This window comes from Telopea speciosissima, chromosome 9, assembly GCF_018873765.1.
Source record: "Telopea speciosissima isolate NSW1024214 ecotype Mountain lineage chromosome 9, Tspe_v1, whole genome shotgun sequence".
In the NCBI taxonomy this organism is placed as follows: Eukaryota; Viridiplantae; Streptophyta; class Magnoliopsida; order Proteales; family Proteaceae; genus Telopea; species Telopea speciosissima.
Genome location: NC_057924.1, coordinates 28,046,286 through 28,169,185, shown reverse-complemented (window position 1 = coordinate 28,169,185; position 122,900 = coordinate 28,046,286). Strand labels below are relative to the sequence as shown.

At 41.1% G+C, this 122,900-nt stretch overlaps 2 protein-coding genes across 4 annotated transcripts; one reads left to right on the top strand and one right to left on the bottom strand.

The window, feature by feature from the left end:
- The first annotated feature begins 1,394 nt into the window (after positions 1–1,394).
- On the top strand, positions 1,395–64,857 carry LOC122639331 (O-fucosyltransferase 8-like). Of its 3 annotated transcripts, none has more exons than XM_043832159.1 (10): positions 1,395–1,562; positions 23,145–23,234; positions 23,349–23,448; positions 23,642–23,712; positions 28,180–28,283; positions 36,919–37,039; positions 37,130–37,273; positions 62,529–62,863; positions 62,970–63,210; positions 64,477–64,856. In XM_043832159.1, exons 2-10 carry the CDS (start codon positions 23,190–23,192, stop codon positions 64,783–64,785), a joined length of 1,470 nt encoding a protein of 489 aa, XP_043688094.1. In that variant the 5' UTR covers positions 1,395–1,562; positions 23,145–23,189; the 3' UTR covers positions 64,786–64,856. The 3 variants fall into 3 exon arrangements, with proteins under 3 accessions (XP_043688094.1, XP_043688093.1, XP_043688092.1); XM_043832158.1 differs by lacking the exon at positions 1,395–1,562 and adding an exon at positions 1,929–2,436 and having other exon boundaries at positions 28,195–28,283; positions 64,477–64,857; XM_043832157.1 differs by lacking the exon at positions 1,395–1,562 and adding an exon at positions 1,929–2,436 and having other exon boundaries at positions 64,477–64,857.
- Positions 64,858–65,123: 266 nt separating this feature from the next.
- LOC122640817 (nucleobase-ascorbate transporter 2) lies at positions 65,124–73,603 on the bottom strand. The gene is made up of 14 exons (XM_043834059.1): positions 73,223–73,603; positions 73,035–73,132; positions 72,688–72,864; positions 69,701–69,801; positions 69,363–69,438; positions 69,176–69,235; positions 68,249–68,433; positions 66,814–66,910; positions 66,656–66,742; positions 66,414–66,472; positions 66,225–66,316; positions 66,059–66,136; positions 65,804–65,964; positions 65,124–65,444 (listed from the first exon to the last, which is right to left on the bottom strand). Exons 1-14 carry the CDS (start codon positions 73,311–73,313, stop codon positions 65,232–65,234), a joined length of 1,575 nt encoding a protein of 524 aa, XP_043689994.1. The 5' UTR covers positions 73,314–73,603; the 3' UTR covers positions 65,124–65,231.
- Between the last annotated feature and the right edge of the window lie 49,297 nt (positions 73,604–122,900).

Genomic DNA, 122,900 nt, shown 5'->3' with positions numbered 1-122,900 from the left:
CAAGCACATTCTCAGAGAAGAAATTATTCACAGGGAACCCCCTAGTTGATACAAGGAGGATACTCTCTTGAGCACTTCGTTCCAAGAGAGTGGGGGGCAAATGATAAACCCAAATTCACTCCAACCAATCAGAGGTCGTCACGTGTCCCGGACCAAGAAAGGAAACCAAAATAGGGCCAGTGGAGGACCAATCACAGGCATCATCCACCAACACCCATGGACGCGGCCACCCTTGGGCGCCAACCCCATTGGGGGCGTGGACCCCTCTGGGCGCAGATCTCCTTGGGCGCCAACCCCCCTTGAACGAAGACCCCAACTTCCTTGAACACGTCATCCCCGGGCACGGCTTCCCCGAACACGTCATCCCCGGGCACAGTCTCCCTCGAACATGGCAGTCACCACCGCCATCAACAAGGCACAGATCGCATCACCAAGGACTCTAGGCCACCGCCCATCGAGTCACATAGTCTGAACGGACTCATGCACTAGAAACCTCATCTACCACGTAGGTAGGTCTATCCATCAAGGATACCAGGTCAATCATGACACTACGTTTCTCAGGAAGACGACTACCAGGTCTATCGTGACACCACATCTCACGGGAAGACAACCTATCAAGGAGGAGCCCTGCTATTCAGGGACTCTATCACCTACGACAAACACTCCACATCAACTGGGACTCTCCACCTCGCCATATACTACTATAAAAGGTAAGGTACACAACTCCATCAGGGGACATCTTAACTCATCTTGAATACTACCATTAATCTGTTTGCTCAGAGAGATCTAACTTAGGCATCGGAGAGTCCTAGACCGGAACCACACCGATTCTCCTTTGTCACCCTAGGGTCTTTTACAGGTTACGGCACTCGAAAGACCGCTGAGCGATTTCTTGACGCAACAGATCGAATCTTTCCTCTTGTGGTAGGCCTCAAAGAGTCAACAATCCATGCTTGAGCTCTTAGTCTCTCACCGAGATGGTTACCAAATGAGGCTTAAATCGGAAGTTCACTCCACTCCCGAACCTCTTCACCGTTCGATCTCAGATCAACGGCCTATAGAATTTATATTTTTGTTTTGTTAATACCAGCGAGTGACGACAAATGAGAGGGAAGTTGATGAGTTTCAACAGATAAAAACATCAACGTGTCAGGTAGGTAGTAACTATTGGATTGGTTTTAGATATAATTACGGTAAGTTATAGGTCCATTCTTGTAGTTATCAAAATACCCAAATTTCAGAAAAAGACAAAAATAAGGGTCATTTAAAGTAAATGCAGCAACCTTAAGCCTACCCCAGTAATTTACGAACTCTTCGAAGAGCATTACTTATATTCTCCAAACTCCAAAGGGCCCGCTAGCGCCAACTGTGTCGGTTTTTTCGTTTTCTCTTCATCGCCACGCTTTGCTTTCTTCGAATAGTCTTCTTTTTTCCCTCTCCTTGGAGTTGCATTTATCCTGTCATGGCGGTTTCTAGAGTTTGCTTCTTCATGCTCCTTTGTTCAAACGCTTCTATCCGAGGATTGAAATACAGAAAGATCAAAGCAAGGTTGGATCCGTCAGGTGGGAAGTAGTTGATAGAGATGTGATTGTTCGCTGCCTTTATTTAATCGTTTGATTCCTCTTATTCATCAGTCTCTTTTTTGCATTAATTCTAATTTATTATGCAAATCTCGCTTACTTTTCACTCTTTTATCGTCGACACCTACTTCTTAGCTTGTCTTTGAATTCAACTAGAAATATTCTGCTGGATTGCTTTCATTGGTTGGTGGTTCGGTCTTGAAATTCACGTTTCACATTTGCGTTGGACGCAAGAACATATGGATATTGAATTGGTCTGTGTCAAGCATAGAGGTTGTTGCAGTTCTCTTGAATCTGTTTAATTTTTTTTGCTTTGGTTTGTAATTTGCCTTTTCGGTTGGTGTTTTATTGCTCTGATTTATAAGACTCTGGTTCCATATGGAAGAGATACCAAAATAGAATCAGTATGAGAGAAACTCAGATCACCAAATTCTTATTGATCAAAACTGTGTAGAGAGATACATGTTTAATGGGAAAGCAGGGGTCACCCAGCAACCCACGTCTTCCCCTGGGACTTGTAAAGCCACCTTCAGGCATGAAAAGCTACCAGAGCAGAAACTCGGAAAATTTATCTGGGCGGGAGACTTCTATTGGGAGGAGAGCATCTGGGGGTGATTACATATGGACTAAATCAGTTTTGCTCAATGAATTGAAAAATGGCACTGCAAAAGTCGGTGTATCTAAGGGCATCTATGGTGCAAAAAGACAGAAATGGGTTCATAAGTATCTGAGGACCATTGTAATTGTTCTTGGGTTGATGGGTTCCCTTTTCCTGTTTGATTCCCTTATGTGCTCTGTTATTCATTCTATGAATCTTCAGAATGGTTCCTCTAGGAGAAAACAGACCATGCTTGAGGTATGAGTTTTCATGTCATTATGTTATTATAATTGGTGAAACCATTACTGGTCATTGTGGAGTTAAATGAGAGTCTTTTGCAATCCTTACTTGTACCTTGTGTCGGAGATTTTCTATTTTTTGGATTATTGTGCTGTAATTCAATAGCAGTTGCACCTTAGATTGACCAGCTCATCTTGGTTTCCTCGGTTCTCTCTGCAATCTCTTTGTTTTGTATTATTTTTGGTTTCCTTTGTTTTCTCTCAACTCTTGTGGATTTCTCTACATTACCCTGTTTTGTCAAGTTTTTTAACTGTTTGTTATTCAATTGACATTGTTGAATTCTCTCTCTCTCCCTCTCTCTCTCTCTCATATTGGATTACATTTACAAAATCAGTCAAATAATAGTCATTGGGTCAACCCTGTTCTCAATTCGACCTTGAGGTTCTATTCTTTTTTCTAATCTAAGAAAAATTTAGGACAAACATAAAGAAATTTTGATGGTGATTCCTTGACTAAATAATACCTGAAAGAGTATCAGTAATATCTGAAAGACTATTATGGTGCAAAAACGACTTTCAATACTCTTTACTTTTCTACTAAAATATGATTTTGAGTTTAGTCTGCTTTAAGTTTGAATAACTGAAATATAAAGGTTGGTGGAATTTCAAAAAAACCTATCAAGCCAACCCTTCCCCCCCCTTCTTTGGTTCCCAATCAATACAATGACTAGAGGAGCAGGGTGGTGCAGGAAATTCGAACATACAATAAAAAATTTTATGATTATAAAAATATCTGGTGCTATTGATGGAATTGTATGCCCTTTACCCAAAAGGGTTGTTTGCTTGGGCCTGAACCAACAAAACTAATAGAAATTGAAGCAGAGAAAAGATGGAGAAACTAATCTTCCATTTCATGAATAGATGGAATTTAAGCATCAAGTAAACTTGTAGTGTGCCCTGGAAAGCATCAACTGAACACAAGAGAAACAAGAGCACCAGAGGTCTTCTCTGAGTAAACGTTGAGCAAGATACCAGTGCATGGTTCCACCCTGCCTTCTAAGTGAATCTTAAACTAGGAGTCTATGACACCACAATAAGAATAAATCTCAACATTCCCTTCATGTTTGTGAAGGTTTAGTGTCTGTCAACGCAAACAAAGAAAGCTTTAGTCTCTGCGCTCTTACAATGTAAGTCACCTGACATCCATGCATATTGCATATGTTCGTATCCATAGTTGTCAAGGTACCGCTTTGATTTTTCCCTCCTCCAACGACTAGGATCGCTTAGATGTGACAACTATGTTCTTATCTCTAGCTTTTGATACTGTCTACTGTACATCCTTACACTCTCATATCTCAGTTTTAAAGTTCTTAATGTCCACCAGAAAATGCAGATTTCAATTTAGTCATATCTATGCCAAAAAAAAAAAAAAAGTCATATCTATGCAAATGGCTGCTTGGGTTAAGAGGTGGTGAAAGATCATCATATTATATGGGAAGACTGCATGTTGGCATAGTTTTATGAGGCCCTTGTTCTGTGTATAAGGTGGATAAGTATTTTTACGGAACACTTTCTTTAAATATTGGATTTTATAAGTGAATAAATGGTTACTGGTCTATGAGGAGTTGGTATCAGAAAATTTATCCACTATCTAACTTTCTAACTGGTTCCATCTTTCTGAAAATCTGTAGAAACATTTTCACTATTGCAATTTATGCTATTTATCAAATTTTTTTTTTAAAACTTTGATTGTACTAGAATCTGATATGTTGTATTAAACTATATTCTTTGACAAGGTGGCTTATGTACTACATGAAATATGAGTGTGCAAGCATAAGAATTTTTTGAAAATATAAGCATAAATTAATATGGAGTTATCTTATTACTGTTATAAACTGTCAGCGTGTTTTTGTTCATCATGTGTTCTTGGTGATTGAACTTGCATCAGTTACTTTCTATCTTCATCAGTTTTTGGCAATATTGCTACATACTCTACTTCTCATATCATTCCATGGTTACTAGTCTTTGAAAGCAATTGTATGCAGAAAGATGCTTATCCACTATACCATGAATATCCATAACCCTGTGGGATCCTCTGATGCTTCATAGTTTGACTTCCTCCAATTGATGATCATGTCTAATCAAGCATAAACTATTTTCCACCTGAAATTCTCTTATTTAAACTGCAGCTTGCATTCTTTTACTACAAAAGGGGGGGGGGGGGGAGATCTATTCTGTGTCTCAAATAAGCTGCATTTAAGCTATCTTCATCTGTATAATGACCATCCATGCTTTTTAAGCTAAGATATCTTATGCTGGATACTAGAGTTCTGAAAGAAAAAAAAATAATGTCTTTTTTTTTAATGGGAGTATCTGAATGACACCAAGCCTAGATGTGATCCCAATAGAAGTGTGGAAGGCCCTAGGAGTATGTGGGGTATATTTGTAACCAAGTTATTTAACAAGATTATGAACATAAGGAAATTGCCAAATGGATGGAGGAGAAGCATTGTAGTCCCGATCTACAAAAATAAGGGTGATAGTTAGAGCTAACTATAGAAGCATAAAATTAATGAGTCATATTATGAAACTCTGGGAGAAGGTTATTGAAGCTTGTCTGAGAAGAGAGACTCATATCTTGAAGAATCAATTTGGTTTTATGCCAGGTAGATCCACGATGGAAGCTATCCACCTACTGAGGAGGCTCATAGAAAGATGTGGAGCTAGCAAAAAGGATCTCCATATGGTCTTCTTTATTGGCCTATGACAGAGTCCCTAGAGATTTAATCCAGAATGTTCTTGCGAAGAGAGGGGTGTCAAAGAAATATATAAATGTAATTAAAGATATGTATGAGGGTGTGGTGACTAGTGTGAGATCTGTAGGAGGCCAGGGAAAGAAATTCCCAATTACGGTTGTGTTACATCAAGGATCTGTTAGTGTTGTTAGAACTCATGTGATAAGGGTAGTTTGGGAACTAGTCTCATATCTAGTTGCCCTATTGTGTATTTTCTACTTTTTACCTTTCTTACCTTTTACCTCCATAGGGAGGTATATGTAATATTCTCAAAGTCTATTAATGAAGTAATATAGGTGTGGAGAGTTATCTCACACAACACACATTCTACCGAAATATTGTTCTCCTTCTTCTCTCTTTTCTCCTTCCTTCTACCTCTTCTTCTTCCTCCAACTTCTTCCTCCTCTGTTACTTACTTTCTTAACCTAAAATCCAACTTGGTATTAGAGCGTAGGTTTTGAGAGTCGCATTCAGCTTCTTATCCCTATTCTTTCCTTCTCTTTGAAATCCTGGGGCACAAAGGATTTCAAGGTGAAGCTCCCTATGTAAAAAATCTGTTGAAAGGAGCATGAAATAGGTTTGATACAACCCATTCTTGTGTTTCCATCTACTGTTTGAGCTTGGATGAAGCTCTCTTGAGGATTTGAAGCATTTCTAGCTACTGCTAGAGTTACCGCCAGCTTCAGCTTGCAATTTCTGTATCTCTCTCTCTCGGAATGGGTTTGAGGTTTGGAATGATGCAACAGAATCACCCAAGGGTGCTGGTTAATGTCCATGTGCTCCTTCTTGCTGTTTGAAGGCCCTGTATGAGCACAACTGTTCTTCGTGGAACTCTGTTTTCTACCTAGGTAAAGCCGAGAATGCCTGACTTCTGCCTTTCTTGTATTTGGACTACAATATGCTACCTCCTTTGTTGAGTAATGCTTATACACAGTGTTTGTGAAGCTATTAAGCTTGTTTAAAGTGAATGTTACTCTTTGGAGAGTATTAGAGAAGTGTTATCAAAGCTGTTTCTATGTTTTTCCTTCTGATTGGGTTCTTTTTGGGTTGATTGTGTTCTCCCCACTTGGATTGGTATCCTAGTTTATGGTCAAGTGCCATTTTCCCTACAAGATAGCTGATTCAGAGACTTCTGGGTTTGGTTCGGCTGACTCACAGCCTACTCCAATAGCCCCTCAGTTTGTTTATGAGAGCTCATACCCACAGATTTCCATCGTGAAGCTTGATAACACTAATTACTTGGGCTGGTCACATTCTGTGAAGCTATCCTTTAGGAGTAAAGGGAAGCTTGGATATATTATAGGTGTTACTAAAGCCCTAGAGGTTGGCTCTCCTACCTATGAGAAATGGGAGATTGAAAACTCTACAGTAATGACATAGTTAATCTTCTCCATGAAACCAGAGATTGGGAGAAGGTTTATGAGGAAAGAAACTGCAAAGGCTATTTAGGATAGTGTCTCCCAGACATTTGACAGGGTAGGTGACTCTGCCAAGGTCTATCAGCTCCACCAAAAGATTAATTTAATGAAGCAAGGTGACAGGACCATTTCTGAGTACTATAGTGCTTATATTAGTCCCTTGGAGGAGTATGATCACTACAGGGACCTCCAGTTTACCAATCCAGAGGATGAAGCAAAGGGGTATCGCACTCTTGAAAAAGAGCGTGTCTTTACCTCACTTGGTGGCCTAAATGCTGATTATGAGCCAATCAGGCTCCAGATTTTAGGCCGGTCCCCTCTTCCATCTCTTGATGAGGTTTGTAGCTATTTACAGAGTGAGGAGACTTGGCGGGCCGCTATGGCACCAGCTCCAGCATCATCTCTTGAGAGATCAACTCTCAATTCTTCCTCTTTTCGGGACACCCATGGTGGTGGTGGTAGAGGCCAGGGGCCTAACCATGGGGTAGATAGAGCAGTAGAGACAGGTGGTGCTAGTAGAGGTGGCAGAGACAGGTTTAAATGTGATCATTGTGGGAGATCTGGGTACACCAAGGATAGGTGTTGGACTCTTCATGGCGGTCCTCCTAGTACACGAGGTGATGCTCATGGTGGCCGCAGAGGGGGAGCTCGAGGTGCACACTCTGTTATGACATCTCCCACACCCACAGTGGCTAGCTCCTCTTCATCCTCAGCTCTACAGGTTTTCACCTCAGCTTCTACTGCAGTCCAGTCTTGGGTCATTGACTCTGGGGCCACTGACCACATGACTGGTACGTCCCATTATTATGATTCCTATACCATTTGTTCTGGTAAGGATAAGGTTAAGGTAGCCGATGGGTCCCTTTCCTCCATCTCTGGAAAGGGCAGTACCCCTGTTACATCATCTATTTCTCTTACTTCTGTTCTTCATGTCCCTAATCTTACTCTTAATCTTTTATCTGTGAGTCATTTGATTAAATCTCTAAACTGTTGTGTCACCTTTTATCCTTCTCATTGCCTTTTTCAGGATTTGGTGACGAAGAAGATTATTGGTAGTGGACGTGAGGAGCAAGGCCTCTACCTTTTTGACATTTTTTTTTCCCACAACTCAATCTTATGTGTGTGGACATAATGATAGTAGTTCTGTGGAGTCTGTTATGTTATGGCATCGTTGTCTTGGCCATCCATCTTTTGTTGTAATGAGAAAACAGTTGCCCACTTATTTTCTTCTATTGCTTCTTATCATGTTTTTCAATGTGAATTATGTATGTTTGCTAAACATTGCCGTTCTTCTTATCTATATCATGGTAATAGAACTGCTACTCCTTTCCATATTGTGCATACTGATGTTGGGGACCTTCCCCCACTACCTCTTTATTTGGCTATTGTTACTTTATGCCATTTATTGATGATTTTTCTCGTGCTACTTGGACTATTCTTATGAAACATAAAGTGACGTTTGTGAAGCATTTCAGAATTTTTATTAGGTGATTCTTACTCAGTTTGATACTTGTATCAAAATTGTTCGGTCTGATAAAGGAGGAGAATACATGTTTGGTGGCCTCCAAGCCTTCTTTACTAATAATGACATTATCCATCAGCTTGCGTGTGTTGATACACCCCAACAAAATGTGTTGTTGAGAGGAAAAATCATCATTTATTGGAGGTCACCCGTAGTCTCTTATTTGGCATGCATGTTCCCAAGACCTTCTGGCCGGCAGCTCTTCTCACTGCTTCCTTTCTCATTAATCGTATGCCTACCAAACTTCTTAATTTCAAATCTCCTTTAGAAATCTTATCTCCACAGGTTTTTGCTTTCTCTCTTCCTCCTAAAGTCTTTGGTTGTGTTTGTTATGTGCATGTTAACAAATCACATCATTCTAAACTTAATCCCAAAGCTCTCAAGTGTCTCTTTCTTGGGTACTCTTCTACTACCAAAGGTTATAATTGCTATCACCCATCTTCTCGCAGGTACCTCACTTCCAAAGATATCACTTTCCTTGAGTCTGTCCCTTTCTTTGCATCATCTCAGCATCCTTTTCAGGGGGAGAATTGTGGAAGTGAATAGATTGCTGATTTCCTTCATTATCCTCTACCTATCTCTCCCTTTATGCTTGACATTGGAAAGCACAAGGCTATAGATGTGGATGTGAATACAGATTTCGTTGTTGACAATGGTTCTGGTAAGGAGAAAGATTACCACATTAAATACAAGAGAGGTGAAGGCTTGCATAATGAAGGAAAGAAGACCTACCAAGAGTCCTCTTTGGATCCAGATCCACATCCTGAGATTCATTCTCCTCAATCAGGTGATATCCCTTCTCCTCCATCTGATTTAGACCTTCCTATTACTGTTAGAAAGGGGAAAAGAGCTTGTACTAATCCTATAGCCCAGTTTGTTTCCTATGATGCTCTTTCTCCTACAGGTCTTGCCTTTATTGCTGTTCTCTCTACAGCTTCTATTCCCAGGAATGTTACTGATACTATGTCTAACCCAAAGTGGAGATAAGCTATGTCTGAGGAGATGATGGCTCTTAAAAAGAATGGTACTTGTCAATTGGTGGATCTTCCCAAGGGCCGTGTTTCAGTTAGATGCAGATGGGTTTATACAATCAAGTATAAATCTAATGGTACTGTTGAGAGATACAAAGCAAGGCTGGTGACCAAGGGGTACAGTCAAGTCTATGAGATTGACTATCAGGAGACATTTGCTCCTGTGGCTACGTACAACTTTGTAAGAGTTTTTTTATCATTAGCTGCCAATAAAGATTGGCCATTATATCAATTAGATGTGAAGAATGCCTTTCTTCATGGTGACTTGGAAGAGGAATTGTACATGCAAACCCCACCAGGCTTCAAAATACCTTCAGCTGAAGGGAAGGTGTGTCTCCTCAAGAAGGCACTATATGGACTCAAACAATCACCAAAGGCATGGTTTGAGTGCTTCTGACAGGCTATTCTGAAGAATGGATATTCCTAGAGTCAAGTTGACTACACTCTCTTTACTAAGCGGGGCAATGGTACCATCACAGCCCTCATTGTCTATGTTGATGATATTGTAGTCACTGGATATGATATGGCTGAGATAGATAAACTGAAACTCTACTTGGCTAAACCGTTTGAAATCAAAGATCTGGGTCCCTTGAAGTATTTCTTAGGCATTGAAGTATCAAGGACCAAGAGGGGAATCAACATATGTCAACGAAAGTTTGTGCTTGATTTGCTGACAGAGACAGGGATGTTAGGCTGCAAACCAGCAAGTTTTCCTATTAAGCAGAATCACAAACTAGGAGAAGATTGTGGTCCTTCTCTTGTTGATGCGGGAAAGTACCAAAGGCTTGTGGGAAAGCTTATTTACCTCTCTATGACACGCCCTGATGACTCTTATGCTGTGGGAGTGGTGAGCCAATTTATGTATGCTCCCAAGAGTGGCCACTTGGATGCTGTGTATCGCATTCTCAGATATTTGAAGTTTTTTCCAAGGAAAGGACTGTTGTATGCAAGGCACAATCACTTGAGAGTGGAAGGCTTTACTGATGCCGATTAGGCTAGATCAATTACAGACAGGAGATCTACCTTAGGCTATTTTACCTTTGTGGGAGGTAATTTGGTTACATGGAGAAGCAAAAAACAGCATGTTGTAGCTAGATCCAGTGCAGAGGCAGAATTTAGAGCTATGGCTCATGGAGTATGTGAATTCATATGGTTGAAAAGGCTTGGTTAGTAACTGGGATTTGACACCGAAGGCCCTATGAGACTCTATTGTGATAACAAGGCAGCCGTCAGTATTGCCCACAATCCAATGCAACATGACAGGACCAAGCACATTGAACTGGATTGGCACTTTATCAAGGAAAAGATAGACTCAGGTTGCATTTGTACTCCTTTTGTGAAGACCGGTGACCAATTAGCGGATATCTTCACCAAGGCTCTGACCTCTGTTTAGTTTAGTACTCTCCTGTGCAAGCTGGGAATGCATGACATTTATTCTCCAGCTTGAGGGGGAGTGTTAGTGTTGTTAGAACTCATGTGATAAGGGTCGTTTGGGAACTAGTCTTATATCTAGTTGCCCTATTGTGTATTTTCTACTTTTTACCACCTTTTACCTCCCTAGCGAGGTGTATGTAATATTCTCAAAGTCTATTAATAAAGTAATATAGGTGTGGAGAGCTATCTCACACAACACACATTCTACCGAAATATTGTTCTCCTTCTTCTCTTTTGTCTCCTTCCTTCTACCTCTTCTTCTTCCTCTTCTCTTACTTACTTTCTTAACCTAAAATCTAACTAGATCAGCCCTGAGCCTTTATTTATTTACGCTTATCATGGATGAAGGAACCAAGAACATCTAAGACGAGATCCCGTGGTGTATGCTCTTCGACGATGAAATCTTTTTGGTGGATGAGACAAAAGCAGGGATTAACGTTAAGTTAGAGATGTGGAGATCAACCTTGGCAACAAGAGGCTTTAAAATGAGTAGATCAAAGACGGAGTATATGATGTGTAACTTTAGTCACACTATGATGGATAATGACATGGTGAAAACTGAGGAGAGAGATAGTGCCAAGTGACTATTGTTTTGGCTGATCCAAGCTGGATAGGCTCGAAATCTTGGAGAAACGCTCTGGCGCACAAGGATCTCGTTCTTGCCACGGCTAGATGGTTGATTGGCTTTGGCTAAATCAATTTCTGGTTGGATAATTGGGTAGGGGTTGGCCCATTGATTGACTATGTGGACAATGCCCTACAGGTTAACATGGATTTTCAAGTCAAGGAAGCCCTTGCGGAGGATGGGTCTTGGAACCAATCTGTTCTGGAGCAGATTGACTCGGATGTGGTCAGGCATAACATTATTTATGGTAATTTTTCCATTAGTGATCAAGAAGATGTGCTAATTTGGACTCCCAATTGTGACGGAAAGTTTACTACTAAATTAGTATGGAATGAAGTGCGGAGTGTTAAGAATAGTTACATTAGGGGTATATATGTACATAACCCCTACTTATGTACTCTTTGTTTCATTTGTATTAGGCCAAAGGGCACCAGCATAATTTTACATTCTTTTCAATATAAACTTGTTTGTCTCTTGTTTTAGAGACAACAGATTTCCCCAAGAATCGTGTTTGTTCTCTTTGCTCTCTTGGAGCTTTTTCTTCTCTTCTCCATCTACTCTAAAACCTAACATGGTATCAGAGCGGTTTGTTCCTGGAGTTTGAAGGTGTTTAAAGGTTGCTTGGAAGACTAGGGCTAGCCTTCATTGCTGGACTCGAAGGTAACCTGCTGTATCTTCACAAAGCTGGTTCTTGTTTGTTTGACATCTAAATGGAGAGCAACCAGAGGCTGTAGCTTCGTTTGGAAGTCCCCTTTCTTCTCCTTTGAACATCTCAAGCTTATTCGAAGCATCAAAGAGCGAAGTTGAAGTTCGGCCAGACCTATTTCTGCATTTTTCCTCCAGTGGGGTCCTTGAAGTGACACGACTCCTCGGTGAAACTTTGTTGGTTGTTTTTAAGGCTACTTGGCATCGTTTTTACGCTGAGAAGGTTTGTCTTTGTCATTCGCTGCAGTTTGTTGATTGGTTGAAGTTTCTGAGACCTTTTTCATCCTTGCCTCTGTTTTTCTCTGTTTTTTGATTGCTAAGTTTGAGGAACTGTTGTTGGGCTTGAAGTATTGTTATTTGGACCCTTCCCGTGTTTGATTTCGGGTCAATATGGGTGAAAAAAATGTTGAAACAGACCTGCCATTATCTGCAGACCCTACGGCTGCATCCACCCCAGTCCTTTCATATGGGAACCCCAATGTGCAGCTTCCCATTGTCAAGTTGGACAATACCAATTACCTTGATTGGTCCCGATCCATGAAATTGATTCTTCGTTGTAGGGGGAAGATGGGGTACATATATGGCAGCATCAAAGTTCCTCTTCTTACCGAGCAAGGGTATCCTAAATGGGACACGGAGAATTCTCTTGTGATGGCTTGGCTTCTTTTCTCCATGAAGCCTGAGATTGCCAGGAGGTTTATGGGCAAGGAGACTGCCAAGGCCATTTGGGATAGTGTGGCTAGTATCTTTGATAGAGTTGGGGATTCTACAAAGGTGTACCAACTCATCCAACAGATTGTTAGCCTTCGTCAAGGTGATAGGAGCATTTCTGATTACTATAGTCTTGTCGTGGGCCTGTGGGAGGAGTATGATCATTATAGGGATCTGCAGTTGTGTCCTGAGGATGAGGTCAAGGTGCACCGACTGTTTGAGAAAGAGAGGGTTCTGTTCCTCCTTGGTGGCCTTAACTCTAAATTTGAACCTTTTAGGGTACAAATCCTTGGCCGACCAAGTCTTCCCTCACTGGAGGAGGTTTGTGGATATCTACAGAGTGAAGAGACCCGTAGGGGTGCCATGGGGACTACTACTAACCCCACTGTTGAGTGTTCTGCCCTTGTTTCTTCCACCCTTCAGGACTCCATTAAGGGAGCTGATAAGGGGGCTGCTAAGGGCTCTACGAAGGGCCGATTCCTCTGTGACCATTGTGGCAAATCTGGGCACACAAAGGATTTTTGCTGGGATCTTCATGGGAGGCCTTTCCCTAGTTCTGCAGGGGGAGTGAAGGGATAGCGGAAGAAGGCTCCTAAGGCTCATGTTGGAGTCACTGAGGCTGATTCATCATCTCTGTCCAAAGAAGACATTACTGCCTTTCGTCGAGTTGTAGCCCACCTGGATGGGTCCTCTGCTACTCCTACCTCCACGGCACTACAGACCTCTTCCTCCTCTGGCACCATACCTTGGGTCATTGACTCGGGTGCCACGGATCACATGACTGGTAGGTCTCAGCTGTATAATTCCTATTCTGTCTGTTCCGGGAAAGATAAGGTAAAATTGCTGATGGTTCCTTCTCCTCTATCTCTGGTAAGGGAGATATCCGGGTTACACCTTGTTTACCCTTGAAATCTGTCTTTCATGTTCCCAATTTTGCTACTAATCTTCTTTCCGTTAGCCAATTGACTAAATCCTTAAACTGCTTTGTCATTTTCTTCCCTACTCATTGTCTCTTTCAAGATTTGGTGACGAAGAGGGTGATTGGCAGTGGTCGTGAAGCTAACGGCTTATATGTTTTGGAGATTGGTGCTTCCCCTGTTGTGCAAGCTCAATCCTATGTTTGTGGGCAAGGAGGTAGATGTACTCGGGAGGATATTTTGTTGTGGCATCGTCGTTTGGGCCACCCTTCTTTTTCTGTTATGAGGAAACTGTTGCCTCATTTATTTTCTTCTTTTCCTGTCACACATGTTTTTCATTGTGAACCTTGTCTATTTGCCAAAAGTTGTAAAACAGTTTATACATCTAATGGTAATAGATCTACTTCACCTTTTCATCTTATTCATACTGATGTTTGGGGACCCTCCCCTGTTACTTCTTTGCGTGGCTTCCGCTACTTTGTTTCCTTCATTGATGACTATTCTCGGGTTACTTGGGTGTACTTGTTGAAACACAAGAGTGATGTCTATGTTGCATTTAAAAATTTTTATGAGTTAGTGTATACCTAATTTTAAACTCGAATCCAAGTTGTCCGTTCTGACAAAGGTGGGGAGTATATGTATAGTGGTTTGGAAACCTTTTTTTCTGACCATGGCATTATTCATCAGGTGGCCTGTGTAGATACCCCCCAACAAAATGGGGTGGCTGAATGTAAAAATCGCCATCTCCTTGAAGTGGCTAGATCTCTCTGGTTTACTATGCATGTTCCCAAAACGTTTTGGTCAGATGCCATATTAACTGCTGTCTTTCTTATCAACCACATGCCATCCAGTGTCTTGAACTTTAAAGTTCCCCTTGATGTGTTACCTCCCTGTTCTTCTTCCTTCTCCCTTCCACCTAGGGTGTTTGGGTGTATTTGCTATGTCTATATGAGTAAATCTGCCCGTACTAAGTTGGACCCTAAGGCTCTCAAGTGTATCTTTCTTGGGTATTCCTCCACCTCCAAAGGCTATAAGTGCTATCATCCCCCTACTAGTCGGTGGCTTCTTTCTAAAGATGTTCGTTTCTTTGAAACTATTCCATATTTTCAGTCACCTCTTCAGGGGGAGTGTTCATCTCTTGGTGGTGTTGAGGGTAAAGAGGTTCCCGAGTTTGTTTCTGTTCCCCTCTCTTTCCCTGTTCCCATTTCTCCTTTTCAAATTGACAGGGGAAAGAAAAGTCCTGTGGATACTGTTATTGAAGGGGAGCCCTCTGTGGATAATGTGGTTGAGGGGGAGCCTCCTAGTGCACAAGTGAACAGAGAACAGGGGGGAGTTACTAGTGTATACGAAGGACAGGAGAACTCCGGCTACATGGCTTCCTATAAAGAAGACTGGCCAAAACCCTTCTTCGTCTCCTCATCCTGAGCCTTCACTCATTGAGACAGGTATACCTCCTTTTACTTCTCTACCGTCAGACTTGGATCTTCTTATTGCCCACCGCAAGGGAACTCAGGCATGTACTAATCCCATTGCAAAGTTTGTTTCCTATGATTCTATCTCCCTTACAGGTATAGCCTTTTCTGTGGCTTTATCTTCCATATCTATTCCCAAGAATGTAGCAGAGGCTATGGCAGATCCGAAATGGAGAGAAGCGATGAACACAGAGATGTTGGCTCGTGAGAAGAATCACACTTGGGACCTGGTTGAGCTCCCTAAAGGGAGAATCCCTGTTGGATGCAGATGGGTTTTCACGGTAAAGTTCAAGTCTGATGGTACTGTGGAGAGGTATAAGGCAAGACTTGTCGCCAAGGGTTATACACAGGTGTATGGCATTGACTATCAGGAGACCTTTGCTCCAGTGGCCAAGCACAACTCCATCCGTGTACTTCTCTCAGTGGCTGCAAATCTTGATTGGCCATTGTACCAGCTTGATGTGAAAAATGCATTCTTACATGGTGACCTAGAAGAAGAGGTATATATGCATCATCCTCCTGGGTTCAAGCATACTGGTGGCAATGGGAAAGTTTGTCGTCTTAGGAAGGCTCTTTATGGACTCAAACAGTCTCCTAAGGCTTGGTTTGAGAGGTTTAGACAAGCCCTCCTACAAAATGGGTATACTCAAAGTCAAGCTGATCACACATTGTTTATACAAAGGAAGGACAGCACCACTACAACTCTCATTGTTTATGTTGATGACATTGTGGTCACGGGAAACAGTGAAGCTGAAATCTCAAAACTTAAGCTTTATTTGGCTCGGCAATTTGAGATCAAAGATCTCTGTCCATTGAAGTATTTTTTGGGCATTGAAGTTTCAAGATCCAAGCAAGGGATCAATGTGTGCCAAAGGAAGTTTGTTCTTAATCTACTTACAGAGACAGGCTACTTAGGATGCAAACTAATATCCTCCCCTATTGAGCAGAACCACAAACTAGGGGAAGATTGTGGTGAACCGCTTGTAGATGCTGATAAGTATCAGAGATTAGTAGGCAAGCTAATCTATCTCTCCCTCACCAGACTTGACATAACTTATGCTGTTGGAGTGGTGAGTCAGTTTATGCATGCACCCAAGATGGGACATCTTGCTGCAGTTTATCGGATCCTCAGATATTTGAAGTCATGTCCAGGAAAGGGTCTTCTCTTCTCTAGGAATGATCACTTGAGAATCGAAGTTTATACAGATGCTGATTGGGCAAGATCTATTTCGGATAGAAGGTCCACTTCTGGATATTGTACTTTTGTTGGGGGAAACTTAGCCACTTGGAGAAGTAAGAAGCAACCTGTAGTAGCAAGGTCAAGTGCTGAAGCAGAATTTAGAGCCATGGCTCATGATGTGTGTGAAATCTTGTGGTTAAAGAAACTTGTCCAAGAATTGGGGTTTGAGACAACTGAGCCTATGAGTTTATACTGCGATAACAAGGCAGTTATCAGTATTGCTCACAATCCGGTTCAACATGACCGAACCAAGCATGTGGAGGTTGACAGACACTTTATCAAGGAGAAGATAGACTCTAAGACTATTTGTACTCCTTTTGTGAAGACCAATGAACAAGTGGTTGACATCTTCACCAAAGGTCTTAGTTCTCATCACTTCAGTTTTACGTTAGACAAGCTGGGTATGTATGACATATACCACCCAGCTTGAGGGGGAGTGTTAAGAATGGTTACGTTAGGGGTATATATGTACATAACCCCTACTTATGTACTTTTTGTTTCATTTGTATTAGGCCAAAGGGCACCAGTGTAATTTTACATTCTTTTCAATATAAACTTGTTTGTCTCTTGTTTTAGAGACAACAGATTTCCCCAAGAATCGTGTTTGTTTTCTTTGCTCTCTTGGAGCTTTTTCTTCTCTTCTCCATCTACTCTAAAACCTAACACGGAGTAGATCACCTAAAGTTTCCTATGCTAGGTGGATTTGGAACCCTTCCATGCCAACGAAGATAGCCTTCTTTGCTTGGCAGCTCCTTAATGGAAGTATTCCCACTGATGATTCCTTGATGGCTGTTGGGATTCCACTTGCATCGAAGTGTAACTGTTCCAGGAACCCAAGGAGAGATTCTACAGATCATTGCTTGTTGGCTGGAGGCACTGCGATGAAGGTTTGGAGTTTCTTTTCTCAACTCTTTGACATTGTTGTGATCCCAACACAAAATGTTAGGAGTTGAATCCTTCTTTGGCAGGGGGTGGCAGGTAGTAGAAACCTCTGTGCCTTCATTACAGGGCTGATTCCTTCCCTGGTTGTTTGGGAGCTCTAGAAGGAAAGAAATAATCATAGGCATGGGGAAAAGAGGAGGGCTGCTGGCTCAATTATTGAGAGCATAAAATCCTGGGTGAAGAATCTTCCTTATCCCCCCAAGTTTAGGTGCGTGAGCTCTCATAGAGAAGAATTAATTCTTCAATGTTTGGGCTTATCGGAACCCCCTCTTAGGTTGAAGCTTCTGCTACCTGTCTATTGGTGTCCCCCCTTTGTCACGGTTAAGCTCAACGTGGATGGTACTTGTAAGGGCAACCCTGGCATTGGAGGGGGTGGAGGGGTTATCAGGGACAAGGATGGTGTTGTTTTGGAAGCCTTTTCTAACTTTTATGGCGAATGCACTAACTTGGTTGCTGAGTTGTGTGCGCTGAGAGATGGCTTGAAGCTGTGCTTTGACTTAGGCTTCACTGACTTTGTGGTCAATTCTGATTCTGCTGCCACGGTAAGAATGGTTAATCAATAGAGGTGTAATCTCCGAAGGGGTTGGTACTGGTTCCAATATATGATGGTTTTGAAGTGCTCTACTCGACCTCTCTTATCCTTTGCCTATAGGGAAAGTAACAGGGCTGCCGATTGGCTTGCCAACTTAGCTTGTGGTACAAGGTCTGCTACCGTTTTCAATTGTGGCAGCCAGCCATGGGGGAAGCTTCAGTGTATTCTTCGGGAAGACAGTGCAGGGTTGCTCGTTCTCCGTAAGTAGAGTCTGTTTTCCTTTCATTATTAGTTGTATGGGTTTGGGCCAAGTGTTTTGCTGAGAGTTATACTCCTTGGGTTGGGGTTAGGCAGTACGTCCTCCCCTTATATTCTTTTTCCAATTATTGATTTTAATAAAGTTCTAGGGGCTGGCCCGGTGACTATTTTAGATATCTAAGGTCTATCATAAACAAAGAAGGTGACATAAATGATGATGTGTCACAAAGAATTAAAGTGGGATGGATGAAGTGGAGAGGTCAGAGGTGCGACCGGAGTACTGTGTGGCCGACATATCCCTTTAAAGCTTAAAGGAAAGTTCTACAGGACTGTTGTCTGACCAGCTATGATGTATGGGCCGGAATGTTGGGAAATTAAGAAGCTTCACATAGCGAAGCTTTGTGTTGCGGAGATGAGGGTGTTAAGATGGATGTGTGACAAAACTAGGAAGGATAAAGTGGGAACGAACGTATTAGAGCTGATGTTAGAGTTGCCCCGATCAGCGCAAGCTCCGAGAATGTTGTCTGAGATGGCATGGCCATGTTCAACGGCGGCCTAAGGACGCACTAGTAAGGAGAAGTGATCTGATCCCAATTGAATGAGCTAAAAGAGCTAGAGGCAGGCCTAAAATGACCAGAGGAGAGGTTATGAGGAATGACATGCATAGTTTGGGCTTGGAGCCAACTGATAGAGCCTTTTAGAGGGCACGGATCCTTGTTGTCGACACCATGTAGCTGAGATTTTCCTGATTTTCTGGGCTATCCTCTTTCCTTTCATTTTCCATATCTTACTTCTCTTATCTCTTTTCTTCATTCCTCTTACTTTCATTTCCCTTCGTGAGGGCCTTAGTTTTCCCTACTTTGTTTTGAAAGGATTCATGTAGCCGACCCCATTTAGTTGGGATAAGGCTGAGTTGCTGTTGTTGGAAGTATTTGAATGACACCTCTATTGGTGCATTTAGAATTTGTAACCTAATTTTGCTTGACCCTTGTCTTATTCCAAAATGTGTTTAGTTTTAGAGGTAAAAGGGAATTTTCAAACTAATTTAGATTGATAACATTAAATGCACTGCATTGCCATTAAGAGGGGTAGTAATGTAATTTTTCACACTTTGGAAGAGGGAACGGTACATGTTGTAAGCCTGTAACAACTGTTCCAAACTTACTATTTTTTTCCATCCGTCTCTTGATCCCTCTACCACATTGGTTGTTGCCACCGCTGGTTGTTGCATAGTTATCAAGGCGTTGTCTAGGTAATGCCTAGGCGTCTAGGCTCCTTGGTTGCCTTGGGCGCCTAGGCGGACGCCTTGCCGTCTTGTTGGTGTCGCCTTGTGATGTAGATTGAAGCATGAAGAAGAGAAGAGCCAGGAATTACTGTTCACATAAACAGTGTCACAGCCCATATCGCCTTGATGGGAATCCTTCTAGAAGACCCAAGTTGAAGACTAAAACACTGTTCACTGTTCAAGTGAACAGTGTCAAAGTCAAAATTTTCCTTGTTTGGGATTGAGTTTTGGAAGATTTTGTGGGCCCATCAAGTGGAGGAAGTTCTATTGTAATGCTGCCATAGTTTAGTTTCTATTTTCAATTTATATTAGGTAGTTTCTAATTTGGTTATCTTTGCAAGTTTAGAAGGCTGAGTTATAAAGCCTTTTGTAGTTTCTAATTTCATTCAGTTTCTATTTCCATTAGTTACTATTTTCATTAGTTTCTATTTTCCAAACAGTTGCTAAGTTTTGCTTTCTATTTTTGTAGCCTAGCCTCAGTCTATATAAAGGCAGCTATTGTAATTGATTGGCAGAATTAATGAAAGAACTTTTGAGGCAAACTGTTGCACTCGATTATGGGAGAATATCCTAGTTCCAACAGCTGGGATAGCTGTGGGTGAGAGCCCAGGCTGAGAAAGCCATTCCCCTACCCCCTTTCTTCTATCTTCTTCTCCTATCTTCTCCCTGTTCTGCTCGATCTCCTTTAGTACTACTGCTATTGTTTCTCTGTTGATCAATACCAGTGCTGTGAAGACCAATCGAAGGCTGCAATCATCCCCAACATTCCAAGGCTGCTGTTGCTGCTACTTCCATTCGATTGGAGACTGTTGCTGTTCCTGCGAGTTGTCTTGCTGCTGCAACATCTGAGTTGGATATCCTCACAACCCTTCATCAAAGCTGCTTGGTTTTTGGAGCATGAAACCACTCCACCTACCACTCCACTCGATCCCAGTTCTGGCCTATTCTGCTGGCTGGGCTGTTCCATAGCCATAGCCTTCTATTTTCATTCTCCTCTCATAACTCCACTTCTGTCCTTTGAAATCACATCAAACTTGCAGCAGAACTCCATCTCAACAAGCCCTACATTTGATCCCAAGTTTGGTGTTCTAAATTCCACTGGTTTGGGAGATCTGTCCTAACCATCTATTTTGGGATTCCCTTCATATCTCCCTTGTTAGCCATCAGAACTGGCTGAGATTTGGAACACAAGACCTACCAGCCCCTGCTCCATTCGATCCTAGTTTGACACCAAACTGCTGGCTGGATTGCCTAGTATTTGTTACCTTCTATTTTGGTGTTTACCTTCTAATTCTGATTTGCTTCTATTATTGATGATCTGCTGCAACTATTATTGATCCTACTGTAGAGTGGTTCTTAGCCGAACCCCATCTACATTACCTTGATTTTAGACTCTCTCCCATGCCATGGTCGCCTTTCGGCCCTGAACACTATGGGCTGTTGGGTCCCTGATTCTCTCTGCCAACCTCTCCTTTGATCTCCCTGTCTCTCTCTCTTCCATCCAGTGTCGCCACCAGATTCTTGTTCATTGACTCTCTCGTCCATTGTTGGCAGACGACAGACTCTCATCTTTCTCTCGATCTCTTGGTGGGGTGTGCTCACTGGGTGGACCAAGTGAAAGCTGTGGGGCTTTCTCTCTCTCTCTCTGCCCTTATTATTGAAGGGTCTTCTTGATTGCAATTATTCTATGTTCAGATCTAAAACTACAAAAATGACCAGGTCTGTTAATCCTTTATTCTCTTCAGCCCCTTCGATAATCAAGTCTTATAATCTCTCCTCCCTGTTATTATTTTCTTTAAAGGTTCCTAGTCTTTGTATTGATTCAGTCCTGTTGTTATACTCATAACAAAGGGCAATGAATTAAGACATGTTATACTGCAAATGGGAAGTCAGAGTCTACTTCTGGAAGCAAGGCATCACTAAAAGACTTGACTGTAAACAACTTGCTGGTATTCTTATGCAAATACACTCAGATTTTATGACTCAAGTTCTCTGTTCACAGTTGAGAGGGAATGCGGACGGGGAAGTTGGATTATCTCTAGAAATTTTCTTTCTGATTTTATTGTTTGATGACTACAACAACAACAAACTAAGCCTTATCCCAACTTAATGGGGTCGGCTACATGGATCCAAACAAAACAAAACAGAGAAAACAAAGATACACTAAAAAGGACAAACGGAAAATGAGGAATAAAAAGGAAGATGAAAGATAGTAGGAAGAAAAAGACACAACCCAATACGTCAGGATAATCTCAGCTAAATGGGGTTAGCGACATGGATCCTTGCCCTCCAATAGGCTCTGTCCGAGGCCATATTTGGGACCAAACCTAGACTATGCATGTCCTTCCTCACCACTTCTCCTATGGTCATTTTAGGTTTGCCCCTAGCTCTTTTAGCCCCTTCAATCGGAATCATATCACTCCTCCTTACTAGGGCGTCCCTAGGTCTCCGTTGAATTTGACCATACCACCTTAAACGACTCTCTCGGAGCTTGCCATTGATCGGGGCAACTCCCAAGTCCGCTCTTATATGTTCATTACGCACTTTATCCTTCCTTGTTTTCCCACACATCCAACGTAACATCCTCATCTCAGCTACACAAAGCATATCAATATGACACTTCTTAACTTCCCAACATTCTGCCCCATACATCATGGCCGGGTGAACAACAGCCCTATAGAACTTTCCTTTAAGTTTTAGAGGAATACATCGGTCACACAGCACTCTGGACGCACCTCTCCACTTCATCCAACCCACTTTAATTCTCTATGTAACATCATCCTCTATCTTACCTTCTATACTTATTATTGATCCTAGATATCTAAAATAGTCACTTTGCGGTATCTCTCTTTCCTCAATTTCGTTCCATATTAGTATCCATCAGTTTGATGACTGGATTTGCTTTATTTCTTGTCAGATTTGGAATTGTTTCAGAAAATGTAATAAGCAAAATGAGATTTTCCTGAAAGAAAAGGTCAGTGGTGTTGAAGATGCTGCATAATGCTTTCAGGTATTCGGATTTGTTGGAGCTGGAAACACTCCTACCCAGAACCGAGTGAGGGAAAAAGAATCCTACGGTCGTATCAAGTTGTAAGAACACAAGATAGTCAAATGGAACTGCGACTCACTGTAAACAGGTCCCACCTATGAGATCTCAGCGTACCAGTTGGAGATACTGTGATGTGTATGTGTGTTTAAATCTCTACCACCATCAGTATTGGACTATTGGGGCAGAGAGCATTGAAGTGTGTCCGGTGGCGATGGACATGAGACAGAGAGAGAGAGCGAGCAGGGTAGTGACTTATGAGGATCTACGTAATAGTATGGTTATTTCCACCAAATGTATTGTAATTTTACCATTATGTCCCAAATGAATGCGACTCTCAAAAATTGTCCGTGTTGCACGAATTTTAATTGCACAGTGTGAAAAGACTAGGTGTTGACTTGTTGCCCTTATTGAAGGAAAAAGTGTGATGTAATAAGACGGTAAAAAAGCAAGGTTATAAATTATTTAATACCTTGAGTGGTGTCAATAAGAAAATCCTTTTTTAATAAAGATTTTACTAATAGTTTTTATTTTGCTGGAGGTTGGCTGGTCCCAAGCACATGATTTCACAGTCAGAATGGGTCAATCATTTTCTATGTAGCAGCATGAGAATCCTTGTGGATATTAGCATTTTTTGTGTGAATGTGTATAGACTTTATCCTTTGATTTAACATGGATTGTGACTGTATGTTTTATTTTATCGATGTGCAGTGCAACTCAAGTATTCATGCTAAAATTATGACATGCTCAAAATGAGTGTAACTAATCTCCAGTTGTAACTTGTGTTCTTGAAGGACGAGAGCGTTGATTTTGTTAATAGAGAAAAAACACCCATACTGATGTATGGCAGGCTTCTAAATTTGGCGTCTACGGCTCTTGCAGAGGTATGTTATATGAAAAATAAACTTGATCTTACCTTAGATATTTTTATCTGTATTGAATTTTCCATAACATGATTGGTCTTCTAAATGTTGTCTTTTTCTATAATTATGCAACAGAAAGAATTGAGACATGATTCATCAACAATGTGGGGAGAACAATATAAACAGGCATCTGCATGGAAACCTTGTGCAGAAAAAACTAGTACAATACACCAACGTAATCTGTCAGTTATTCCAATATCTCAGTAATGTTAATTTTTTTGTTTCTTTATTAAAAGCAGGCTAAATATATGTTGTTTAATAATGATCGGACCAAGCCTCGAGAGTTTGTCAGATATTCCTTTCGGTACCCTACTTGTGTATGTATTTAGCTGTCTCCTCACCTCCTCTTCCCTTCTCATTTTTGGCAGGGAAGCACTCTAAAAGCTCGGGTTTTATGTTAGTTAGTGCAAATGGTGGTCTCAATCAACAACGAGTTGCTGTAAGGCTCTAAAATTCTTAACCAACTCTTCTTTGTTGTTAGAGAATAAATCAAACTTTGAAAGTATACCTAATTTGTTTAATCAAAAAAATTTGGTGTTCCACATGGTCCTGCAAAACCAAAGATTAGGAAAAAAAATATCATCAATAGGAAGAATTTTGAGAACTTTGTCAGTCTAAGTAAAAAGTAGATGACCATGGGGATAAGTATCAAACGGAGCAGCTGTTCTGGAAATTACATGTGTCATGGGTTCAGATACATAAAAGAGGTCTTGGTGTGAATATATGGCATGAGAAATGAGCATGGACGTTCAAGATGGCAAAATTTTGAAAAATTAAGTGTCCTTCTTGCTACATAGATGCTAGTGTTTTTTGAACTGCAAGTCAATGCTTCACTGATGGAGGACAGTTGTCAGGTCCGCAACAGCACAAAACCTTGCAGCCAAACCATTTGAACTTACACATAATTGCTTTATGAATATTTCACCAATACATAGATCATATGCTAATTTTGTTTCTTTTGACTAGTTAATTTTCTGCATCATTTACCAAAAGGTAATGAGGGTCTTATATGCATGGCTTAGAATTAACAACAAATATAGCTCTGAAAAGAGTTGAATTGCAAAACAGAATCTATGTAGCTGACCCCATTTAGTTTGGATAAGGCTTACATAAGTTGTATCTACCAAATGATAATGATAGTTCCTTGAACCATCTGCCATTTCTTTTTAACTTCACATGGATTCTTTTCCACCTGGTGTATTTTCCTTGAGGTCTGGTCACCTTACGTGCCATGATGTGCAAATCCAAAACCTAGTGATATTTCCCCCACTCGTTATAGATTTTAATCATTTCTCATTTTTACCTAATACCTGAAAAATATGACCTGGGATCATGGAAGAACTCGGTTGAAACTGCAGATTTCAACTGAGTTGTCTCGGTTTCGCAGCGTACCGAGACGAGATAGGGGTTGAATTTATTTTTTACCAGGTTTTGATGGGTTTCACATGGTTTCAACACTATTTCGGCCATATTTCGATAATTTCGCAATTTTCAACCTAAACACTTATATAAATTCACTTATCCTCATTGAAACTTGAGGACACTTGGCATGAAACCAGGATAGGAACTTATTTAAATGTTTTTATATTTGTTATTTTATTTACTTAAGATATTCATAAATAAGCAAATACCCCCCTATTTGAATCCAATAAAAGTAGTTAAAAAAATAAAATTCTTAAAAGGATAAAAATTCAACCCCCAGTTCATGAACAAAAAACTAGATTTTCGGCAATAGGTGAAAATTTCAATTGTCTAATGATGGGGTTTTTGTTAAATCTAAAAATTCCATAAATCTTAATATGGTAAAACATTGCTAAAAACCAAGAGTGGTAAAATATTCATTTGTTTTGTAGCGCACCTTATCCCTGCTTTCGCAGAGTGACTGTTTCCAGACTCGAACCCGTGACCACTTGGTCACAATGGAGCAACCTTACCATTGTTCCAAGGCCCTCCCTCCTCTTCCACCTGTTACTATTGTTATTTTTTTTTTCACATAAAAAAGAGGGACCCATTATTCATTGTCTCCTTACTTCATCTTCTCCCAAAAAAGCAGCCCGACGAAGGACTGCGCTCTGATTAGGGTTTTTCCCCTGCCCCTCTCATCCATCAATGGCTGTTGCCGAGTTCAGGTGGAAAGTTTAGATCAAGGGATGTGATAGAGAATTTAGCAACCACTTAAGAGGTTTACACAGTCTTGCTCTGAAAACAATATCTGAGTCAATGACTCCACAAGTGATCTGAGCTATTTTAGAATGGACATTTGTTTAGAAGCCACACACAACCAGTTTTGGATAATCTGCAATAGTTCAGAAAGTCACAAGACAATGAAATGGAAGTTTTGGAAATATATCAAAGCCACAGCCCTGCCAATTTTGATAATATAGATTTGGTCATGAAAGTGTTGGTACATTCAACTGCTTCAATCAACAAAACCTTATGAAACTTCTGTAAATGAGCACATTTGGTAACCAAACATAACAAGAAGTTCCCAAACTTCAAAGAAGTCGAAAATCCATCAGCCAATTCAGCAACCACAGAAACAAGATGATCAAAAGAATCCTGTGTTAAATGAACATTGTGATTCAGGATGTTCTGGAACAGAGTGAACAGCGGTTCAGTCCATACCAATTTTTTGGATATTAGACTATGATGGCAGGGGAGACACACAAACCGTCTTGCCTCCACTTCTTTACAGAGCAGCTTCTGGCAGAAGGCAGATACGTGAGCTGGGTGCAAACACTCCTTGACGATCCTTGTGACCACACAGATAGGGATGTTGATCCCTTGCTTGCAGAGGATCAGCGGAACTAAGAGTACATCAACAGCAGCCCTCTGTTGGAGCTTGCAGTACTCAATGGTTGCAGTTACCAGCACACGAGAACCAGGTTCCTTGAGAACCAACAGCTTGGGAAGAACAACAGAGCAAAGAACCTGGCCAGACCAAGCATCTGCCACCGTAGATGATTAATCTCGGACTGGAAGGCGAAAATATCGATTTTGCCCATGTTAACATATTCCATTGTAGATGACACCCTTGTTGGGAAAATCAAAGACGAAAGGAATCAAGAAGGAAACTTTCCGCCTGAACTCGGCAGCGGCCATTGAATTTATTTGGGGCTCTTTTTGCTGCAGCACTTTTACAGAGTACTGCTATCCATAGATGCTGTTCGATTTCAATTTATAGGAGCAATAGGAAGAGGAGACGAGGAGAAGAGGAGGATGAATATGAAGAAGAAAATAAAGGAGAACTAGAGAAGAAAGAAGAATCAGCAGCAGCTCCTAGCAGGAACCAAGTCAGCATTGTCGCAATCTTCGAATTGAATTTCTAAACCCTAACAGAAACCCTAAAAATATCAGAAATAACCTGTAGGGGTTGGGGCTGGGGCTGGGTTGCATGGGTGGAGGTGGGGCGGTGGATTGGGATGAAGAACAGGGGTTGGGGGTGGGGCTGGGTTGCAAGGGTGGAGGTGGGTTTACAGTCTTGCAGAGGATGGGTGGGCGGGTAAACATAAGGGCATAAGGGTAATGTCACTTTTACTTGGTCATTATGAATTTATTTCCTCTATGACGTCATCACTTAACAGCAGATCCTAATGAAGTGGGGCCAAGTGTAACAACTTTTGTGAAATACGGGTATTGACTGTAATTTTTGAAAACACAGGGGTGTCCCCTGGAATTAGGCAAAGTTACAGGGGTGGTCCATGTTACTCTTATTTTTAATAAAGCAACATGCTAAAATTCTTTCCTGCTATCTTCTCAGATCCAGGACCTCAATTACTCTCCAAAAAGACACGACCAAATGATTTTTAACCATTTGATATGTGTGTTCTTTCAAATTTTAAAATAGTGGAGACTAAATTATAAGGATGGACCTCAAATCAAACCTTTATCTTGTTCTCGTCTCTCATCCAAGTTTTAATGAGGCATGTGACAAGCTACAGGTCTGGGAACCCAAAGCCAAGATATGCCATCAGATAATATTTTTCTAATAGAATTTTATTCATATATTGTTTGTATATCCTAGCAGTGTGAACTAAATTTATTGGCTGACTTGTTATAGTCAATGAATGTTTTAAAGCTCAAAAGGCTTTAGCTTAGTTAGTCCTGATGTTCCCAAATTTTTGTTTTCTTGGTCTCAATCTTGAAAGAGGGAAATCCAGAGACGGGAAAGGTTAGGGCCTCATGTACATGGTTGATTATGAATCTTAAAATCAAACTTAGGTACCTATACATGTACTGGTGCTGGCATACCCTCCTACATGATTTCTCCATGGAAGAATATGATAGTAAATTTCTTCGAAGTGTGGTCCATTTAATCTTTAGTAACATTCCATATTTTTGTACTAAGTAGTAAGTATTGCTGCCCAAAGAAGTAAGAGTGGCAGCACTTATGATCCTTAATCAAAATATGAATTTCAGAAAGAACATAATAGTAAAGCTATTACATTAAATTATATTAAAACTGTCAGTATAAGCTGTGAATTTCTCGATATGGAACTATGGAAGTACAAAGTTTTCCAACACAATAAATTTACAGAAAATGAGTTTACTTTGTACCAAATCAAGTAGATTTGCATTATATTTGTACCATAATTTAAGAAAAAGAGTACAAAGAGTGTTCTACTGCTGTTTTATAACTCACAACACTACATGTCTATTATGCTTGTACAGTTGTACTACACTTTTTGAATAGACCATAAACAAGGAATATAGGAAATAAAAAATTATCACCATGATGACATGGTTTCTATATTATATATTTACACATACTTGATACAACTTTGCATCAACTTCTGATACAGAAGTAAGAATGAAAGCCTATCCTTAGTTTCCACCTTCCTCTAGCAACCAAATTTTCCTTTTTTTGCTTTGAGTAAACATCAGGGATCCGGTTGATGCAATTTAGCGTTCATGCTTGCAGGTTTGCAATGCTATTGTTGTAGCATATCTACTTAATGCAACTTTAGTTCTTCCAAAGTTTCTCTACAGCAATGTATGGAAGGATCTCAGGTCTGATATCACATTATTTTTTCAATCTTGTTTAATTTCTATTTTCAAGTAACAGTTGATGTTGATGTCATCATAAGCTGCACTCAAGCTGAAGACAGGCAGTTATTTATGACTTTCTGTTCCAGCCGTAATCTTTTTCCATTACTCGATGATATGATAGCTTCTTGTATGTGACTTCTTCATCCATGTCTGATACTTATGTGACTTCTTCATCTATGTCTGATACTATATTTTTTAAGATTAATACTGTGACGACCTGAACCCAGACAGGGTAAAAGGCATTGCCCTCGTGGGCACTGACCAAATGATCACTTACATTTCATACATTTACCACAACTCCCATACATATAACATACACAGCAGAAGACTTTTAATGGAGTTGAGTTTATTCTACTGGAATAAAATAAGCATAATACTGCTGGCTTACATCATAAAACTGTGTATTAAAAAGTTATTACAATTCCATTACTACTTAAATCATCCTATACATGCCTATATACACAAAAAGTATAAAGAACAGTCCTCATCGGCTACTCAGCCCTATCCCTAAGGTTCGAGCACCCCGGGCACTCGAAACCCATATTGTTTGGAACTGTACATATATACCTTCCAGCCTTGCCATCTGTAAAATCAACATATAAATGGGGTGAATTAAAGGCCAGTGAAGTAAATCATGCTAAATACATAATCATACTTATGGAGTTGCAATATATCTTAATAGTTATAAACATCATTTCTGGAAGCAAAGCTAAGTATGGTCATCTTAGTGTTCTGCCACTGTGCACAATATTTTGAGGTTCTGCCGGCCACCCACAATTGTCTATTGTACTCCTTAATCCAGTCACTGAAGCACTGGGGAAGAATGATGTGCAATTGATCGATGATTATCCTAGATACACCATCTACTCCTTTGTTCTAGTCACCGTAGCACTGGGGAGTACCATGCATTAGTAAATCAACCATATAAATATCTGTCTCAGTCTCTGGTTAATGGTCTGCTCCTTGTTCCAGTCACCGAAGCACTGGGGAGGACTATAACCATTGGTATCATGTATGACGTATTACATCTTCCCTCATCCAGTACCTATTCCCCTACTGGAAAGGGATGGCAGTCCCAAAGGGTTCTACTTTCTTTATTACTTTCATTTCTTTTCATATAAACGTATCACATCACATTTATTTCATTTATACATGTTCATATTTTGCAATTCATTTATTCATTTCTGGTTTCATTCATATACATAATCATTTCCATATTATAGCATCACAACATGTTATATAACGTATTGAATCAGCATGCCTTATAATATAAATCATTTCATTTGATAAATACATAACAGTATACATTTCTTTACATAATACATTCATTCATATGCTACTGTTCAATTATCATGTATCAACAATCAACAAACATGTTCCATTCTCATACTCTTTATATCATGCTTCATGCAATCATCAACCTATAGCATTACAATACATGTTTCCGAATACACGTCATGTAATACATAACCATGTTTTTCCTCACATAAGTTGTACAAGTATACTAACCAGTCATACAATTATACAACATTACATATATGTTCCTGTCACATAGCTCATAAATCATACTTCATACAATCAATAACCCATGACAATACAGTATTTGATCCCTCATGATACAGGTGCACTCTCATGGGTTGACCCGAACCCGTTTGAGAACCCAAATCAAGATGAACCGGGTCCCAACTTGTTCTGGTTCAGTAGGATATTTAGGATTTATTTTATTTGGGAAAGATATGCAATATTTCATTTTCGGGTAGCTATTAGACATGTAGGGAAATTTCCAATTTGAGTTTTATTGAGTTTCTATTTTAGTTAGTCTAAGTTTTAAAAAGTAAGTAGGAGTCTTTATTTTTTTTATTTTTTTGGGTTTTATAAATAGATGTGTAACCAACGATTGGAGGAGCAGATTGAAAAGATGAATTGAGTTTGTGTTTGTGAAGAGCCTGCGTGGCTGGTTTTTGTGCGTTCCTGCCCCCCCCCCCCCTTCTTCTTATGCATTCTTCTCTCCCCTATAACTCTGATTTCTTCCAGGCTTCCCTCTTCTCCTAACCGGCCCTCCACCAATATAGTTCTATTGGAGGGGATTGAGGGAAAAGAGTTACTTGTATACAAACGGAGGGAAAAGAAGACTTTCCAAGAATCCTCTTCTATTCCTCAGCTTGATTTAGGTAAAAATTCCAACCTATTCCCCCGAGTTAGATCTTCCAATTGTAGTGAGAAAAGGAAAAGGGGTTTGTACTAACCCTATAGCCAAGTTTGTATCCTATGACTTTTTCTCTCCTACAGGTCGTGCCTATTCAATTGCCTTATCCTTAATCACCATTCCCCAAAATATTGCTGAAGCAATGGCTAATCCTATGGCAGCTATCTGGGAATAGATGAGAGCTCTTGAAAGGAGTGGTACTTGGGAACTTGTAGATCTTCCAAAGGGGAGACACCTAGTAGTCTGCAGTTAAGTATTCTTAGTTAAGCATCACTTTGATGGCACAATAGAAAGGATAAGGCTAGACTTGTGGCTAAGGGATATAGCCAAGTGTATGTAGTCGATTATCAGGAGACATTTGCTCCAGTTGCAAAGCTACTTAACCAAAGTGGTTCTATCCTTAGCAATGAATCAGGATGGTGTTCCCATGCATCTCCTAGATGTTTATTCATCCAAAATAACATTTGCTTAAAACAAAGAAAAATACCTACAATACTGATGATTTTACCTAATTTGAGTTGACATCTTACTTGAAACAACTAATGTTAAAGTATGTACCATGGGGGTACATTTGTTATGTATGTATACATAACCATGATAGGGGGAGTGTCGCTATCGTGGTCTGACTTAGGTGATAGACTTAGGTCATAGTTAGTCTTTTCTATTCCTTCTCTAACTCAATTATAGACTCCTATTCAAATTGTTTTTGGTTGGTATAGAAATCCGTGAATCTGGCTTGTCTATGAGACAGAGGCCAAGCCTTTATTTATAACTTTAGAATATTACAAATATGGAATGATTTACTCAATCTTTACCTACCACACCTACCACACCTAACACACCTAACACATTTAACATGTGCATAATGAACCTAGACACTATACGTACAAGGATAATATTACCCCTGAACCTATATTACAACACTCCCCCTCAAGTTGGTGCATACATATCAAACATGCCCGACTTGCTAATAACAGAACAAAACAATTTACTACTTATTCCCTTAGTGAGAATATCAGCTAGTTGGTTACAAGACTGAACAAATGGAACACAAATGACTCCTTGCTCCAGCTTCTCCTTGATAAAATGTCGGTCAATTTCAACATGCTTGGTACGATCATGTTGGACCGGGTTATGGGCAATACTGAGTGCTGACTTGCTGTCACAATAGAGCCGCATAGGAAGATCAACTTCCATACCTATATCTTGAAGAAGCCCCTTGAGCGACAAAAGTTTGCAGACCCTTTGTGCCATGGCCCTGAATTCTGCCTCAGCACTAGACCGAGCAACCACGGCTTGTTTCTTGCTCCTCCAAATAGTTAAGTTTCCTCCAACAAATGTGCAATATCTGGATATTGATCTTCTATCATCAGGACTGCCAGCCCAATCTGCATCAATATAGGCCTCTATCTAAAGAATACTGTGGGGAGAATATAAGATTCCTTTTCTAGGAGAAGACTTTAGGTACTTCAGAATTTTGTAGGTTGTCTCCATGTGAGATGAGTAAGGGTCATGCATGTACTGACTTACAACACTTACTGCAAATGTGATGTCAGGTCGGGTATGAGAGAGATATATCAACCGTCCTACTAACCTCTGATAAGTACCTTTATCCACCGGGTCACCTTCCTTGCTCTTTAAGTGTGTGTTAGGTTCTAAAGGGGTATCAACAGGTTTACACCCGAGCATCCCTGTATCACTCAGAATATCAAGAGTATACTTCTCCGGGAAAGAGATATACCCTTAGCTGAATAAGCAACCTCTATTCCCAAGAAATATCTTAAATGCCCCAAGTCTTTGACCTCAAATTCTGTCCCAAATAATTCTTCAAATTTTGGGTTTCCTATGTATCACTCCTTGTGATCACTATGTCATCCACATAGACTAGTAGAATTGTGATATGCTGTCCCACTTTCTTCATAAACAACATGTGGTCAGCATTGCTTTGCTTATAGCCATTGGCAATCATGGCTTTGTGAAATCGACCAAACCAGGCCCTGGGTGATTGCTTTAGACCATATAAGGTCTTTTTCAATTTGCACACTTTTCCCTGGGTATTTGGAGTAGCAAAGCCAGGAGGGATTTCCATATAGACATCTTCTTCTAGCTCTCCATGTAGAAAAGCATTCTTGACATCAAGCTGTTGGAGAGTCCAGCCTTGATTTACTGCACAAGAGATGATGACTCTAATTGTGCTCATTTTTGCCACAGGAGCAAAGGTTTCCTTGTAATCGATTCCTTGGGTTTGTGTGAACCCCTTTGCAACCAACCTCGCCTTGTATTGCTCTACTAACCCGTCTGAATTGTGCTTCACAACAAAGACCCATTTACAGCCAACGGGTTTCTTTCTTGGTGGAAGAACTGTTAAGTCCCAAGTTTTGTTTTTCTCCAGGGCAAGCATCTCTTCATTCATTGCTTCCTTCCATTTCTGCTCAGCTATTGCTTCTTGCCAGTTTTTAGGATTGGAAACAGAGGATAACAAAGAAACAAAGGCATGGAATGCAGGAGTTAAAGAATTATAAGAAACAAAATTGGAAATTGGATGCTAAGTACAGCTCCGCTTTGGTTTCCGGACAGCAATGGGAAGATCAAGACTGGGATCAGGTATAGGAATAGGCTTACCAGAGTGAGGAGCAAGACTTGGTGCAGGCGCTGATTGTGTGGGAGCAGTGGAGGTGGTTTCTTTGTGCTCAGTTCCATGAGGAGGGAAGTGAGTCCCACGTGAGTATGTCTTCAATTCCTTTGATTCTCTAGACTCCCCCTGGACTATAGGCTGCTCATACTGTTGTCCTTGCTCTTGTTCTTAACTGGTAATCCCATCTTCCAATTCAACTGACACATCCTCTATAGTAGGCATATTTACATCTAGAGGAGCAATCAAAGGTACATCTTCATCATCTGGAATCTCCCCCTGAAGAGGTACCGGTGGTGCAAAATAAGCTTCAGACTCCCAAAAGACAACATCCATTGTTACAAATGTTTTTCTCGTAGGGGGGTGGTAACACTTGTACCCTTCTGGGTAGCAGAATAACCCAGAAAGACACACCGAAGACCTTTGGGGTCAAATTTCCCATGAATATGATGATTTCGGGCAAACACCACACAACCAAAAATTTTGGGGTCAACAACAAAATTAGACGAACCCAATAATACCTCCAATGGGTAGCTGTAAGAATAGCATCACCCCAGAAACGTGTGGGAACATGCATGGCAAACATAAGTGAGCGAGCAACCTCCAACAAGTGTCTGTTCTTATGCTCAACTACACCATTCTGAGCCGGAGTATCAACACAAGATGTCTAATGGATAATACCATGAGTGTCCAAGTAAGTGCGAAAAGCGCCATCCATGTATTCCTTGCAGTTGTCAGACCGTAAAATCTTTTCCTTGGCATCAAATTGTGTTTGAACCATCTTATGAAATAGACGGAAACAAGTAAAAACATCGCTCTTGCTATGCATCAAATATACCCATGTGGTGCGACTAAAACAATCAATAAAAGTAACAAACCATCTAAAACCAGAAGTAGAAATACATCGGGCTGGTCCCCACACATCAGAATGAATTAATCCAAATGGTGTCATACTTCTTTTGTCAGAAATAGGGTAAACATTCTGAGTTTACTTTGCTAAAGTGCAAGCATCGCATGAAAAATTGTTTGGATTACATTGCTTAAATAAGCTAGGAAATAAAGTAGATAAAACTTGCAATGGTGGGTGCCCCAAACGGCAGTGTCACTTATTTAATTCCAGTAACGCAGATGTAGAAGCAGAAGAGGACGGCTGAGAAGTCAAAGCTGTCGGCAAACTGTCAAGCACATATAAACCATCAACTACCTTACCACATTCAATCATACGACCCGTTACCAAGTCCTGGAGTAAACAATGATTGGGGAAAAAAATTACTTTGCAGTTTAAGTCCCTAGTTAAACTACTAATGGATAATAAATTAGTAGAGAATTTAGGAACATGCAACACAGAGGAAAGACAAAGAGAAGGTGTGCACTGAACAGACCCCTTGCTAGAAATTGGCGAGAGAGACCCATCAGCAACCTGAACTTTATTATGACCAGATAGAGGAGAATAATTGAAGAAAAGGGAGGAAGAACCTGTCATATGATCGGTTGCACCAGAGTCAATAACCCAAGAGTCAGGTATGACCGAGGTGCAATTCCCACCAAATGAAATACCTGAAGAGTGAGGCGTAGTGGAATTTGATGGCAAGGAAACAGCAGAAGTAGCCAAAGAAGGAGGCCCGGAAGAAGAGGTGTCCAGCCGAGTCATCAGAGTCCGGAGATGCTGAAGTTCTTCAACTACTTAGGAAAGAGACAGATCAGTGGTTGCCTGCTCCTCAGTAGATGTCTGGTTTGGCCGGGCATTATTGGATCGATTGGAGCCACCCCTCCCACACCCACGGGTATCTGCAGAGCGACCATGAAGCTTCCAGCAACGATCCTTGGTATGCCATTCGTTCCCACAGTGATCACATTTAATAGGAGGGCGATCACTAGTAACACCAGAACTACGAGAAGAATTACCACGAGAAGTAGGCTGAGAACCAGAAAGTAGGGCCGATAGTTCCTGAGTGAAGGAGTAATCATGGCTGTCCGGCGAGTATCTTCGGCTGCAAGAATTGCATAGGCCTGCTCAAGAGTTGGTAAGGGATCACGATTTAGAATATTGGCCCGGATCTGATCAAATTCAATGTTGAGACCAGCCAAAAAATAAAACACCCGTAAGCCATCTTCCCACTTCCGGAAAGTAGTGGTGTCAACGTCACAAGTGGCAGTGAAGGTCCCCAAAAAATCAAGCTGCTGCCACATCATGCACATTTTATTGTAATACTGAGAGAGGGTCAGCTCTAACTGCTTGGTGTAGTGGAGTTTCTGACGAAGTTCATAACACTGGGCAGCATTGCCCACTTGAGAGTAGTTGTCATGGGCTGTCTTCCAGATCTTGGCAGCCGAATCAAGTAAAAGGTTGCGTCCGGCAATCTCTTGGTCCATGGAGTTGACCAGATACGACATAACCAGAAAATTAAAATTCACCCACCTATCTTGCGCAGCTCCAGTTTTAGTAGGCCTGACAGAGGTTCCGGTGATGTAGCCAGAGAGACCACGGGAACCAATAGAACAAACAAGAACGAGAGCATAACAGGTAATTGGCCCCATATAATTTAATAGGGCTGGCTGGAAACGGAACAAAATCACGCTGTGACGTGCCGTCGAGGCCAGAAGAGGCTGATGTGATCTCAGAAGTGTCAGGCATTGTTGCTGGTCGAAGATAAGTTGTCAATAACCAAAAAAAATCTGCAGAAAAATTACTGCATAAACCTGATAAAAAGCTGCAGAAAAATTACTGCATCGATCTTAAAATTCTGCAGGAAAAGAAGGCCCTTGGTGGGAGTCAACTCACCACCAAGGGGTGCAAAAATAGATCGGCAAGGCTGGGAAAAGCTCCCGCGAGAAGGAAGAAAGAAGAGAGAGGTCGCGGGAGAGTGGCGGAAGGGTGTGAGGGTTGGCGGAGGGTGGCGGAAGTGTAGGAGGCTGGCGTAGGGAGGTGGTGCTGCTGACGGAAGATCACTACAGGAAGAGAGAAAAAAACAGAAAGAACTTTATGTCCCATATTCTCGGATTATTTTTGGCTCTGATACCATGTAGAAATCCGTGAATCTGGCTTGTCTATGAGACAGAGGCCAAGCCTTTATTTATAACTTCAGAATATTACAAATATGGAATGATTTACTCAATCCTTACCTACCACACCTACCACACCTAAGACACCTAACACATTTAACATGTGCATAATGAACCTAGACACTATAGGTGCAAGGACAATATTACCCCTGAACCTATATTACAACAGTTGGTTATTTTATATTGTGGAGGGGAGGCTGTACCGCGTGGACTGTTGTTCTCTCCAGCTATAGTCTTCTCTCCCTTCTTTTTCTCCCTCTCTTGCTGGTACTGGTTATCTGATTCTGGTTGTCTCGCAACTAAAATACTGAAAGATACCTTGAATAGACACAACTAATTATCTGTCATCCAAAATAATATTTGATTAAAACAAAGAAAATTCAAAAGAAGAAATACCTAGAATATCAATGATTTTACCTGATTTGAATTGACAGCCTGCTCGAAACAACTAAAATACCGAAGGGTACCTTGAATGAACACAACTAATCATCTGTTATGTGAGAAACTAACTAATTGAATGTTTTGTTGTTCCATGATTTACCAGGACGAACTTGATTACAGACTTAAGGCAGTCAATGATAATGGAATGTATATATATGTGTGATTCTGGCTCCCTACCTGTTAAATGTTTCCCAGTTTGTTGTAGTACATCATGCATTCTGAATGTTAATGTGTTTCACTGGATCCAAATGCAGCCAGTTTGGTGAAATTTACCAAGAGGACTATTTCATGAATATTTTGAAGGATGAAGTGAATATGGTGAAGGAGCTTCCTTTTCATCTTCAGTCAGTAGACATTGAGGCCATTGGTAGTCTGGTGCGTTTATTTTCTAAGCATTTGCTTTACTTTATTTGAAAAAGCAATCCATTTTAAAAATACTATTTTATTTCATTTACTCCGTTGCAGATTACTGATGCAGATATTAGAAAGGAGGCAAAACCCACTGATTTTATTGAAACTGTACTTCCTCTCTTACAACGAAATGGAATTGTTCACTTCCTTGGCTTTGGCAATCGACTTGGCTTTGATCCATTACCTTCTGAGCTTCAGGTTAAAATCATCATTTAAGATTTTTTTTTTTCTAACTAAAAGGTTTAGTGAGATTAATATTGCATGATGGATTTTTCTGCAGTGGAAATCAATTGGCATCATATACAAACTAAAATTTTCCCCTATTTTGATTTCGTATTATTAAATTTTCTAAATGTCCTATTGCAATCATGGTTCAAAATTTCTGTTGAAATGACCTGAAATATTTCAGTCTTGAGAAGCCCCAAAATTAAACAGGGGTTGAACTCGAAAGGCATACCATATTTCGACCGAAATTTCATCATTTTAACCAAAATTTGAGTCATTTCAATTCATTTCAGCAAATTTTTGAGATTTTTCCCCTTTCACCTAAGAACTCCAATACTGCTAGAAAACCTCAATTTTTGGCGAAGTCCTTCATTTTTTGCTACTGAATCAAGACTTGGTGGTCAACCATGGCGCATCCACTGCAATATCTGGGTGGATTTGAGGCATAATTTGCCAAATTTCGTTAAATTTCAAAATTTCCACCTGTAGGGCTGTTGTGATGGACTCTGAGAGATTCTTCTAGGGCCCAAAGCCAAACAACAATTTGGAGTTTTTTTTTTCAACAATCCAAAGATTCAAATGTGTTTAGAGATTCTTAATTAGGCTTTCCCTATAGTTTTGGACCATGATATGGCCATTTGACCACAGAAATGTCCAACCAAAATATACCAGATTTTGGTTGAATTTTGACTAAATTGTAATCTCGAACTATGGCTGCAATACTAGAGACTGAGAGGTCTTTGCCTCCTAGCTATGTGATGCTTAAATGAACTTAGATTATCCCTAAAAATTTTAAATGAACATGGATTCATGGTGAAGATACTTGAAAAGAAATAACTCAAACTTGTGTTATTGCTGATTGACGGTATTTTATGTACTTATGCTGGAAAATAACACACATTTCATCTCCTGGCTCTTATCTTCATTGATGGGATATTGATGCAAAAACATTTTACTTTGATAGTTCCTTGTTCTTTTGTTGTCCCTGATCAGGTGTCAAAATTACCATGTTAGGTTTTTTATTGTAGATGGCCAGCAGTGCTCAGATCTGTAACCTTCATTTTCCTACTAGGCAACCTTGACAACCATATATTTTCTCATAAAGGAACATATACTGTGATGCAGGTTTATCACCAAACTGGGCTTCTTTCCTTAGAAATAAGCCTGGGGTTGGGTTATAGACATGTTGGGCCTTTGGTCCCATGGATTTTGAATGTAATAGGTCACTTTTATGGATCTAAATTAGGGGTACATAAGTTGCATACTGGATTAGCCCTATACTTAGTTTTTTTTTTTCTTCATGTTTTAGTGTTTTAAATTGTACTGGTTGAACCACTGGTCCAATTTAAGTGATTTTAGAATATTCTTTTAGGATATAATCTTTTTAACTTTATATTTTGGGGTCCACACTTCTGCACAAATTTAGAGAGGGAGTGTATTGTATTTAGATGCAGCCTGGGATTTCCTATTCCTAGGCTGCACAGGAATTTAGGCCTTTGGCCAATATAAATAAAGAACAACCGTGGGGCTCCTCTTTACCTCACTATTTATGAAATTTCTCTCTTGCAAGCTGTTGCAACTCTTCTTCTACTGAAGATTTGCTTTGTGTGTGATCAAAGCTGGTGGGATTGGTGTGTGATCCAATTGACACCTTGCAGTGTGAAACCCGGTTGGTTCGTTGGTGGGATTGGAGTCTGATCCAATTGATACTCTGTGGTGTGAGCCCGAGTGGTTCTCTTCTAGTTCCAAGATTCAATTTTTATGCAAGGTTCTGCTGCTGCTGATTATTTTCTGCAACTGCAAGTAAGTTTGAGACATTCCCAACCCCTTACTTCTTCTTCTAAACCCTCTACAGCCCAACCCTAATTTCCGCCTTTTGTTTTCTTCAATTTCCCATTACCTAATTCACTCACAGACCTGACCCTTCATCAGAATTATCTCAAATTCAAACCACAGCATCTCCAGTACACCCCCTACACTCGATCCAGACCTCTACCCCCATACAGCCCTCAAAACCCTAGTTTCCCTCATCTCCATTAAATCCCCAAAACCCTAATTCTACCCAGACTATTCCAGCCACTAAAAACCACCCATACTTTGGCCGATCTACCCCTCGAGAACTCGACCTGAAGCCCTTGCCTTAATTCCACCTCTAAACTCTAGATTCCATTACTCCCATCTTTTCAAAAACCCGAAACCCGAAATCCTAACCTGCTGCCTTTTAAGTTCTCACACTTCCGCTCATCAAACCAACACTGGACCAATACTGATAGACTCCCCTATACCTGCCTAACGTAACCAACTCCTCAAACCCTAACCCTACTTTTGACCTAAATTCGTATTTACCCCAATCGGGCTGCCTGTTCATAGCAGATCCTGCAGTATTGGTTCCTAGTGGGTCTTCCACCTACCTAGGACTACATTATATTGCCTTCATTGGATGCCAAAAGAGTCTTAAATTTTTCCAACAATGCTTTTCTCCTAAAAAACTCTTGTCCAATGCTGGAATGTCATAGGCTTATCATGAGTTTTTCATTCTATATTGCCTCTTTGTTTTTTACTTTCTTTATTAAGTCAACTCTGATTGCAATATTGTTGACCGAGAACTCTTAGCAAGTTTGACTTTCCCAGCCATCAATTAAGTATTTGAATTAAAACATATACCATTTTCAGGGGTGCACACTTATAGCTCTGGTGGCGCACGATTATTTTCTCTTCATGTGGGGTTTGGGTCATGGCGGTTCCTCCATCTCGGGAGGAGCGCCCCCTGATCCTCGTCTTGGGGTGGTCGAGAGAGGGGTCTCGCCAATCTCCTTTGCTGCCGTGGTGTCTAGGTCTCTGGCCACGCCACCTGTTGCGATTGATGTGAAGAAACCTTCGTCCTATTTTGGGGAGCCTACGGTTTTCTTCACCAAGGTGGAGGTGGATTTATCTACGAAGGCGTTCTCTACTGCGTTAATTGCAAAGTGTAGCTATGGTAAGCCAGCTCTTTTTGTGATCAAGGAATACCTCCTAAAGTTCCTGTTCCTACAAGGGGATGTGGTGGTTTCGACGTTGGACCCACGACATGTGCTCCTTCGTTTTTCTTCTCAATCAGATTTCGTGAAGGTTTGGTGGAAAGAGAAGATCTATGTCCAGGGTTTCCTTCTTCGTTTCATGAAATGGACTTCTGAGTTCGTCTCTGGCTGGGAATCCCCTCTTGCGCCTGTTTGGGTTTCCTTGCCAGGGCTTCATGTCAACTTCTATCAAGGAAACTTCTTGGTGTCTATTGCTAAGTTTGGCCCTGTTGGCCTAAACCCGCCTTGAGCCCGAACAGGGTCTGGGCTAAAGATTTCTAGCCCTGAGGGCGGGTTAGGGTCAGAAATGCCTGGCCCTGAGTCAGGGTCGGGTCGGGTCCGGGGAGGCCTCGGGCTCAACCCGACCCTGATTTTGGCCCTGATTTTTTGCCCTGATTTTTTACCTGACTTTGGCCCTGATTTTGACCCTGAACTTGGCCCTGAACTTGGCCCTGATCTTGACCCTGATCTTGGCCCTGATCTTTGCCCTGATGATGACCCTGATCTTGACCCATATCTAGACCCTGATTTTGAACTTGATCTAGACCCTGATTTTGAACCTGATTTTGAACCTGATTATGTATAATGATAATATGATATTATATTATATAAGAAATTATTAATGTAACAAATAACAACTAACAAGGGTTCATAAATTAGACTTTTAAGTACATTATATATATTATATAATCTATAATCAGGATTGAGAAGGATTAATGTGTAAATTCATTCAACAAATAAAAGGCTGAGAGAGTAAGTGACTGAGAGGTATTAGAGGTTTGAGGGGGACACAAGAAAAAATTTGACCTCCTAAGTACAAATGCAAAGCAACATCACAATGTAAAGCAAAAACCAAATTAATTAATTCTTAGATGGAGAAAATTATTCCAACATCATGCAAAATATTTTGTGCAAAAAAAAAAAAAACGAAATAAACGAGAAGCAAATCTCCACATTCAAGGGAGTACTCTTTAGTCTTTCCCATTTGAAGAATTGTTGAGTCAAAATTTGGCATCTTTTGTATGCGATCTATCTTGAAATGTTTGTTTATTGTTGGAGATATTACATTGATGGAACTTTTTTAATGTGAAAACTAGATACTTATTAACTGTTGACAAGTAGGCTTGATATTAATTAGCTTTGTCGTGAGTAATGGGATAAAATTTGCAGTTGGCGCGAGTGTCATTGTTAGTATTTGCTATTATGTTGATCATTCATTTGACAGCAACAACATTTTTTGTTGGAAATTTTCATTATTTGATTGTTATAGTTATAGTTATAAAAGTATTAGTAGTTGGAGTTTGGTTTCCTTTCATTAAATTTGTTTTTCTATACCAGTTGACAGGTAATGCATGTTGTTATTTGATAATGAAAAATTTATAACTTTATATCATAAAATGAGAGAGTGCTACCTGCTTGTGTGAAAGCATGCGTGGTCATAGCTTATAGATATAGTCTTTTGCACTCTATACAATGAAAGCATATAGTTTATCAGGGTCAGGGTCGAGGGTTAGGGTTAGGGTTAGGGTTAGGGAGTCAGGGTCGGGGTTAGGGTCGGGGCAGGGGGGCCTGGCAGTGAGGAGTCGAGTCGGGGTTTTAGGCCATGAGTCGGGGTCGGGGCGGGTGCAGGCGATCTAAGGGGACTCAGGGTTGGGCTAGGGTTTTAAAAAGCCCGACCCAACCCGACCCTGTTGTAGCCCTAGCTAGCACGATTGAGCATCTTCTGAAGGTGGATGGAGCAACGGCCAATTGCACGCGCACAGTGGAGGCCAGGTTTTGCGTTGAGGTGGATTTAAGAGCCTCGCTTTCGACCAAGGTGTGGGTTGGTTGTGGTGCGGAGGGCTTTCACCAAAAGGTTATCTATGAGAAACTCCCCACTTATTGCGAGACTTGCTCGAAGATCGGTCATTCTATGGAGGCCTGTCGAAAACCTATATGGAGGAAGGGTGCCGTTGAAACCCCACTTTCTGCTGGCGGGAAGAGTGCTCAAGTAAACGCTGGTTTAGTTGTCGCGAGGGTGGATAAGGAGGCTGGTGACAGGAACAGTGACGGAGGGTTTGTTCCAAGGGGAGAGGGATGCTCACGTGGTGGCGCTAGGGGGTGTGATGGTGTGCCTAGTCACAGTGTCCCTGCGGCTGATCGATTGTTGACGAGAAGGAATGGGCGTTGGAAGCCGTTTGAGGAGCAAGCTGCTGGCCCTCGTTTTGCGCTGGCTGCTGGGGAGGGCCCAAGCGGTGTCTCCTCCGTTGACGCCTTAGGCCTTGTAGGCTGGGAGGTTGTCCGTGAGGAGGGGGCTGGTGCAACGTTGGAGAAATCAAGTAGGGAGTTCATGCCTCAGCCTTTGGAAGAGGGAGAAATTCCTTGCAAGGTGGTTGCGGACTTGGAGCCCGAGAAGGAAAGGAGCGTTTTTCGCAGGGATTCAGCGCTGGAAGTGCCTGGTGGACTGAGGTTGGAGTCGATTGTGGAAGAGGATGCTTTGGTTGCTGCTGGCTGCGTCGTGGAAATGGATTGTTCGCAATCTGTGAGTGAACTCCCTTCATCTTATTTTGAAGACAGGGCTGGGCCCATGACCAGAGATGACTGCCATGTGGTAGGTGTGGCTGATACGCATGCCTCGGGCCGTGAGGCCTTGCTAGAGAGTTTTAAATCCTTTAATGCCTCGATAGAGGGAAGGATCCACAGGACTTTTGAGAAACGAGGGGGGGAAATAAGTGTCCCAGTCATAGTTGTCATGGCGTCGCCATGGCGTCCTGGCGCTGGAGAGGGTTGCATGGCGACCTACGCCATGGCATCCCTCTTTGATTTCTTCTTCCCTCTTCGATTTCTGTCTTCGATTTCTTCTTCCCTCTTCGATTTCTTCTTTCCCTCTTCGATTTCTTCTTCGATTTCTTCTTCCTGTCTTCTTTCCCTCTTCGATTTCTTCTTCCTGTCTTCTTTCCCTCTTTGATTTCTTTCGATTTCTTCTTTCCCTCTTCGATTTCTTCTTCGATTTCTGAATTTTCTTCTTAAAACTTGAGAAACAATAGAGAAAAAATAAAACATGGCTTGAGTATACATCTATTAACACATTAAAAATAGAGAAAATAAAAAATAAAACATGGTCGACATGCTCGCCATGGCGGGCGACATGTCGATATATCGACGTGACACCCCTCCTCCGAGCCTGTAGGCCCTCGTGCGGGGAAACGTTTGTCTAATCAGCCTGCGACTTTCAGTGCTGGCCATGTTTACAAGAGAAAAGATTCTGAAGGTTAAACAAGGGAGGCCTGCTAGGGAGGGTTCCCTACGACGTGTAACAAGATCTATGAGATCGCTGGGTTCTTCTCCTAACGGTTCCAAATGAGTTTCTTATTTTAGAATGCTCGGGGTATTGGGAACAAGCCTGCTTCTAGACATTTGAAAACCTTAGTAAACCTGCATAAAGTTGACATTGTTGCTGTTGGTGAGCCGAAAGCGCAAGTGTCAAAGGCTCGATTGGTGATGAGAAGGATTGGTTTCCATTTGGTGCATATGCTAGAGAGGATTTGGGTGTTTTGGAGGACTGCAGTGCAGGTTAAAGTGGTGGAGGAACACCGGCAGTTTGTTATGCTCGAATGTGTAGATGCCAGTGTGGGCAGTTTTTTTTATCACTTTTGTCCATGGGCTTTGTTCGGTGGCTGAGAGGAGGGAGGTGTGGGAGAGGCTTGAACTCTTTTCCAGGTCCATCTCTGTCCCTTGGGCGGTGGGAGGTGACTTCAATGCCGTTGTGCCCCCTCTAGAAAAAGCGGGGGGCAGACCTGCTTGTTCGATGTCTGTGGCGGAGTTTGGGAGCTTTGTGATTGGTGCTGGCCTTATCGATGCTGGGTATGCTGGTAATATTTTTACTTGGTTGAATAATCAGACTGGTTCTGACAGGGTCACAGGGTCATGGCCAAATTGGACCGGTTTTTGGCAAACACTACATAGTTTGGTGCTTTCCCTAGGTATGAGGTTACCCATTTTAATCAGACCTGTTTTGATCATGCACCTATTTGGCTCTCTTTTTCTACTGCTTGCAACCGTCCCTTTTCAGCCTTTAAGTTCTAATAGATGTGGTTGCTGCATCCAGGGTTTCTTGATTTTGTAAAAAGCCAGTGGGGAAAACCGGTGTTTGGCTCGCCCCTCGTTGTGCTGTTCCTGAAGCTCAAAGGGCTTCGTAAGTGGAAAAAGGATGTTTTTGGCAATGTAGATCAAAAGGTTAGGGATGGTGAGGATTCGGTTAGCAGGGCGGAGGCGGACTTTGACCATCGAGCCAATGATGAGTCCAGGGAGGCTTTAGTGGAAGCTAGGAATATGCTGCAGGGGTTGTTGCTGCAGGAGGAAATATTCTGGAAGCAAAAGTCCAGAGTCACTTGGTTAAAAGAGGGGGATCGAAACACGAGGTTCTTTCATTCTATGGTCAATATCCGGAGACGGCAGGCATGTGTGCTTAGAATAAAAGGCGGGGATGGGGAGTAGATTTCTGACCCTGAAGTGGTACAGGCTGAGGCGGTGCGCCATTTTTCAGAATTTTTTGCTTCCCAGGGCTGTTTAGTAGATGAGGAGCTACTGTCTTTGATTCCCACGGTGGTATCTAAAGCTAAGAATTCTTCTCTTCTGTTAGCCCCCTCTTTGGAGGAGGTAAAGGGGGCTGTTTTCGCCTTATCTTGTGACAGTGCGCCGGACCAAGAAAGGTTTTTCATGGTACTTCTTTACGGCGTGCTAGGAGGTGGTCTGCAATGATGTCTGGGCAGCAGTTAAAGACTTCTTTGCGGGTGGGGACCTCCCTAGAAGCTTCACCTCAGCCAATTTGGTGCTCATTCCGAAGGACAACACTAATGTAATGGCTGATCTCCGGCCTATTAGTCTTTGTAATTTTTTTATAAAATTATTGCCAAGATCATTGTTTCCTGGCTAGCGGGGCTGCTTCCTTCCTTAGTGGCAGAAGAGCAAGGCGCTTTTGTGCAGGGCAGGTGTATTCATGACAATATTTCCATTGTCTAAGAGGTTGCTCAAGACTTGAACAGGAAGGCTAAGGGGGGCAATGTGATTCTCAAATTGGATATGACGAAGGCCTATGACCGCTTGGAATGGAAGTTCCTTTGGTTGGTCCTCTCCAAGTTTGGTTTTTCTGAGGCTTGGATTTCTTGATCAGGAGGACTGTGGAGAACTGTTGGTTCTCAATTGTGTTGGGAGGCAACCAATCTGGTTTTTTCAAGTCTTTCAAGGGAGTAGGACAGGGTGACCCCTTATCTCCTGCTCTTTTTATCATGACGGAGGAGGTGCTTAGCAGGGGCATCAAAACTCTTTTTGTGGAGGGGCATGCATCTTATTTCAGGCTCCTGAGAGGTTGAGCTGGGATCTCTCATTGCCTCTTTGTAGACAACACCATTATCTTCACTAGGGGTTTGAAGAGCTCGCTCAAGCAAATAGTGGGGTTCATTGGCAGATATGAAGGATTTTCGGGGCAGCTAGTCAATAGACATAAGAGCTGCGTTGTTTTGGGAGACAAGATTTTGTCGGCTAGAGCCCGAATGGTAGGGGCGGTTACTGGCTTTACCAGGAACTCTCTCCCTATCACCTACTTGGGGGCCCCACTCCATTCTGGAAGACTCAAGATTTGTTTCTTTAATGATCTTATTGAAAAAATAAGAAACAAGGTGGCAGGTTGGAAGGGACGGCTCTTATCCTCGGGGGGACGTGTTACACTTTTAAAACATGTTCTCTCTTCGATCCCCATTCATGTTCTCGCAACACTGGATCCGCCTAAGGCAGTCATTCGGAGGTTATATGGGATTTTTGCTGATTTCCTTTGGGGCAGCTAGAAATGGGGAAGACGCAGGCACTGGGTGTATTGGAGGAAGATCTGCAGGCCGTTTGAGGAAGGGGGTTGGGGGTTAGGCTTCTGGAGGATGTTGGCCTCTCCCTCAGGCTTAAGGGCCTTTGGAGGGTTCTTTCGGACCGCTCTCTTTGGAGTGATTTCTTCAGGGAAAAGTTCTTTAAGAATCGACATACGGCTCTGGCCGGGTCAAATGGGGTTGGCTCCAAGTCGTGGCGTAACACTCTGGCTTATAAGGGGTTTTTTATGGAAAATTCCAGATGGTTGCTTGGCTCTGGTAATATTTCCTTCTCACTTGATAATTGGGCTGGGGTGGGCCCTCTGATTGACTATGTTGATAATGGTTTGCTGGTTGATACGGAGCTGTGTGTCAAGGATGCTTTGGAGGAGGATGGCACTTGGAAGCAGGACATTCTTAATCACATTGATTCAGCCGTGATAAGAGATTGGATTACTCTGGGTAATTTTACTCTTTCTGACAGAGAAGATGTGTCAGTATGGGCCCCTTCTAGTGATGGTTGCTTCACGACCAGGTCAGCTTAGAATGAAGTGCAGGGTGTATCTTCTGTGATATCCTATGCTAAGTGGATATGGAACCAATCGGTTCCCTTGAAGGTAGGCTTTTTTCTTGGCAGCTCCTTAATGGGAGGATCCCCACTGATGACTCTTTGATGGCGGTTGGCATTCCTCTGGCTTCCAAATGCAACTGTTATGGGAATCCAAGGAGGGAGACTACTGATCACTGCCTGGTTTCTAGCGGTACAGCTTCCAAGGTGTGGGAATACTTCTCTCATATTTTTTATATCACTTCTATTCCATCACAGGATGTCAAAGGCCGAATTACACTTTGGCAAGAATCGGCTAGTTGTAACAATTTAAGTGCTTATATCACTCGGATCCTGCTCTCTTTGATTGTTTGGGAGCTTTGGAAGGAGAGAAACAATAGAAGGCATGGTGAAAACAGGCGTACTGCTAGTTCAATAGTTGAGCGCATTAAAGTCTGGGTGAAAGAAACCCCCTTGCCCACCAAAATGGAACAATTGGGATCCTCTAGAAACGGCCTAATACTACAGTGTTTTGGTGTTATGGCTCCTACTCCCAAGCCGGCACACCCTATTCCATTGTATTGGTGTCCTCCGCCTTTCACCACAGTGAAGCTCAATGTAGATGGGGCGTGTAGGGGTAATCCGGGCTTTGGAGGAGGTGGAGGGATCATTAGGGATGCGAATGGTGTGGTCCTGATGGCTTTTGCTAACTTTTATGGTGTTTGCACTAACTCGATTGCAGAACTAAAAGCCTTGAGGGATGGTTTGCATCTTTACCAGGAATTAAGGTTCTTTGATTTAGTCGTTAACTCGGACTCCGCTGTTGGGAAAACCTTCCCTACCTCCATAATTGTTTTGATGATAACAAACGTGTTGGCACAAGCCACTGTGTATTAATATGTCAACATGTTTGATGATGGAACCAAGAAGATCAAGCCAAGAAATAAGGACATAAAGCAAGGATGTTCATAAAGATCAAGGCTTTAAGACATAATGTAGTCTAAATAGGTAGGAGACTCAGAGCCAAACAAGAATCAAATAACAAAAGGGGCTGTGGTTCGAAAGGACAACACTAGGATTTAGGTCAATTCCTAGGGTTTGGGTTGATATTGGGAAAGGGGTTTATAGGGTATTAATGGGCAGGTCTAGGGGTTAATATGGTATCAAAGGTTAGGATTTGGATGAGTTTTGAAATTCGTAATTTTGGCGATTGAATTTTAGGGTTTGTGGGTTTTAATGGAGCAAGGAGATGAAGGGGTTAGAGTGGGAGTTTGGGGCTGAAACTGATCGAGGCAACAATGATATAAGGGATGTATGCTGAAAGTTTGGTTGCTTCTGCATACTAAAAAGGAATGGCCTAACCTTATCCCTAACCTATTAGGCAACTTAAACCGACTAGAAACTTAAATAGACTCAAAATAGAGTCCTAATGACTTAAAACAACTTAAACTACTTAAAATAAAGAAGATCCCTAGTAGCCAATAGGATATAAGAACTCTTTAGCCAATAGGATCACTTCACTTAAATTAGACTAATTGAACCAATTGATGCAACCAATTTAAACCGGTTCAATTAAAAACACAAAATAAAAACCAAGTATCAACACACCGCTAATCCCGGGGGGGTGCAACCTATATACCCCTATTTCAAGCCCACTAAAGTGGCCTAATACATGTAGTAAACCCTCGGGGGAACAAAGGCCCAACATATATATATCCTAACCCTACACTTATTCCCAATGAAACAAGCCCTATTTGATGATGAATCGCATCAAGACACCTCACTATTCTCACTAAATAATAATTGAAGAATGAAGATTGAAGAACATCACTTGAAGAATTCAAGATGAAGACCTTCATGAAGATGCTCGTGTGTACACTTACAAATACAGACACACACTTGCATACTTGTATTTGCATTTGCATAATATTATTGAAATTGCATTTGCATCATATAGAGACCTTAGGAGGTTGTCATTTGAACCCACATGACCTCAGGAATTGTTGGAAAAAGGTTGGAGCAAAACCCCGCGCAAACCCCACGCGAAGTCAAGCAATCGAGGGGAATAAGACTGGTCCTGGTCGACCGGATCTCGGACCCATTCCATCCGGATGGCGCAGCATGATGCCGGAGACGCACTCGATGTCCTGGCCGATCAATCAAGTGGGATGATGGTCCGGTCGACCGGACTGTGATCGGATGAAATTCTGCCCTCCAACAGCTAGTTTTTAACGGCTATATTTTTCTAATGGCTATGATCCGGTCGACCGGATCATTCTTCAGGTCGATCGGATGGACTAAAAATAGATCCGTCAGAGCTCATTTTGCACATGTTTTTAGTGCATTAAATGACCCTATAAATAAAGGACTTGTGAGAGCTTTTCAATCATTCAATACAGTCCAAAATACTACTTTTGTAAGAGGTGAAAAGTCATTCTAAAGTCCTATTGATTGAAGTCAAATTATCTCCATTAAGATCATTCTAGTATGACTTCAACACTCAAGACCTTACAAGCTTTCATTCAAAAGAGAAGTTCTAAGGAAAGTCAAAGCATTGAGCATCATTGCATATCATTCATCACTTGCAAGGAGTACGTGCTACACTCCTTGCCTAGGTAATTCTTACCTTTTCTCTATTGTATTGTTTATGCTTTTGAGTTAAGAAAGCATTAGTGTGTTAATCTAGACTGTACTGAGATTAATACGTTGGGATCCTCTTATCCTGTGAAAAAGATTGTAAAGGTGTTCTTCCCACCTATTGTACTGAAAGGAAGAAGCTAGTGAAATTTTCTCAAGGTTGAGAGGAGTGGATGTAAGCTGGGTTAGCCGAACCACTATAAATCTTGTGTGTTGTTCTCTTTGAGTATTTATTTTTGTCTATCTTGTCTTAATCAAAGAAAATTTTAAAAAGGCTAATATTTCACTAGTGATAACCTATTCACCCCCTCTAGGTTATCTTATATCCGCAGCAGGATGGTTAACCACATGAGGTATAACCTTTGGAAGGGTTGATACTGGTTTCGGGAGGTTTTGGCCTTAGTTTCTTCTACTAGGGCTTACGTGTCTTTTGTTTATCGTGAAAGTAACAGGGCGGCTGATTGGTTGGCTAATCTTGCTTGGATTCTGGTTCCTCTATTACTTTCCAACAGGATGGTCTGCTGAGGGGTGTTTTCTAGGGTATCCTTCGGGAGGACTAGGCTGGCTGCCTGTTCTCGGGAAATAATAAGTGTGTTTTCTTGTCTTGTCTGATTGGGTCGGGAGAGGTCTATTTTTGTGAGGCCAAGAGTGGTTGAGCTCCTTGGGTAGGGGTAAGGTGGAATGTCCCCCCCTCTTGTATTCTTTGATTATTTTTGGATTTTAATAAAATTTTAGGGGCTGGCCCTAGTCCCAGGTTATATTCGGGTTTTAAAAAAAAAAAAAGAGTTTGACCTTCCCAGGTTTTTATTTCTGAAATACCAAATTGTCCTTGGGACTTTTCCAACTAGTGTATAGAGTATCACGGAAACTCTTTTGTCACTTTCACCTTTAAATTACTGGATGAATAGCATCCTATTAGACATGAATGTCATACAGCTAGTGATAAATATTCAATAGGATGGGCATTAAGAGAAACAAAATTGAGAGTTGTCTATAGATCTCACCTCTACCACTTAAACTAAGATTGCCTAATGAATTCCCATCAATATTCAGCTTTACTAGACCCAAAATGTGCCTTGCGGATGACCCAACTGCTCACAACATTCTTACAAGCAATAATCAAATGTCCAAGTAGGGTTTCTTCCATTCAGGAGAAAATTTTCCTTGACAGGCAGGATGGATAGTGATCTCCTTAGGGAAACATAAAACCTTATTTAGGATTAAATCTCCATGTTGATCCATAAGCATCCTTAAGTGGTGTTAGTGAAAAAAAAACAATTCGTAAGTTTTGTTCCTCCAAAAACAAATTCAAAGCAGCACCATTTGATCAACCTACTGAATAGGAAAGAGTTGAACATTAAAACAGTGGTCGAAAAGCTGAACTTCATTCCATAACTTTTGTTAATTAAGTGATCCAGAACTTCAATTTACAACTGAAAGGCAGTTATGTTTTTAGATAAATAATATGTCATTGTTGAACAACTGTAATCTGTTGCAACCACTTATCCCAAAAGCTCGAGCTGTTAGGAAGGGCACATAACAATGTGTATCAACCAACCTGCATATGTAGGTCCACACTAATGTAGTCCTAGATAGGTAGGAGACCTACTAGGAGCCAGGTAGATCAAACCCTCACAAAGGTGCTGGCTGATTGGGGCAGATTGGGGTATTTTAGGTCAAATCTAAAGTTAGGTTTATGAGAATAGGGTTAATCTTATATGGTTTTAATGGGCAGGTCTAGGAAAAGCTAATAGGATAGGTTTGAACAAGGTTTAAACAAAATTTAAAAATTACAGAAATTAGGGTTAGGGTTAAATCTTATAGGTTTGGGTTTTAGAATTTAGGTTAAAACTAAGGTTTAAAGTTGGAATTAGGGCAAGGGGCTAAGGTCGAGTGCTAGGGGCAATGGGAAGGGTACTCGGCTGTAATATGGTGTAATTCTGATGGCTGAATTGGGCTATACAGAATTTAGGGGTTTTTTTTAGGTTCTAGTGTTCTACAGAGACAAGGCAAATTAGGGTTTGAGTGGTTGGGTGGGGCTGCAAGTTAGGTCGAGTGGAAGAGGAGATGAGAGGGGGCTGTAGTTGAAATTTGGTTGAGATTGGATGGAGGAACAAGGCTGGACAGAATTTAGATCAATTAGGGTTTATGGGGATCAGTGGGTTTTTAATGGAGGAGACAATGTGGATCGATTAGGGCAGGTGGGGCTTGGGTTGGAGGTTTAAGAAGAAGAGGGGAATGCTGAAACAGTAAATAACTTACTGGTTTAAGGAGTTCTTCAATGGCAGCAACCTTGAAGACAGCTTTGAAGAAGAACCTCCCGATCTACAAGATGCAAGGAGTCACTGGAGGTCCACCAGCCCTTCAACCTTGATATGACTCACAAGGGGGGTCTTGATATGACTCACAAGGCAATCTCAGAAGAGAGAAACAGCAGTAGTAGCCAGCAACAAGGAGACGATTTTTTTTAAAACTATAATTGGTGGGGGAGCCTCTCCCATGATTTCTATTAATAAGGGCCTAAGGGCCAAAATCCTAATACAATTTAAAATCCTCTCTTCCAAAATCGTGGAAGGAGTGTGACTTAATGAAATAACTCCAAGTTAAAAGTCCTAACTATCTTTATTAACTTAAAACACTTAAAATTCTTAAACTAAGAAGATTTTTCATCAACCAATAGGATATTAGATCCTAATAGCCAATAGGAACACTTCACTTAAATTAGACCAACTTAAATTGAACCAATTGGATGCAACCAATTTGAACCGGTTCAATTAATAACTTAAAAATAAAACTAAGTATAGAACTGAAATAAACTAAGTATAAGACTATACTACGGCTCCTACTATGACCCTATGCTTAGGGTGGCTTCTTCAACTCGAGGAGGCTTGGATCTACACACACACACACGGCTCTACATCTGACACCAATATGTGGCATTGAGGGTACAGAGCAGAGCAGCAACAACCCAATCCCCCGCATCTACCAGAGATCTGACATCGACCTCCTGGCTTTAATACCATGTTAAAACTGCTTATCCCAAAATCTCAAGTTTGTTAGGAAGGGCACGCAATGTATCAACATAATCAATGTGCAGGAATATAGTCATGTGGAGTGTGGACTAATCTAAGCAAAGTATACATGTTAATCCTTGACTAATAATGTTCTCAACAAGAATAACTGTTACTGTATATAATTGATCTCTTCTGAGATAGTGATGGACTTGAAAATACCTCAAAAAAACTATGGAAATTTAATCAGCTGACTAAAATAGTCTGGATTAGTTCTAGAAGAAATGATTTGAGTTGTTGTAAGATCAATGCAACCATGGAGAATCATAACTTGTTGATAGCTTTAAGAGGATCAACTGATTAAGCCTTATCTATCTAGCTTCCAGATTACATTGTTTCTAATCTCTTCATTGCCCAACTCCATGCCCAATTCCTGTGTTATCTATCATGCCTTCAACTAATTGTTAGAAGTCATGTAATAGGGGTAGTTTAGGAACTAGTTTCATTACTAGTTGCCTTATTATGTAATTCTGTTTTTCTTCTTTATTTCTCTTGTACCTCCCTAGGGAGGTGGATGTAATTCTCTCCTTATTATGTTTGAAGTAATATAGGTGAATGGAGAAGTCTCTCCAACACAATCGATTACAACCAAAACTATTCTCTTCTTCTCTTCTCTCTTCTCTTGCCTTCTTCTTCTTCCTCCTCTTCTACTTACCTCCTTAACCTAAAATCTAACTTGGTATCAAAGCTTTAGGGTTTGAGAGTCGAATCCAGCTTCTTGTTTCCATTTTTTCCTTCTCTTTGAAATCCTAGGGCACAAAGGATTTCAAGGAGAAGCTTCCTATGTAAAGAATCTGTGAAAGAACTATGAAATAGGTTCGGAATAACCTATTCTAGTTATTACTACTGCTGTTTGAGCTTTGATGCAGCTCATTTGATGATTTGAAGTTCTGCTAGCCTGTGCTAGAGTTACCGCCAGCCTTCCATTGCAGTCCCTGTATCTCCTTCTCTTGGCATGGGTTTGAGGATTGGAATGGGTCACTAGAATCGCCCAAGAGTGTGGTTTAAGGGCCTTGTGCTTCCTCTTGCTGCTTGAAGACTGAATCTGAGCACAGCTCTTTTTCGTGGAAACAAGTTTCTGCCCAGATTTCTGCTGTTGTAGGTTGCAGTCCTTGTTTCTTTCTCATTTCGGCATGGATTTTGGTTGTTGGAGTAGCTCATTAGGATCGTAAAAGGATCCTTCCTCTGCCTCTAGTGTTCTCTATTGATGGATGAAGTTTTTTTTTTTGAGCACAACTCAGTTTCGTGGTGTTCCTTTTCTGCCCAGGTAAACCCGATAATGTTGTCCTTGCATTTAGGGTACATTGGATCCATTGTTTGGTTGAGAGATGATTATGAATATCTGTATTTGCAATCTTGAAGCTTGTGTAAGCTATTTCACTCCGTAGAGAGTGTTGGGGTCAAGCTTTCTTCCTTGCTGTTTATTATCTGGTTTATGGTCAAGTACCATTTCCCTTACATGATGGCTGGTACAGAGTCTTCTGAGCTTGGTTCGGCTGATTCACAGCCCCCCTCAACAGCTCCTCAGTTGGTTTATGAGAGTACTCACCAACAGATTTCCTGTGTGAAGCTTGATGGTACTAATTACTTGGATTGGTCACATTCTGTGAGACTTTCCCTTAGGAGTAGGGGAAAACTTGGATATATCACAGGTACTATCAAGGCTTTAGAAGTTGGTTCACCTACTTTTGATAAATGGGAGACTGAAAATTCCACAGTTAATGACATGGTTGATCTTCTCTATGAAGACTGAGATTGGGAGAAGGTTTATAAGGAAAGAAACTGCCAAAGCTATCTGGGATAGTGTCTCTGTGGCCTTTGATAGAGTAGGTGACACTGCCAAGGTCTATTAGCTCCATCAAAAAATTCACTCATTGAAGCAGGGTGATAGAACTATTTCTGAGTACTACAGTGCATTTCTTAGTCTTGTGAAGGACTATGACCACTACAGGGACCTTCATTTGACCAACCCAGAGGATGAAGCTAAGGTGTATTTAACTCTTGAAAAGGAGCGTGTCTTCTCTTTACTTGGTTGTCTGAACCCTGACTATGAGCCAGTTAGACTCCAGCTGTTAGGCCGGTCTCCCCTTCCCTCTCTTAGTAAGGTCTGTAGTCACTTACAGAGTGAGGAGACTTGACGGCTTATTATGGCACCACCACCAGCATCATCTCATGAGAGGTTAGCCCTTAATTCCAGTTCTTTTCGGGACACTCGTGGAGGTGGAAGAGGCCAAGGGCCTAACCGTGAGGAAGCCAGTACTGTGGAGACAGTTGGTTCCCTGGGAGCTGGGAGAGACAGATTTAAATGTGATCATTGTGGACGAACTAGACACACCAAGGATAGGTGTTGGTCTCTCCATGGTCGTCCTCCTGGTACCCGTGGTCGTGGTGGCCGTAGAGGGGGAGCTCGAGCTCATTCCGTGATGATTGAGGCTGATGCTCCACAGGATGACTCCACCTTTATGGATGCAGTGGTTCGTAGGGTTATGTCACAATTGAGCACATCTTCTACATCTACTGTGGCTGGCTCCTCATCATCCTCAGCTTTACAGGTCTCCACCTCAGCTTCTACTGCCGCCCAGTCTTGGGTCATTGACTCTGGTACCATAGACCACATGACTGGTACGTCTCATTAGTATGATTCCTATACCATTTTCTCTGGTAAGGATAAGGTTAGGGTAGCTGATGGCTCCCTTTCCTCCATATCTGGTAAGGGTAATATCCCTGTGACATCATCTAATCTATTTCCCTCACTTCTGTTCTTCATGTCCCTAACCTTACACTGAACCTTTTATCTGTGAGTCATCTGACTAAATCTCTCAACTGTTGTGTCACATTTTTTCCTTCTCACTGTCTTTTTCAGGATTTGGTGACGAAGAGGATTATTGGTAGTGGACGTGAGGAGCAAGGCCTCTATCTTTTTTACCCTTTTTTACCCACAGCTCAATCCTATGTGTGTGGTCGTAATGATAGTAGTTCTATGGATTTTGTTATGTTATGGCATCGTTGTTTTGGCCATCCATCTTTTGTTGTAATGAGGAAACAATTGCCTCACTTATTTTCTTCTATTACCTCTTCTCATGTTTTTCAATGTGAACCATGTATGTTTGCCAAACATTGGCAGTCTTTATATCCTTATCATGGTAATCGAACTGTTGCTCCTTTTCATATTGTGCATACTGATGTTTGGGGTCCTTCCCCTACTACTTCTTTATTTGGCTATCGTTACTTTGTGTCATTTGTTGATGATTTTTCACGTGCCACATGGAGTTCTTCTGAAGCATAAGAGTGATGTTTGTGATGCCTTTCAGAATTTTTATCAAATGATTCTTACTCAATTTGAGACTCGAATCAAAATTGTCCGATCTGATAAAGGGGGAGAGTACATGTTTGGTGGCCTTCAAGCCTTCTTTACTACTCATGGCATTATCCATCAGCTAGCATGTGTTGACACTCCCCAACAAAATGGGGTTGCTGAGAGGAAAAATCGCCATCTACTGGAGGTCACCTGTAGTCTCTTGTTTAGCATGCATGTCCCCAAGACCTTCTGGTCCGCGGCTCTTCTCACTGCCTCCTTTCTCATCAATCGTATGCCTACCAAGCTTCTTAATTTCAAATCTCCCTTGGACATCTTATCTCCCAAGGCCTCTGCTTTTTCTCTTCCTCCTAGAGTCTTTGGTTGTGTTTGTTATGTGCATGTTAACAAATCTGCTCGCACTAAACTTGATCCCAAAGCTCTCAAGTGTTTCTTCCTTAGGTACTCTTCTACTACCAAGGGTTATAAATGTTATCACCCCTCTTCTCGCCGATGTATCATTTCCAAGGACGTTACCTTTCTTGAGTCTGTCCCTTTCTTTGTTCCTTCTCAGCGTCCTCTTCAGGGGGAGAATTGTGGGAGTGAACAAGCTACTGATGATTTCTTCCTTTCTCCTCTACCTATATCTCCTTTTATGCTTGACATTGGAAAACACAGGACTGTAGATGTAGTTGAGGTTGATGATCAACCAGGGGGGAATACAGAATTGGTTGTTGAAAGTGGTTCTGGTAAGGAGAAGGATTACCACATTACATACAAAAAAAGGTGAAGGCTTGCATAATACAGGAAAGAAGACCTACCAAGAGTCCTCCTCAGATTCAGATCCACATCCTGAGATTCATTCTTCTCAATCAGGTGACATTCCTTCTCCTCCATCTGATTTGGACCTTTCTATTGTTGTTAGAAAAGGGAAAAGAACTTGTACTAATCCTATATCCCAGTTTGTTTCCTATGATGCAATTTCTCCTACAGGTCTTGCCTTTATTATTGCTCTCTCTACTGCTTCCATTCCCAAGAATGTCATTGATGCTATGTCTGACCCAAAGTGGAGACAAGTCATGTCTAAGGAGATGATGGCACTTGAGAAGAATGGTACTTGGCAACTTGTGGACCTTCCCAAGGAACGTGTCCCAGTTGGATGTAGATGGGTCCACACAATCAAGTATAAATCTGATGGCAGTATTGAGAGATACAAAGCAAGGTTGGTAGCCAAGGGGTACAGTCAAATCTATGGAATTGACTACCAAGAGACATTTGCCCCTGTGGCCAAGCATAACTCAATAAGAGTTCTTTGATCTTTGGCTGCCAATAAGGATTGGCCTTTATATCAGTAGGATGTGAAGAATGCCTTCCTTCATGGCGACTTAGAAGAGGAAGTGTACATGCAAACCCCACCAGGCTTTAAGATGCCTTCAGCTGAAGGGAAAGTGTGCCTCCTTAAGAAGGCTCTATATGGTCTCAAATAGTCACCAAAGGCATGGTATGAGCGCTTCCGACAGGCTATTATGAAGAATGGATATTCCCAGAGCAAAGCTGATCACACTCTCTTTATCAAGCGGAGTAATGGTACTATCACAGCTCTCATTGTCTATGTTGATGATATCGTGGTCAAAGGAGATGATACTGCTGAAATAGGTAAATTGAAGAGCTACTTGGCACAGCAATTTGAGATCAAAGATTTAGGTCCCTTGAAGTACTTCTTAGGAATTGAAGTATCACGGACCAAGAAAGGAATCAATATATGTCAGAGGAGGTTTATTCTTGATTTGTCGACAGAGACAGGGATGTTAGGCTGCAAACCAGCAAGCTCTCCTATTGAGCAGAATTACAAACTAAGAGAGGACTGTGGTCCTTCTCTTGTTGATGCGGGGAAGTACCAAAGGCTAGCGGGGAAGCTTATCTATCTCTCTATAACTCGGCCAGATATCTCTTATGCAGTGGGAGTGGTCAGCCAATTCATGCATGCTCCCAAGAGTGGCCATTTGGATGTTGTGTATCGCATTCTAAGGTATTTGAAGTCCTCTCCAGGGAAAGGACTGTTGTATGCAAGACACAATCACTTAGAGTGGAAGGTTTCACAGATGCCGATTGGGCTGGTTCCATTACAGACAGGAGATCTACCTCCGGCTATTGTACCTTTGTGGGAGGTAACTTAGTCACATGGAGGAGTAAGAAACAGCATGTTGTGGCTAGATCTAGTGCCAAGGCAGAATTTAGAGCTATGGCACTTAGGGTGTGTGAACTCATCTGGCTAAAAAGACTTATTTAGGAACTGGGATTTGACACTGAAGGACTCATAAGGCTGTACTGTGACAATAAGGCTGCCATCAGTATTGCTCACAACCCTGTTCAACATGATCGGACTAAGCACATTGAGGTTGATAGGCATTTCATCAAGGAGAAGATTGGCTCTGGCTGTATTTGTACTCCTTTTGTGAAGACTGGTGATCAGTTGGCAGATATCTTCACCAAGGCTCTTGGTTTTCCTCAGTTTAGTACTCTCCTAAGCAAGCTGGGAATGCATGATATATATTCTCCAGCTTGAGGGGGGAGTGTTAGAAGTCATGTAATAGGGGTAGTTTAGGAACTAGTCTCATTACTAGTTGCCTTATTATGTAATTCTGCTTTTCTTCTTTATTTCTCTTGTACCTCCCTAGGGAGGTGGATGTAATTCTCTCCTTATTATGTTTGAAGTAATATAGGTGTATGGAGAAGTCTCTCCAACACAATAGATTACAACCAAAACTATTCTCTTCTTCTCTTCTCTCTTCTCTCTTCTCTCTTCTCTTGCCTTCTACTTCTTTCTCCAACTTCTTCCTCATCTTCTACTTACCTCCTTAACCTAAAATCTAACTCTAATACCATTTCTGAATAATTTAGGGAAAATAACAAGTAACCTACTAGTTAGATGCTGAAAAGTGTCTTCTAAGGGAAGCTGGAGAAGCTATTAGTTCAAAACATATTTGTCAAGGCATCGCCTAAACAGCGCCTAGGCGCCTTGTTTTTTTTTTTTTTTTTCCCTCTGCCACCACCTTGGATCACCTTGTCGGCATTAAAACTATGGTGCAGAAAAACTATTTCAGGTTTGACAACAAGAGAGATAATGATAATTAAAAAGCAGAACAGATACATAAAAAATAATCTCAATGAAAAAAATCCTACAATCCTGTAAAACATCTTTCAAAATATCCCAACAACTGGTAAGAAACATATACTAAAAGGAGGCGCTAGTTCAATGTCAACTGGCATCTCTCAAAAGAGGCTTCCTAATCAAGGTTCTAAAACTCGGGTCTCGGAGGCATCTCGGCCCCTCCAAAAACCGAGATGAGTCGAGATCTCAGCGAGTTGATGCATTTTTTTTTTTTACTCGAAACCCCATCTCGATGGGTTTTAGACCTATTTTGGGTCTAAAAGTTGGTATTCAGCCTATTTTAGGCCATTTAAACACGATGACATTATCAGATTTTGCAAAAACAAAGTCCATAGGACTTTTACATCGGACCCTAAGTTAGTAGGCGACGTCGTACTAAAATACCCTACTCTACATATTAATGACATAATTTAGTAATAGAAAGCTAGCAAAACATTCAATTAATAGTAAAACAACTTAATAAGTATTGGAAATGTTAAAGTGATACATCAAATTGTTTAAGTTTAGCAATGTTACAACTATCATCACATAAAATGAGATTGAATCACGTATTCATTCCCCACTTGTTCCACATAGTCTTCCCATGACATATTGTTGCTGCACTGTTGCATATAGTGCTCCACAACATTTATATAATAGTTATTATCCACATATACCAAGGCCCCTTTCCAAGGGTATAGCTGTTGCCATGTGGCGTGAGACGGTTGCCATGAAATGTGAGATCCACTGCTTCTGCTACTGTCATATTGAGGCATGTATGGGACTAGGAATATGGGCCCAATACCAGACCCAGTACTTTGATTGTCAAACTCATGTGTTGATTGGCCAAACTGACCATAGGCACTATATTCAGAACCGGTGCTCTCCTGGCCATAATCATAGTCATGATGAGGCTGAGATGAATGCCACGACTGATGCTCACTACCAGTATCCATACTCATGCTTCCGAAACTTGCTAGCATGGTGTTCATACTCGTGTCATCATGCTGTGGTTGGTTGTGTTTGCGACCCGTCCTTCTCTTGTGCGTTTTAGTGTGGCCACCATGGTCTTGATCTTGTGTGGCATGTGTAAACTGAGACTCACCTGTGTAACGCACAGGGTCCGCCTACGTTCCCACATTTTGCTCGTATTGCTCGTGCATGTCCACATGATCATCATAATAACCACCACTCCGCGTGACACCACCACCATCACCACCAGCAGGGTCATCACCATCACCAACATCACCAACACCATCATCATCATCATCATCATCAGGAGCAGCTCCTGTTGCAGCCTCAAAAGGTCTCGGTGACTCTGAATGTGGACGCCCCTCTTGTGACATATAGTCCTCAACATCTGTACCGACTATGGACGCCATAGTTGTCATGGCGTCGCCATGGCCATGGCATCCTGGCGCTGGGGGAAAGGGCATATCGAGGTCTGCCATGATTATATGTATAAATATCGAGCGATATGGCTTCCATGGCGTCGCCATGGACTCCATACCACGATATATGGGTATGTCGATCGATATTTGAACATTTAATGTATAAAAGTCAGGCTTATATTTTATTTTTTTTTAAAACCATTTAATAACTTAGATGCTTTTTCATTAATGTGTATTGGAGGTGTAACTTAAAAAGTTACACCTACAATACACATTGTTATAAAAATTAAAAATATTAAACATAATAACATTTGTCATATACCCTAATGGGGAGAAATAGAAATTGCAAAAGGGAAAATCGAGAGGAGTTCGTGAGACACTGAGACAAAGGAATAGTTCGTGAGAGTTGAGACAGAGGATCGTGACTCCGGCAACGGTAACTTGTGTTCATCGCTTCTTGCAACTCTCGGCAACCTCCAGGACTCCAAGTAAGTAAATTTTTATTTTTTTTTTAATTTGGTTCTTCTTCCTCCTCCCAGTCCTCTGGCAACTCGATTTTTCAGTTCAGTACCTTAGTTCTTTAGTTCTTCTCCTCCCAGGCAGACCTCTTCTTCTTCTTAACTTCTTCTTCTTCAGTTCTTCTCCTCCCAGCCTCCGGTAGTGATTACAGCCAGTAGTATCGTTTTATTTTTATTTTTTCTCTTACCTTGCACAGCCACAGTTACACACACAGAGACAGGGAGAGAGTCGAGAGACAGAGGGGGGGGATTTATTTCAGTTAGTAGTCCTCGACTCCTCTTGGTTTTTTTTTTCTTTTTTCTTTTTTCTTCTTTGCTTGTACAGTCACAGAGACAGGGACATAGTCGAGAGACAGAGGGGGGAGGGATTTATTCCAGTCAGTAGTTACAGCCATAGTCCTCTCGGTTTTTTTTTTTTTTTTTCGTTTTTCTTCTTCTTGCCTTGTAACTAGCTTGCTTACAGTCGCAGACCTTGGGACTTCTTGCCTTGCAGTTGCAGGCTTCCACATAGACAGAGAATGTATTTTTTTTTTCTTCTTCTTGCCCTGCACAGTACACACATACACACAATGTCACACACAGAGGCAGGGAGAGAGTCGAGAGACAGAAGGGGGGCACGGATTTATTACTGTTCAGTTTGTGGGTTGTATGGGGGAGATGAACAACTTTACTTATGTCTATATATCACCATCATTTCCCGTATCGCTACGCTTTCTCTTTTTCCTTTATAATTGTAGATTATCTGCAACACTCTGATTTTACTTTTGGTAATGTTATGGATGTGTGTCCGTGAGTGTATTAACTGCTTCTAGATCCGTGGGATTTGGCGGATTGCCGTTATGCAATTCGGGTCACCTACCTAATCCTCCCAGGGGGTGGTTTGGGATGTGACAACATATACGTTGTCTCTTGTGTTTGCTTCTTGTAGTTTGTTAGTCTTGTCGTGTTTTGCTTGTGGTGTGGCTTGTGTGGTGGATGTTGTGGATATGTATGTGAATGTGTGGAAGACTCACCATCACAAAGCATTGACCGGCTCCTCTCCATAGACTCCATTGCACATACTACAATTTAATTTGTTCATCAAACCCTGTGTCTTCGGAGATGCATAAAGGCAGAGCAACATAGCATTGGACTCTCATGCCAATCCTTGGTCCTTCACTTTTCCAACAAAATATTTCTAGTTAAAGCATGGAGTGAATCTCTTTCCTTAACTTGGCTTCTTGAATGAAATTTTTGTTCTCTGAGCAGATAACCTTTTGTCTTAACTCCATTGCAACACTCTAGCATCATCATCTTGGGGAAAAATATCCTGAATTCCTCCAAATTTCAAAGCTTCACCATATTCTTCAACCATTGAAGTCTTAAATTCATAATATAGAAAGGAGTACATGGGCCATAATTAAGTTTTCTCCAGTTCTTATCTATCATTTCTTGAACAAAATAGTAAATACTACCGTAGATAGATTTTTGTTTAAGATAACTTGAACTGCCTCACAACATATGTTGCCCCCAATTTTTGAAGGGATTAGATAGAAGATACAACATGTAAGGGATCATGTCATCAATATGTACTTCTGCCTCAAATCCATCATTGCCAGCTGATAAGTGGCACTGACATTCTTTAGCCTTTTATCTACACATGTCATATGACTTATTTCCATGAAATGATTTTGCGATTTGTTGCAGAGATTAAGATGCAACTGTAATTTTGGATTTTTTTCTTTGCAGAGATTAAGATGCAAATGTAACTTCCATGCTTTGAAGTTTGTGCCCAAAATTCAAGAAGTTGGTTCTTTATTGGTTAGAAGGCTACGGAAATATGATCTTGCACTGAGTGAGTTAGATGAGCAACTGCTAGGAAACTTCATACCCAAGAATCCATCTAAGCTGCAACAACCTTCAACAGCACGATCAAAATATCTTGCTTTGCACTTGAGATTTGAAATTGATATGGTAGCATACTCACTTTGTGAGTTTGGAGGAGGAGAGAATGAGAGACAGGAACTCCAAGCCTACAGGGAAAGTCACTTTCCCTTGCTTATTGAGCGGTTGAAAAAAACAAAGTACGTATTTTTCCTCAGCCTTCAAAGTGCTAACCTATTTAATGAAGTTTTGATAGCTAACTCTTGGGGGAGTACCTTGCCCTGTTGTACAAACAATGGTTTGCAGGTTGGTTTCTCCTGCAGAACTTAGAAAGTTAGGGAGATGTCCGTTAACACCAGAAGAAGCTGCACTTGTGCTTTCTAGCCTTGGTTTCAGACGTGGAGCATACATCTATCTCGCTGGATCTGATATATATGGGGGACAATCAAGGATGCAACCCTTCACTGACCTTTACCCCAATTTGGTTACAAAGGAAGATCTCCTCATGCCACATGAACTAGCACCGTTCAGGAATTTTTCTTCTCAGGTAGACTGGCATATTACTATTTTCATGTCGACATAAAATCTGTATATTTCATGACTTATTAGTCTATAGCGTTTATTGTTGTTTTCAATTTTGTTTCTGTAATAACAAAGTTGTTTTAAGAGAATTGAGCCACCATTTTAAATTTCAGAATAACCCAGAGTAAAATATTGAGGGGGGATGACATATGAATGGAGAAAGCGGATTCATGTGGCTGAACCCCATTTAATTAGGATAAGGCTTTGTTGAGTTTAGTTGGGTTGAAAGCATTGAGGGAGACTGCTAATTTGATGGGACAGGCATGTTTTCCATTTGTGTATGACTGTTGCGGTGTTGCCTGTTCCATACTATTCATTTATGAGTTTGAAGTTTATTTCCTAATTATGATCTTATAGTTTGAGTTGATTAAACTGGATGGGTGGATCATTGGACTATGAACTAAAGGGGTACTGCAGACTAGTTGCATAGTGGAGGTATATGCATCTATGACCTTAGATTTTGAATGAGTTGTACTGCGCATTTGGGTTGTTGCACTGTGAAGTAAAAGGGGTACAGTAATACTATTTGCTTAACAGGTTTAGAGGAATATAAATATACAAATAAATGTGTAGGGAAAGAGAACGCTATATGGTTGCATGTGGTGCATGGCCTCTGTGCCCAGACACGGGGTCGCATGAAATTACCGCCGCCTCCCCAGGGATTTCCACCTTTTCATGGTAGCGCGGCGGTCATTTTTTCATGGGAGCACGGCGGTCATTTCATGCGGCCCTGTGTCTGGGTGCAGGGGCCGAACGCAACCAGGTAGCGTTCTTTCTCCCAAATGTATATTCATTTTAGGTTGTGCTTTTTTTTTTTGGTAAAATTTTAGGTTGTGCTACAATAATAGTTACAGGTATGACTGTTCTAGATTTATGGCCTGAGCTAGTACCTACAATACCTTTATATTGTAATAGTGAAGCAAAATTGTCACATCATAATTGCTTTGATTTTTTAATATGATGATTGATTGTTACATTGGAAACAAGTAAATGAAGCCTGATTCCCTGCTTTACAAAAAGATTGAAAAAAAAAAATTCAGGAACTTTCTTTTCCATTATAATTTTTTTAAGAGTTTAGATCCCACAAACAAGAGTGTGGCTCTAAATATCCACTGTTGTTTATTGAGAATATGCTCATTTGGATCTAGCCTCTGGGACAAATTTCTTTTATAAGAATTTTCTATAGAATCATCAACAATTTCTGTAATAAGAAAGAATGTTCTGAATGCAGCTAGCTGCACTGGATTTCATTGCATGTGCAACTGCCGATGTGTTTACAATGACCGATTCAGGGAGTCAGCTCTCATCTCTCGTGTCTGGGTATCGAGTTTACTATGGTGGGGGTCGTGCTCCAACCTTGCGGCCTAACAAGAAGAGGCTAGCAGCAATTCTTTCAGAGAATGCCACCATAAAATGGAAAGGCTTCGAAGAGAGGGTAAGAAAGATGATCAAAGAAGATCAAAGAGTACGCACGAGGGGTTTTGGTCGAAGCATTTATCGGCAACCAAGGTCCCCAGAGTGCATGTGCAAGGGCAACTAGCATTTATCGGCAACCAGGTCGTTTTCATGTTTTCCTAGAGAGGCCTTTTATTCATTCATTCTTTTGTTTCCAATGATAGACACCATTTTATGAAATGATTCAGATCTCATCAGTGTGCGATGTCCTTCTCTTTTTCCCCTTTTCCCCTTTTGTATATATAACTTTGATCAATGCATATTAAAAAAAAATATCAGTGCAGATCATCACTCTTTTTTGATTGCTAATGAACTTCCAAACTGGTCTGTTCTTGCTTACAAAAGGAAATATTTTAGTTTTATTTGATTGAACTTAAATAACCCGGAGAATATACATACACTTAGCAGGGAAAAAGGGTAAGAAAAAGAAAAATGGAGTAAAATATACCAGCTCCTCTTCTCCTCATCAAAACTATGATCATCACATGCCTTCTACATAAATCTCTTTCTCATTTTGTTACTAGCATTGAATCATGATGGAGGGAAGAAGCGGTTGAGATTAAAGGGAAGGGTGTAAAATTCCTCGTTCCGGCTGTCTCCTTTAAATGTCCGGAATCTTGCCCACCATGGCATTCCTCTATCTTTTGCAATATCCTTATAGTCAAGTGTGTTGTCAAGGAAAACTGCAACAATTAGTGCCACAGTTGGGGAGGAGAAGAAAATAGTATTGATGAAATCGTTGAACTGTAAGACACCAAAACCAAATAACTGGTTAGAATGCATTAATGAATCCTGTACCTATTTTGATTCCTAAGATCCTCTGTATGTTCAGAAGGATTGTTAGATGCAAAATCCTACCTACAGCACACATGGGCCATAGCACTTTTTTTGGAACATTTTATGCCCAAGGTTTATAATATTGAAAATATTTTGGAGGTTCCCACCATTTTATAAAACAGCAGTGCACGAGGCTCCCACTACTGTAGGCTCTGGGAAAAAAACTGAGGCCCATGTGTGCACTTGCTTGCATGGTATACGATTTCTGTGTGTGTATGTGTGTCGGTGGTGTTTATGTGTGTAGCTAGAGGATATGGAAAACACACCCATCCAGCCTTGGTATGAGCAGGACCATGTAATGCACTGGCAGTGTATTCACGGAAGTATTCAGGAACAGACAGCCCCAAGAAGAAGGCAACGCCCGTGATGAAGAGGTTCCTCATTGAGTTCATGTTTGTGAACTGTAGAAATGACAGACCCACCGATGCTGACAACAACAGATCATCAATTGCACACACAGAATATTACATAAACTAAAATTCAGGTAAGAAATGAAAATGAGAAAATACTATTATACATACCAACAAGGCCAAACAGAACGCAATAAATGGCAGCAAATATGGTGAAAGGTATTGATGCAAACAATGCTCCAAATTTTCCTATTGGCAGCAAACTAGATTAAAACAATCCGATTGTTGTTTTGCATGTTTACAATTCATCTGTTAATTTAAAGAAGAAGGTTATTACCTAAGATTGAGAAGAAGATCATAAAGCCAGCTGAGATTTGAATAACTCTGCGGCTCCCAACCCGAGTGGATCCGAGAAGACCTATGTTTTCTCTGTGTTGTTCCCCCAGTAAGATAATTAACGACTGAGAAGATGAAGAAACACAGAAAACCAATGAAAAGGGTCATATCCATGAGATGTTCTACTTACACTGATACTGTAGAGCCAGTCCCTGTCCCAAAGAGTCCATCTAGTAGGATCCCTATTCCCTGTTTATAATACAACACTGTCTAAGACATACACCCTTATTATGCATAAGAGAAAAGAACTGCACAGAAATCAGTGAGCCACCTTGGTGAATCATGCTTAACTGCAGTGATAAAATTGTCCTAACAACTTTGTAGATGGTTAAGATAATTGATATGTTTAACATCTTTATCTGATTTGCTTACCTGCCAGCCGATACCACGGCTAAGGACATGAGCTGGAGGAGGTGTGGCACTTGCCAACCGAGATGCTGCCTTGTATGCTCCAGTTGACTGTGGACATAAACTTACTGTTACATCATATAAAAATTATCTCCTTATCTGTTTTGCTTATAGGTCAGTACCTCAATCAGGGAGACTAGAACAGCAGCCATCATTCCAAATGCATGACCAGCATCAAAGGTAGGTGCACCCCACTGGAGTGGATATGGAATTTTTATCCTGCATTGCAAGAAATGCATTCATGAATATTAAGTGAAACCTTGTAGCATGATTCCTAAGCAAAAGAGGTTCACCAGATTTAGTTGGGATAAGGCTGAGTTGAATTCAGTTTTCCAAGTATTGGAAGAAATGCATTCATGACTACTCTGTTGGATTCACAAAGATGATCTCAGTGAGTGGAGAATGACTGAAAATTATATGAACTCAGCAAAATAAAGGCAGCTTTTGGACATACCCAAGAATGAAGTTGGTTGTGAGTTTCATTTTCAGATATAGGGAAGGGTTTTTTTTTCCTACAGAACTCACTGGGACGTTAACTTTGCCATCAACAAGGGAAGGGAGTTCTATACTGCTAATTAACGTTTGCTTGATGATGTTAACTCAAAATATGGCCTTAATCACTCACCCACCATCAAACTGTTCACCCAAGAGAGGCTCCCTTCACTACTAGCAGGAACCATGTTCTGCTCATGGGTACAGGTAATTTTTATCTGACAAATCTTTTGGGTCTAGCGGATCTCTCTGGGAATGATATGTGAGGTCCCATCACATATTTTGAGTTAACATCATCAAGCAAACGTTAATTAGCAGTATAGAAATCCCTTCCCTTGTTGATGGCAAAGTTAACGTCCCAGTGAGTTCTGTAGGAAAAAAAACCCTTCCCTATATCTGAAAATGAAACTCACAACCAACTTGATATATGAGCTTCATATCTTAGATAACTGCAACCCTGCATGTATGAATGCAACTGGTGGGAGGACGGGAGTCTATCTTTATTTTATTTACCTAAATTCAATGTTTTTACTTGATTTGTATTCCATTTTACAGTTTTTGTTTTGCATCTTTGATTTCCTTGGGGTTAGTTTTACTTTTTGTTTTTATTATGATTGAGATTTTTTTTTTTTTTCTTTTATTTAACTTTAAGTCTAAAAGTGAAGTAGTTGTATCAGTAAAAGGTACCAAAGCAACTTGAGCAGTAGTACGATTGGAAAATTACAATTCACCTCTTATCTAGCAATTTATCACTATAAGATATGAAATATTATCAAAGCCTGAACAACCAGAGAAAGAGATGAGAAGAGAAGAAGAAGACGGAGGAGACCGCTGTAGAATTTATACATGTTCTACTTAGTAACATCTTACTAGGAGTAAAGACTTTATTACAATGTACAAGTAAAATAGAAATAAAAGACTTACCTAGCCTAGCAAACCTAATTACAATAGGAAAGATAACTAATAAGCTACTCAGATATGATCCCATGGACCCCAAACCAGGACACTTTAACAAGATACTTTGATCAGTTAAATGAATTCATGAGAGATAATCGAGATACCAACCATGGTGCAGAAGAAATAAGATTGGCCCTGTCAGTTCGGCAATGGACTTGGGTCAATAATGGGCGATGCTTGTATGCACCACTAGCTGTCAGCAGGTGCGCGTAAGCCCATATAACTGTGATCGATATTACAAGTGCAAATCGCTCCAATATTGGCAAATCTTTAGCCCGGAAATTTTTTAAGTACTGTGAACAACAAAGTAAACAAAGATGTGAGAAAATATCTACTATGCTATATAACTGTGACAATTTTCTATTTAGTGTTCCTACTAAGATACAATGACCATCTCAAACTCATCTGACTTGCTGAATTCAGGTGAAAATATTTTGGCCAAAAGAAAAAAGCTATGAGCACAAGTTCTTCAAAACAATTTGATCAATTGAACTCAACAGCCAAAGGGAAAGGGTTGAATTTTCTTCTGCCTTTCTGTTTTTGGTTAGCAAACGGATCAAGGTAAAATTGACAAAAATTCGTAATGCAGCTAATGTTTTCATTTAGTAAATTAGAATAGAAATCTTGTACAAAAAAAGAGCATATATACAGAATTTGCTTAATTCAAGTTAATTCTAATTGCTATTCCAAAATAGAGATTCATAGGGATGGCCTGCCTACTACTATAGACATTCACAGACAAGATATCAAGGTTCTCTTTGACATAGCTGCCAAAATTGAAACAACTTGAGTACCTTGATTTAAGTATGGAGAAGAAGTGGCCTGACACATTTGGCAAAACATGAAACGATTGAAATTTGAAATAAAAACAAAAAAATCTACTGTGTTTTGAAAAATCACATCCTAACTAACATTAGTACATTCTCTCATTCTCTCCCCTCCCCCACAAAGAACAAAATGATAAGCAGGACTACTATAACAGAAAGAGAAACACGATTACAAATGAATGATTGGGATTAAAATTAGTTGTGTTACCTGGGAAAAAGCAACAAATAGGATAAGCATGGGAACCCCAATTTCTGTACACCTTCCAACCTGATGAAAGTAATAAATGATTCAGGTTAAAAAAAAATACCCAAGAACATTGCAAGAGATATGAAAACTAGCACATCCTACTTTTATAATTTAAATAAATTAACCTAAGTGTTAAGCATCACTTTACCAATGGGAAGCCTCTATCAAATAAGCCAAAACCAACCAATGAAATTACTGGAACCATTCCCAGAGGGCTGAAAAACCTGCAAGGCCAAAGGTGGGGTAAATCATACATGCAAACAGAAGTAAAGGAGGTCCCATGTAGATTAGGGAATACCATTAGATATTTTTACCCACATGTCTCTTGTAGATCCAAAAACCAAAATGCATTTTACTTGGACCACAGTTTTAATGGTCAGGTGCTAAAAGGGTATATAATTCTAAGTTATAGTTACACCTTAATGAAAATATTCCATAATGAGAACATTAAGCTAAAAATATTTGGAATTAGAGTTATTATTATACCTGGAGCAGATCCCCCATAGCTGACTGTAGCCCAGAATAATTTGAATGCTTGATGCCACTATTAGGGCACCTTGAATTGCTCTCATGGTTTGGAGAAATCTCTACAAAGGCATTCAAGACCAACCTTTGTCAAATTTCAGTTTTTTATGTTGTAAAAAATGAAAAGAAAACGATAAATGGATGATTTATTGTGGGATCATTCCAACATACTACTGTTACAGAGTGTGTATGTAGCAATCTTATGATTGATATCCTAGTCAGTATAGTTTGCAGGCATATATGATAAAGAAAGACATTCTCTTTCACCATTAGGCACAATAAAACTATAAATATCAACTCAACTGGCACTGAGACCAGATTTTTTTGTAAAGAGAATAAAAGTATCATGCAGTTTGTATCAGAATTGTATTTGGGAAAATTTCATCTACAGAAGCGTTCTCTTATGAATTGCCTACCTCTTGCATTCCAAATAACAGGAACATCCATTTGCATTCCAATCAGGAGCAGAAGTCTTACTGATTGGTACTCCACATTCTTGTCAAATGGAAGGGATACAGGAGGATACTTTTACTAATCGTTATAATTTTGGAAACTGGATAAGATGGACAATCGAGCTGGGTTTGAACTTTGACTCGAACCAGGCACTAAACTATGTGAACAGGCTATAATGAAGGAACAATGAAGGACAGGGGAAAATAAAAGGGAGGGAAAAAATGTTGTCTCTCTCTCTCTCTCTCTCACACACACTACACAGTTACTGAACTGTACAAAAACTCTATCTTTAGTTTTTCCTTCTGTTTTTTCCCTCTTATATCCTCATATCTTCTAACAATGGTGATGGCACACACTACACAGTTACTGAACTGTACCAAAATTCTATCTTTAGTTTTTCCTTCTGTTTTTTCCCTCTTATATCCTCATATTTTCTAACAATGGTGATGGCTGTAAAGATTCTGCTCTCCCCCAAAAAGCATCATACTTCTTAGATCTCTTTGCTCTACACTTCTCAGAGGTTGCTCAACAGTTATTAGGAGTACTACAATTAATAGTAAATGCAAGATGCATAATAGAAATTCAGTTATTAGGAGCACTACAATTAATAGAAAATGCAATCCAACCCTGTAATTATCAGTTTGGCTCTCTTTGGATTTTGAATTTGACCATGAATACCATTCACGGCTATGTAGACATGCTAAATAGCATCATAGCTGTTAAAATCCACATGGAAAGGGAGGCTTAAGTTCTAACATTTGAATTCATAATCTGCAATTGGTCCATATTGCAAACTGGGGTTGAAACCTTGACTCGAATCGGTAACTATGAATACTAAAACCACAATTTAGTTGCTGGTAGCACATGTCCTTCAGTAAACCATGTGAACCAGATGGCTTATTATGATGAAGAAGAGAACATTGGAGGAGAGAGGGGAAAATATAAGGGAGGGAAAAATTGTTACTCTCTCTCTCTGTCTCTCTCTCTCTCTCTCACACACACACACACACACTACAGAGTTACTGAACTGTAGAAAAATTCTCTCTTTAAGTTTTTTTTTATTATTATTATTTTTCTTTCTTTTTCTTCCCTGTGATATCATCTTCATATCTTCTAACAATGGTGATGGCTTTAAAGATTCTGCTCTCCAAAATGCATCAGTTCTTAGACCTCTCTTTGCTCTCCACTTCTCAGAAGTTGCTCAACCGTTTGATGCAGCCTTGAACAAGATGCATAATAGAAATTCAGTTATTAGGAGTTCCACAATCAATGGTAAATGCATTCCACTCCTGTAATTATCATCTTTGGATTTTGAATTTAATCATGAATCCAATTCATTGCTATGTAGAATGCTAGTTAGGGCATCAAAGCTGTTAGATCCACATGGAAAGAGGCTTAAGTTCTAAAACTCGTTTTACACACTGAATACCAACATTTGGATTTCAGTGTGTAAAACTGAAGATGATAATTACAGGAGGGGTTGTGTCTTGGCGCAAGCTGCACATGACCAGGCAGCGTTTTTTCCCTCATCTTTTTATCAGCTAGCGGTAACTAGAGCCGAAACTGAAGACACACTGTATGTCTGTTCTCTGCTTATGGTCTTGGTCTCGGCTTTAAAAAAAAAATTTGCACAGGCTAACAAAATTATTTCGTTTAGAATCTTCACAACAGTAACTCCAAGATGTGACATACTCCAGCTTTTGGATTTCGTGGGCTTTTTTAGACAGTAAATATCATTGGATCTACCTTTTTTAACCTAAAGGAGCTGTCTTTGAAAATCCATAAGCAGAAGCCATAGAAACTTGGTCAAATCTTCCCTTGGGTTTTTACTTTTTACCCCTCTCCACCTAAAATCCCAGGTGCAAGATTTAACCCTGCCCCTTGGATGCTGAACCACTCTTTTCCGAGTTACCAGGGCCAAAATAGCCATAAGTCAATGTACTAAAAAACTGTATCTTTCCTCTCTTCTTTTCTCACCTTTAATTTGAACTAAGGCCATGTTTGAATGTTTTAAAAAAAGAAAAAAAAAAAAAAAAAAAAAAAAAAAAACCATAATAAGACAAAAATAACGATCTTTAAGATTAATTAAGTAAATCACACTACATAAACCATATTCACACACAAATGACACAATCACATTTCTTTTTCTTCCTTGTCCACTTAATCCCCTATAACATGTTGTCTACTGCTTGCTCCTCGCATAGGCTATAATACTCCACACTTTAGGTTTAGGTTATGTAGTATTGTAACCAATCGTGTTTGGTCCCGGTCAATGAGTGGGGTCCAGTATGACCAACCCCAACCCATCTAAGCGCACGTTAGCAGCTAGTGGAATACAGCATTTGACGACTCTTTATGGAACAAAAGTCCAACGAACAAATAGCACCGAAAAAAAAAAGTCCAAACGAATCAAAAGCAGAGAGCGAAAGAAGGATCTCTGCGGAGTTTAAAAAACAGGGACAAATTAAAGGAGGAAGAAGAAGTACAGAACTTACCTGATGATGATCTCCGATAGCTCTCAATGAAGGATCATGAATTATGGAGACTATAGGGACGAGAAATGCATGAGAACCTCCGATCACCGTTGGCAGCCGAGTCCCAAATAGTGTCTGTAAGAACGTATTGATCCCTCCAACAAATAAAAGCGTCTGCACCACCCTTACCTTATCGTTCTGATCCAACCATTTCATTACAATCATATTACAGAATTAGAAGTGATTTTAAGGAAAGGAAAAGCCAGAGAAGTACTAACTCTAAATGGGAAAAATTAAACAGTTGCAGAAGAGTATTAAAATCCATGAAAACAAACAAATTTGAAGAAAGATTGAATTTTTTTGCTTACATCCGACCCTCCCATTAGAGGTACGAGAAAGGATGGAATCATTACTGCAGTTCCTAAAGCCAAGATGTAGTGCTGAAAACCCAGAGCAATTGCTTCCCCTGTTTCAAACACACATAAATGAACACAAGACGACCGTTAACAACAAAGCAGAGCAGAAAGAAAGAGTTAAAATGGATGAATGGACATACCCCAAGAAGGGTTGGAGTCGATGCAGTACTCGAAGCCTTGGAGTTGGTCCATCGGGGGATGGGTTATTTCTTCTGGCTTAGGAGGTTCCATGGCTGATACCCACTTGTTGCTCTTTAACTAAAAACTCTTACTTTCTTCTTCTCCTCCGAATCCAAATTGATGATATTTCTCAAAACAGAGCCGCAAACAGAGAGCTTTCTCTTCAATGTTTTATTTTGGTTATGTGTTCTTACAGACAAATTGGATGAAATAATCAAAAAAGATAAGAAAGAGAGTGAACTAAAGCTGAAGAATTATTGATGATGAAAAGACAGAAAGAAGGATTGGGAGAAAGAAAAAGAAAGATGAGATGAGGAAAGCAGCAAGCCAAGCAAAAGAAGAGTTGAGAGGGAGAGGAACAGAGAAAGGAAAAGGTGAAGAACAAAACAAAGAGAGAAAGAGGGAGAGAGGGATAAGGCTATTAGTATTAAAAATGCAGTTGGCGCCCACTCAACGCTTTCATTTTTGTTTTTCCTTCCTCGTCTGCTGTGGTACATGTTTTCCGTTAAAATTTTTCTATTCCAAAAATACCCCTTAGAGAATTTCTAAACCAAAAGTTACCGTTAGTTCACTTTCAATGAAGATTCAGTTCTAGGTTCCATCACTACCATTGGTTCAGACTCTGATGGGGCCTCTCTATCTTAATGATGAGAAGCTTTGTTTCTCTCCTTTTAAGAACTAATGAGAGCAAAGAGGGCCATAAGAAAAAGAAATGAGTCCTTTTTGAGTCAAAAGAGACATAGATGATCTTTGTGTACAAATCATTCAGTCAACCAATTCACCTCTACCGTCCATGCATGGCTACAATGCGGGTTATGGGCAATGTTTTTGGAATTTGGAATCTGATTTGGTTGAATCGGATGTGAAAGATGTTAGGGTTTAGGGTTTAAGCATTGGTTGCTTAAAGCATTACACCCCTGTGTATCAAATTTAGAATATCCAGGCTATTACCTCCAACTAGTATTTATAAGAAAATTAGGGTTTAGATTAGATAGACTAATTACTAGATTATCCCTCACAGCCTGAACCATAATACAAGTAAGATTATATTAGAACATATAAAGGGATATTACCATAATACCCTTATAAAAGATCCTTGTTTTTACGCATCTAACACAATCGATTCACACTCAAAAACCTCAGAAATTCACTGAATTTAGATTTGATGGCCAATTCGTGTCGATTTCAATATGATCTGCATCGAAATCACCAACAATTGATTCTGTATTTTAAAACCCTGGTTATGGGAGAATTGTGAGACCCACAATCTAGAGTTACATAGTCACCGTCTATCTTCACCTTCATCAAAGCAAATCAAAATTTTTCTATCCTCTAGGATTGAAAATTTTCTCAATGCACGAGACTCTCTCACCACTACAACTGTATCGTAACTCAAAATTACAATCACTATGCGGCAGTGAAGTAACCTTACCATTGTGCCGAGGCAAACCCTTTTTCAACATAGAAATTGTAAAATCTGCATTTGGAATTGGGACCCAAATCAAAATGGTGGGCAGAGGAGAGAAGAGAAGACAAAAACGAGGGGGTGGTTATGAAAATCTCAATGGGTCTTTCTGTAATTTTAATGTACTTTTTCAAACTTTTCGTACCCATAATTTCTGTACAATCAGTCTTAAATAAAAAGCTGATTCCGAGTCTCTGACTCGGAGGCAACGTGTGACACTGTAACCCCCCACCAGGCTCTAACGTCTCAATTTTCATGTACGAACAGAGCAGAGCATGGAAAGCCGAGCTCCAACTCACCTTGCTGGATTATAACTCCAAAAAAAGATCACGTGGATTACATATTTTGTGTTCTAAATATTTTTGCCTTTTTCACTGATAGTCCCTGCGGAACTCCTCGTATTACCCCACAAACGGCTTTGTGTATTTGAAAGTTGGGTACAGTTTGAAATATCGTTGTTGTTAGACTTCTTTACCTATAAATCGCTGAAAGGATAACAACTTCGAAAGAAAGAACAAAATGCTGCGTTCCAATTTTCATCTTTGTTTCTTTCGGTTTCGAAATAGATCATGGCTTTGGTCATTTTCTGTCAGATTTTTTATTATTGTTGTATAAAGAAAGATGTTTGCCTAGCTATGAGATTTCCTTCTCTGCAACACTAAAACTAATAATGGAAAACAAAGAATTTTTTTGAAAACTATCTTGATTTCTCAATTGATCGATCCCCCTAATCTAGGGCTCAATGGCTTGTATTTATACAAATTTCATCCCAATCCTCTTTACAAAGATCTTCCTGATAAGTTTCTTTTTTTGTCAAGAGATTGAGGTGCTCTCGGTTTTGGATACTCCGTGGAGGAGTGATCTCCTATTTTTCAACAATTAAGAATCTTTCCATAAGTGGATTACGGTTACCATTCGTAACGCCTTCAGGATCCTCCTTAATCGTCTCTGTTGACGTGGCTATACCGGTTTAACCGCCTTGCACGTGATATGTGAATCTCGGATGGAACGTGTTTCTTGGGCTTCAAGCTTTCAGGTGTCACCCTAGGACTGGGTGGATTAAATATGGTATATCATTTGCCCCCTACTCCCTTTGTCTTGGACAAGGCATAGGGACTCCCTTTGTCTTGGACAAGGCATAGGGAGGACTTCATATTTCTTCAGGGTATCAGTGTACCGATCATCATGCTTGGTTATCAGTTGTCTTCGTTGTAGACTTTCATTGATGGCCAATTTTTACCTAACCTTGCAAGTATTCGTTATTGGCGAACATCACTTCGGAAAGGAAATTTTACTTCTGAAATGTGGCTTGACTGTTGACGATTATACCCTAGGATATGAAGTTGAAACGTGGGTTTTCAAAAGTGTGCTGCCATTCGCCGTTTCTATCACGTGGGTGTGAAATACCTTCCGGATTTCACATCTTTAAAGGGGACTTGAAAGGTCATCACAAAGTTCAAATTTGAGCCCTTTAAATAGAGATGTAAACGAATCGAATTCGAATCGAATTGGGTACTATCCGAATTCGAATTCGTTTACAATTTCGCTATCCGAATATCCGTCGAATATAATAACACAATACCAAATTCGATTCGACTTGTTAAACGGATTCCGGATATTATCCGGTTCGATTCGTTTAGCAACGGATACCAAATATCCGAATGTTTCTATCCGATTACCATCCGATTGTCCGTTTACTGCTTTCTATTTATTGAGCTTTATTTCTTCTTAGAAATGACTTCATTACACTCTGTTTTTCAAACCGATTTGAAATCATGTATCACATAATACATAAAATGCAAGGAATGTAATAAAACAGAAAAGCCTGATCTAAAACCCAACCAAACCTGCAGTATCCGAATATGGAACAACCCAACAAATATAAAGCAATAGGTGATACTGTAGATAAGACTAATAACAAATCCAACCTACAACAACCAGATTCATACAGTTAAAAAAAAAAAAAAATAGAACCCGAAAGATAGAAGCTCACGTAAATCTGTTGCCGACAGACTTGAGATCGACAACCTGAACAATGAGTTCTGGGACTTTAGAGGATGATCCAAGAGATGGATTCGCTAGAAATTAGAATGGTAGAAATGGCATCAGGGGTAATGCTATAAAGAAGAAAACGATGCATATGAAACAATAGAGAGAGAGAGAGAGAGAGAGAGAGAGAGAGAGAGAGACTTACCTTTGACAGTTGCTACTGGTGATTGCGCATGCAGAACGATGTCTCTTGTAACAACGAAGATGTGCGCAGGAAGGCATGAAACAATATGTATATGAAACTAGAGAGAGAGGGATTGTAGATTTGTAGTCACAGCGAATGGAAGGCAAAGAGAACGTTGAGCTTTAGGGTTATACTTGAGAGTCTTGAGAGTCTTGAGAGTTGAGAGTTGAGAGACCGAGAATCCGAGATTTCAGTTTTCAAAGAGGTTTTTGGCTTTTCAAGTTTCCATCGAGACTTTTGGCTTTCCTAATTCTTTTTTTTTGGTCTTATTTACATTTTTTATGTATTTCTACTTTTTGTTTTGTTTTTATATGTTTTTCTAATAGATATATGATAACATCTATCCTAGTCAAATAGTAATATATATAAAACAATCATATTTTCTAACTTACTAGCTACTAAGTTATAAATATAAATAAAATACAAAATTCAAGAAGGCAACTTAATCGGATAGACGGATACGAATATTTTATTTCGGATATTTTAATATCATCGGATAGCTAAACGAATCGGATACTAATCGGTCGGAAACATGGATTACCATATTTGTATTTGATTAGTTTCGGACGAATTCGGATAGTTTCCGGATAGTGAATTTCCGAATACGAGTCCTCATAAATGAATACGAACCCGAATCAAATACGGATTTTTGACTATCCGTTTACATGTCTACCTTTAAACTCTCAGCGTTACCTTGTCACTAAAGCGTCTCTTAAGGGTTTGACACATGTTCACCACGTTCCCATTTCGAATTTTTGATTGCATTGTCATTGTCTAATAGTGCATGTAGGATTGATCCGAGGCGTCCAACCTTTTTCCCCAGGGTATATAAGGCTCTAACCTCTTGGGGTCTTTCTTCTTCATCGTTTCCAAGTTCTGAAGCTCAAGAGTTCTGATTTTCTGCCTTAGTTTCAATCCTTGAAGTCTTAGAAGTCTTCTTGCTCTGCACTTTCTCTTCAGCCAGATCCTTCTCACTCGAGTAAGTTCTTCTCCTCTCCTTTCTGCCTTTGATTCCCTTTAATACCCCAACCTCTAAAACTGTGAGAGATACAAACTCTTTATTTGAGGAATCAGATCGATTGTTCCATGGTTCGATGACTAGAGATGCTACCGTGGTCCCCCCTAGGGCGTCTACTGCGGTTCATCGCACTAGTTCTGGTGCCTCTGCTGGCACCTCTTCCAGTAAGCTTCGAAGAAATCATCCATTCTCCCTCGCAGGAAGGCCCCTCGCCAACCCCAAAATCGATCCCACCATAGCAAAGAGTGTAGATGATATCCCTTCAGTTTTAGGTGTGTCCGATGTCGTGGAGATTCAAGAAATCTACTCAATTCCAAAGTCCATTGATCTTAGGGCTGCTAGCCCTGAAGTTAGGTTGAATACCGAGCATCCCGATGAGGTCAGCCTTATTTCTGACTCCTTCGAGGCCAATTTTTGCTTTCCCATTCCTCAGTTCATTTCATGCCTTCTCTGACACTACAGTGTAGCCCCCAGCCAATTACTTCCAAATTCCTAGAGGTGCGTTTGCGCCTTCGTCCTCAGATGTACTCGATTTGGCCGACATCTCTCCCATGCACTATTCATCAGATGTGTCCTGCTCAATTCACTCAGCTCTCACCCTGGATGGTATTATATCCGCCAACAAGAATCCAACATCCAGGTCATGGGTAAAATCACTTCCTCCATCCATGCTTGGAAAAAGCGATTCTTTTGGGCTTCATGCTCAGGGTACAAATTTCCCAGCAAGTGGTGCTTGCCCAACACTTCTGCTTGCAACAAGATTCCACTCCTCGACGACGAGGATCTAAAAATGCTCCAACTGATAATAGATTCTAAGAGTCCCCTGGAACAAGATGATATTGATGCCTTAGACATGTCTTGCTTGGAAAAGGGTGAGACTGCGAGAGTATCTTGTGTGTGTTTGTATGCTCTTTCATTATACTAACCTTGCTTTGTTACTTTGATGCAGTAGATTTTGATTTGGATTCCATGATGGATTTCATTGTCGAGGAGAACGTCCAAATCACTGAGGACGAGGTGACCTTTTCCCAGCGCTGGAAAAGATAAGAGGAAGCAGGCTCCAACCAAGGAAGGGGTGGACCCCCTGAGGAAGGAGTCCGAGAAGAGGGATGGCTCGCCTACCATGGTCCCCAAGAGCCAGGGCCACCGTGACCCTAGGAAGGAGAAGGCACTCTCGGTGAAGATCCTCCCAGGTACCGAACATGGGGCTCGGGATGATCTCCCTATTGGATCCCTTAAAAGCGGTCCAATTATGGTGCTATCGAGCACCAAATTGCCAGAGGACAAGTCAAAGGAGTCCAAAGGCAAGGGAAGATTGTCTTCGGACACGTTCATTCCCAAATGGTTAGTGCAGGTCGACCAAAAGGTTTTGGATGATGCCGCTGCCGCCGAGTAGATGGCACTGAATTGCATTCCTCCTACTGATCGGGAGGCTCTCTCCAAGTTGGATGATGATACTCTGGAGAGAAACGCCTGTGCCCGAGCTTATGAGGTAACTTCCCTTCTGTTTGCTTTTTCCTCTCTTTCTTTTTAGTATCTTTACTGTTTCTCTGACATATTTAAATTCTCAGTCATTGGCTTATGTCTCTGAGGTCGTCCAACAGAAGAAGGAATATGTTTCCCTGTACGGTAAGCAGGAGTTGGAGTACAAGGAGCTACAGCAGGTTTACGAAGATCGTGATTAGCAAATCTACGCACTCCGAAAGGGGGTCACGGAGTTGGAGGTGGCAAAGGAGGCTACCGATTCTATTCAGGTGGCTGCTGAGAAGGCTCGGGAGGCATCCAATAAGCATGCCAACGATTCTGCTCGGCTCCAAAAGAAGGCTAAAGAGGAGTCAAAAAAGAGAGGCAATCTGGTAGAGAGACAGAAAGCAGAGATCATCGACTTGAAGACTAGGCTAGAAAGGCTAAGGCTTTGGCAAAGAAGCCGGGAAACAAGCCATGGCTTCCTATATTGCCTCGGAGGAGAATAAGCCGGAGCATCTGAAGATGTCCTCCAAGGTCTTTCTACAGTGCACTTATGCCTTCTGGAGGCGGGTGAAGGAGAGAGAGCCTAACTTCAACTTCAAGGGTATGAAGGAGGTGGAGAGTATGCTCTCCAAGCTAGAGGATGTCTCCTTCGTTCCTCTGCTTTCGAAGGGAGAGATGAGGATTCTGGTACCAAACCCTTCCTCTGGCATTGCAAAGTCCTCGGGTGCTGGCGAGCTAGTTCCTGCAATTGAAGCTGAACAGACTGTTGCACAAGAAGCTGAGCATACCAAGTCTGTGGTAGAAAAAGCCAAGTAGGCTCTTGTTGAGTTGAAGGATCCGCCCTCTGTTCTGCCTCAACATCTAGAGAAGTCCTCCTATTAAACCCATGCCCAAAAATCCAGGCTAATTTGAATTTTTGGATATAGGTCAGGAACCCGAACCCATACCTGCTGGTGAATTGTGGTGCATCAGCCCAGTGATTAAGATGAATGATGTAAGCCTGGTAGTAAGATCCTACATACCGTTAAGAAGGCAAACACCAACTCCTTGCAACTGTACAATTCACCACAAAATGTACAGCCTAAGGTAGGTATCAACCCATGATTTCTAAGGCCCCACCCGAATACATGATACATTAGGTCTAAGAAGCATGTAGGTGAGTAGTCGCACGAAGGACTTGGCCTATGGTTGATCTGACACAAAACATCAGAGTGCTTTCAGCCTGTTTTGGGTTTGAGATCTGACTAGGGTTATGATTAAGTTATAGTCTAGGTTGAGATTGGATCATAAAACCCTCACATGTCATGATGAGAACTCAATTCCATACATGCATGTTAAATCCCAATTCAATGGTCAAATTTTGCTACCCTGGCAGATTGACCCCTATTTAATTAAAATAGTATAACTTCATCATCCGAACATCATTTGCTTTGATTCTAATTTTGTTAGAAACCAGATTCATAGAGATTAATTTTATTGAAAGAAACCATTGTCCAATTCTGTCTCTAGGTGATTTGGAATTTCACTTCAAGTTGCTGTCATGGATTGAATTCTCCTATTCTGGCAGATTGACCCTTGGTCAGTTAAAATGACATAACTCAACCATGTGAACCTTTATTGCGTTGATTCTTGATTTGTTTGAAACTATACTCATACGGCTTCATTTGGTTAGAAGAAACCATTTTCCAATTCTCCCTCCAAGTGAGATGAAATTCAATTTCAAACCCAAACTTTCCTGCTGTTGCTGTCTCTGGTTGATCCACACTGGTCTATCCGGATCAATCAGTCCAATGGACCAGTGCTGCTGTTGTGTGTATTTTTCACCCCTGATGTATGGGGCCTGGTGTCTTGCACCCCGAATCATCTTCCCGTTCCTAAAATGACCTGTGGAAATATTGCCCCGGCAATGTGACCATGTGGGGCCCATTTATAGGCCTAGGTGCATAAGAATGGAGTGTAGAATGTGTTTCTCATTTAGAAGACCCTAGACAATCAAGCCTTAAGGCTAGTGCCTATATAAACCACCCTAAGCCTCTATTTACAACCCTGTTCATTTCATTGAGAGGAGAAAAAAGAGAGAAGAAGAAGAAGAAGAAGGGAAAGAGAAGAAGTTTGGATTCTCCTTCTTGCACTTGGATCATCAAGGAACACTCCATAAGCCCTTCTCCTCTGTTGTATATGCTGTACTCTTGATCAGATTTTGATCATTCTACTGATTCCTCTTATGTAGCCATGATCCACCATGTTTATGTGATGTAATTCATGAGTTTACCCACTTAGGAACTAAGATCTTTACGTGCATGTTGAAATCTATCATTCTAGACTCTTCATCTACTTCTTCCTATGCCCAAATTACTGTGGCTACCATTTCAGCTTATAGATGATCAATTTTCATACCATATAGTAAGCGTAGAGTGTAGCTCTATGGTGTAGGACATGTTTTCCTTGCATGCATGTTGAATCCATGGCCTAATACTTGTAATAGTGTTGTTATAGTGTAGTTCAAACCCTTCCATGTATGAATTCTGCAATTCTTTAAGTATGAAACCCATGCATGATGGCTATGTTGAGTCATGAACCCCAAGATCACCATGCATGCTCAATCTTCTCATGCAACCATGAAATCCAGCTCAAATATGACCTACCTGGGTTTGCTGATCATGAATCCCAACTCTTTGAGTAAAAATAAGCTAAATCCTCAGAAGACATCAAATTTCTCGGGCTGTACATGTACTGGTCGATTGTCACTGGTCTATTGGATGGACCACTACCAATCGACCACTACCAGAACCTTGGACCAGATTTGAACCTGGTTAGCCCTATGGCCTATGACATCATGTGGGAAGCCTTTGGTGTAAACCATGTTGAAACCCATGCCATTCCAGCCCTGTATCTATTTATCGAAAAAGTTTGACTCCTGAGAATGGTGTTTTGGTCACCCAATGCAAGTTGGAGATGAGACCATGACCCAACCCCTATAGGAACCACTAATCTACCACCTGGGGACCCTATGGTGAAAAGACATGTCCAAATCAATAAACCCTTTTCAGTTTTTGCTGTTGTAACCCTACTGGTCGATTACCACTGATCTATTGAAGGGACCAGTACCAATCGACTACTACCTGAAACTTGAACCAGATCTGAACCTGATCAACTCCTTGGCCTGAAACACCATGTGTGAGACCATTTGTGTAACCCAAATAGGAAACCATACCATTTTAGCCCTTTTGCTATCCTTGGGTGATAGGTTGATTCACTGGGGTTGATTGGATCAACCAGTACAAGATCCTTAAATGAAAACCTGACCAAACTATTTGAGAATCCTTAGAACATCACCTAAAGACCCTATGGTGTGAAACCATATGCAAATCCAACGAAACCCCTCAGTTTTGCTGCTGCTAGCATAACTGGTCGATCCCCCTGGTCGATTGGATCGACCACTCCAATCGACCACTACTGTTGTCATTCCAGATTTAAGTCTGGCCTTGGTTTAAAACCTAGACCAAGGGTACCCTTAGACTTCATATCCATTTAAACACTAATTAATACTTGCTTTTGATGCAATCAATCTTAGGAAATAGCCTTTCCTCGATGAGGAGTACTGGAGTACGATTGAAAACCAATAACCAGTTGAACAACAAGATACTAGACAAGGTGAGTGGAATTACACCATACGTATAGGTGTAACATAGCTATGGGTTTATGGAAAGAAGAATAACCCACTTTACTTTCTTATTTAAATCTTCATGCCTTATTGGAATTAGATGAAGGGTAGTTTACATTCCTTTCTTTATAAATTCTTATTTCTTATTGGAATTATATTGAGAACTATTGATAGAATACTTATATAAAATTACTAGTCTAGATGCTATAGCTGGCTTGGAAACGAGTCTGGTGGTGGCCTATAGAATGGGATGCAGGGCATTACCTGACTCGTACTATGTCATATAGAATGCATATGGTTAGGGTATTATCCCCCGTGCTATGAACCCTTGCCAACAGGGGTTAAGGTGTTGGATACCATAATTGTGTGAGGTCAATGTCCCGAAGGGGCATTGGTCGTTCAATAGTCTCATCGGGTCATTAGGATAGGTGATGTCGATTGTTCCATCAGTCAATAGGGCTGGTGGTATCACAGTGGTAACCTAGAGGGCTGGTGGTATCACAGTGGTAACCTAGAGGGCTGGTGGTATCACAGTGGTAACCTAGAGGGCTGGTCGGGCTGACCTTTGGAAGAGATGCTAGAGCCAACTATTTTTCTCCAACAACTCAATGGGTGTATCGTGGGAAGGGGTTAGAAGCCTGCACCAAGGATACACGTATTGGGGATTGTAGTAGCATGTCACCTACCTTAGTTTTGTTGTTAGGTCGATTAATAAATATAAATGAACTCATGCATGTAGACTCATGGTTGTGCTTGCATGTGCATGCATGGTATATATTTCAATCACGGGCTCGGTGGAGCTCACACTCGTGCGTATTTTCTTTTAGATGATACTGCAGGTGGATATCTTGATGGCTGGGAGACTCATTTCACTACAGAGTATAATGGTGATTATGACCATTTGGGATTGGACCCCTAAGGAGGTTATCCCTCTTGTGCGGGTGATCAAGGTAGCCCTTGAGGACGATCCTTGAGGGATGGGTAGAGCATGCTAATCTAACCTTTTAGGGGCTCTTTTTGGGTAGATGGGGTCTACTAAACCCCCTTCTTTGTATAGCTTTCTTGGGATCTTAATGTTGTAGCCCTCTTTTTTATTTTGTAAATCTATTGGTTAGAAAAGTATTGACTGCATGACCAAGTGGTGAAATACAATAATAAACAATGTATAGTATATATCAGAATGTTTAATGATAAGCTTCTGCAACACTCTGTATGTCTTTGATTATCCATTGTTATGGGTGTGTGTGTGTTTGCGAGTTATATTAACTGCTTCTGGATCCTAGGGATTTGGTGGATGTTGTTATACATTCCGGGTCACTTGCCCAATCCTCCTAAGAGGTGGTTTGGGGTGTGACAGAATGGTATCAGAGCGAGAAGCTCTTTCTATACTCACAAACAGCGGAGATAGGATAGCTAATAACATAGAATCAAGAGAACAAATAGATAAGCAAACATGAGATAAACTTGTGGATAAAACACCATTGGAACTAACATACTGTAAAGATAACAAGATTTCATAAACTAAAAGAGCATAAGTTATTACACATTGTTTGAGATTGAAAGTACTACTTCCAACTACAACTTAGAAAGGAAAGTACAACTAATAACAGGAAAAAGACTTGACCAATTGCCTTCTAGTTACAGGTACAAAACACACCCCATCCTATCTTAAGGCTTACTTCCATTATATTATTTATGATTTCCCATGTTTTTAGCTGCACGTCTTTATACGTGCGATGTTTTACTATTATGTCATACCATAGCAATGCTAGCATGTACGCATAAGTACAAATTAGAATCTTCATTAGTTAGAAAATGTGGATTTATTTATGTCCAAGGTTCCTTTTCAGAGAAACAACCATGGTTAACACAAGATCCAATCGGGGTGGTCGTCGTGGAAGAGGCCCTCGATTTGTTTCAGAAGTTGGACTGCCGAATGGAGCCAAAGCTCAAAACTTTGAAGTGTTAGTCACTTCGGCAAGGATGCCCGAGGACCTTCCAAACCCGGTGCCTGTGACCCCTCCGATTTCTGCCATCGCCACCTCTGGCTATGGCCACCGATGAAATGAATACCATCATGGAAAACATGATGCGGACTATGCAGCAACAATAGGAATTGCTGGCCCATATGTCCGGTCAGTTCACGACCATGATGCAGCAGCAAGCAATGCCACCACCCAATCAAAATCCACAATTTCACCTCTTGTGCCTCAGCATGCCATGGACAACTCCACTGCTAGGGTAATGGAGAGGTTCAAGAAACTTCAGCTGCCCACTTTTTCCAAGATCGGCTCAAAGGCAATGAAATCGGAGAGATGGATTACTGCTTTGGAAAAAGCCTTTGCCGTATTGGACTGTATCGATGCCCAGAAGTTGATATGCGCCGGGTACTAGTTGCAGAATGAGGTTGAAACATGGTGGAAGTCGAAGCGATCTAATCTGGAGGCGACTCATCCCAACCCTCTTAGGATCAGCTCAAGGAAGTCTTCTTTAAGAATTACTTTCCAAAAAGTTTCAGAGATAGAAAGGAAGTTGAGTTCTATGCCCTCGTATAAGGATCAATGTCGGTGTTGGATTACCAACAGCAGTTCGAGGACCTGTTCCATTTTGCATCGAAACATATAGGAGGCTAGCAAGATGAAGAAATCTGAAAAGGGACTCAAGCCTGAGATCGGGTGCATAGTGTCAATCATGGATATTCAGACCTATGCACAGATGGTTGATAAGGCCAAGACCATGGAAGATAGACTGAAGGAGAAGACCACAGTGTCATCGAGGCTAGGAAAGAGGCCCAATGCCTTCCAAAATCTAGAATGGCCCAACAAGACCTTCCGAGGATCTAGCTTAAGCCCTAGCCCGACACAATACCGTAGGCCTGAAATGGGTCAAGCATATCAACCCATCCGCCCAACATTTGATCAGTCTAAACAGTATTATCACCATGCCTCGAACTAGTCTACTCTACCACCTCGCCCGACATCGAGTCTAGAAGGCCAGACTTCTTCTCAGCCTATTTGTCCTGCACCTGCCTACCCACCTACTGGACCTAACCACTGCTATATGTGCAAACTGATTGGACACATGTCTAGAGATTATCCTCATCGTAGATTTCGTGCACCACGATGGGATCCACCTATTACTCGGTCTTCCCAGTCCCCAAGCAATGTAGTCCAAGAACAAGTATATGCCTTGGACACAAGGGAAGCTGAGGCGAATCCAGATATGATGACAGGTACCTTATCCATATCATCCTCACCTGATCAAGTAATAATTGATTCTAATACATCACACTCTTTCATTCCCACTCTTTTGCGATAAGAGAAATGTTCCCTCGAAGAACTTGGAGCACAAACTAGTGGTTAGAACTCCAACTGGAAATCTTGTGAAATTAAATAAGGTATATGAACCTTGTCCAGTGGAAACCTATGAGAAGGAAACCCTTAGAGATTTTGGGATACAAAGAGCACGACCTCAACAACCATATGATCTTATTGTAAAGGTACTATAGAGTAATCATCCTAACCAAGGAACGTCTGGTAGACGAGGAGAGGAAAGGCGGTCGAAGAATCCCCCACCTATTTGAATCCCTAGACACGTCAAATTTCGAGGATGAAATTCTTATAAGGTTGGGGGAATGTTAAACCAGTGCCCAAAAGTCTGGGCTAATTTGAATTTTTGGATATAGGTCTAGAACTCAAACCCATACCTGCTGGTACCTTGTGGTGCATCAGCACAGTGATCGAGATGAATGATGTAAGTGTTGGATTTATGTGTCCATCAAACCCAATTTGGTCTGGTTCAATCCGGTTTTACTTTGTATTAAACATTTATACATTTTGGTTTAATATTATCACATGTGATATAAATTTTTTGAGCATTATGTGTCCGTAAGTTTTACTTAAAATGGCAGTCACGACTAGGGTTTGGGCTGGGCACCTTATCATAAGGTCGTCGCATTGGGTATACCTAGATATGTGATGTCAGGGTACGAATGTGAGTACTCACATGTTCGGTGTGTGTATTGGCGAAGAATCTACTTTGTCGATTCCCTCATTTATTACTGTCAGATGTAGGAAGGATTAGACATGTGTCACCGACACCCTTTACCTAAGGGAACCCTGTCGCTACAAAGTGTGACCGTATTCTTTAGTTCATCAATGACTGAGACTCAAGTGAGTCAAAGCCGGTGTTCTGGGAATGCGCAAACACTTTGTGAGTGAAGGAGTTACTCAACATGGTCACCACTACCTGATTCTAAATCCAGTGCCGTTTTGGAAATGGTTTTTGCAAAACCTATTTTACATAAAATAATAGATTATATGTAGTTATTTGAATAAAGTGTTTTATCGAGTTTTGTGGGACCCAATCAGATACACATACACTCTTACATGGACATGTACTATGGAATGGGGTTTGGCAGTACAAGTGTACATGCCCTAGATTCCATAATGATGGTGTTGATCAGTGGGGGGGGTTTGTACATGATAATTTATTATCATATAGGGAGTTATTTAGAATTTGCTAAAATAATTGGTTCTTTATTTAATTAATGGATATGGTGCTAATTGTAATTATCCATAAATTAAAATAATTAATTAATGATATCATTCCCTATTAGATTCTGCTTCTTCACCAATTAGAAGCACTCTGAGTTTAAACAAGACAACCAAACATGGAGAGAGAGAGTCTAACTCTCACTGGGAGTTTTACTTTTCCCATCTAGGGTTTTAGAAACCCTAGTGTTATAGAAACACCAAAAATGTAGAGGGGGGAACCAGTGCTCCACGTTTTTGGCTGCCCCCCTCTTGGATGGTTTTTGGTCCCCTCTCTCTCTTATGATCTCTTCTTCTCCTTCTTCTTGCTCTCTACTTTGTTTGAGAGTTAGGGTTTTGGAAACCTAGATTTATGCTTGAAGAATTGAAGAGCATCTAGGATTGGATTGAAGAACCTTGGCTGCACCATTGGAGGTTCAAATCTGTTTGCTTGGAGTGCTCATCAGAGGAAGAACCATTGTCTATTGGAGGACCAACTCTTGAGGCTCATCAGGTTAGCAATTCTATGTTAATTCCTGTTGATTTAATTATATTAATTATTCATGGGATGTGAAAGTAACCTGAATCGATTATTTTTCTCTACGTATTTGGGTGTGGGATGGATCCCTCAATCCATGAGATGGAATAGGGATGATTATTCTCTATGACATGGATCCCAATAATTTTATGGGATGTCAAAGAGATGGATTGGGCATAGGTTTGTCATACCAAACCCTAATAGGGTTCTAGTAGGGCACCATGGGCGACCATGGATAACCCTTAAATTGAAAATAGGATGCCCAAGCCAAGTTAGGATGCCCTAGGGCAACCCTAGGGTTCCCTAGGGACAACCCTGGAGTTCCCTAAAATAGGGAACTTGAACTTATATTATTATTGGTTTACCAAAGTGAAACACCATGATCCCATGGAACATAGGATCAACCTACAGTAAGCCCGGTAGTAAGATCCTACATACTGTTAAGAAGGCAAACTCCAACTCCTTGCAACTGTACAATTCACCACCAAATGTATAGCCTAAGGTAGGTATCAACCCTTGATTTCTATGGCCCCACCTGAATACATGATACATTAGGTTTAAGAAGCATGTAGGTGAGTGATCGTGCGAAGGACTTGGCATATGGTTGATCTGACACAAAACATCAGAGTGCTTTCAGCTTGTTTTGGGTTTGAGATCTGACTAGGGTTATGATTAAGTTCTAGTCTAGGTTGAGATTGGATCATACAAACCCTCACATGTCATGATGAGAATTCAATTCCATACATGCATGTTAAATCCCAACTAGATGGTCAAATTCTGCTACTCTGGCAGATTGACCCCTATTTAATTAAAATGGTATAACTTCATCATCCGAACATCATTTACTTTGATTCCAATTTTTTTAGAAACCAGATTCATATATCTTAATTTTATTAGGCGGAACCATTGTCCAATTCTGTCATGGATTGAATTCTCCTATTCTGGCAGATTGACCCATGGTCAGTTAAAATGACATAACTTAACCATGTGAAAAATTGATTGCCTTGATTCTTGATTTTTAAGAAACTAGACTCATAGGGCTTTATTTTGTTAGAAGAAATCATTTTCCAAATCTCCCTCCAAGTTAGATGAAATTCAACTTCAAACCCAAACTTTCCTACTGTTGCTGTCTCTGGTTGATCCACACTGGTCGATTTGGATCAATCAGTCCAATGGACCAGTGCTACTGTTGAGTATATTTTCCACCTCTGATGTGTGGGGCCCATTGTCTCGCACCCCGAATCATCTCCATGCACCTAAATTGACCCGTGGAAATATTGCCCTTGCAATGTAACCATGTGGGGCCCACTTATAGGCCTAGGTGCATAAGAATGGTGTGTAGAATGTGTTTCTCATTTAGAAGACCCTAGTCAATCATGCCTTAAGGCTAATGCCTATATAAACCATCCTAAGCCTTTATGAACAACCCTGTTCATTTCGTTGAGAGGAGAGAAAAGAGAGAAGAAAAAGAAGAAGAAGAAGGGAAGGAGAAGAAGTTTGGATTCTCCTTCTTGCACTTGGATCATCAGGGAACACTCCATAAGCCCTTCTCCTCTGTTGTATATGCTATACTCTTGATCAGATTTTGATCATTCTACTGATTCCTCTTATCTAGCCATGATCCACCATGTCTATGTGATGTAATTTATGAGTTGACCCACTTAGGAACTAGGATCTTTACATGCATGTTGAAGTCTATCATTCTAGACTCTTCATCTACTTCTTCCTATGCCCAGATTGCTATGGCTACCATTTCAGTTTATAGATGATCAATTTTCATACCATATAGTAAGCATAGAGTGTAGCTTTATGGTGTAGGACATGTTTTCCTTACATACATGTTGAATCCATGGACTAATACTTGTAACAGTGTTGTTATAGTGTAGTTTAAACCCTTCCATGTATGAATTCTGCGATTCTTTAAGTATGAAACCTATGCATGATGGCTATGTTGAGTCACAAACCCAAAGATCACTATGCATGTTCAATCTTCTCATTCAACCATGAAATCTAGCTCAAAAGACATCAAATTCTCGGTCTGTACATGTATTGGTCAATTGCCACTGGTCTATTGGATGGACCAGTACCAATCGACCACTATAAGAATCTTGGACTAGATTTGAACCTGGTCAGCCCTATTGCCTATGAATTCATGTGGGAAGCCTTTGGTGTAAACCATGTTGAAACCCATGCCATTCCAGCCCTATATCTATTTATCGGAAACAGTTTGACTCCTGAGAATGGTGTTTTGGTCACCCAATGCAAGTTGGAGATGAGACCATGACGCAAACCCTGTAGGAACCACTAATCTATCACCCGGGGACCCTATGGTGAAAAGACATGTCCAAATCAATAAACCCTTTTCAATTTTTGCTGCTGTAACCCTACTGGTCGATTGCCACTGGTCTATTGAATGGACCAGTACCAATCGACCACTACCAGAAACTTGAACCAGATCTAAACCTGATCAACCCCATGGCTTGAAACACCATGTGTGAGACCATTTGTGTAAACCAAATAAGAAACCATACCATTTTAGCCTTGTTTCAATCCTTGGGTTACAGGTTGATTCACTCGGGTTGATTGGATTAACCAGTCCAATCAACCAGTCTAAGATCCTTGAATGAAAACCTAACCAAACTATGTGAGAATCCTTAGAACATCACCTAAAGACCCTATGGTGTGAAACCATATGTAAATCCAATAAAACCCCTCAGTTTTGCTGCTGCTAGCTTAACTGGTCGATTGGATCGACCACTCCAATTGACCACTGCTATTGTCAGTCCAGAATTGAGTCTGGCCTTGGTTTAAAACCTAGACCAAGGGTACCCTTGGACTCCATATCCATTTACACGCTAATTAATACTTTCTTTTAATGCAATCAATCTTAGGAAATAGCACTTTCCTTGACAAGGAGTATTGGAGTACGATCGAGAACCAACAATCAGTTGAACAATAAGATACTAGACAAGGTGAGTGGAATTACACCATACGTGTAGGTGTAACATAGCTATGGATTTAAGGAAAGATGAATAACCTACTTTAATTTTCTTATTTAAATCTTTATGCCTTATTGGAATTAGATGAAGGGTAATTTACATTGCTTTCTTTATAAATTCTTATTTCTTATTTGAATTATATTGAGAACTACTGATAGAATACTTGTATAAAATTGCTAGTCTAGATGCCGTAGCTGGCTTGGAAACGAGGCTAGTAGTGGCCCGTAGAATAAGATACGAGGCACTACCTAACTCATACTATATCATATAGAATGCATATGGTTAGGGTATCATCTCTCGTGCTACAAACCCTTGCCAACAGGTGTTAAGGTGTTGGATACCACAATTGTGTGAGGTCAATGTCCCAAAGGGGCATTGGTCGTTCAATAGACTCATCGGGTTATTAGGACAGGTGATGTCGGTTGTTCCATCAGTCAATAGAGCTGGTGGTAGCACAGTGGTAACCTAGAGGTCTGGTCGGGCTGACCTTAGGAAGAGATGCTAGAGGCAACTAGTTTTCTCTGATAACTCAATGGGTGTATTGCGGTAAGGGGTTAGAAGCCCGCACCAGGGATACACGTATTGGGGATTGTAGTAGCATTTCACCAACCGTAGTTTTGTTGTTAGGTGGATTAATAAATATAAATGAATCTCATGCATATAGACTCATAGTTGTGCTTTCATGTGCATGCATGGTATATATTTCATTCATGGGCTCGGTGGAGCTCACACTCTTACATATTTTCTTTTAGATGATACTGCAGGTGGACATCTTGATAGCTGGAAGACTCAATTCGTTGTAGAGTATGATGGTGATTATGACCATTTGGGATTGGACCCCGGAGGTTTTTCCTCTTGTGCGGGTGATCAGGGTGACCCTTGAGGACCATCCTTGAGGGATGTGCAACATACTAATTTAATATTTTAGGGCACTTTTTGGGTAGATGGGGTCTACTAAAACCCCCTTCTTTGTATAGCTTACTTGGGATCTTGATGTTGTAGCCCTTTTTTATATTTTGTAAAGCTATTGGTTAGAAAAGTATTGATTGCGTGATCAAGTGGTGAAATAGAATAATAAACAATGTACACTATATGTCTGAATGTTTAATGATAAGCTTCTGTAGCACTCTGTATCTCTTTAATTATCCATTATTATGGGTGTATGTGTTTGTGAGTTATATTAACTGCTTCTGGATCCTGGGGATTTAGCAGATGTTGTTATACATTTCGGATCACTTGCCCAATCGTCCTAAGGGGTGGTTTGGGGTGTGACACCTCCACCCTCGAAGCTGCAAATCCGAGCACCGTTGGCCAAGCTGTAGTTTAGCCTCACTCCTTGTATTTTTTATTTTTGTTTTATGTTTGTAGTCAGGCTTAGCTGCCGTGTTTTTCCTTGTAGGCAAAAGAAGTTACCTTAATAAAAAAGTTTTTTGGCTTTTAACTGAACCCGATTCTTATGCTTTTCTTTATAGTTGCAAATTCCGAGCCTAACCTTTTAACTTTGTATATAAGGTTATCTTACAATGCCTGGTGTACAATCTGATGCGGCAAACCAAGAAGAAGAACTTCATGCTCGGCTAAGGACATATGAATCCTCAAACGCTGTGTTGAGGAAATTTAAAATGCATCTTAAAGAGGAGCTAGACTACTACAAGTCAATAGAAAGGTGGGAGGACGATCTGCTATAGAGACTTGACTTTCCAGGGATATTGTTGACAATGTTGCTGGCTATCTTTGGGTTGAGAGGTACTCCATGACAAATCTGGCGATTAATCATCTCCTAAAGTCGATGGTTTTCCAACGCTTCTGTGAAGACAAGGGCACAGAAGGTGCTCAACGGTTTTATAACAAGGTAAAGAAGGCTGCCCCCTATTTCAAGTGGGGGAATATTGATTTGGGTTTCAATCCCAAAATCCTAGCTGAATATGTAAAATTAGAACCTTCATCCATTTCTCCGCCCTTCTTTCCTCCTCCCGAGAACCTTTCGTGTCCACTGCCTCCCAATCCTTGGTGTCCAAGCAAGAGACTTATGTATCTATAATAATTTTTTTGTATATCTTGCCATGTATGTTTTTGTACTCTATGTAATGAAATTTTCACCTCATTATTTATTTATCGATGCTTCTCTTTTTCCTTGTTCGCCTTTGGCATCATTGGTTATTTTTCTTGTGGTGTTATCACCACTATGGTGCAACTCACCATTATGGTCGGTAGACCATTATCTTCATTGTCTTGCAACTCACCACTATGGTGCAAATCACCATTATGGTCAGTAGACCATTATTTTGATTGTGGTGCAATTCAGCACTATGGTGCAACTCACCATTATGGTGCAACTCCACTATGGTGCGAATCACCATTATGCTCGGTAGACCATTATGTTGATTGTGGTGCAATTCACCGCTATGGTTGTCACACCCCAAAGCACCCCCTAGGAGGATTGAATAGGTGACTCGAATTACACAACGGCAATCCGCCAAATCCTACGGATCTAGAAGTAGTGCTTACGATCATGGAACCACAACCATCTCTTTACCATAGGCAAGATCAGAGTGCAGTAGATAAACTACAGTTCAATAATAAAATGAAGCATAGCGATACGGGAAAACAGTGATAATATATACTTATAAAAGTTTTACATTTCCTATCAACCCACACACAAGGAAAACAAAGAAACAAAGCTGATAAGTACAGTATTACATACAAAGACATGTACAGGGCGAGCATACTCAACCCCAAAAAGGAAAAAGGAAAAAAACTACAACAACCAAGTCAGAATGGGGATAACTCCAATTAACCCAAAAGGAGTCCACAAGTCAAAAAGCTGTCATGAACACACTTCAATGGTCTTCATCAACAACCACAAAAAATGAGCGCAGGATCGGTATGACCTCCGTCGGGGTACACACCAATATCATCGTAACAACCAAAAGTCTCCTCCTCGAAATGACCCGCCATGCCACAACGGCAACCACCTGCAAAATCATCTAAGAAAAACATTGCATAACAGAGTGTGAGTCCCACTGAGCTCGTGAGCAAATAACATCAATCATGCATGCATATGCAATCACAATTCACAATTCATATGATCCTACATGATATGCAAGTCCAAATTTTATTATTATCCACCTATCATTACAACTAAGTCAGGCCTGTGCTACTACAATGCCTAATACATGTATCCCTGGTGCAGGCTTCTAACCCCTTCCCGCAATATACCCATTGAGTTATCAGAGAGGACCAGTCAGCTCCCGCATTCGTTCACCAAGGTCAGCCCGACCATCCCTCTGTGATTAACCCGTGGGACAATCCTTTCTTTCTTTTCTTTTCTTTTCTGGCTTATAGCCCATGTGCACCATTCTGGTGTTCTATTCATTTCTTTTTCTCTTTTCTCTTTTCTTTATTTTCTGATGGTTGCCCCCATAGGCATCCAATACCTTAACCCCTGTTGGCAAGGGTGCGTAGCACGGGTGATGAAACTCTAGCCCCATGTCTATATGGCATCGTATGAGTCAAGCGGTGTCAACATTCACAATCATCATAAAAGAATTCACAGTGTTGATCAGCAAATAGTCATTATGAAGTGATTTGAGTAATTGAACAGAAGTAAATAACACAGCAATTATATTCAATTCTTATTAGCCGGTAGCAGATCATAATTATATATACACATATGATTATATTATTCACTCACCAGTACTTGGCTCTAGGTACTCAGTCATAGATTCAGTTCCAGCAGTTGTCTGGTTGTTATCCTCGAGCATAGGATCAAGTCCTAGATGTAAATCAAAAGTTGCCATGTTAAGTTATCAGTCTGTCATTAGAAGTCCTAGGGTTACCCTAATCTTACTGGGTTGACCCGGGGTTTAGTTGGTTACACTTGGAATCACTGGGCCTTGCATTGGACCTTAGGTCATGTCCCGGTGCATCAACCAATGTCAGTGGCTTAAAGGGTAAAATGGTCATTTCTAGGGTTGTACCTAACCCTAGTCTAGGATATGCTTACAGTGCTATCCACAGCTTATCTGTGCTGTAGGACTAAGCACAGCAGGGCTTCCATTACCTGCGGGGCCCACTAGGGTTCCAAAGCATTCATTTATCATGGATAGATGTGGGGAAGGGTATTTTAGTCTCTTCCCACATCCCACAGTGTCCAAGAGCTATTGGGTGAGATCCCCTTAGCTCTGTCCACCAAAATAGTGATTTTCCACTCACTGGGCGTTGGCTCTGGGTGTTGCTGCATCACCCAGTGCATCGCCCAGTGCCTGTAGAATCGATGCAGGTTGAGTTCCCAAGGCTGGGCTCTCAAGGTTGAGATCAGACCTGATCCCTTGCATGTCACGGGGGTCTATTAGCCCCTGAGATGGTCTACACCATGGCCCAGATGGATTTTCCATTAGATCCATCATTAGGCTGACAGTGGCTGCCCAAGTAGCCTAGATGAATAGTATTTAGGGTTTTGGCTAAGCTTGGGAGTTGGTTTCAGCCACATGCAGGGCTGGAAACACCTGAGATTTGATGTTCCATGGCTGCAAACATCAAGGATTAGGACTGTGCAGCCAGGGTTCACACCCAGGGTTCCAAATCACAGGGTAATAGGGCCAACTGGCAGTGCAGGTGAGCACAGCCAAGTTTCGGCCACAAGAACAGTACAACAGCCTATTAAATTCATGTAAACATCATAGATCTTCTATGCACAAGGTCTACATGGCAGATCTGGACCAGATCTGGGCAAACCCTAGCTAGTCTGGGCTGCCCAGGAAGCAAAAACACAGTATATACAAAGGGGAAATGGGAACAGCAGGTGAGGATAGGTATTTTTATACCTGAAGTAGCCTGATAATAGGATCGGTTGCAGGCTGGGATGGCTGCAGTAGGTCTCCCCCTCCTCTTCTTCCTTCTTCCTTCTCCTTCTTCTTCTCTTTCTATCATTTTCCCTCTCTTTCTCTCCTCTCGGTTTCAGCGGGAAATAAGAGCTCTAAATGAGCTCAGGCCTACCTATTTATAGGCCCAAGACCAACTGAGGTCTATTTGGTCACTAAGTCCCTTTTTTAAAAATCAGTTTTTAACTTGATTCTGACTGATTCTGGGCTCACTGGTGGGGTCCACAGTGATATGAGGTCATGAGGTGGTCCCTCAGACTTCCCTCTATCAGTGGAGGGTACCCATGCTCATATTAGGTGGTCCCCACAAATAAAATCCATTAAAATATTCAAAATCAGTCATTGGGCAATGTCACTGGGCCTTGCTGCATCGCCCAGTGCCATGGTCCAGAGAATTCCAGCAATTGAAACTCAAAGGGGCTTGCACAGGGGTTTGACCCTTGGTCAGGGTATTGTCCCCACATGCCCATTAGGGGATTTTACACACTTTTTTAGAGGTGGGTCCCACCATTATGAGGAGAGAGAGTACCTGGGATCCAAGTCATACATTAGACTGTGAGCTGCACAATTGCAGGGGTCTACTATCCATCTTCTAACAGGTATATAGGGAAACCTGTTCAAGGTATTCTCATTGTTCTCATTGAGTGGAGTGATGCTCCACAGTGATCCTGGTTGCTTGGCCAGGGGTTCCTGCCCTTCAATGAAAAATCTAGCCAATCAGGAGTAGGGTTTGGCATTTCTCCCCACCTTACAAAAACTTCGTCCTTGAAATTTGCTTACCTTATAGTCCAAAAAGTTGGGGATACTTCTCTTTCATTTCTTCTTCACGATCCCATGAAGCTTCTTCTACAGGGTTATTTCCCCATCGAACTTTCACGAAAGCGACGGTGCGATTACGGAGGTTATGCTCCTTTCTGTCCAATATCTTCATGGGGTGTTCTTCATAGGTCATATCCACATCCAACTATTCAGGTTCAGTTGACAATACATGTGTTGGGTTGTTAATATACTTCCTTAATATCGACACATGAAAAACGTCGTGGACGCCTGACAAAGATGGCGGTAACGCCAGTCGGTATGCTACGGGTCCTACCTTATTAAGAATTTCATAAGGACCAATGAATCTTGGGCTCAACTTGCCTTTCTTGTTAAAATGTAGCAATCCCTTGGTTGGAGATACTCAAAGGAATACTTTTTCTCCGACCTTAAACTCAATATCTTTCCTTCGATTATCTGCAAAACTTTTTCGTCTTGACTGGGCTGTCTTGATCTTTTCTCTTATAATTTCCACCTTATCGCAGGTCGCTTGTATCATCTCAGGTCCAAGATATTTCCGCTCGCCAACTTCATCCCAATAAAGCAGAGTTTGGCACTTTCTACCATAGAGTGCTTCGAACGGTGCCATGCCAATGGTGGAGTGGTAGCTATTATTGTATGCAAATTCCACCAAAGGTATGTGAGCATCCCAACTATCATTCATTTCCAAAACACAAGCTCAGAGCATGTCCTCCAGAGTCTGAATGGTTCTTTCTGATTGTCCGTCCGTCTGCGGATGGAAAGCCATGCTAAGATTTATTTGAGATCCCAATACCTTCTACAAACTTTTCCAAAACATTGAGGTGAATCGAGGATCTCTGTCAGACACAATACTGATAGACACGCCGTGTAAGCAGACTATGTTTTCAATGTATATCTGGGTTTGTAGAAGGCAGCACACTCCATTGGATAACTTATTTTGATCGGTATGAACTGTGCTCCCTTTGTTAGTCCATCTACGATCACCCAAATTGCATTCATGCCCTTCTTGGTGTTGGGTAGATTTGCCACGAAATCCATAGTGATTCTTTCCCATTTCCATTCAGGTATGGGAAGTGGCTGTAACAATCCGTACGGTTGATGTCTCTCCACTTTTATTTGTTAACAGGTGAGGCACTTGGACATGTATATTGCTATGGTTGCTTTCATTCTCATCCACCAGTAATACTTCTTCAAATCTTTGTAAATCTTTGTGCTTCTGGGGTGGATTATGTAGGGTGAGTTGTGCGCCTCTTTAAGAATTCGATTTTGGATGTCAAAGTCATCAGGCACGCATAGTCTATCTCAAAACTTCAATGCGCCAACTTGGGCCAAGGAAAAATCTGGGTCCCTTATGGACACCTTGTTGAACTTCCCAAATTATTTTGGCCAGCTCAGGATCCAATGGTTACTTTGTAATTATTTCCTCTCGTATCAACGGCTACAGGTTCATAGCTGCTAATTGCATAGCCGTTCCTTCGATCATGAGTTCCAAATCAAACTTTCGAGCTTCTTTTATCAACTGCTCACTTACGACCAAAGATGCGAGGGACGTAGTCTGAGATTTCCTACTTAATGCATCCGCAACAACGTTGGCCTTGCCGGGGTGGTACTGGATTTCACAGTCATAGTCTTTTACCAATTCTAGCCATCGCCTCTGTCTCATATTCAGCTCCTTTTGGGTGAAGAAATACTTTAGATTTTTGTGATCGCTGAAGATCTCGCTCTTTTCACCATATAGGTAATGTCGCCAAATTTTCAACGCGAAGACTACCGCAGCCAACTCCAAATCATGAGTGGGGTAATTCTTCTCGTGTTCTTTTAACTGCCTGGAGGCGTAGGTGACCACTTTATCTCTCTGCATCAGGATGCCACCTAAACCTATTCTAGATGCGTCAGTGTATACCACCATTCCTCCGGTTCCGTCTGGAATGGTTAGGACTGGAGCTGATACTAATCGGTTCTTCAACTCCTGAAAGCTTTTCTCACACTCTTCATTCCATTCAAATTTGGCTTCCTTCCTTATAAGTTTTGTCATTGGTGCCGAAATCCGTGAGAAATTTTCAATAAACCTCTGATAGTAACCAGCCAATCCTAAGAAACTTTGGATCTCAGTGGCATTCTTTGGAGTCTCCCATTCGAGAACTGCTTTAACCTTGCCTAGGTCTACTTTGATGCCATCTTTGGTGACGATGTGTCCCAGGAAACGAATTTGGTGAAGCCAAAATTCACATTTACTAAATTTAGCAAAGAGCTAGTGTTCCTGCAACCGCTGCAACACGAAAGTAAGGTATCGCGCATGCTCTTCCTCACTCTTAGAGTACACCAGGATGTCGTCAATAAATACTATGACGAACTTATCCAGCACATCATGGAACACTCTATTCATCATATCCATGAATGCTGCCGGGGCGTTGGTCAACCCGAATGATAAAACTAAGAATTCATAATCTCCATATCGAGTTCGGAACGCCGTTTTATGAATGTCACCGCTTTTGATCTTCAGTTGATGCTATCCTGACCTAAGATCAATCTTGGAGAAAGTTCTCTCTCCTTATAGCTGATCAAATAGATCGTCGATATGTGGCAAAGGATATCAATTCTTGGTCGTCAGTTTGTTTAGCTCGCGGTAGTCGATACACAGCCGCATACTAACATCCTTCTTCTTAATGAACAGCACAGGTGCTCCCCAGGGTGACACGCTGGGTCATGTAAATCCCTTCTTTAGCAGGTCTTGAAGTTGTGCCTGTAATTCTTTCAACTTGATAGGTGCCATACGATATGGTGCCTTGGATACCGGTGCTACACCAGGAATCAAATCAATCGCGAACTCTATATCGCGGTCCGGCGGCAGTTGAGTCAGATCTTTTGGAAATACATCAGGAAACTCTTGGATGACGTGGAGTTCCTCCAAGGGTTTTATCTTCGCCTCCGTGTCTATCACAGTGGCCAAAAAGCCTTGGCATCCTTCTTCTAGTAACTTCCGCGCCTGGAGTGCGGATAATGTTATCCTTCTAGATTTCCTCCTTTGTTCACTTTGATAGGTGAAGTTTGACCCATCTTCCAAGTTGAACCTTATCTTCTTCTCCGCACACAAGACGTTTGCTCCATAGGCTGACAACCAGTCCATGCCTAGGATTACATTAAAATCATTTATATCCATCTTTATCAGTCATGCGGTTAGATTCTTCCCACAAATTTCAATCTGACAAGGGTCATAGACCTCCTTCAAACTCACGGCACTCCCTGTCGGTGTGCTGACTACTAGCGCATGCCCGATGTCCCTTGGTTGATCTTTCATCTTACTCGCAAAGGTTGAGGAGACAAAAGAGTGGGTCGCGCCCGAGTCAAATAATACTCGTACGGATATGGTTGAGACATTCAGGGTACCTAGGGTTCTTAGGTAATTTAGGTTACACGTAGTAAGCCATTTATTCCCTATAGTCGAGTAGTGTTTAGTAACATACTTGTTAATACGTCGGGGTTTGCCTCAGCTTCTTCATTCGTTAAAGCATACACCTTTCCTTGCATCCTATTGTCCTGTGGCTGAAATGGCCTAGCATAGGGCTGATTCGATGAGCTGTTGCCATACCCATGCGATCTGCAATCTCTAGCCATATGTCCTTCCTTGTTGCATAGATAGCACTTAAAGGGTGGAGCTCCAGTTGTTGAAGCCTTGCTTGCTTGACTTGTTGCTGGTTAGGCTGGCGAGGCTGCTGTCGTCGCTTGACTAGTAGTAGGTTGAGCAGGTCGAGTAAATGTAGGGCAAAAAGAATTATGCCCCACGTTCGGCCTACAATACAGAGTCGAGACGGAGCCTGAGTTGGTTCCGTGGTAAGCTTTATTTGGCCAGCCAAAAGTTTGGAAATTATTTGACCTTTTGTTCAAACCAGTCGACGTCACAGTCTTTTCTTTCTCCTTTTCCTTAAACCTATCCTCCATTGTCTTTACCTTATCAACCATTTGGGCATAATCCTGAATGTCCATAATTGACAGTACTGACCCAATTTCAGTTTTGAGTCCCTTCTCAAATTTCTTAGCCTTACTAACGTCCCCTTTCAGGTGCTCTAGAGCAAAATGGAACAAATCTTCAAATCGTTGTTGATAGTCCAACACTAATTTAGTTCCTTGCACCAGTGCAATAAATTTTGCTTCTTTCCTGTCCTTAAAACTCTCAGGGAAATAGTTCTTGAAGAAAATTTCCTTGAACTACGCCCACGTGAGATTTGGGTGAGCAACTTCCAAATTAGGCCTAGTTGCCTTCCACGAAGCTTTGGCTTCATTCTGCAACTAATAACCCGCACAAATAATCTTTGGTGTGTCCGTGCACTCAAGTACTTCAAATGCTTTTTCTAGGGCACTGATCCATTGTTCCGGCTGCATTGCCTCAGAGGTTATTTTCAAAAATGCAGGCGGTTGAAGTTTCTTGAATCTCTTCATAACCTTGGCGGTGGAATTTTCTGCTAAATGCTGAGGCACAGGTGGTGGAAACAGTACGGGTCGATTAGGTGGTGGTGGTGCAGCACGCTCGTGCGTTATGGTTGTAAATTGAGTTGACATTTGACCAAGCAGTTCTTGTTATTGTTGCATTGTCCGCATCATCGTGGTCATGAATGCAGTCACGTCGCCGGCTGCCACATTTGGCTGAGGTGCTGCCGTAGTAGCTTGTGCAGCCGCTGGTGCTCCTGATGAAGCAGCTGATGCCTCAGAGTTTTGAGTCTCAGTTCCGTTAGGCAGCTCAACCTCCTGTACAACTCTAGCTTGTTTACCTTTACGACCTCCATGAGAACTTATAATGTTGTTTTCTAGCTAAGCAGGTACAAATCCAGTCCACAGTTCTAATGAGTATCACGAGTCACACCATTAAGGTGGATTGTTAGATTCACTATCTTGGTTTATTAGGTGACGTGTCTTATTGAATGCTTTATGTTCCTCTTTCTTATACATTTTATGTGTCAATATGCTATGGATGGCACTACTGAAAAATTTTAGATTTTTAAATAAAAGACTTTTATTTATTTACCTGATCTAGCAGGCAAGCATCTCCAGCTTCTTCCCAATCACAAATTCTATTGCGTGCAAATATCCTATGTCAGCTGTAACCTCTTTGACTAATGCTAAATAGAAATCCCGTTCTCCTTGCTCTGTAACTTCTGCACGAGCTAAGTATACTACCAGTAGGTTCTCGGCACGGGCTCGGGTATCACGTATCCTAATCAATCTCCTTCTCAGTTGCCTAATAAGTTGCATGACGTCAGGGTTCCCAAGCTGGCTGAGGTAATAGGTCCTGCCACAGAAAATGGTTCTAGGCATTAGGGCATACTTAATTAAAAGAATTAAGTACATATCTACTGAAACTTAAATAACTAAAGATCAATGAAACAAATTCTTGGGTTGGCTCGAGGTACCCTAACGTCTAGGTGTTTAATTTACTACGAACCCTATTAGGTCCTATTCTCAGCTATCCTAGGCCTTGGTTAGGATGAGATCTACGCTCCCTGTACTTACTAATCTCTTATTATAACATACCTACATATCTAAGTTCTGTTTGCATAGCAGCACTCCAAGCAGTTCGTACATCACAATATTCAAACATGTGGTAATTAGATAGTACACACTAATCATTATACACATTTATCTATATATATTAAATATGTATCATAAGCACAACAACAAAGTTTTTTTTTTTTTGTCAAGCCCTATGTGCTCTATTCAGGCCTCAAATAGAAACTTCACCCCTTTGGGTTTAAGAAGGTTGTGTTTGCGTAATACCTAATTAATTTATTATTTTTTTTTTATATATATATTTTTTAACCATCTATGAAAGTTTATATTTTATGTTCATTAAGGATAATATGGCCAAAGCTTGAGTCCTTGTATGTAAATAACCCAAAAATAGCAAAATTGCACACACTGGGCGATGTCTCTGGGTGTTGCCACATCGCCCAGTGCCATTGCCCAGAGAATCGGGCATAGGGTTTTTAAGTCTGAGAGGGCCCCATTTCTTTTCTATTCTCTTCTAAACTCTTCTAAACTCTTGGGAAAGGTTTTTGTAGGGTGAGGGGACCACTTTTACACCAAATCCTTGTGATTCTTCGGGGTTTTTGCGCATCTACACGTGTTTAGGTATGCTTTCTTGACACTTGCCCTATTTTATCTCTTCCTTTTTGTTTCCTATTGTTTTGGTTAGGGTTTCTATTGTTTTCCTTGCCCTAACTCAGTTCTTCTTGCTATTCCTTGTAGGAAAAGTCTACTAGTCGTCGCACTACTGGGAAATCGATAGCCCAATAGAGGCTACGGGTTGAATCCGAGGAATCTTCCTATTCTTTGGTTCCACCATCATCCTCTAGAGAAGATTCATCTTTCGAGGAACTAGATTTCAACCACCATCTTTTCTCCGGTATGAGTACGCTAAGGAGTGGAAAATTTTGTTTCGAACTAGAGGACTTCCAACCTTCTTTGCCAAATTCAATGTCCTAGGTTGGGTGTCGATGCTATCTCCTACCAAGCCTTGTTATCCCAACTTGGTTCAGTACTTTTACTGTAACCTGGGGCCTTCTAGTGCCCAGGAGTTTGGGGTGGAGAGTAAGGTGAAGGGAGTGGATATCAGGCTGACCACTACCCTATTGGAAGAGATCCTGGGTTTACCTAACACAGGAGAGAGGATTTACTATCAGCCTCGTATGGATATTTAGGATATGTTTTCTTTGGAGACCAGGAGGATGGTCTTCGAAGCTTTGATAGGTTCAAGAGACACACCCAAGTCTGAGATTGCCTATAGACCTAGTGCTAGGGTGATCAGTAGGTGTGTAACCTACAACAATTACTCAAAAGGTGGAAATAAGGGCAGTATATCCATGATGAGAGCATACATTACCTACTGCCTTTTGGGAGCTGGTCAGGGGGGTCCAGTCATCAACCTCCCGTATCTATTACTTCAAGTGATGCTTTATCACGCTCAGAACCCAGCTGATGGGAACCTTCCCTATGGGAGATTTCTCACCTTGGTCTTTCGATATTTTGGGGTACCATTGGAGGTCGAGCACATTGATAAGACCAGATCCAGGCCTATAGATAAGACTTCTATTTTGAAGATGAAAGTGCCTGGGGAGGAACCACAAGAGGATGAGGGGCAGATGGGGATATAGCAAGGAGAGGAGCATGGAGTGGAGCACGATGATGATGTGCGCGATGAGGAGGTGCAGGGGATGGAGCAGGGAGACACTCAGGGCTTACACGCAGAGGAGCAGGGTATAGGTCCAGGCGACTTTGAGGGTTTTGACACCTAGCTTACGGACTTACCCGCTTACGAGACGACCGGTGCCACTAGCTCACAGGTTCCAGGTCCTTCTGCTTGGGCACAGATGATGACATACTTCCAGAGTTTTGGCACTCAGCTCTCTAGCTTGGCGACTAGGGTGGATCAGGGCTTCACTTCTTTGGAGATGAGAGTGGGGTCTGTGGAGCAGCGTCTAGATTTCTGGAACAGGTTCTACAAAGTTGACTCTCGCCAAACTCAGCCTCCGCCTAGTGACGTACCTCCTTCTGAGTAGTTCCAGCAGTTCTGGACCTTCTCTTGCTACGTGGTCATGATCATCTTAGTTATTTTTTTTTCCTATTCTTATGTATTTTTTTTCTTTCTATGTTTTCAGTTTATGTACTTGTTGAATTGCAGTTATGCAATCAAACTTTTGTAATTATTGCTGAGTTAATGAAAATCTTGCATCTTTGCTTATTTGCATCTACCTCGCCTGTGGTTTTTTTTTTTTTTTTTAATTCTTGCATATTTTATTGTTTAATGCTTATTAGTCCTAGTCTGCAATCCATAATCGTAAGAAGAGCCTCACTCTCTGATACCAAGCTCTGTCACACCCCAAACCACCCCCTAGAAGGATTGGGTAGGTGACCCGAATTGCACAACGGTAATCCGCCAAATCCCACGGATCAAGAAGCAGTGCTTACGATCATGGAACCACAACCATCTCTTTACCATAGGCAAGATCAGAGTGCAGCAGATAAACTATAGTTCAATAATAAAAGGAAGCATAGCGATACGGGGAAATAGTGATAATATATACATATAAAAGTTTAACATTTCCCATCAACCCACACATAAGGAAACCAAAAAAATAAAGCTGATAAGTACAGTACTACATACAAAGACATGTACAAGGCGAGCATACTCAACCCCAAAAAGGAAAAAAGAAAAAAACTACAACAACCAAGTCAGAATGGGGATAACTCCAAATAGCCCAAAAGGAATCCACAAGTTAAAAAGCTGTCATGAACACACTTCAATGGTCTTCATCAACAACCACAAAAAATGTGCGCAGGATCGGTATAACCTCCGTCGGGGTCCACACCAATATAATCGTAACAACCAAAAGTCTCCTCCTCAAAATGACCCGCCATGCCACAACGGCAACCACCTGCAAAATCATCTAAGAAAAACATTGCATAACAGAGTGTGAGCCCCACTGAGCTCGTGAGCAAATAACATCAATCATGCATGCACATGCAATCACAATTCACAATTCATATGATCCTATATGATATGCAAGTCCAGATTTTATTATTATCCACCTATCATTACAACTAAGTCGGATCTATGCTACTACAATCCCCAATACATGTATCCCTGGTGCAGGCTTCTAACTCCTTCCCGTGATACACCCATTGAGTTGTCAGAGAGGACCAGTCAGCTCCCACATTCGTTCACCAAGGTCAACCCGACCAGCCCTCTGTGATTAACCCATGGGACAATCCATTTCTTTCTTTTATTTTTTGGCTTATAGCCCATGTGCACCATTCCGGTGTTCTATTCATTTCTTTTTCTCTTTTCTCTTTTTTTTTTCTGATGGTCGCCCCCACAGGCATCCAACACCTTAACCCCTGTTGGCAAGGGTGCGTAGCACGGGTGATGAAACTCTAGCCCCATGTCTATATGGAAATGCATGAGTCAAGCGGTGTCAACCGTACCCCATAATATGGGCTACCACAGGCCCCATTTCCAAGCCGACTACGGCATCTAGTGTAACATTCACAATCATCATAGAAGAATTCACAGTGTTGATCATCAGACAGTCATTATGCAGTGATTTGAGTAATTGAACAGAAGTAAATAACACAACAATTATATTCAATTCTTATTAGCCGGCAACAGATCATAATTACATATACACATATGATCATATTATTCACTCACCAAGATTTTGGCTATAGGTACTCAATCACGATTCGCAAGATTTGTCCGGTTGTTGTCCTCGAGCACGGATCAAGTCCTAGATGTAAATCAAAAGTTACCATGTTAAGTTATCATCGTCATTAGAAGTCCTAGGGTTACCCTAATCTTACTGGGTTGACCCGGGGTTTAGTTGGTTACACTTGGAATCACTGGGCCTTGTACTGGACCTTAGGTCATGTCCCGGTGCATCAACCAATGTCAGTGGCTCAAAGGGTAAAATGGTCATTTCCAGGGTTGTACCTGACCCTAGTGTAGGATATACTTACAGTGCTGTCCACAGCTTATCTGTGCTGTAGGACCAAGCACAGCAGGGCTTCCTTTACCTGCGGGGCCCACTAGGGTTCCAAAGCATTCATTAATCATGGACAGATGTAGGGAAGGGTATTTTAGTCTTTTCCCACATCCCATAGTGTCCAGGGGCCATTGGGTGAGATCCCCCCCAGCTCTGTCCACCAAAACAGTGATTTTCCACTCATTGGGCGTTGGCTCTGGGCGTTGCTGCATCGCCTAGTGCCTGTAGAATCGATGCAGGCTGAGTTCCCAAGGCTGGGCTCTCAAGGTTGAGATCAGACCTGATCCCTTGCATGTCAGGGGGTCTAGTAGCTCCTGAGATGGTCTACACCATGGGCCAGATGGATTTTCCATCAGATCCATCATTAGGCTGCTAGTGGCTGCCTAAGTAGCCCAGATGAATAGTATTCAGGGTTTTGGCTAAGCTTTGGAGTTGGTTTCAGCCACATGCAGGGCTGGAAACACCTGAGATTTGATGTTCCATGGCTGTAAACATCAAGGATTAGGACTATGTAGCTAGGGTTCACACCCAGGGTTCCAAATCACGGGGTAATAGGGCCAACTGGCAGTGCAGGAGAGCACAGCCAGGTTTCGGCTACAAGAATAGTACAACAACCTATTAAATTCATGTAAACATCACAGATCTTCCATGCACAAGGTCTGCATGGCAGATCGGGACCAGACCCTAGCTGGTCTGGGCTGCCCAAGAAGCAAAAACACAGTATATACAAAGGGGAAATGGGAACAGCAGGTGAGGATAGGTATTTTTATACCTGAAGTAGCCTGAGAATAGGCTTGGTTGCAGGCTGGGTGGCTATAGCAGGTTTGCCCCTCCTCTTCTTCCTTCTTCCTTCTTCTTCTTCTCTTTCTCTCATTCTCCCTCTCTTTCTCTCCTCTCGATTTCAGCAGGAAATAAGAGCTCTAAATGAGCTCAGGCCTGCCTATTTATAGGCCCAAGACCAACTGAGGTCTGTTTGGTCACTAAGTCCCTTTTTTAAAAATCAGTTTTTAACTTGATTCTGGGCTCACTAGTGGGGTCCACAATGAACTGAGGTCATGAGGTGATCCCTCAGACTTCCCTCTATCAATGGAGGGTACCCATGTTCATATTGGGTGGTCCCCATAAATAAAATCCATTAAAATATTCAAAATCAGTCACTGGGCGATGTCACTGGGCCTTGCTGCATCGCCCAGTGCCATGGCCCAGAGAATTCCAGCAACTAAAACTCAAAGGGGCTTGCACAGGGGTTTGACCCTTGGTCAGGGTATTGTCCCCACATGCCCATTAGGGGATTTTACACACTTTTTCAGAGGTGGGTCCCACCATTATAAGGAGGAGAGAGATTACCTGGGATCTAAGTCATACATCAGACTGTGAGCTGCACAATTGCAGGGGTCTGCTATCCATCTTCTAACAGGTATATAGGGAAACCTATTCAAGGTATTCTCATTGTTCTCATGGAGTGGAGTGATGCTCCACAGTGATCCTGGTTGCCTGGCCAAGGGTTCCTGCCATTCAATAAAAAATCTAGCCAATTAGGAGCAGGGTTTGACAATGGTGCAACTCACCATTATGGTCGGTAGACCATTATTTGGATTGTGGTGCAATTCACCACTATGGTGCAGCTCACCATTATGGTCAGTAGACCATTATTTGGATTGTGGTGCAACTCACCACTATGGAGCATATCACCATTATGGTCAGTAAACCATTACTCGACGATTTTGCATATTAAGATTGTTCCATAAAAATGCCTTTATCAAATGTAGAAGTCAAAATATTTAGAACAACCACAATGATTTTAAAATTTTGGAACAACCACAAATTGTTTAATAGCATTTGGAACAACAACAAATGATTTTAAAATATAGGGGACTGGCCTCTACTGATAGAATTTCCTCAAGTTTTCTGAATTCCATGATCGTGGCATGGGTATCCCCTGCAAAGTCTCTAAATGATAAGCTTCTGAAGCCACTTGTTTGGAGATTCTATATGGTCCTTCCCAATTTGGTGCTAGTTTTCCCTTGGCTCTTGGATCAGAAGCTTCTATTTTGTGGAGCACAAGGTCTCCTTGGTGAAATATTCTCGATTTCACTTTGGCATTATAGTGGCATGCTGCTCGTTGTTAATGTACAGCATTTTTCACCTGCGCGGTTTCTCTAACTTCCTCCAACAGGTCCAAATTTGTTCTTAATTCCTCACCATTGGTTTCTAGGATAAAGAGTTGTATACTCAGTGACGTTTCTTCGATCTCCACAGGGATCACCACTTCCGTTCCATACGTCAACATAAATGGGGTTTCACCTGTTACAAGTCTTGTGGTTGTTCGGTAGGCCCACAAGATGTTTGGTAGTTCTTCCACCCACAGCCCCTTGGCTTTCTCTAGCTTCTTTTTTATTCCATCCATTAAGATTTAATTCATGGCTTCAGCTAGGCTGTTGGACTGTGGATGTGCCATTGAGGTGTTATGCAACTGAATCTCATGCCGATCGCTGAATTCTTTAAATTTCTATTCAAATTGCTTCCCATTATCCATGATAAGGGTTCTCATGATTCTATATCTGTAGATGACAGAGTGCAGGAAAAACTTCCATACATTGGTTATGGAGATTATTGTTAATGCTTCTGCTTCTGCCCGATTTAGTGAAGTAATCCACTGCTACTACCATAAACTATTTTCCTTCGGTTGCCTTTGGGATGGTCCCAAAATATCCATCTCCTATTGCATGAAAGGTAACGGGCTTGAGATGGTAGTGAGCTTGGTTGCTGGTTAGCGGGTGGTCAGTGCAAAGGTTTGGCACTTAACACATTTGCGTATAAAATTCACTACATCTTTTTGTAGGCATGGCAAAAAATACCCTTGCCTGATCACCTTGTGAGATAATGCTATGCCCCCAAGTATTGTGCGTAAATGCCTGTGTGAATCTCTCGGAGGACGTAATCAACTTCTGATGGCCTGAGACGTTTCAAATATGGCATGGCGTATGCCTTTTTGTATAGTACTCTATCGATCATAATGAACTGTGTTGCTCATATCCTTATCTTCTTGGCTTCCTCTTTATTGGTCGGAAGTATGCCCCTTGGAGATATGCGATGAGTGGGTCCATCCAGCATGGTTCATTTTCAATGGGCAATACATTCTTGATTTCTTCAATGCTCGGTACTCTGAGGATGTCTATGTATACTGTTTGACCCAACTCTTGAAAATCTGACATGGCCAACCTAGATAATGCATCTGTAGATGTGTTCAGTACATAGGGCACTTGCAATATTTGAAAATAAGCAAATTCAGCTGTTAATTCGTGCACCTTCTTTAAATATTGTGCCATGCATTGCTCTTTGGCTTCATATTCTCCCTTTACCTGGTTGACCACCAGCTATGAATCACTATGCATGATGATATTTCTCACCATCACGCTCTTTGCCAGGCCCAGACCAGTTATCAATGTGTTTGCAAGAAATAATAATCGCAAGTGTACGGATCAATCGTAGCTATGGGTCAAACTCAAGGAGATGTACACCACTCTATTTTACTCATTTTAAAGCAATGTAAAGTGAACCAAATTAATTAAAGTGGTGGATTAAACTAATAATTAAACTAACGTAGCCTAACTCACAAGCATCTACCGAATCGAATCCTAACACAAATCCATCTAACAAAATTATACATCTAACGAATTGAATTGGCATCTTAACACACATTCATCTGACCTATCAATACTAACGCGGATTTGAAGGAATAAATTGTAGCTACACACCACAACCACATAAAAAAAACAAAAGAAGAATAAGGCTAAGAGATTGGAGAGGTAAAACCCGAAGGTGCTTGAACCGGACTGAAATTGCTTGCTTTCTCTACCACACTTGAAATGCTCCTACCAAATCTAAAATTAAAATAAAAATAATTAAATTAAGATGTCTAACATAGTGCATAATAATATTAGTGAATAAAAAAAAATACAATTGCATAAGCATGAAAGAACCAAAGAGGTAGAGAATGAAAATGAAAATAAAAAGTGGAGAATTAGAGTCCTACTAGAATGGAGGGAATAGAGGGGATGAGAATGAGGTTAAAATAAAACTAATAATGGAAGAATTAGGAGGTTAAGAAGAAGAAGAAAATAGAAATAAAACTAAGAAATTGAACCAATACTCCCTTCTACCAAAGTTGAAAGTGCATGAATTGCTTAGGCTTTGAATGAAAGTAGTTGAAGAAGCTTGAACAACTTGAATAATCCTTACATGACTTCCTCTTCGAAATCTCCAAGTTTTCTCACAAACTTAGAAACTTAGACTAGAAAGCTTTAAAACTAAACTAGAATTAAGAAATTACAACCATATTGAAGACATTAATTGAAATTAAAGCTTGCATAAACTATTACAACCATTGAACTAAGCTCATAAAATCAAACTAGAACTAGAGAAATCACAAATTAGAAGGAGGAGAAAAAGAAATCTCATAAAAAAATTGAATTAAAATTGCACTAAAAGCTGGAACAACTTACAACCCCAAAGCAGGGGGTATTTATAGGGAGAAGGAGAGGAGAAGAGAGAAGAGAGAAGAGGGAGAGAGGCTCCACGGTTTTGGGGCTTCTCTCCTTCTAAAAACCATGGAGGGGAGAGAGAGAGGATCCCCAAGAATTATTCCCTTGTCTCTCCTTCCTTTACAAAAAAATTGAATCCCTAAAAAACAAAAATAAAAAAAATAGAAAGTGGGAGAGATACAAAGCTTAGCTCCCTAAACCTGCTATTTTCTAAAAAGTGGATTTTCTAATTTTATTCTTGTGCTTCCTTTTCATTGCAAGATTCTTCTCCATGTAATATGATCAAGGCATCTTTGACTTTTCAACCTTCCAAGGATGAGGGAATCTTCTCTAAAAGAAATCTATCCAAAGTAAAATCCCTAAAGTACCCTTGGAAATGTGGAGGAGAGAGAGAGTAATGATGATGACTAGGATTCCACTCAAGATAAGATGAAATACCCATGATGTCCTTCTTCAAAAAAAAATCGTGGAGCATTAGTGCTCCTAAAAAATGTAGAGGGTGCACTCTTCAAAAATCGTGGACAGTGTGGGCAATGTGGGTCCCCCCATGTGGATGGTAGCTCTTCTCTCTCTTCAAGATTGAAAAATTGTCAAAATGGTCTTGTACTTGCAGTAGATCTCAACCATTGATTAGAAGTACCTTCTTTGATGTCAAAAATACCCTTGGGAAGTGGCAGAATGGCTATGGGCTTGCATTCCAGCTCATTTCTAACCCATTATTCTTTCTTAGCCTGAAAAGAATAATCGACAGCATGGTGGCCTAAACAAATGCGTACTTGCGTTCCGTCACGTCCATCTTGCTCAAAATTTAGTCCTCTTTATAGCTATGGAAAGAAAAATGGTGACTTTACGTGTAGATTCGAACATGCAGCTCCTGATAGCCCATAATAGCATAAAATAGCCAAAAACCTAAAAAGCACAAGAAAGCACCGAAGTACTCTATCCAATGTGGTAAAATGCATGCTTTATGCCCTAAGATTTCACATATAAATGTGCTCATCACAATGCCTCATATTTAGCTCTGTTATTTGTAGTTTGGAACTCGAATCTCAGTGCATATTGCACCACAAATCCCCCTGGCCTTGTTAAGATCGGTCCAGCTCCACATCCAGTGCTACCGAAGGATCTGTCCATATACAACATCCAGGGCTCTGGTTGTTCTTCATGATCGGAATCTGTTGTTGTCCCGTCATCCAACAGGGTGCATTTGGCAATGAAATCTGCTAATCCTTGCACCAACTTTTATAGCAGTGCACGGTTTGTACTGCACATCAGATTCTCCAAGCTCGACCGACCACCCCACCAGACGCCCCGAGTGATCGGGTTTTGACAAAATCCTCTTTAGCGGTTGATTCTTCACCACCACTATTGAAGAAGCTTAAAAGTAAGGACTTTACTTCCATGCAGCCATTATCAGTGCATAAGTGTGCTTTTCTATGTTGCTATATCTTATTTCTGCATCTAGGAGCACCTTGATGACATAGTATATTGGTTTTTGTACTCATCCATCACTTTTCACAAATATTGCACTTATAGCTACCGTGGTGACTATTAGGTAGAGCTGGAGCAAATCCCCAAGGTCGGGTTTTGTCAACAACAGTGGGTTGGCCAAGTATTTCTTCAAATCCGCGAATACCTTTTGACATTCTTCCATCCATTCAAATGTCAGCTTTACCCCTTTGGTCTACCTCTCAGCTGCTCAGTTTTTTAGTGCTTTGAAGAATGGGAGACACCTATCACTAAAAGTAGAAATGAATCTTCCTAATGCAGTTACTCTTCTTGTTAGCTGTTACACTTCCTTGATTCGTCTAGGTGGCACCTTATCTAAGATGGCCTTGATCTTGGTTGGATTTGCTTCTATCCCTGTTCGGGACACCATGAAGCCAAGGAATTTACCAGAAGTTACTCCAAACACACATTTGGCAGGATTGAGCTTCATTTTGCTTTTTCTTAAAACTTGGAATGTTTCTTCAAGGTCAGTTGTGGTCGAATGCCTACAGACTTTTCACGAGCATGTCGTCCGCATAGACTTCTATGTTACGCCCTATCTGCTTTTGAAAAATCTTGTTCACTAATTGCTGATAGGTGGCGCCTACGTTCTTTAGCCCCAAAGGCATTAGTTTGTAGTAGAATGTGTCTTTGCCCACTATGAAGGAGGTTTTTAGTATGTCTGGTTCATACATTTTGATTTGATTATACCCGGAATAGGCATCCATAAAACTTAATAATTCATGGCCTACCATGACATCTATCAATAAATCAATACGAAGCAAAGGGTAGTACTCTTTAGGGCATGCTTTATTCAAACTAGTGAAATCAATACAAATATGCCACTTGCCATTAGGCTTGGGCACCATAACTACATTAGAGAGCTACTCAGGATACATGGCCTCATCAATGAATCCTGCCTCCAGAAGCTTGACGACTTCCTCTACCACTTTTCCTTGGTGCTCGGGTGCAAAGATCCTCTTTTTCTAGAAGACTGGCTACGATGCTGGATGGACGTTCAACCTATGCTCGGCTAATTCCCGGTCAATTCTGGGTATATCAATAGTTGACCATGCGAAGACATCTGCATTGGCCCTTAAGAACTCCACCATGCGCTTCTTTCGCTCTCCCATCAGGGGTGCGCCTACTTAGACGATACGGTGATCATCCCCTTCAACAATCTCCTCCAAAACTAGGTCCTTGGCTGGCTCTGATCTTTCGTGCTCAGTATCATCACGAGCATCTTTGAGTGTAACTTGGAGCATCTGTGGCCCCTTTCCTTTTCCTCTAAGATAGCCCTCATAGCATTTTCTTGAGGTTATCTGGCTTCCACGATACTCTCCTACACCTCCCTTAGTGGGAAATTTCATTATGAGATTGGGAATGGAGACTATGACATGCAGGCATTAAAGCCTGGTCGGCCGAGTATTCCATTGAATGTGGAATTAACCTTTACCACTAGAAAGTTCGTCATTATTGTGGATAGTAAAGGCTCAGTCCCCATAGTCACCAATAGCTCAATAGAGCCTTCAACATGCATGGGGGCTCCATTAAATTCAGAGAGTGGAGAATCCTCCCTTTTCAGCATCTCGGGTTTCAGTTGCATTTTCTCAAACACATCATAATAGAGTACATCCACCGAGCTTCTGTTATCAACAAGTATCCTGGCCCCCGAGCAATTGGCAATGGTCATCTTGATCACCAAGGCGTCATCATGGGGTGACTTGATATCAGAGAGATCTTCATCCGAGAAGGTTATTTTCTGCTCGGTTCTTCTTTTCTTATCTGGCATTTCAGCCTGAAACACACACCGAGCATGATGTTTTCTAGAATTTAAGGACTCTCCCCCCAAACCTGGGCCTCCAAAAATTGTAGCTATCTCTCTGAGAGGTGCATTCTAGGCATGGCGCCTGTGTCCAGCTGGATCTGCCCTATCTTCATTATCACCCAACCAAGCAGGGGATTTTGCCCTCTCCTCAGGTTATCAGGTTCGGTTCTCCTGTCTTCTATCGCTGCCCTCCTTTTTCATAAATCTGCTCAGACGGCCCCTCTGGATGAGGGATTATTTTTCATCCTTCAATTATCTGCAATCCTCCGTGTCATGGCCATGATCTTGGTGGAATCTGCAGTATTTATTCTTATTGCGCTCATGTGCAGGCTTTATCATCTTTGTTGGCCAACGCAAGGTTACCTGGTCTTTGATCTCATTAAGGATGTATGCCCGATTATGTGTGAGGGCAATGTATGTGGGTTTTGGCTTCGGATCGCTTCTTAGGGCCCATGGCCGATCATCTCTCTTCCTCTTCCCGTCCTTCTAGTCTTTGCCATCTTTCTGGCCATTTCCCCCAGATTGGGAATTTTTCATCTCTAGACTTTTCTTCTCGGGCTTTGTCTCTTTCTCTTGCTCGACTGCAAGAACTTCTGCAAGATTGATATGTTTTTTACAATGAGAGAAGAGTTTATACATATCAGCTGGCTCATCCATGATCCGGGACTTCTTCAATTCAACATCTCTGATGGCACCACGCAGGGCTTGGAACTTCACAATTGGGTCCAAATTTCATACCTCCAATGCCTTATTGTTGAATCTTGTGAGAAAGTCTCTGATAGTTTCATTAGAGCATTGCTTGATGGACAAAAGGTTGGCCGTTATCTTCTAGTGGACTGTGCTACTCTTGAAGTTGGTAAGAAAGGCCCGTTCGAGTTCCACGAAGCTAGAGAGTGATCGTGGCTTCAGGCGTGCGAACCACTGTCTTGTCGAACCCTTCAAGGTAGAGGGGAATGCCTGACACATGATAGCGTCTGATGCCCCTTGAAAGAACATCAAAGATTTAAAACTTTCAAGATGGTCTTCCAGATCCGTCGTGCCTCCATATTTCTCAATGGTTGGCATCTTAAAACCTTTAGATTGGCGCTCCGTTCTGATCTCATCTGTGAAAGCGAGATCAGTGGTGAATTGGGAGTTGTGGCTTGGAGCATGATTCTATCCCTTCAGAATTTCTTGAATCTGCTCCTGTAACTCCATCACCTTGTCATTCAAGGCCTTTCCATATTGGTCATCTGAGATTTTTGTCTCCTGTTATCTCCCAAAGCTTCTTTACCTTTTCCCTAAACATTGTTTGCATCACTACGATATTCACTGTGTTTTGGGGAATGGGTTCTCTCCTTCGCCTTTGATGGGCGTGGAGGTTGCGGTGGAATTCCTAGTAAGATGTTACGCTGCATCTCCATCATCTGGTTCATTTGGTCCTACCACGAAGTTTGCATTGTTTCAAATTGTTCCACCATCACATACCGCGGTGGATCTCTAAGGAGTCTTGGTTGAGAATCTTCCTTCTGGGAATCGTCCTCTTCTATGATTACATCGTCCCGTCCGGTGTGAGGGCTAGAGAGTCCCTCTGGTGCCCCTTCTTGAGCAGCGGCACGAGTGGCGGCCAAGGTGGTAGCAGCAACAGCCTTTGAGATCTTCGAATGGTTGTGAGTGTTGGTCATTGTATGATCTTCGCAAGTCTTTCGTTCTTCGTTCCCACAGACGGTGCCAAAAATGTTGCCCAAAGAAAGATTCTTGCCTAGCTATGAGGTTTCCCTCTCTGTAACACAAAAACTAGTAATGGAAAATAAAGAACTTTCTTGAAAACTGTCATGATTTCTCAATTGATCGATCCCCCTAATCTAGGGCTCAATGGCCTCTGTTTATACAAATTTCATCCCAATCCCCTTTACAAAGATCTTCTCGATAGGTTTCCTTTTTCGTCAAGAGATTGAGGTGCTCTAGGTTTTGGATACTCCGTGGAGGAATGATCTTCTCCTATTTTCTAGCAATTAAGAATCTTTCCATAGGTGGATTATGGTTACCATTCATAATGCCTTCAGGATCCTTCTTAACCGTCTCTGCTGACGTGGCTATACCGGTTTAACCGCCCTGCACATGGTATGGGAATCTTGGATGGAACATGTTTCTTAGGCTTTAAGCTTCCAGGTGTCACCTTAGGACTGGGTGGATTAGATATGGTGTATCAAATATTAAAGATTCAAAATTAGGTTTAGTCTAATGGATACTTAAATAGCCAATGGGTGTACCTATTGGAAGACTTGTTTGAATGACTAATAAACAAGCCAAGGACATGGTCTGGGACATATTTTTTGGAGACATCCCTTAGTAGTGTCTCTTCCTCTACTATATAAAGAGAGAAGATTTTGTCCATTTCTCTAACATTGTTTTGAAAACAATCTTAAATACTATTTTCTTCTCTAAAGTAGTCTGTCATTGCCTATGGATTAGTGAGTATGAACTTTTGGCTCCCTATGTAATCACATTTGGAACTAGAACCTATGTGATTGGAGAGTTGTTTTTAACTTAGAGGTATAGTTTCATGGTCGACCCAAATTGCATAATTAATTTCTATTTTGGGGGTTTACGACCTAGTGGAGGAGGTCTCTGGTCACTTTTCCTGTATCACCAATAATGTACATCCAAACTGTTAAATGGAAAAGAAAAAAACAAACACCACATAATGTATTAGTTAGAAAAACATTTTCTCTCCATCTTAGAGAGTGCAACTCTTGTACTCTGATTCATGCCAACTAACATTCCAAAAGGACCCATGCAAATTGTTAAACATGAAGAGAAAACCATGTATTAGTTAGGTGTCAAATTTTGGGTAACAATTCAAATTTATGGTTCACTTTGCATCGCATTGTTGGATTTATGTGTCCACCAAACCCGGTTTGTTCTGGTTCGGTCTGGTTTGCTTTGTATTGAACCGTTTATACATTTTGGTTTAATATTATCACATGCAGTATAAACTTTTTGAACATTATGTGTCCATAAGTTTTAATTAAAATGGTAGTCACGACTAGGGTTTGGGCTGGACACCCTTATCATATGCTCGTCGCATTAGGTATGCCTAAACATGTTGATGTTAGGATACGAATGCAAGTGCACATCATAATATGCATTGACGAAGAATTTTATTTGTCGATTCCCTCATGTATTACTGTCAGATGTAGGATGGGATAGACATGTGTCACTGAGACCCTGCACCTGAGAGGACCTCGTCACTATGATATGTGAACTCATTCTTTGGATCATCAATGACTTTGATTCAAGAGAGTCAAAGCCGGTGTTCTGGGAACACGCAAACATTTCGTGAGTAAGAGAGTTTTACTCAAAATGGTCACCACTACCCAATTAGAGAACATCAAGATAGATATTGTCTGTGAATGGTCGGATCCGAATCTAGATCCAGTTCCATTTTAGAAATGGTTTTTACAAAACCTATTTTACATAAAATGATAGATTATATGTAGTTCTATTTAAAATATTTTATTATGTTTTGCAGGACCCGATCACGTACACAGACGCTCTCATATGGATATGTTCTATGGAATGGGGTTTGGCAGTACATGTGTACATGCCCTAGATTCCATAATGGTGATGTTGATTAGTGGTGGGTTGGTACATCATAATTAATTATTATGTGAGGACATAGTATGACTTTAAAGTTTATGTTGGCTGCTTCCACTGCTCCATTAGTCTATGGTCTGTAAGTTGTGGACCGATGTCTCTGAATACCAAACTTGGTGCAGAATTTGTCCACCTTTCCCCAAAAATGTTTTCCTTGATCTGATATGAGGGCATGTGGTACTCCGTACCTGCATATGATATTTTCTTTGATGAACTTTGCTACCTTTGCAGCTATCAGAACAGCATATGACTGTGCCTCCACCCATTTGGTGAAACAATATATGACGATGAGGATAAATTCATGCCCATTGGATGCCTTTGGAGTCACTTTTCCTATTATGTCAATGCCTCATGTAGAAAATGGCCAAGGAGCATTCAATGCATTGAGCTCCGTCGGAAGAATGTGAATGATGTTGGCAAATATTTGGCATTTGTGACACCTTTTGACGAATGCGATGCAATCTTCCTCCATAGTTTCCCAATAGTATCTCAACCTTAGGATTTTCTTGGCCAACATCTTGGCATTCAGTGTGGCCCATAGATTCCCTGTTGGATTTCTTCCATGATCACATGAGCTTGTTCCTTATTTATGCACAACAATTGTATATCATCGTAAGACCTTTTGTACAATAGGTCTCCTTGGAGCATGAATTGCGTGGCATATTTCCATAACCGCTTCTTTTCACCCATTGTAACATATTCAGAGTACTTCATTTCTCTGATGAAATCAACTATGGGTACAAGCCAATGTCCTCCCATCAGTTATCAAAGCATTCACTGACTCTTTATATGCCGATTCACACCTTCTATCTACAAAAAATGGATGGATCTGGGTGTCCGAGCTACACTCAACAATCAAAGCTTGGGTGGCCAAGGCGTCTGCAAATTTGTTGTTGACTCTTGGCAAGTATTCGAAGGTGATTTCTTTAAAAAAATTTATTACCCCTTCCACATGTTCTTGGTAGGGTTTTAGCTTCTCATCCTTCATTTTCCATTTTCCTTGAGTTTGACAGATCACGATTGACGAATCCCTGTAGACTCTCAATTTTTTGATCTCCAATGCCACGGCGGCTTTAAGACCGATCACACATGCTTCATATTCTACAATATTGTTGGTGCACGGGAATTCTAGCCGGAAAGCAGATGTGGATAGAGATCTTCTGGGGTTATTAGTAATATTCCAGCTCCATATCCCCTTTGATTGGCTGCGCCATCAAAATATAAATGCCACCAGTCTTTGCAATCTTCTTCTTTCATATATGCTAAGTCTTCATCTGGAAATGAGTCTTCCACTGGTCGTGAATCTGATCCCACTAGGTGTGCTGCTAGATGATCTGAGATTGCTCGTCCCTTCATGGACTTCTGGTTGACATATGTTATGTCAAATTTTGATAACATCAACAACCATCTGGCCATCCTTCCGGTTAGTGCTGGTTTCTCAAATAGGTATTTGATCGGATCCATTCTTGAGATGAGCTGGATTGGATGTGAAACTATGTAATGCTTCAACCTTTTAGTTACCCAAAGCGGAGCAGTACAGGTCTTTTCAAAAAGGGTATAGCAAGTTTCATACTCCAATAGTTTTCTGCTTAAGTAGTAGATTGCATGTTCCTCCCCACTCTTCTGATCGAGTTGTGATACCATTGACCCCATTGATATTTTTTCAACAGATAGGTATAACAACAAAGGTTCACCCAATACTGGTGGAATAAGGACAAGAGGATGAACCAGTTACTCTTTTATTTTCATGAATGCATCTTGGCATTTGTCATTCCATTCTTTTGGTTCTTCTTTCCTTAAGAGCTTGAAGATGGGTTCACATACTGCGGCTAGACGAGCTATGAACCGGCTTATATACTTGAACCTCTTTCTTTGTTCTTGGCGCTGGCATATCTATAATGGCCTTTATTTGTCAAGATCCACCTCTATTCCTCTTTCACTGATAAGAAATCCTAGGAGTTTCCCTGCTGTTACTCCAAATATGCACTTTTGAGGGTTCAATCTGAGCTTGTACTCCATGATTCGATCAAAGAACTTTCTTAATGCCGCAAAGTGTCCCTGTCGAGTGACTGAATTGACGATCATGTCATCCACATACACTTCCACTTTTGTGTATCATGTCATGGAGAATAGCTGTTCCTACTCTTTGGTATGTTGCTCCGCATTTTTCAAACCCAAGGGCATTACCTTGTAGCAATAGGTTCCCCAAGGTGTGGTAAACGCCATCTTCTCCTTGTCCTTTGGGCACATACTGATCTGGTTGTAGCTAGAGAACCCATCCATGAATGACAATAGGGCGTGTTTTGCCATATTATCTACTAGTATGTCAATGTGCAATAACAAAAAGTCGTCCTTTGGGCTGACTTTGTTAAGCTCTCAGAAATCCATGCACATCCTCACTTTCCCATCTTTCTTGGGCACCGGGACAATATTGGACAACCATTGAGGATATTTCATCACCTGGAGGAATCTTGCATTCCACTGCTTGATGACTTCCTCCCTAATCTTCTTGCTCCATTTAGGCCCATTCTGATAGGCCTCTGTTTAACAGTCTTCACACTGGATAAGTAAGCAGTTGATGCTGTACTATCTTTGGATCAATGCCAAGCATATCCTCATAGGACCATGCGAACACTTCATGGAATTCTTTCAACAGGGCTATCATTTGACCAACTTCTATATTGAGTGAGGCGCCAATTTTAACCATTCGGGGGCATTGTTCTATCCCCAAATTGATGTGACAGACGTCCTCCTGGACCGGTTGGGATTTTCTTTGTTTTAATTTTTTTATTAAATGATGGTGTTCAAGGATGTCATCATTATAAGAAGATGAATCATATGAAGAGGAAGAGGCATACTCGGAATGTTTGATTTCATTCACGGTGAGAAGAGGAGTACAACTAGTCTTGATAGACTGGAAGGCACTACCTTCCTTGATTATAACCGACTCACTAGAAGATGAGACTAATTCGAAGTTGACCACTCCCTCAGACTCTATTGCCTTAAACCTTTCAGAGATGCTAATCTAGTTTACAATTGGTTCTTGGAGGGGGTGAATTAACAGATGAGGCTTTGGTCCTTCTTCATCCCCTACAGAAATCATGGCGATTTCGAGTAGTCCTCCGACGTCCAATTCATCTCTAGAAGCTTTGAGCTTCATTTTCTCTACCTCAAGGGCCACCCAGTCGATGTTGTCTTGAAAGAAGACTTCAAATCCGGGTTGGAAACTTCCGGTATTATGATTACACCATGGCTCGATGTTTCTGTAGTAAGGGCAGCTCTCCCCTTCCTTGACAAAATATCCATTTAGAGTCTTGAAATATGGGGAAGGTTTCTTCCCCTTTTGGTTCATCCATCCAGGATTGCTTCCTTCCTTTGGTGCTTCATATCCCAGTGCTCAGTGGTTGCCATAGGTCAAAAGTCAAGGAATTCGAGAATCCCTTGTTGGTTCTTTCCTAATCCGAGCCTTGGGAAATAGTTCATATTATTCATCATTTTCAGAACTGTCTCACTCTATGTGGATTGTTATCTGGGTGGAATTATCTCCTTTGATTCTGAGATCGTCATGCTGATTGCCCCAATCTCGAATCCACCTAACTGAACATCTATCGTATCTTCCTTGCCTTCTTCAATGCTTGCCAAGGTATGGACCATTTCTGGGTCACCAAAGACAGTGATCATTTTTCCTTCATAGATAAATTTCATCTTCTGATGCAGGTTTGAGGCTATTACCCCTACAGAATGCAACTCAGGCCGTCCTAACATCATGTTGAACGATGTTTAAATGTCAATCACTTGACAATCCACAGTGAATTGAGCAGGTCTGACTCAAATGTTCATGGTCAAAACTCCCAGAACCTTCCTTCTTGTATTATCATATGCTCGGATTGCCTAAGTAGAGGGCTTCATTTGGGCAAGATCCAATCCTATGGAACTCGCAGCTTTAAGAGGTATGACATTCAGGGCCAGCCCGTTGTCTATCAGGACTTGAGGGACTCAATTCCCATTGCATTCTATTATAATGTGCAAAGCCCAATTATGATTCTTCCTCCAGGTGGCAGATCATCCTTAGAGAAGGAGAGAGATTATATGGAGTACGTGGCCCCTACAATGTTTAAGGTTCCTCCGGACCCATTTCTATCGGTACTTGAACTTTTTTGAGTGCTTTCAAAACTACTTCTCGATGTAATGGGGAAGCCATTAACAACCCCCAGATGGAGATTCTAGGCTGCACTTTCTTTAATTGATTCAATTCTTGATTTTCTTTCTCATACTTGCTCTAGGGCAAAGCAGGTGCATAGGGCTTCTCTACAACCAACCCCTTGTCTTTGAAGTTCTTTCCACTCTGGGTCTTTGAAACCTCAGATTTTTTTCCTTTTATAATGAGCTCTACTGGGCACAACTCTCCATCTTCCAAGTTAATTTCAGTTATCACAAGAGTTCCTATCATAGGACCCCTCCTTCTTGGACTAGGTGTTGGACTTGTGTGTGTCCATCAAATCCAGTCCGGTCCAGTTCAACCTGATTCTTCTTTGCATTGAACTTTTATACATTTTAGTTTAATATTATCACATGCGATAGAAACATTTTGAGCATTATGTATCTGTAAGTTTTACTTAAAATGGTAGTCACGACTAGGGTTTGGGCTGGGCACCCTTATCATATGGTTGTCACATTGGGTATGCCTAGACATGTGATGTTAGGGTACGAATGCAAGTACTCACATGTTTGATGTGTGTATTGGCGAAGAATCTACTTTGTCGATTCCCTCATGTATTACTATCAGATGTAGGAAGGGATAGACATGTGTCACCGACACCCTTTGCCTGAGGGAACCCTGTCACTGCAAAGTGTGATCGCATTCTTCGGTTCATCAATGACTAAGACTCAAGCGAGTCAAAGTCAATGTTCTGGGAATGCGTGAACACTTTGTGAGTGAAGGAATTATCCAACATGGTCGCCACTGCCCGATTGGGGAACACCAAGATTGAGACTGTCTGTGTATG

Excerpts from the sequence above, each read along its gene's own strand:
- LOC122639331 (XM_043832157.1), top strand. The coding sequence starts at position 2,050 with ATGGGAAAGCAGGGGTCACCCAGCAACCCACGTCTTCCCCTGGGACTT. Across the intron at positions 23,713-28,179 it reads TCAATCAACAACGAGTTGCT|CGTTCATGCTTGCAGGTTTG; the intron begins GTAAGGCTCTAA and ends GATGCAATTTAG. Across the intron at positions 62,864-62,969 it reads GAGCGGTTGAAAAAAACAAA|GTTGGTTTCTCCTGCAGAAC; the intron begins GTACGTATTTTT and ends AATGGTTTGCAG.
- LOC122640817 (XM_043834059.1), bottom strand. The coding sequence starts at position 73,313 with ATGGAACCTCCTAAGCCAGAAGAAATAACCCATCCCCCGATGGACCAA. Across the intron at positions 73,133-73,222 it reads CGACTCCAACCCTTCTTGGG|GGGAAGCAATTGCTCTGGGT; the intron begins GTATGTCCATTC and ends TGTTTGAAACAG. Across the intron at positions 69,802-72,687 it reads CTATCGGAGATCATCATCAG|AGATTTCTCCAAACCATGAG; the intron begins GTAAGTTCTGTA and ends ATGCCTTTGTAG.